Below are 144,179 nucleotides of genomic sequence, written 5' to 3' on the forward strand. Positions count from 1 at the left end.
TCTGTTGTTTTTAGAAACTTTCAGGTCTGAGGGAAGTGTTTGATTGGACATATCTTTCCATCTCATTTGTCCTTTTTGCCCTTTGCTTTGATTGTTTTTTTCTTTTTTTTTTTTTTAGTAGCTTCCCAACTTAACTCTTCATGAATTCAAATGTGTCAAGTTGCTAACTGATCTTTCCAGAGTCATGTGGCTTTCCTGTCCAGTTCTAATGGGAAATCTGACACTCTCTGTGATCATGCTGTAATTTTGACCATTGTCTTCACACAAATAACCTAGAATGTCTTCCTCTCTTCCATCCATAAAACAAATGGTTATGCCAGCTTGAGGTAGAGCCATGAAGAGAATGATGCATTATGCTGTCAGCTGAAGCAATGAAAAGGTGTACATTATCTCTTCTGGGTAGCAGCATTCAGGCACACAAACAGGTATTTCTTATTATAGTATATACATTTGCATTTTTTTTAAGAATAGCATACATTTTATTGTTTTCACTAAATAGAAAGTGTACAATATTGTGATATAACCAGCAAACTGAAAGTCTGGGACTGGAAGAAAGGAATTGTGCTAAGTGTTAAAATTTAGGGTCTCAGAAAAATAGAGGGAAAAAATAATCAATAAAAGTATAGACTAGACAATATGCTATTTCTTTTTCTCCATAGGTGTAAAGATTCCATAATTTCACAATTGGGGTTCGTGATCTCTTTTACCTGTAACAGCCATTTTAACACAGGCATATGGAGAAATTGGGATTAGTTACTGTAGCTTTGGGGTAAAAAAAAAAAAAAAAAAAAAAAAAGTTAACTTTGCTTCTCTATAACATTTACCAAACAAAACAAAAAACACTGAAATATCTTCCTTTTATCCCTGATACAACATAGCCTCAAGATCACCTTGAAAAACTTGTTATATTATACTTAATAAGTCTTTGTGAAGAATGGCAGAGTTCAAATGTGTCACTTCTTTCATTTTTATCACTAGAAAATCACACTTTATTCAGACTATTCACCTCCCGGTTATACAGCTTTCTGTTTATATATTATTTATTTTATTAAGAGCTTCCCAGTTTCTTTTTGTGAAGTAAACACTCCTATTTTACAATTCTGAAGTTGAAACCAGCAATTGAAAATTTTAAACTAGTATTTCTTATCATAGAATGTACATTTACATTATCCTAAAAGTATATCATTCTTATTTAAGGCTTTTGATTTACACAACGGGAAGTGTATAATATTCTTGTAAAAGGACTTTTATTAAACAAAAAGTGACTAAATAATGTGTAAAATAAGAGTATGGTTAAAACAAATATTGCAATGAGAAAGAAAAGTTCACATAAATGGTCTGTAAAAAGAGCCTTAGTAAGAAAAACTTTAGTTGTAACCTGGAAACTATTCTCAGCAGTTTATATTGAAAAGAATGGTAAGGGGAGAGAAGTATAGAATTTAAAGGAAAATACCATACACACACACACACACACACACACACACACACACATATTTTTAATAGAAGCATGATCTCACTTAGTTATTTAAGTTTCCTCAACCTGATTTCTCATCTTTAAAAATCTACTCCAAGGATAGACTAGATATTAAAGCGCTGTAACTTACAAGGCATCATAAACAGGCAAGTTAATTACTTTTATGGTATTACAAAAGTAAATATCTTACAACCAGAAATAGAATATTAGCTTCTATTTCTGAAGTCAAAATGTTATCTCTCATAAAATTTGTATATAATGTATGTCACTCCAGACAGGAAGAGAGTCTTAGTACATAACATGGCAGAAGGGATGCTGTTTATTTATTCTAAGCTACGAAAATCTTGCCACTTGGGATCCAACTGGTTCAGATATAGAGCCATGATACACAAAGTTACTTAATGCATGACTGTAAAAAGACAAGAACTGAACTGAGAGTTACTAAACTTACATTCTGAAATCTAGCCCTGTAGACATCTTTGTATACAACTGACAGAAGTACAGGTGAACACAACAAACTGTAAGTGATCCAAAATGGTGTTCTATCACTGACTACCTCTCCTACCCTAGTCATTGAAGAATTAATGGGGCTGGGGGAATATTTTTAACGTTCTATGTTCCCTTATGTTATGTTTCCATCTCTCTGACTTGATCTTCCTGCATTCTCCTTGTTCTTGTCTGAGATTATTTTGCATGGTATCAATTGCTTCCATATTTATTTTCCCTTGTAACCAAATAGACACAACTCCAAGTCTGTCTGAAATTGCTCTCAGTTTAGACCTCAAAGAACAAAGTCCTCATTAACTCTATTCCTATAAGATTGCTTCTTCCAACAGATTCAGGAAAAATGTCACCAGCATTGACTTCTCTTCCCATTTGCCCTGCAATGAAACTTTCTCTATTTCTGAATATTTTGGTCAGTGTCATGTAGGCTGTTTTACTGTGACATTCGAAGTTTTGGGTTTTTTTACATTCTTAGCTTTTGGGGCAGGAAAAGATTTTTCCCTATTAGTCTCGTCTGTAAATGATCTCCCTTTGGGTAGAGAAAGGATGCCAAAACACTCCCGAATGCAATAGCCTGAGGCTATATTATTTTCCTCTTCATATTTTCTGTCATATAGGCTACATATGTCTGATTCTTAAGATATCTCAGTTCTAATGTTTGCCAAAAGATTAGTCATCAACCCATAGTTAATATAATTTCTAATAATAATAGTAATAATAATAATAATACCAGCTAGACTCTTAGAAACTTGGGTTTCATAAATAGAAAAGGAGAAAAAGAGAAGAAATACTCTGATAATATTTGGGTGCACTCATACTATTTCAAAAATAAATATTTTAAAAAATCAAAAGAAAAGGTAATAAAACTTTTTAACTTTTATTTTACATGCTATAACTATTGCCAATGCTATAGCCATTTCTCCAACAAAGCACCTTATGTTAACATCAGCCAATATCTATTTTATAAAAATCAATTATTAATAGCTGTTTGATTTAGCTTCAGCTTGGGCCAAGAAAATAGAATTCTACTCTGCAGCTTCTGTTTTTACTTGAGGTTTTATTTTTTGTTTCCATCTTGTGTCTCATTAAATTGCATCTATTTATCTCCTAAGTCCTATCTTCCTCTGTACATGGTATGTTAACAATTAGGCTATTTGTCATTCTTGCTCAAGACCACGGAAAGTTACATACCTTTTAAAGGCTTTAAGAACCCTTCAAGATTAAAGCCCTTAAAGAACTTGAAAAAGAGGAACAAGTGAAGCCCAAGATCACCAGAAGAAAGGAAATAACAAAAATCAGAGCAGAACTAAATGAAATAGAGAAAAAAAAGACAATAGAAAAAATTAATCTGACAAAGAACTGGTTCTTTGAAAAGATTAACAAAATTGACAAACCCTTGGCTAGACTCACTAAGACAAAAAGAGAGAAGACACTAATTAACAAAATCAGAAATGAAAAAGGGGAAGTTATCACAGACAACACAGAAATACAAAGGATCATCCAAGAATACTATGAAGGCCTGTATGCCACCAAATTCAATAACCTAGAAGAAATGGACAAGTTCTTAGAAACATATAGCCTTCCAAGGCTGAACCATGAAGAACTGGAAAATCTAAATAGACCAATCACCAGTAACGAAATTGAATCAGTCATCCAAAACCTTCCCAAAAGCAAAAGTCCTGGACCAGATGGCTTCACTAGTGAATTCTACCAAACCTTCAAAGAGGATCTAATACCAATCCTGCTCAAACACTTCCAAAAAATTGAAGAAGAGACAGTACTCCCTAACTCATTTTATGAGGCCAACATTACCCTGATACCAAAACCTGGTAAGGACAGCACAAAAAAAGAAAACTAGAGACCAATATCTCTGATGAATACAGATGCAAAAATCCTAAACAAAATTCTAGCAAATCAAACACAACAATGCATTAAAAAGACTATTCATTACGCCAAGTGTGGTTCATCCCTGGGGCACAAGGATGGTTCAACATCCGCAAATCCATCAATGTGATACATCACGTAAACAAAATAAAGGACAAAAATCATATGATTATATCAATTGATGCAGAAAAAGCATTTGACAAGATACAACATCCATTTATGATCAAAACACTTAATAAAATAGGTATAGAAGGAAAATACTTTAATATAATAAAGGCCATATATGACAAACCCTCAGCTAATCTCATAATTAATGGTGAAAAACTGAAGCCCTTTGCTCTACGTTCAGGAACACGACAGGGCTGTCCCCTATCACCTCTGCTTTTCAACATAGTGTTGGAAGTCCTTGCCAGAGCAATCAGGCAAGAGAAAGAAATAAAAGACATCCAAATTGGGAATGAAGAAGTTAAATTATCACTCTTTGCAGATGACATGATGCTATATATAGACAACCCTAAAGGCTCCACCAAAAAGCTATTAGAAACAATCAACGAATACAGTAAAGTTGCTGGCTACAAAATCAATGTACGAAAATCCATTGTATTCCTATATACTAACAATGAAATCTCAGAAAAAGAAATACAAAAAACAATTCCTTTTGCAATTGCAGCAAAAAAATAAAATACCTAGGAATAAACTTAACCAAGGATGTGAAGGACCTATATGCTGAAAACTATAAGACATTTTTGAAAGAAATTGAAGAAGACACAAAGAAATGGAAAGACATTCCATGCTCATGGATTGGAAGAATCAACATAGTTAAAATGACCACATTACACAAAGCAATATACAGATTTAATGCAATCCCCATCAAAATCCCAATGGCATTTTTTAAAAGAAATAGAACAAAAAATCATCAGATTTGTTTGGAACCACAAAAGACCCCGAATAGCCAAAGCAATCTTAAGAAAAAAGAACAATACTGGAGGTATCACACTCTCTGACTTTAGCTTGTACTACAGGGCTACAATAATCAAAACAGCCTGGTATTGGCAGTAAAACAGACACATACACCAGCGGAATAGAATTGAGAACCCAGAAATAAAACCACATAAATATGGACAGATAATTTTTGACAAAGAAGCTAAAAACATACAATGGAGGAAAGACAGCCTCTTCAATAGATGGTGCTGGGAGAGTTGGATAGCCACGTGCAAAAGAATGAAACTGGACTGCTATCTGTCACCATGTATCAAAATTAATTAAAAATGGATCAAAGACTTAAGCATAAGACCTGACACAATAAACTGCATAGAAGAAAACATAGGTACTAAACTCATGGACCTTGGGTTCAAAGAGCATTTTTATGAATTTGACTCCAAAGGCAAGGGAAGTAAAAGCTAAAATAAACAAATGGGACTATCTGAAACTTAAAAGCTTCTGCACAGCAAAAGAAACCATCGACAAAATAAAGAGATAACCAATTGAATGGCAGAAGATTTTTGTAAACAGTGCCTCTGATAAGGGGCTAATATCCAAAATATACAAGCAACTCATAAAACTCAACAACACAAAAACAAACAACCCAATTGAAAAATGGGCAGACGACCTGAAGAGACATTTCTCCAAAGAGGACATATAAATGGTAAATAGACATATGAAAAAATGCTCAACATCACTAATCATCAGAGAAATGCACATAAAAACCACAATGAGATATCACCTCACCCCAGTCAGAATGGCTATCATCAACAAGACAGTAACAAGTGTTGGAGAGACTGTGGAGAAAAAGGAACCCTCATACACTGTTGGTGGGAATGCAGCCGTTATGGAAGACAGTGTGGAGGTTCCTCAAAAAATTACAAATAGAATTACCGTATGACCCAGCAATCCCTCTCCTGGGTATCTACCCAAAAAATCTGAAAACATTTATACATAAAGACACGTGTGCTCCAATGTTCATTGCAGCTTTGTTTACGGTGGCCAAGACATGGAAACAACCAAAATGTCCTTCGATAGATGAATGGATAAAGAAGTTGCGGTATATATACACAATGGAATACTATTCGGCGGTAAGAAAAGATGATATAGGAACATTTGTGACAACATGGATGGATCTTGAGAGTATGATGCTAAGCGAAATAAGTCAGACAGAAAAAGCAGAGAATCATATGATTTCACTGATATGTGGTATATAAACCAAAAACAGCAAGAGAACAAGACAAAGAACAAAAACTCATAGACATAGACAATAGTTTAGTGGTTACCAGATGGTAAGTGGGGAGGGGGGTGGGAGATGAGGGTAAGGGGGATCAAATATATGGTGATGGAAGGAGAACTGACTCTGGGTGGTGAACACACAATGGGATTTATAGATGATGTATTACAGAATTGTACACCTGAAATCTATGTAATTTCACTAACAATTGTCACCCCAATAAATTAAAAAAAAAAAAAAGATTAAAGCCTAGAAGAAAACTCCTCTCTCTAGATTTTCATTTTACAATCCACGATTTATTATTGTTGTTTGCCCCCTCAGACTATTGTTTTTTATGTAGTGCCGTGAGCAATATATACAATCCAAACTCATTATCTTTTTTCCTTTGTCTATCCAAATCTATAACCCAAAAGAAGACTCATTTTCCATACTTGAGAAAATGCCCGTGTGACCAGCCAAACAGCAGACCTGTTTTAAGTACTGAACTTCTGAGCTTAAAGTGTTGAGATACATGTTATTCATGGCAATCCATACATAAACCACTCCTGTTTCTGATCTCTCCAGGATCCTAGTGTCTGAATGAGTTGTCCCAGAGAGAAGATAATAAATGAAACATCAAACTGCTTTCCAGCTCTCTTAGCTCATAGTAATCTTTATTGTTCCAGACACTCCCTATATGTATCAGCAAAATCATAATCACGACACAGAGCACTCCTTCATAATTTTAACAACAAAGAACACTTTTTCCCTTTTCTAAAAGTAACATGTCTCCCCTCTAAGGTTCTTTTATTTACAGTCCAGAAATTGTCTTTTCCAAACCATGAAATGTGTTGTTCAACAGCCTGAAAAATAAGAAAACAGAAACAAAGTTTGCAAGATAGAAGAGGTACACAGGAATATAGAGTCTAGTTACAAAGAGTGTGTGTCATTTTAATCATTCTGCTTTACTAAGCTACTGACCAAAATCATGGGATGTCTATCTTACTTACCAAGTTAAACAATTTTTCCGAATAGCATTTTGAATGGAAAATTGTTGCTATATGTTTTAGCCGAAATAAGCTTTGGTTCAGCTTAAAGAAAACAGTGAAGCTATTGCTGATAAAGCTGCCAAGAATAGAATGTTATACATAAAATTAACCTTTAGGAAAAGATTTAAGATCCTTTAAAGACAGATTTATCAGCCCAAACTCAGCGAGTTTAGAGAATCAGTATTATGAATAAAATTATTACCCATAAAAGTTAAATATTTTGGCCCCTCCATAAAAGTTACACAACAATCTGAATAACATGTTCTGCCTGGAACAGAACCTAGTAAAGCTTTTTACACACTATCTTGCATACTAATGTCTGTCATCACCATTTTTTGAAAAAATAAAAATAAAATGATAATTATATAAAATCAGGTAAAATAAAAGTAATTATAATTTATTTCTATAGAGTAAATTCAACACAAACTGAGATAGATTACTGGATAATTAAATATCAGAGACAAAGCTAGATTAAATAAGTCAAAATAGATATAAAGTTGACAGCAATTTCTGTTGCTCTTGTATTTGTGGTTCAGTTATGTCTAAAACACCATTAGTTAGGGTGTACAGGTTCGTGCTAGGTGCTGATTGGACAGAGGTGAGGTAAGGGTAATACATCATTTCTTCAGGTCTTGAGGACAGCTCTGAGGTCTTTTCTGGTGTTCCTCTGTCTGGTCTCATGGGAAAGTAGCCAGGAAGTCATTCCACCTTAGGAATGAAGAGTTGAAACATACCTTAGGTCAAGATGCTATCTTTAGCCTGCCAGAGGCACGCCTTGTGACTGTTAGTCATGTCCAGGCGACTGTCTTCTGCTGCTTTGGTGGTTGCTGAATATCCGGGGGATAGGCTAAGTCTCTGAGGGTTATACATGTAGTTATACATATACATATATAAAGGGATATGATTTCTAGAGCTAGGATTTAAAACTAAGTTTAATCAAAGTCATAGGGACCCTCGGTTTCAAAACCCAGTATAAGGGTTGAAATTTAAGAGGATAAAAATATTCGCAACGATGTGGAGCATCTGGAGCTCTCATAAAACAACCATGGAAAGCAGTTTAGCAGTTTCTTATAAGGGTAAACTTGTACCTGTCCTATGACCCAGCAATTCTACTTTGAGTACATACCAAGTGAAATGAAAGTATATACCCACAAAAAAACATGTATGAGAATGTTCACAGTAGTTTTATTCGTAATAGCTAAAACTGGAAATAACTATCCACTAACAGGAGTATGCATAACCAAAATGTGGTATATTCATGCATTGACATACTCTTCAGCAATAAAAAGGAATGCTACACAGACATACATTTATCTCATTAAAGTTATGTTAGAGAGAGAAGCCAACTACAAAAAACTATTATATGATCCCATTCATCTGAAATTCAAGGACAGAGAAAACGAATCTATGGTTAAAAAAATTAGAATAGCAGTTTCCTGTGTGGTGGTATGGGGTGGGTGTGGATTAATTGTAAGAGAGCCAGAGAGATCTTTGTACAGTGGTGGTAAGCTTTTGTATCTTACGTTGGGTATTGGTTACACAGGTGTATATATATTTGTCGAAAACATATTCTACTGTGCAGTTTATTGTTTTTAAAGTAAGCATCAATAATTAAGAAGTGTTTTTTATCCCTTCACAGTTTTTGAATCATATGCTCCTATATATCATCTCATTTGCAATAACCCTGTGAAACTGGCAGGGCAGGTATTATTAGGGACTTTACAGACGAGAACAGTAAAGCTCAGAGAGATGTGACTTGCTAAAGTCTCCTGAGTGCCTGTAGGTCTTTAACCACTATTTCATTTTCTTTACACTGCATTTCCATTCCTCCAGCAGCAGCGGGAGTAGGGCCACAAGTATTGAAATGGAGAAGAGTTCATGGATTTAAAAGTGCTGAGAAGAACTCTTCTGCTGGGATAGCACTATCTGAATACTAAGCATAGTCGTTGCATATCAAATATACACTTCTGTCTTTTGCCCACTCTTCTAGAGAATGGGGAAACTTTCCAAAGAGGGAACTGGAGAAGACCATAGAAAAGGAAGACGATTGTTGCTAGGAGAGGGGCTTCCTTGTTTGGCTTGGAGCTATTCTTCCCTTGGTTCCTCAGAGCCTAAGGAAAAGATAAACATTTTCAACCCGTGCTAAAAAACTAGAAAGAAACTACAAAACCCTGCTTCAGAGTCAACCTGAAGAGAGATAGACTGAAAAAAATTCTAATGGGAAACGTGGTTCAGGCTAGCCAGTGTGCTTGGTGGTTTCTATGGCCAAGATATCAGCAAGAAAACATAGGAGATAGACGTGAGACTATGGCCTGGTTGCCAGAGGTCAGGTCATAGCTCCAAAAAGGACAGTTTCTCCAGGCTTGTAGGCAGCTTCCAGACATCAATGTCCATCTCTAGCCCCTGGCTGCCCTTCTCGGCCCATATACTTGAAGCTAAGGGAATGATTGATTTGCTGGTGCTAACATATATATGAAATTGATTCTATGCATATAACACACTGAACTGTCCCTTGCAGAAGAGATTGCTGGTGAAACAAGAAGGCATCCTCACCATACTTACCACAACTACCGTGTTTCCCCAAAAATAAGACCTACTCCAAAAATAAGCCCCAGTTCAGATCGTCAGCCAGACAGACACATTTAGTACGTTTCACGATGTTCCAGAAGTAGATGACATGACTGTATTTGAATGAATGTAGATTGTTGTACATGAAAAAATAAGACATCCCCTGAAAATACGTCCTCATGTGTCTTTTGGAGCAAAAATTAATATAAGACTCAGTCTTATTTTTGGGGAAACACAGTATAAGACCCGGTCTTATTTTCGGGGAAACATGGTTGGTTCTCCTGTGCCTATGTCGTAAACCTGTCTATTGTTCACCCATAGTGTTGTTCAGATTTTTCTCAATAAAATCCAAGCTAGTGCTTGCTAGAGAAAAGATATGTATATATAGAAAAGGGGGACGTGTGAAAAGAAGTGGTTCTTGTGAAAACTAAAGGGTGGATATAAAGAAGCCCAGTGCTTCTCTGGTCTGGATGTACGCTAGTGTCATATCTGGAGCTTTTGATAAAATATCACCATGCCTAGGTCCCATTGTTTAAGATTCTAGTTTAATTGGTCTGAGTGGATAGAGAACGGAGAGAAGTATGTATATAGGACAGAAAGGAGAGAAGTATGAATTGTGAAAGCTCCACAGGTGGGTCTAATGTGTGGTCCAGGGTTGAGAACTAACTATTGAGTTAGGCAGAGGAGAGAGGGTGTTTATTCAAAATAAAGTCCAAGTACATACACTGGCACTCTAAAATGGGTTAGTGTCAACAACTATAGAAAGAAGAAAAGCATTCATAAAGGTTGTCCCTCTTTCAAGTCAGATGGAAGTTCAAAGGTAGAGACACCAGAGAACCCAAGGGCAGGAAAATCTCCCAAAGGAAAATGAAACATGGCCTCAAAGGGCTTTCATTGTTTCAGTCTTTGCTCCCAGCACATCTCATTCTGCTGCCACTTCTTATGGGAAATAAACACGAACTCAAGGTATTTGACATGGAATCTCTGAGTCAGATATGGCTACACATCCCATTTCACTTTACAAAATGATAAACAACAACTTTCCCACTTTGAGTCACCCTGATCCAAGTTGCCCAGATAAGCCATGGATACCATACTAAAAACATTCACTTTACTGTTCCTTCTGTACTGTCCAGTTGCATACTCTTATACTATGAACAACCAAAGAAATATTAATGACAATAATGACGTATTTTTAGAATAAGATTAGAGAAGATTAAAAAGATAATACCCAGCATTGGCAACAATAAGGGAAAAATAGCTTTTTCATAATTTACTGTTAGAAATCTAAAGTTGTAAAACTCTCCTGGACAACTTTTTTTAAATCTCAGGAGAAACTACGAAAGTTCAGAACATTTGATTCAACATCCCCTGTCTCTGGAAATTTATCCTAAGGTACTAATTATGGTTATATACAAATAATATTCAAGGTGATCATAACATTAGAACAACCTAATATTAATAAGGGATTGAGTAATTAAATCACTAAGTTCATTCCATATAAAATGTGAAATTGTGATATGTAAGTATATTTTATAAAATTAATATATGATTAGACAAAGACTATGTCATAAAGCAGAATGTACAATAGAATACCCTTTTTGGTAAATATATGCATAGAAAAAAGTGGAACTTGACAGCATACCCTTGAAAGTGATTATCTGATGAAGAAGCACTTTTTCCTTTTGTACTTCATCTTTCTGTTACGTTTTATAACGTGAAAATTTGTATTCTTTATGTAATTAAGACAAATGCATAAAAGCAAATAAAGAAAAAAGACTAAAAAGTTATATATAGCAGAATAGTAATAGTTGGGATGCATTCTTTGCTTATCTGTATTTTCAAGATTTATAATAATGAATATGTATTACTTTAATGATAAAAAAAATTCCCCCAAGTATGGTGACAGAAGGAGAACTGACTTTGGGTGGTGAGCACACAATATACAGATGACACACACGGTCTGACATTTAAGTTCACGAACTCATTCTAGAAAAAATGCTATATACTGTAGTGCTGAATATCACTACAGTCACCTTCGAAGTGCTCCCCTTGGGAAGCTATGCACCGATGCCAGCGCCTAGTCCACCCTTCAAAGCAATTTTGGAACTCTTTTTCTGGAATGGCCATCAGAGCTGTCGTCATATTACTCTTAATGTTCTGAATGTCATCAAAAGTCTTCCTTTCAATATGTCCTTTATCTTTGGGTAAAGAAAGAAGTCACTGGGGGCCAGGTCAGGTGAGTAGGGAGGGTGTTCCAATACAGTTATTTGTTTACTGGCTGAAAACTCCCTCACAGACAGTGATATGCGAGCTGCTGCATTGTCGTGATGCAAGAGCTCCTTGCATCCTTGGGACCATTTTTACACACACTTTTCTCGTGCCAAGATTTTCAGTTAAGACTTTCCTAACTGTTTCTCTATCAATGTTTACTTGGTCTGCTATGTTTCTCACAGTCAACTGATGATTTTGATGCACAATTCAATGAATTTTTGCAATGTTTTCATCAGTTCTGCTCTTTACTGACCACCCTGACCTCTCTTCATCAGTGACGCGTTCTCTCCCCTCAGGAAAACGTTTAATCCATTTGTACACTGCCATTTTCTTCAAGGCATTATCCCCACAAACTTGGACTAACATGTCCCTGATTTCACTTCCACTCTTGCCAAGTTTAACAAGAAATTTAATGTTTGTTCGTTGTTCTAATTCAAACTCAGACATTCTTACGATAGCACACAAAAATACACAACAACAATTATGAATGCCACTCAGCAAGACACTGCCACACATTGACACAAACATAACTGTGAGACACGGATATACCAAGATTATGAAACCTTACTGACCTGTTTGTACAGTACTGCCAATGTAAGTACACGGTGGCAAGTTCACGAACGTAATTGTCAGACCTTGTATTATAGAATTGTACACTTGAAACCTGTATAATTTTACTAACCAATGTCACCCCAATAAATTTGATACAAAATTTTAAAATGCCACCTAGTAATTTTAATTGCATACTTACATAATCTAAGACCTTTCAGAATCTTCAAATGATTCAATGGTTACAGCTATGGAGTTACCTTTATTGAGCCCAAAATTAATTTAAAAAACAACTGCAGACAAAAACACTAAGCATTAACACAAGCCTAACTAAGCTTAAGAGAGGAAGAATCTGGCCTACACTGCTGATAGTCTCTTTGGGTTTTGAGAGCTGTCCTTGCCATTATGTGTGGCTTTGCCACTTCAGAGTAAAAGCCACTTGAACTTTTGTTCTGCTTAGATATCCCCATGTTCTTTTGTCATGTTTCACTCTGCATTTAGAATCAAAAGGAACTTTGCTAACAACTTTGTTCACTATGCCTTTTTACTCATATTTTTATTGATTTTTTCCCCACATTGAATTGTCCTACTTCTTGACAACCCATATCCTATAAGCATCATGCAATACTCTAATTACATTGTATGTGCATATGTTCAGGTAGCATTTAGTGCAGGAAATCACATCAAAATACTCCCCTTCAAATTTCACATTCAGTAAAAGGGGAAGATATTTCAGGATTTCCAAACCTATCATCTTGAGGCGCCAAAGACATGTCTACTGAGAAAAGCAACTGTCCAATAGTCTCAGCCTGAGAATATTGTTTATATAGAAAGTTAACACTCCCTCCCTCTTTCACTTCCTCTGTGGAAAAACAAAGTATAATTTTCTGCAAGGGTTACCTGAAATATCTACCTCTGAACTAGAAGAACCTCTGCAGACGTCAGACTCAAACACTCTTCCAAGAAGTGGCATATGTTTATTGGAACTATTTTACTATGCGTGCTATGTATAGTCTAAAGATAAAAGGATATCTCAGGAAGAACTCCTGGATCCATGCTAATACCCTCAGCTGACCAAAGAGGTAATGACATCTGTGTAAGCTCCCTGAGAACAAGCACTAAAATGTGTTTCCCATCATGTCCTCAGAGCTGGCATACAGAAGTCTTTGATAATACTTGTAGGATAAGTGAATAAAAACATAAATGGATGGGTGGATGGATGAATGAATTTCCATGGAATTCTTCACAGAGGATAAGTATACAAAAGAACCTGTACTGAATAGGAGGTAGAATAACAGCAAAAATAAAGCTACCCTAATGGATAAATGACTGATATCAGATATTCTTAAAAATAAGTTTTAACAGATAAAAGGATGGAGAGAGCACAAGGCACTGGGCAGAAAAGGGAGAGGAACACTGGAGAAAAACCTGGCCTACTTCAAATTTTTGGCTGGAGACCATGCCTTCCCCACTGGTCCTTGCCGTAGACCCAGAGACTTCCGAGGAGCCCCGAGGATGTGCCCTTTTTGTTACCAAGGTTCTACTGTCCAAAACTGGTACTTGAAATGAGGAGAAAGTTGCTCTTCAATAGAAGCAGAGCAGAAGAAGCTTCCCCAGAGAGAAGCAGAGACCACAGCCATATAGAGAATCGTGGCGGCATTGGAATTCTGGTTCCAGTTACCCCTGAATCCAACTGTACTCGCTGGTTATATGAGCCAACAAGTTCTCACATTTTTGTTCAATTCAACTCAAATTGGGGTTCTAGGAACCAAAAAGTAAATGTTTTTTTTTTTTTTTAAATACAGATGAAAATTGCACAAGATGATAAAGGGAACAAGTCACAATGTCAAAATTATTAGTGACAGAGCCCTTTCAGGACAAATAGCAGTTTAAGGGAAATACCAGAAAGCACAATGAAAGGACTTGCAGAGTATTTGCATATAACTTGTTCTTTCTACTTCCACTTCACTTAAGGTAAAACATTCGAGAGGTGGGTAGGGAGCAGGAGTAGGAACTGAGAAGTGTTTAGGATGTTGCCAAAGTGACCATTCGCTCATCCATCACTGAAGACTTGCCACAGTGGGAGGTGGATATGGGTTGGCTAAGGAAACAGCGCAGAGAGACTAGACAGGGCTTCTCCCTGTGGAGCTTCAGTCTTGTGTCGTGTGACTTAAAAAAGCACTCCTGCTGTAACACACCAGGAAGCCAAGAAAGATGTGAGCTCAACAGAAGCAGGATCACACGTTCCCTATGGCATGTGGACCCAGGCTGCAGGCTAGGAAAGAACTTGCTGGTACAGTGTCACAAAAAGAGATTTCCGAAAAGACCAGTGATCACACAGTCATGTAAACATGTTGAATCTCCTGACACATCCTGATAAGGGGCAGAAGACATGTCCCAACGAACCCCAATGAACGGGCTCACAAAGGAGTGAAATTGGGACGACGTCCTAGTGCGTGGAAGCACGTTCTCTAGGGATGCAGCTATCACAGAGGTCGTCTCCACTCTCCTCTCTCCCATTGGAGAAGAGGAGTGGTCTACACTGGCACACATGTCCTCAGTGTCAGTCAAAGAAACAGAGCACATAATTAGAACTTAGACTTCTGAAAGCAGAATTCTGTCACAATCTGAAGTGTCTGTCTTCCCCAAAGGATAGTCAGAAACACCGCCTCTCTCAGCCACACCGAGCCATTCTGTGGCCTCGTTCTACAAGTAAATGAAATCTCACACCCATCCCATAATGTCAGCTGTCATCCAGGCCAATGCATACTGCCTGGCAGGTTGGGAGTGAGGGGCAGGACAACATATTCTGCTTTTGCCTATGAGCACGGCCTGTGCTCATCAGTCACTCTTGGTACAGGGCAAAGGGTTCCCGGAGGAGCTCTCAGCACCAAATGCATTTTCCGAGGTAAGATTCTACACAAATGGGGGAGAAAGTCTCTTGACTTTATTTATGCCTTCAGAACATCTGAGTTGTCTGTGCTGCTAATCAGCCCTGTGTCCTGTCAAGACTGACGCCGTCTACCCAGGAATATTTTCAGCAGTCGTCAGTCTACAAACGCTAAAGTAAATTAACATTGACCCCCCAAAATTTATATATATATATATATATATATATATATATATATATATATATATATATATGAACTTAAATTAAAGCCATTAAATTAAACTTCAGAGTCACTGCTACAAGATTCCTTAACATCGTCAAAGAAGGAACTATAGGACTATGTTCCAGATATGTGTGAGTACACATATCAGAAAATCATATTTGGCTGAAAATAAGATTTGACCTATACCTGCCAAGCTCCTGAGCAGGTCCTACCACCCCCCATTAACAGGGGCTGTTTGGGGAGATGGAACATTTTTCTTGAATTGAGAGCACTCTCAAGGACATTATTTAGTTGGACAACGCACTCTTGTCCAGCGGGTTTTGTTTACAATAAGAGTTAAGGGTAAGAATCTGGTATCTCACCAGTTGGTTTAATGAGACTGAACAGCAAGAAGTGGATGCTAAGCAGTAAAACTTGGTGCAGGACTCAGGGAAGGCTTCCCTGACAAAGCAACCTGGGGGATGAAGAGAATGTACCCAAGTTTAGGAGAAGGGAATCAACTTTCAAGGCTAAAAGAATGTTTTCTTTGAAGGCCTGGGACATGTGATGGGACCAGCACAAGTGAGAGTCATGAAATGAAGCTGGAGAGCCAGCCCGCTGACCAAAGCCACAGATGCAGGCTGGGAAGTGCACCCTCACAGGTGGCAGAGATTGGAAAGCTCTATGGCAAAGAGTTTGGACACAGAATGGGAGAGAGAATTGGGGCCAATAATTCAGTTAACCAGCCTAATTCACCACGACCATATTCTTTCAAAGATTTTGAAAAATAAAGAGAGAAGGAAGTTTTCTAATTGTTTTCAAAAGAAGTACAGGTTTAATAAAATAAAACTAATGATGACTTCAGTTCTTCCTCTAGAACACAAAGTACCAAAATCAGTGAAACTTGATGTGGTAGGCTGAGTAGACCCTGAGTCAACATGTAAGTGTGGGGACAGAGCCCCAGAAAGCAGTTTCCAGGCTCTCGGCCTCACATAGAAAGGTGCTGGCTCAGGTAGTAAATGGCCATCGACTGTGATCAAATGGCCATCAGCTGTGGCTAGTTGGCCGTCAGCTGTAACCAGTGAGCCATTGGGCACTAATATAACTGCCGTGGCTACGCTAGCAGAAAAAAAGGGGGGAGCTAGCAAGAAGATGGTGGCTGAGCCTGCAAGTGGCGCAGTGAGGGTTGAGAATTGTGTTGCTCCTGGTTCCTGTGTCTCCAACCCAGCTGCCAGCGAGAGTATAGTGGTGTGACTCCCCTACCTATGGCTCCGTGGGTGTTCCTGTTTGGCCTCACCGTGTCCTGCGTTCTTATGTGGGGAGCGGGACCAGAGACCCCGCATGACACCCTGCATGACAAATGGCGCAGCGAGCAGGGTACGGTGTGGGCCAAAGCTCTCCGAAGGGCAGTGGAGCAGTTTGTGCATACGAACACAGTCTCAGGAAGACCAGGAGGAGCAGCTGCCGGAGAGCTGGACCCCATGGAGGGGTGGGAAGACGTGGACGGTTCCCCAACCAGCAGAGGCCGGAGAAAGTGAAGGTCCTTGCAGCACTGTGGGCTGGGAAGTTCTTGCTGAGGCAGCCCGGATGCAGGACTTGTCCCAGGAGGAGGCACTTGCTGAGTCCTCCTTGGGAAATGAGGGTGAGGTCAAGGTCGTCCCTCACCCTCAGGACAGCCCTGGCAAATGACTATGGACTATGGGAAATTGCCTTCTATCCCTAATTTAATGGACCGCTTGACTCTTTGTTTGGGAACATACCACCATGTAGTGGAACTGGCAGATGTTTGCTTTTGTGTCTTGACCGGCCACCATTGAGAATATTAAGCACCTTGACTGTGAGTCACTGTTGTTCCAGCACGGTACCCTGAGAAGCCCTGGCTGTGCCCGGGAAGTCTGGCTGTGCCCAGAGAGAGTGGCAGTGCCCTGAGAGCCCTGGCTGAGTCCAGGAGGTCTGGCTGTGCCCAGAGAGGCTGGCTGTGTCCAGGAAATAGCATTCACCTCCAGGCTCCTTGCACAGGGCCCCTCACGGACGCTTGTTGCGTAGATTGTGAGGCAAGACCCTGTAGGGGTGAAGTGTGGGGACAAAGCCCCAGAAAGCAGTTTCCAGGCTCTCGGCCTCACATAGAAAGGTGCTGGCTCAGGTAGTAAACGGCTGTCAACTGTGATCAAATGGCCATCAGCTGTGGCTAGTTGGCTGTCAGCTGTAACCAGTGAGCCATTGGCCACAAATATAACTGCCATGGCTGTGCTAGCAGGAAATGGGGGCTAGCAAGAAGATGGTGGCTGAGCCTGCAAGCGGCACAGTGAGGGTTGAGAATTGTGTGGCTCCTGCCTCCTGTGTCTCCAACCCAGCCGCCAGTGAGAGTACAGTGGTGTGACTCCCCTACCTATGGCTCCGTGGGTGTGCCTTTTTGGCCTCACCATGTCCTGTGTTCTTATGTGGGGAGCGGGAGCAGAGACCCCGGATGACACCCTGCACGACAGTAAGTGTGTAAGTGTCCTCTAAAAGCTGGGAAAGGCAAGGGAAAAGATTCCCCCTGAGAGCTTCCAGAGGGAATGAGTCCTTTTCAGTCCAGTGAAACTGATTTCAGACTTCTGACCTGCAAAACTGCAAGGTAACATATTTGGGTTGTTTTAAGGACTGAGTCTATAGTAATTTGGTATAATAGCAATAGGATACTAATATACATGATATAAAGAAATTTTGAAGGGAAAAAATGTGGCTTAAATCTATTTCCTCAGTGAATTGTTTTTAATGAATGAAAGAAATAGAAACATATCATCAGAAAGTCAAGGGCTCAATAAATGTACTTATTTATATCAATTTTATTGACTAAATATCTGTTTAGGTAGTTTTGATAAATAACATCATTTCATTTTTATAATACTACTTGCTTGCTATTGAAATTTTAATTGTGAACATTTTTGGGGTCAACTCTAACACATCTTCACGTAATTTTTTAAGGAAAAGCAAGTGGATATTATTCCTGAGTTTTTGTGTATCTAAGAAGATATTTCTATTACTGTAGTACATGAACATTAACTTGGCTTGTTTTAAATTTTTAGGTCAAAAATGTTTGCCCTTAAACATAACTTGAAATGTTTTCATGTTAAACAATAAGGAATAAAACTCAATGAACAATAGTTTGATCTAATCAAAATGAAGCATAGGTTTATTGATGATTCAGGGAAAGTCTCCCTCTCTACATGAGATAAAGAAGCACAGGGCATCTTGGAATCACAGGAGGAGCCATCCAGTCCTGGGTTGTAGCAGATACCTTGGAAAGCAGAGCAGATAAACTAGGTCTTAGGAGATGGTGGGAATCAAGAGGTTAAGGTCACTGTGGAATCCACTCTACCTCTGGACTTTCAAGTTATCAATGTGTTTTCTTATATGTGTGACTCTTTGAGTTAGATTTCTGTTATTTTCAACACAAACAGCTCTAATTGATCCAGTAGTCTCTGTCTGGCTATGCCATGTTAACCTCCTTTAGAAAGATAGATGGGTTGCTTACAACCTTTTGCTATTACCGATATGATTGCCATGAATATTTTTGTACACGTGACTTTGAGAACAAGCTTGAATATATCTGGAGAAGCAATTCCTAGAAATTAATTAAATTGCTATCAAAAAATAGATGATTTTAAATTTTAGCAGAAATTCCCCTCTATTCAGTTTGTAGCAATTTGTACACATATTAACAAATTATGAGAATGTCTGTTTCTCAAACACTCATTGACACAGTATTATCAAAGTTTTTGATCATCAAAGATTGTAGGCGTAATATTTAATGCTGCTAAAGATACAACAGGATAGCTACCCTTTATACTATTTTTGTTTAATTACCTACAACTTTTCTAGCAAGGAATCATGCAATGTGACTCAAGAAATTTAACAAGTTCACTCTTTTATTTTTACTGAGATAGAATTGACAGGTAACATTGTGTAAGTTTAAAGTGTACAATGTGTTGATTTGATGTACTTGAATGCTGCAATATAATTCCCACCATAGCATTGGCCAATGCCTCTATCACATCACATAATTATCATTTCTTTTTTGTGGTAAGAACATTTAAGATCTAGTCTCTTCACTTTGGAGACTCTATCTTGAGTAAAATTTTAGCAATGTGGATAGTGATTTATACTTGTACATAAGAAAACATTGAATTATTATTTAAAAGAAAATACTGAAAATAAGTAAAATGCAGCTTAGCCGTAGGATGCATATTCTCCAAACATTAAATATGATGTTTTTGAAAAACATTTAATAATAGTGAAATATGCTTTCTATATAGGTTAAGTTAAATAAGCACTCATTTAAGGTAACATGCTAATTTTGAAAGTATACACATTTATACACATACACATGTATATGCATTTGTTCATATTTGGCATATATGTGTGTGTCAATATTATATACTATATATGCATATAGGTATCAAAGGATTTATGCACTAAAATGTTAATTCTGGTTTTCCTTTTCTTGGTAGACTTAGCAGTAATTGGTTCTTGATTTCTTCTTAGTAATCTACATTTCTAAAATTCCATATAACGAACATGTGTTATTTCATAATCAGAAAAATGTTACCTTCTTTACTCTCTTGGCTTTAGCTTGACAAGGAGTTTGAAGTCATAATTAATTGGAGGAAGGTAAATGAAACATCATGAAACATTCTGGTTCATAAAACTTTCAATATGAACGAAAAACGAATACTTTCCATAATATTTCTGAAATGCTGATCTCTCTACTTTAGTCCCTCAATTTATTAAGTTGTAAGGCCATGAAAATATGTATTACGGGTTTCAAATACCTCTGCCAATATTCATTTAGATTTTTTTTGAAATAATTTAACCTAGCAATATGAAACACCAAAGCATAGCACACAGATGAGAGGAAGTTAATATCTAAAATGGAGAGTGATGTCAATAATAGTTTGGTATTTGATTCATTCAGTTGTTTTCATTCTTTCATTTCTATTTGTACTATGTACCATAGTAATGAGTAAAACAGATAGTTTTTCTTACAGTGAGGAAATAGACATTCACAATCACACAGATAAATGTAAATTGTAACATTGAAAACTGTCACCAAGGGAGAGAGTCAGCATAAGTGAGGTCCTCAAAAGTGTGGACTCTGGAGTTCGATGTGTGGGATTGATCCCTTCTGCCACATACTAGCTGTGTGACTCTGGGCAAGATACATAACCTCTCTGTCCTCGATTTGCTGATATGTAAAATTGAATTTTTTAATATCTATTTCATAGGATTATAATGAATATTACATTAATATTTAAAGTGCTTATAGCAGTGCTTGACACACACAGTAACCTCAAGTTAAATTTTCCATAAATAAATGAACAGAATGAATGAAGTACTTGTATTGGGAGCATTTAATAGGGAGATATGCCTGATGAGGTCAGTGAAGCCTTTCCTGCCTAACTGTTGACTGAGTGGCAAGCGTAACCTATGTGAAGGGCAAGGGGTGAGGGAGTTGGACACGATTAAAGGGGGACATGGAAAAAGGGAGGACAGATGATGCAAGGCATATTTGGCCACATTACGTACGTGGGTTTTTATTTGATTAAAGTTATAAGGAAGGTGTGACTTGATCAGGTTTCTGTTTGGAGGAAACAAAGATAACTCTGACTATCAAGTAAAGTAAAGATTAGAAGAATGCAACTGACAACAAGGGAGGGTCCTTAGGAAACTACATATTATAATAATCTAGGTGAGAGATAAGGTAGCTTGAATAAGGGCAGAGGCAGTAGGGAAGAAAAAGGGACACATTTGAAAAGCAGGGGTGGAATGAAGAACCTTCCTAGTGGTGTATCATATACTGAGAATTAGGGAGAGAGAGAAATGTCAAATTAACTTCTGGGTTTCTGGAGTGACTGAGACAGGAACCACTGGAGAAAAAGGGCAAAATTTGGAAGATAGAGCATGACTTTGGATCTGAATAAGTTGAGTTTAAGTTACCTTTGAATCATCCAAATAAAAAATGTCAAGTAGGCAATTAATTATATCAATCAGGAACTCAAGGGGATTGTAAAGTTGGAATATAATAGCAAATGCTGTTGAGAAGCCAACGAAGACTGACTGAAAAACGTCCAGATTTAGCAATGTGAAGGTCATTCTTGACCTTAGAGACAGCTTTTTAAATTACATGATAGGGGATAAAACTAAATTGGAAAAATTAATTATGGGGTGGAACAGTATAAAGAGATGGGAGTGAGTGTAGATGGAAATTTTGGGTAAAGGAAGGATTATTGGGGTTTGTTTAATGGAGAGCTTCAAAAATTGACTGAAATATTTGAGAGGAAGCTATTAAATATATAAGACAAAGAAAGTATAATCAATAGCACAAGATTTCTGAGTAGGCAAATCAATGAATTAGCCTTAAAGAAATGAGGGGATTCGGATGTAGGATCCAGAGCCTCTAGCATATTAGCCACCTCTTGTTTATCCTGTCCAATCAGCATGATGTCCCTGATAAAATGGATAACTGTGATGTTCCGTGGGCTCCGGATCTCTTCATACACTGTTATGAGGAAAAGAGGATGAGTTAATATAGTTCTAGGTAAGGCAAACCTACTAATACATATTTTTGTCCATTCCATGAAAATATGAACAATTTATGATAGTCCTTTCTTATTAGAATAAAAAAATGCATTCATCAAGTTAATGACCTGGTATCATGTAGCTAAGACTTTATGTATCTAACAATGAAACGTCTGTCATAACAGCTACAAACAGGGTTACTATATGTTTGAGCTTGCGGTGAACTATAGTGATTCTCTAGAATTCATCAGTAACTGAAGAGGCCAGACTAGAACACTAAAAAGAGATAAGGGAATGAAAGGGACCACCACCCCACTATCTTTACCATACTCTCACTACATCTTTTCTGCAGAATGCATTAGCCAGCATGGGTGGAGATAATTACAGAGGTTTCCATTTGTCCTTTCTCACTATATTATCTCTTACCTAATAGTTCTAGGTATGCAATGAAAGGATTATTTCAACTATCAAGTCTGACCATCCCAGTTATACATTCAGGAAAGGACCATTGAGTAGGTTCGTGGAACCAGTAGACCCACTGGAAACTGAATTTTAGTCAGAACTCCATGTATTATCTGATCTTCATAAACCACCACTCTACCAGGGAAGCCAGGATTATGCTTTGCTTCCCCAAGCATCAAATTCAACTCCTACTTGTGTCCAACAGTCCTTGAAATATCTGAGCATGTCCCTCCACCCAGTATACAGCCATCTGAGCAAATGACATAGGTCCTTCAGGAAAGGACTGGGGAATCATTAAATTGTGCAGTTGCCAGAGAGTTGCTGTTACGCTCCTCCTAAGAATGAGGCTACCTTTTAGTCAATAGGTTCCTATCCTGAAAGCTGACTCAGGTCCAGGAACCAACAAGGGATTACGACTTTTTATTAGACTACTCTCAGCCTTTGTGCCTTCTTCTGATTATGGATGTTCAACAACACTTCTATTTTGCCCCTACAGACCCCATATTCTATTAAGGCCTTTCCACAACTTCTAAAATGTTTTTAAAGTTTCCTAAAATGCTACACACACACCTATTATATGATTTAGCTATAAGAGATGAATGCACATGTCCATATCTAAACTTGTACGTGAATGTTCATAACAGCTTTATTTGCAATACCCAACAGCTGAGAACAATTAAAACGTCCATCAATTTGTGAATGGATAAACAAATTGTGGCATATTCATACTCAGCAATAAAATGGAGTATTAAGACATGAAATTAATTGAAATATGAAACACCATGGATGACTCTTACAAATGTTATGCAAAGTGAAAGCAGTCAAACACAAAAGACTGTACACTGTATGATTTTATTCCTATAAATTCTGGAAAAAGCAAAACTATAGTCCCAGAAATATGTGTAATCATTTAAGGTAATGGATTAAAGGAAGAGGATAGATATCAAAGATGTATGAGGAAATTTTTTACAGTATTAGAAATATTCTGTATCTTGATTGTGGAATGAAAACTGTATATAACGACCAAAATTCATCAAACTAAACATTTAAAAGTAGATTTTATTGTATCTAAATTATGCCCCAATAAAGCTGGCAAAAAAAAGATACTATGCTAAGCATCAAGGAAATAGAAAGACATCAAGACAATATCTATGTACTCAAATGATATATAATTTTGTAAACAAGAGAAAACTACTGATATGTTTAATAAATATATAAGGCATTCCATGAAAAGAATGCAAAATGTTACCGTATAAAAATTTATAGGTAGAAGAGGTCACTTCCATTTATGGAGCTCTGACAGACATTGAAAGAGGTAACATATGAATTTGTCCTGAGAGATGAGTTAGGTAGCTAAGGGAAAAAAAAAATTCAGAAGAACTGGACTGATTTATTTACTTACTTATTTCCTTCCTTAACTTATTTCCTTCCTTAACTTATTTACTTACTTATTTACTTATATTTATAAAACCCATGGAGTGCATTTGGAAAATGCTTAACTGGAGCATAAAGTTCACGTAGGGAATTATTAAGGGATACAGCAATAAAGGCCAGTTAGAGCGAAATCATAGAACTCCTACAATTCTAGTGTGTAAGCATCAGAAACTGCTGAGAGTTGCATGACCAGAACTTTGTTTCAGATGAAGAGTACACTGGTAGCTCAGTGCAGGATGGACTGGACAAGAGTCATGGCAAGAGGCTAAGAAGTGGTGGCGAAATTTTCCAGTTGAGAATTCTGAAATGTGAATGGATAAGAATAGAAATATGGATGAGAATTTGTAGAACAAGAAATTGAGGGCTGAGTGGATATGGTGGTGGAAATACAAGATGAAAAAGATGACCACCCAAAGAATGTGTTGTCTCGATAACATTAGTATTGAACAGAATTACTCTCAGAAACCTCTAAAAATGAAAGGAGGTTTGAGAAGGGGCTGTTGGTTTAAGTGATTACCTAGTCACTCAGTCAATAACCGTGGAGTGCCAACTCTGCACTAGACAGGATATAGGAGACATAACAAGGAACTAGACAGATAAAACCTCTGTCTTCAAGGGGTTTATATTCTTATTTGGGGAGCTAGACAATGAGCATATAAAGATATATAAGATTTATTTTAAATACAAGATAATTTATTACAATTAGGAGATTATGCCTTCAAGAGAGTATTTCTCCCAATGGAATGCTAGATGTCTAAGTGTTTATGGACTCAGCAAGTTATTAAAAATGGAGCTAGTGGACATATACTGCCACTGAAAAGGAAACAAGGAAAAGCAGCAGTTTAAAGGGAATACACAAATATATTAATTGGAAGAAAAAAATAAATTGAAAACAGATTGCTTAAAGATGTGAAATAAAGGGACTAATTAAATGGAGCAAATCCTGCAAAAGGGATGACATTGTGAGCATAGAATAAACTGTTGGCTTTGAGAAGGAATATGGATCTTCTTTCTCCATTAAAGGAATTAAAAATAGAAGGACACATGAAAATACAAAAAGAACGTAATGTGGGAAATATCTAACTCATTTCCCAATGAGTTGGGACATTATTTGGACTCAGACGATGAAATGAGTTTTTTTAGACGATATTATTCATCTTGATGAAGATAAAAGGGGCTGTGGATGGATTTTCAGGTTTGAAGAGGGAAAAAAAAAATCTTTGGAATGGCAGCTGTAAGGACTATGCAGCAATTGGTTAGCAGAGTTTGCTGAGGGCTCATCCAAAGTTACATGCCTTGAATTTTTGGAGCACCTAATTTAGCATGACTTTCTCTAGCAATCCAAGAGCAGACAGCATAGAAAATTTAGGATGTAGAACAAACTAAACTAAAATAAATACATACATACATAAGTGAAAATGTGATGGAAAGTCAAGGAGGTTAGATATATAAAAGTGTTATTGAAATAGATGATAAATGCATATTTCAAAGCACTAAGTATATCTACATTGTGACTCACCAATTTCACCTCTTGGGATTTTATCTTGTGGAAAATAAGTGGCTTAGTGCACAAGGATACATGCAAAAGAATGTTCACTGTGTTGATTTTTCTAATAGTAAAAACTGGGCAGTAATCTAAAAGCCCATAAAAAAGAGAATTCTTTAAATAAATGATGAGACATTCCGGACAGATTGATTTACCATTTGAGGTGTTGCTACAGAAAATTTATGGTCGCAGTAATCAAAAACTAGAATTCCCATTTCTTCATCATTAAAAAAAGAGGAAACTTGGGAACAGTATAAATTCAGCTCTCAGGGCCTGTCTGACGGTGGAGGATGCTGAGCCTGCAACGTGGTGCAGAAGACTACATGCAAAAGGATAGCATTTGAGAAGGCCCTCAAACACGCAAACCAGAAGTGGCTTAGTGACACATACGTGCTAGGAACCATTTTAACAGGAAACAGGAGCAAGGATGATCAACACAAAATGCAGCACAATGGTTGTCTCTGTACTGGTGAGTCAGGGGACCTTTGTGAAGAGAGGAAACAGGAAGTTCCCTGGGTATGGCTGATGCTCTAGTCTTAAGCTGGAAGGCAGATCTTTGGGCATTCATCTTATCATTATGCTTTTTACATGTATGTGTTTTACGTACAATCTTTTTCAGCTATGCAATAAAAAACTTTTTAAACATACACACACACGCACACAAAAGAAATGTATGATGACATAATCAAATATAGGCAGAAAATTTAGGATCTAGGGGAGAAGTCATGGTCAGTCCATAATAAAATGCCAAGCTGATGCAGAAAAAGGCAATTGGAAAGGTGGGAAGTAAGAAGAATGCACAGAGAAAGAGATAGATAGCAGAAACGAAGATACAGAATTTCAAAAATTCCTTAAAATAACAATCAGGGTGAGGTGTTAGGACTTAATTAATAGCTGTACCTTTATTGTGTACAGTAAGGGTTTCAAAAAATAGCTTCTTAAATATCAATCCACCATTTGCATACAGAACTCTATGTGAAATCCTAAGGTGCTAATTAAAGCCTAAACATTTGCACATAGTAATTTCACAATTCTTTGAGGAAATATGAAGGAGCACTTCATCTTTTGAACAGTCTATTTTTGTAAGTGGTTGTTATCAATGTGAAGTTATTAAAAGGAAACTTCAGATGCCTTCTCTGTGCTGTTGGCAACAGTCTCATTTGGGCCAGAAAAGGAGGATGTGATTGGATTATAAACCAGAAAATTCCTAAATGTGCCTCATGCTATATTTATGATGATTGGATTAAATTTTGTTAGCCCCAGGGTTTGGTGATGAACTTGGGGAACAAACAGAAACTAAAGAAATAGAAAAGAACATTTTCTCCTAATGTTCTGCTTCTCAGTAGAGAAAATGAATTTTTAAGAACTGCATTATTTTGACTGGGAGAAACCAAACTTTGGCAAGGCAGCAGGTGGCTATGATTTTGAAACAGGAAAATAAACACATATTTCCATACCTTCAAGTTTAAAGTGTTCTTTTGAATTTAGTTCAACTGAATATCAGTGTCCCTTGAGTATCAATGTTCATGGGTGAGCTCTGAGGTGCTAACACAGTGAGTGTTAGTGAGTGACTAACACTCACAGTGAGTGACTTCAGCACTCTGGATCCCAGATTCCAAGTCCGAAATACAGAATATGAAATACAGAATAAGAAACAATATGTCTCCCTCCACTACCATTACCCTGTAAATGGCCCACTTCCGAAAGCAACATGGATTGGCAAACCCCCGCTCGAAACACTGCAGTGATAATAGAACCCAAACAGGCGGTTATACCAATTCCCTAAGAGCAATTTTCCATCGCCTGAGCAGCACACACAGTTCTGAGGTCTCCCCAGAATCATCTGCCTGTTTTAGATGAACTACAGAATATCAAACTGACTACATTGCTTAGTCCAATTTGTCACGTCTCTATAGATATGAGGTCTGTTTTCTTCTACAATGGAAGAGTCTTTTTCTCACCTTTTTTAGAATGCAGAGAAGAAACTCTTCTTAATATGGTTGAGAAGATCTGCAAAATACTTGATGGTCTGCTTTGATAGGTATCAAGTGGAAGCAGATGGATCAGATCCTCCGAGTTACACAGCACCAGGGGACATCATTCTTACATAACACAGCACTGTGTCCCAGGGACTGTCACTCACATTATATTCTATGTTGTGCAACATGGCGTCCCCGAGGAGAGCAGATGACAAATGAGTTTACCAGGTAAGTGCACCTTATCAAATGTTTGCCGTGTGCAACAGGTTGTCTATTCACCCTGCAACTTCCGCCCAGCACTGTTCTAACCCTATGGGAAAAATAACATTTCTCGTATTATCTCATTTTGCACATGAGGAAACTGAGTTAAAGAGACATTATGTACCTTGCCCTTGGTCATAAAACTAATAAGTGGCAGAGCCAGGACTTGAAATCAGATAGTCTGCTGCCAGATTCTGGGCTCGACTGCTTTTTTTAATAGAGATCCAAATCAAAGAGAAAGAGAAAAAACAACTTAGAGTTTGTGAGATCTACAATGAAAGAAATACTTGGTATAGAACTGAGTTTATTATCCATCCTGAGTCTTTCAGAAACAAGTACTGTATATGTTTTCTAGTAAGTTTTAAAAATACAAAACAAAATAAATTGACAATGGCATCTGGGAGAGCAAATTTAATTATTTAGCAATTATTCCTTCTTTAATATAACAACATCGACTCTATGCAAAAAGTAAAGAAACCAGGAAGGTTTCTTTAGAGGGTTTTATTAGACACAGCTTTTCACTTTTCTTTCTTTTAAATGAAACTCAGTGAAAGAAAAGTATGAATTTTATTTTGCCATATGTTTCTTTACCTTTAGCACCATAAAGTTAAAGTTGATAAACGACAAAACAGAAATACTTGAAAATCTCAATTTATAAAGAATATACCAAATATCCTAAAAGAAAGACAGTTACTAGTACAGTTATTTTTCTGTTGGTTTTATTCATGGGCTTCCTGATGATGCTGTATCTGATCTGATTTTTTTCATATATGAAAAATTAAATTTTCATATTTAATTTTTATCTAATTAAAATTTCATCTGTGTATAATTAAAATAAAATTTTCAGGAATATGAGAACTTCTCAGTGTATGTTATATTGAATTTCTATAACACAATTTGGTTTTATTAAACACAGAAACTATTTTCCTTGAGTTAAAACAAAACATTACTGATTTAAATGTGCCAGGCAACCACATAATATAGTTTTTCTCACAAGATATATCTTCTGCTTGACAGTGTTCATACATCATTCTCAGATCCTGACAGATAACATGATTGTAAAAATTTTGCAACCAAGTGAGTAAGGTAAATCAAGGTTCACAGAAAAGAAAAATCTGCAATTGGTAAAAGACTTCTCAATAAAATGGAACACCCTTGCACCTGAAACAGCTATTGTGAAAGATTTGGGAGATAAAGAAAAGCATTTTTTGGATGGAAATTGACAGAGTCAACAGTAGCAAACACACTAAGATTCAACTTTGCTTTGTACCTCAAAATCCAGCCACAAACAGGAGGAAAGAGAACAAGGATGAAAATTTCCATCCTGAAAGCTTTTAAGAATAATGTTTTCCATTTAGATTAAAAGTGCCAAAAAGCAAACTCATTCAAGAGAACTAAAATTCTTTCTAGAAAATTCTCTGATATTCTGGAGTTTTATATAGGAAACTTTAATGGAACAGAGTATTACACCACTTCTTATAGAGCTGAAAAACCACATGATTGATTGCCTCTGTTGATCAGGAAGAAAATCTGAGGCCACATACAAATGATTTTGCCATTTCTATGAGTGCACAAGAGGATTGTGCTCCAGAGTCTTAAAAATATTAATATGCAGATTCTTCAGGAGAGAGTGACATCAGTCACCAGTTGTGAGGAAGAGTATACCTCCAGCCTACAGCTGGGCTCCCCCCACTGAAAAGCAAGTCTTGGGTACACCTGAGACAATGCTTCCTAGGTAGAAAGTGTCAGCACGTGTATTAGGACATGTGTCATATTTGGTTTTTCCCACAATTTGTCTTTTATTGACTCAGCAAACAATTCCTATTGTACAAAATATACAGTGAAAGGGAAATTTTAGTTAAGACTGGAAAGTGAGTTTGAGAAGCAAAAATGATAATGTGTGTGCGTGTGTGTGTGTGTGTGTGTGTTTGTGTGTGTGAATGCACATTCATGTGTGGGTGAGAGTGTACTTATTTTCCTATGTATCCATCGAGCTGAGCCCAGGAGAATAAGAGATGCATGACTTAATAAAGGGATATAATTTCAGTGAGAGCTGTTCCTCGTCCTTTGTTCCAGCTGGAATTGAAGGTCAGTGTGATTTTACCAACAAATGCTGCCTGTGAGAATCCATGGCAGAAAACAAAGATTAGCAGCAAGGCACAAACGAAATAGGAAATTAGGGAGCTGGCAGCTTTTGCCTCGCACTTGTGCCTGTCCCTCTCCTTGCCTCACCAATTTGAGCCTCCCTGCTTGAATCTTGTGGACTAAGGACAGGTGTGAGGGTTTTGTGCTATTGTTTTCAAGTTACAAAAGTCGTTGGGGTTACCTCATCTGGGGGGAAAGAGCTTAAATATAAAAATGCTCAGTTGAAGAATTAAAGCTGCTCTGCAAACTTTTCTCTTTCCCTCTGTCTATATACATCCTTATTTCTCTGTACACATCATCTCTTTTACTCTCCCCACCTAACTACTGTGTCTTTTATGCTCCCTTATAATTTCAGTTTGCACACGGCTTTGGCTAATCACAGTCCTGACCCATGACATCCTTTCAAAAAAAAAAAAAATTCCTATTGTTGCTTTGTTTTCAAATTCCCACAGTAGAGAATGTGGTTGGCTCAATTCATTCTTTTGTGTCCAGTCATTGTTCACAAATATTTGATTACTGTTACTGCTTGAACTGTGTCCCCCCAAAAGATATGTTGATGTCCTAACTCTTCTGATATCTGTGAATATGACTTTATTTGAACATAGGGTCTTTGTAGATGTAATCAAATCAAGATGACGTCATTAGCGTAGTCCCTTAATCCATTTTGACTGGTGTTGTTATAAGGAGAGAGAAATTTGGACACGGGCACAGAGGGAAGATGCCCTGTGAAGACAGAGGCAGAGATTGGAGTCATGCTTTCACAAGCCAAGGAATGCCTGCAGCTACCAGAGCTGGAAGAGGACCCTCCTTACAAGCTCCCTGCCAACACCTGAATTATGGACTTCCGGTCTCCAGAACTGTGAGAAGACATTTGTGTGGTTTTAAGTCACTCAGTTCATGATGCTTTATTGCAGCTGTCCTAAAAAATTAATACAGTCACTTTAGTCAAATGTCCAATCCTTATCCAAATGTTTAGAGGGTGTCATAGGTCCAAAAATGGTACTTTTGCCCTCTGACTGAGCTTGTGGGAAAACTTTTTCCTTTAGAAATTGTGAGAATAGGGAGCCAGTGTCCTTATCTCTTGTCAAGAACATATCTAGTGACAATTGCTAATAAAAATCTTCTCCAAAAGGTGGGGGACGAGGGGTACATGGTTTTCTCAACAATTTCTGAGAAACTTTCAAAAGGAAGAAAAATTAATTTTTCTGAAACTGGAGTTAATGAAGTCCTTTTAAAATGTTTTCCTCTTCCCAAGTTATCATGCTTTTGAAAAGAGAATTTTAAAACAGAGAGGATGTCTTACTTCACATTGACCATCATTCATCATTTTTTGAGTTCTTCTGTTCTCACTAGCATGATGGAAGGCACTAAAACCTGAGATAAAACCCAAGAAAGAAATAGACACAATATGCTATCCAACATATTCTATCAGTCCCTTTGATTTTTTTTTTGAAATATAATTGACATATAACATCACATGAGCTTAAGGTGTACAATGTGTTGGTTTGATACATTTGTATATTTCAATATGATCATCACCATCATGTTAGCTAAGACCTCTATCACATCACTTTGTTGCCATTATGGAAGCAGAGGAATCAGAAAAGTGAAGACGTGGGGCGGTGGAGCAGAGAAACAGGAAGGAGCCTGGAACAGTTCTGTAAAGGGCCAGATAATAAAGGTGGTTGGCTTTGCAGGCTCTACTGTCTCTGTCAAAAGTTGTAGCACAAAAGTAGCCGTTGATAATATGCAAATAAACGGCCATGGACCCGTTATGATAAAACTTTACAAAAATAAGGAGGGGGATTGGATTTGACCTGCAGACTATGGTTTGCAAGCCCTTAGTCTAGAGGATAATTCAAACACCCATGGTGCTTTCTGATGAGGTTCTCCATGGGTTTGCACTCAGCATGGAATAGGATAACATCCTATCCAGCAGGACACTAACTCTAACGACCTCTTTCTTTTCCTGTTCCTCCAGAAAATGGGTCTCAGCTACAGTCAGTGACAGTGTATGAGAACCATATGGTCAGTGACAGCACCTTCAAGGCATGGTGACATCACCCCAAGGAGCCTGGTGCCCCTTACAGAAGCATTAAGACCCACCTCTGCCTCTTGAAACAAATGAGAAACCCTCAGAATTTCAGTGTGTGCTGGCAGTCACACTTCAACATTTGTTGACAAACTGCCATAGACATGTCCTTTCTCAGAAACAAAAGTGACGTGTTAAGCAGAGGGAATCCATACGGTGTGTGTATCTAGATGCAGAAACCCTTGTAAGTCTACAGCCACACAGCAGCTCATACAGGCATTCTGATGTTACCACCGAACAAATGCTTAATGACAGTAGAGTGCATATCAGGGCTTTGTGGTACCAAAGAGAGGAAAAACACTGGTAGCCTGTTCCACAAAGGCAGAACGTAACATAGACTGTCACTGGCCACAGAGGCACATAATTCAGGATGCCAACCTGGCCAGTCCTGAGAGCCCTTCACGTGGTCCACAAAACTCACAAAGGCCCTGCACCCACCAAAACCTGCTCAAAATGTCACTACCTGCAAAACTTACAGGTAAAGTAAAAGACCCGAAATGCCACACAGATTCCTGAGTTTCCAATATCCAAATGTCCCCAAGACCCTGTGCCATTAGATTGTGTCTCAGACTAAAGCACTTCCATTTACAGTGGAGGATTCCATCGTGCAAAATAAAAACCAAACCAAAAAAGCGCGTGTCAGCCCGTATGCTGCCAGTGATGTGCTGGATCTGGCTTACACCAGCTTGTCAGAGCCAAATGTCAACTTCTCAGAAATTCTGTGAGCCAATTGACCTCACACTGTAGTTTAAAATCAGCCACCTTGGGAGTATTTATTTCACAAGCATCAGCAAATACTACAAATCGAGATTTTTTTTTCTCCAGAGAGCTGTCCATAAAAAATTAGACATAAAAGTTAGACATTTGCCAGAGCAACACCAACCCCGTTCCTGCCCTACTGCACCAGCCAGAGTGACCTTGGCTTTTAATGAGATATTCCACTTCTTGAATTGTCCAGTTACTCGATCTGCAAGTTCTAACTTCTCAATGCCTTCCATTTCTGAATCGACCTGTTTATCATCCTCTCTCTGTCATGGAAGAGCAAAGACACAATGTAGATCAGCTGTTATAGCTCCTACCAACAGCACATCTGGGCCACATATCAGAGTGTATCCGTCACTCACGATACTCCGACAGCAGTAACAGTCACTATTGTCACTAAGATCATTCCTCAACCCAACTTCACCACTCCAGGTCCTCAAAAAGGAGGGACACAATTTTTATTTTTAAGTTTCAATTTAAAAGGGAGCATTTGAAAATATTCAGTGATAAGAATTTGAATTCCAGACTAAGTCAAAAGGAGCACAGTCCCCATAAGAAATCTAGAGTAAGGCTAATTCCTCAGACGCTGCTTCTGCAAAATCGAGAAGAGCAACTGTGAGTGTTAGCTTCCATCCAGCTTGATCAGTTAGGGATGGTTTGCTGCTGTTCGTGGAAATTGTAATGTTCACAACTCCACTTTAAGACCTATGACCGGGACTGTTTATCCCTTGTGGTTTTCGATTGATTTCTCTTCCACAAAAAGGGAAATAAGCCTTGTTCAAAGTGTAAACCTTTCTAGACTGCAATTATAACAAGAGAGGATGAATCCTACTTTTCTTTATTTTTATAACTGCATTCCTTTTGCTTTCTCCCACATGTTTTTGTGCCTAAATAGACAGGAATACTGATATGAAAGTGCTAAGTCATCAACAGGTCATTCCTGAAATTTACACATAAAATGCTATTCTGACTAAAAAAATCACCCTCATTAGGCAGCCATAATGTATAAATTTCTACCATTACAGAGTCATTGCTTTGGTTTAAAAAAGTGCTGTATTAAACCACTCACATTTTAATACGAACCAAATCATCCAAAATTTTAGAGACTTAATATTCTTCACACTACAATCTTTGCATACTCAGTTTATGAGGCCCTGGACTGCTTTAAAGGAATACAGATGTGAAGCTTAGACTTGATCAAGTAAGATCTTCATGAAGGATACATGGCTCCTTTAAAGTGTCTCTGAAGATGGTACCAGGACAAGTTTATCTCCATGTAGCAAGGAGAAAGTTCAGGCAATATGCTCAAAATCAGACAACTAGTAAATGGTAGAGCTACGAGTTGAGTCAAGATCTAATTTCAAAGCTCTAGTCTTTACCCTATATTGTGTTGCTTAGGGGGACAGAAAGGAGAGATTAATCTCTGATAATATGCAACAGTCCCAGGAATAATGGCATGTCTTTGTCCTAAATGCCAGCTACTCTAAACTTGAAAGTATTAACTGGTGTTCTTCCAAAATCCTTGGCCAGACAAAGCACAATCTAACAATTTCATTTTCTGTTTCTTGAAACCCATGTATTAGGGATGGACAGGAAGGTGATAATGATAGTTTTCAATTGATAGTATTGGTATTAGTTTCCCATGGCTGCTCTAACAGATTATCACAAACTGTGTGGCTTAAAACAACAAAAAAATTATTTCTTCACAGTTCCGAAGACAGAAGAACAAAATCAAGTTGTCAGCAGACCCATACTCTCTCTGGAGGCTCTAGAAGTGAATCCTTTCCTTGGTCCTTCCAGCTTCTGGTGGCGGTCAGCATTCACTGGCCTGGAGCCATATCTCTCTGCTCTGTCTCCACGTAGCTTTGTCCTCTGTCTGTACTATCTCCCTTTGCCTCTCTTATAACATTATTTGTGATGGCATTGAGAAGTGCCATCAGCTCATCCAGGGTAAGTTTCTCCTCTCAAAATCCTTAACTTAATTGCATCACAAAGACCCTTTCCCCAGTTAAGTTACCATTTACAAATTACAGGAATTGGGACATAATATCTTTGGGTGGTCATTAATCATTATATCATACTGTAGTATTATATTTGATGAAATCTGGTTTTCATTCACATGCAGGAGAACTACATACATGTAGTGACAGTTAGATTATCAGTCTATTTTTGCTTTCTAGGAGGAAAACATGGTAAGAGACTCCTCATTGTCGTTTTTCCTCCTCATAGTCCTACCAATGTCTCCATTCTGTATTATCCCCCACTCCACCTCTATCTCCTGCTAAACTGGGCCATCTTTATAGGGAATTGTTTCTGGAGTAAAGGTTAGCCACAGTCTGTAAGTAATGCTGCCCTTAGACCCAGGCTACCAGTGTCCCCACCCTGAGTCCTACACTATGGAGGCACCCACGCTGGCCTTATTACCGCTGCACCTTTCCCCACAATGCAGAGTCCATGGATCAGGGACAGTGCCTCCCTAGAGCTCATGCACTTCTGCCTCCCATTCTCGACCACATTCTGGGGACCTGCAATCCTGAAATTCCCTGCCCAAAGAGCCCCAAGCCTTTCCCCACAAAGATGGACGGCATGGCCAGTGTAGACACCCCCAGCCCTGACAGATGCCCAAGATGGGGCTGTAGAAGGTATGGATTCAGTTGGATGAAGAGACTGGAACATCTACACACATGAACTCCAGGTCAGAGCCAGGTGTGGAGGTGAAGGTGGGAGGCCTCTGGGCTGAGAGCTTCCATTCAGTGTTTGACTGTATGTCCTGCAAAGGTCAGAGGTGGACCTTGCCCTGTGGACAGTGACTAAGGCAAAACCAGGTATGACCATGAGCTGCCCTTGGCTTCTTCATGACATAGTCAGAAACAAGAGCCGGTAATTGCAAATAGCCAAGGAATGACTCTGCTAATTTAATTTCTGATAAATGCTAAAAGTATATAACTCTTGCCTTATTATGTAATAGCCTTAATAATGTTCATACTTTTTGACCTAATAATTTCACTTCCTGAAATTCAGGCCTTCAAACTATTTCAAGATACAGAAAAGGCTTCATATACATATTTTCATCCCCAAATTGCTTTTTTGTTTGTTTGTTTTTTAAGAAAATAAAAGTGAAACATCCCAAATGTGCAGTAATAGACACATGGCTAAATAAACTGTAGTTTGAAATCAACATAATGGAGCTTATAAAAATAACATTTACAAATTTCTTTAATAACAGGGAAAATCCTTATAATGTTGAATAAAAAATAAAAGAAATAAGATGCAGTAGTCTAACTACAAAATAGTCTCAACTCTATGAAAAATAATTCTAGGAAAAAGTGGCTTCAAGGAAATAACCAAAATGTTAATTGCCCACACAAGTAGGATTCTAGATTATTTGTAATACACTTTATAATTTAATTAACAATTTGTCTACAATAACATAAAATTGCTTTTACAACTGGATTGTTAAAGGCAACATTAAAAATAAAACACTGAGACCATTTACACATAGGGTTTAACCTTTCCTTCCCAAAACCGCAGTAGATGACAGTAGAGAGATTTTTTTTTAAAGGGCATAAACCCACATATACCCACAAAGGAAAAGAGAATAGGAAAAGAGACAACAGCAAATCGAAATCTGGAAAATAAAAATGTTGGTGACTAAGAGGTAATTGATGACATTGAGCTGAGAAAAGTGACCTTGCTAACTAGCAGCAGGGGGAAACCGCTGAGCCACAAAACAATTCCTGATCCTCAAGAATTGGAGGCGCCCTGTTATATGAGAGAAGGAGTGCAAATGGGCTATAAAAACAAGAGGATAGATTGAAAATCTGTACCAACTGCATTTAGCACCCCACGTTTCTCCCACCCCAACAGAAGACAGATTTACTCTCTAAAAAGAGTGAACCAGAAAGATTCTGAGCTCAATGCCTAGGCAGAACTGAGTGTTGGCATGTTGCATTGAAAATATGGGCATTAAGTAAATGGTAAGATCTCTGTTAGCTTCCTCCAGCATGGCAGTAGGAAGGCCAGCACCTTTCAGATAGAAAACTGACCAAACCAAGAGAAAAGACTTACATGACCTGACAGATGAAGGTCCCTCAATAAAGATGCCATCCATTGATAAGCCCTTGACATTTATACCTAGTAATCAACCACCTTTCTATTGCTTTATTCTTAAAAATGAGTGGAAGCCAAAGATCGTAAGTCATTTGAAGAAAGTCTCCAACAGAAAAGAGAGAAGTTAAGGTATTAAAAAAAAGTAAAATATAATTCATGAGAAACTGAAATATTGCAGTTAGCAGACAGAAAGTTATAAACTATAATTGAAACCCTTGGAGAGATAAGATAGTATAATTAATCCACAAAATAAAAAGATACGGCTATAAATCTAAGAACACTGGGAGAAAAAAAAAGATCTTTGCACTTCAAAAACAATATGATAGCAAAATGAAAATCTCAACAACAAGGATGAAAAAAGGCTTGGAAACAAAGGTAACCATTGCTGGATGAATGATAGAGACTATCCAATAAACCTAACTGAGTTTCCAGTATTCTTCTCCCTGCCTTCCATCAATGCCTGTCCCCAACATATTCTTATGGGTGGTGGCTGTGGTTTAAAGAATTCATCCAGGGCACTCTAAGCCTCTCTTAGAATTGTTATATCAAAGCACTCATGAACAATGAAACTTTATTGTCAGACCCTGCCATGTATCTGGAAATAGAAGAATAAGTTTTCTCTGCCTGCTATTTTCTCCCTCGTTCTTAAAGACATTCTATGTGATAACTTTATAATCCCAATTGCCCATTGGGTGTTTTACTTTCTTTATCCAGGCAGCACAAAATTGACTCTACTTTTACAGCCTTTGGAAATAGTAACTAGAATTAGGAGGAGGTATTGACAAGTTCCCAGAGGCAGTCCTCAGATCCAGCAGAAACTTTTACTAACACCAGTTAGCTCCATCCACAGGTACAGCCCTGCCCTGAAACATTCTTTGCTCAGCCCACCAGTCTCTCCAAAATCGTTAATTACTCCTTCAGCACATTTGTGCTGCACTTGTAGGTGCTGCCAACACAAGCCTGTGTCCTTTCATATGGTTGTTTGAAATTTTCACAGCAGCCAAAGCTCAGATTTAATCATTTAATTCTGATGCACTTTCTCTAACAAATTGTTACAGCATTTAAGTACAGTATGACAGATCTGGGACTGTGACAACACTGTTGATCGGTTATTCTCATAGCCAAAGGTCTATCTTTGTGAAAAGTTATATTCCTGGTTTTCAAAAACTTTCAGACCTTTAACTTTACTGTGCTGAAAGCTTTGACTTGTTTTTGTTGTCACTCGATATATACTGGAGTTTTAGAAGAACCAAATATACAATGATCAAACTGGTATCTAGTAGCATTGAATCAGAAACATTACATAAAAATTCATTAAAACAATTGTGCTTTAAAAAAGGAAGAGCAAGTGTGCCCTGCTATGAGAAAGTTCAACACCTGAAACCGTAAAACAAATGTGGTCGAGAAAGTCATTCTCACCACTAAACTGTCTTAATCAATCAGAATTTGTCAAAAATGAAATCCTCCAGTCCACTTAAACCATACCCACACACTTTGTAATTTATTAACTATATACTTTGGAGTGCATAAGTTTACATTTACAAGAGCTACAATATTTATCAGATAGAGCTTCCAAAATAATTTTGCATATCTTTTCTCATTTGATCCCATTCACACCACTGTTAAGTATGCAGAGCAGCTCTTATCTCCAATTTATAGATGGTAAAATTACTTGTTATAATGAGTGAAAATAGACTTCCTTCAAATAAATGTTTCTTCTTTGCATATAACAATGCTTCTAGCAATACCTAAATCTAGAAGGAGCTTAATAAATGGGTTTTTTTGGGGGGACACATACCTGAAGAAAATATTTATTTTCAAAGTTATATTTTAAGGGATTTCAAAGAACAATGTTTGCAAGAATAATGCATGTAAAATACTGTTACAGCAAGGTTTTGATTTTTTTAGCTTCCTAGAAGAGATAAAAAGTCTTTTAACTCAGACTGTGAACCTAAGTCATCCTTTGAGTGAAATGTCACCCTGGCTTACTGTATCTTACAATACCCCTACTCAGAAATCAACAAGGTAAAATCTAACTAATGGTGGGCTACTTGGTGAATAAGTAATATAACTTGAAGTATATTAAGGAAATATCTGAAAGCTATTCAAGAAATAAAGTTAGTTCTACAATTTTTAAATTATACAAAACAGCTCAAAGAATGCCAACAATATGACTTAAGTGGAGAAATAAGTGAAACTTATTATTAGCAAATAAAGTGTTTCTTATAATGGTTGCTTTGCATATAGCTCTGTGACAGTGGTGGCCACACTGGTTGGTGACCATCTGCTTCCATGCATAACCATCTCTGTCTCCCACCTGCAGGGTAAGGTCTGGATCTTATTTATCTTGATACTGCCAGAGCCTGTCTGGTCCATGTATTATAGAAGCTCAAGAAATGTTTGATGAGGAAGTTAATTGATGAATGAATAAACTGCTGTTGAATGGTTGTTGAATACATCTCGGCAGAGAAAATAGCCCAGACGGTCGTAGAGTCAGAGAAACTTGGCTTCACTTTCCGACTCAGCCAAAGAGTAGCTGTATGATCTTGGTCCTCAACCTCTCTGGGCCCCCCTTGTCTTACCTGTGAAATGAGGGGAGCAGTGGGTAACAATGCTACTGTACAGGGCTGAGGCAAACGTTTTAACTGTTTTCCTTGATACCTCGTATGTACTATAAATTTAACTATGATTTTTTTTTTTTAACTAAGCAAGCTAAGTTTTAGATCGGAAAATTGCATAGTCCTGAATAATAAAGGCCTGAAATGATAGACTTCAATGAAATTCATGGCCGTCTTTCAATACACAAGATAGGGAATGATTAATTAAAAGTGCATGCCAGTGGCCATTAATTAAAATAAAAAATGAATAATGCATATGTGACCGTCCATTACAACATCTCCATGAATATGGCTTGATGTCAGTTTGATTATTAATGTTATTAAGTGAATATTCATTGAATGGCTTTAAGATGAATAACTTTGTCCCAGTAACTTCTTGAAATTTAGACTCTAACTGCGATTTAATGACAGCAATTTCCACATAGGAAAAGTATGGTTCGTGAAATAGCTTGGATACCAAGTTTAAGGCCAAAAATAATTGAAAGAAACAAAACCAAAATATTGCAAAGCTTCCGTGGGAATTCCCTCTCTCCATCATTGCAGAGGATGATAACCTGGAAAGGTGTGATTTCTATTTTCCCACAAGGCTTTCTACAAAGAAAATGTCATGCTGAAGAATTTGGCAATTGCTTTAGGGAAAGGTAAGTTGCCCATATTGCTGGAAAATGTTTTGACATTTTAGTGACCCTTCCACTCTGTTTTACAAAAAAAAGTTCCAATTAAGCTCAGAGTGTTCCTCTTGCTATCCTGACCCTGGAAATGAAGGCTGTGAAAAGGCTCTGAAGGCTCTGTAAAAGGAAACAAGAGCTCTAAGCTGCTTCCCAGGAAGATGAGAGATGATGCAAATTACTGATGTTTTTTGTTTTTTGTTTTGTTTTGTTTTAATGAAGTTTATCACCATTTCCTCACAGCACTGGTTTTTTGTTTTGTTTTGGGTTTTTTTTTTTGTCATTGTTGCTTTTCCTTTCCCTTGGCTCTGACCCATCACACGTGCTCACTTCAGCTGGAGGTACACAGGAAGGAGTCAGCTGTTAGAAGTTTCTGTTCTTGGTTTCGCCACTAATTGATTGTGTAATGTTGAATAAGCCTCTTCATCCCTTAGAATCTCTGTTTTCTTATCTATTAAATTAAGAAGTTGCACCAGATGATTTCTGAGGCCCCTTCCAGCTCCCATATTCTGTGGTGGGTGCGTTTGCGGTCAGGAGTGAAAGGAGAAGGTAGAGCTTGTGTAATCATGTGATTCCCCCAGTACAGCTAACTGTCCCCTGTTTGCAGGGGAAATGCAAGTGTTGGAATGGAACAACCGAAATGATCTGAGGCTGGGGTGGGACACCGTGGTTACTCAGCTCCAGAGTCCAGAAATAAGACGTAGACTCGGGCAGACACTGGCAACCTAGACAGTTTGGTTTCCAGACTTATTTGAAGAAAAAAAAAACTGCACAAGAAGCACTTCTATTTCCTCTCTAATACTAATTAGGGTTTTTCCTTTGCAGGGAGTAGAAATCATACCAAAGTAGCGTGAGGAAAAAGGTGGAAAAGGTTATACAAATATAATTTGGACCTAGGAAGGCACTGGAACTGTGAATCCTTCAGGAACACTGGAAGTACTCTCCTACTTAGTTTCTGGTCTCTGCTTCTTTTAGCATATCTGGCTTCTCCCACACCTTCCCTCCTCCTTTTTATCCCCTCCTTCTTTCACTCCTCCTCTTCTTCTTCTTCCTCCTTCTCCTCATTTACCACTTCCCCTCTCTCCTTTCCTCCCAACAGGCTTTCTCTATGCTCCGTGCACATAAAGAAACATGAACCCATCAATGCTGCTGACTTTATGTGACAGTTGTACTCATATCCAGAAAAGAACTGGCCTCTCTGAATGCATTTCTAATTAGCCTGAACAGAGATGCTTAATGGACCAGGTGTCTATGCCATGTCCAACAGTGGACATAAACTGTTGGTGTGGGTAGTTGGGGCTCTCGGGAGCACGTGAATAGACAAGAGTTCTAAAACTTCAACTGTAAGGCCTAATCTTCTTAAACTCTCATCCAATATAAAGCATACTTCAATCACTGGGTTTCATTTGTCCATAGGAATTTGATTATATGAATGTTCAACCTCACTCACCTTCATAATGTAGCTAATGGCCAAAATACTTTTTTAAACTGTCGAGGTTGATATATATTTTTAAAGTAGTGCTATGCAATTAAACATAATCACATTTAAAATGAGAGGTCTTTAAATGCCTTTCAAAATCTTACTTGATTCGATTACTGCCACTGGGTTCATATAATTCAGAATATTGGACTCCAGAGATGATGTCCTCTGAAATTTCTCCCTGAAATAATTCACACTTAATCAATATGAAACTGTGCTTGAGTTCCATAATAGGTGATGTTTATAGCTTGTATTATCTGAAGGTTCCAAATTGATGTCAGGACACTGAGCTTCAGGAATTACAAGCAGAGGGAAAGAAATAGTCAGAGATATTTGAACGCTTCTTTCCTCAGGTAGCATCAAAGAAACGATTGTTGGTTCCTATGGGAGATTTATAGAGCCCTCCTTTCTTAGCCACCAAAGCTACTTACTCATTTATTCAATCAGCAAGTAGTTATTTGTTGTCTACTCTGCAAAAATAATTCTCTAGATTTTTTATTCCACATGTAATCAAATTGGTCATTTGTTACCAAGAGAAGGTGCTCAATTATGAGTCACTTGAGATTCATTAAACATCTAACATAGATACATTTTCACAGTCCTATAAGTTTTTTTATTCCTGAATAAAAAACAAATGTGTTGTAAAAAAAAAAAAATATTTAAATGATAGACAAATAAATAAAGCAGAAGGTAAAAGTCTCTCATAATCACATCCTTTTGTCTACTAACAGTTTGCTTGTAAACTCTGATAGATTTTTCCTATGCATATACTATATATGCATAGGATACAAACTATATATGTATATAATTCACAAATATATATCTATATGTTATATAAATGTATGAATGCACATAAGACACATACACATTTTTATAATAAAATCAAAATCTACATATTATTTTGCAACTAGTTTTCATCACTTACAAAACAGTTCTAAAACTTCAGCTGTTAGGCCTAATCTTCTTAAACTCTCCTCAGATATAAAGCATATTTCATTACTTATCAATGTATTAGAAATATTTGCTCTTATCTACCTCAATCTTTTAAAAGACAACGTCATAGTCCATTCTTTTGTGGATGAAAAAGGGGCCACATACTAAACCTGACAAGCTCCGGGGCGGCCTGCATGGGCGGGCCCTACAAACTATAGACCGAAAGTAACTACATAGGATGATCCGAACATAAAAAATCCCTAATATAAGGTGGGTCGTGCTAGACCTGAAGCTTCTTTGACAAAGGTCAGACTTTACCTTCAGTGAGCCTGTCTACTGTCTTTTTGCATCTAAGATAACATACCTTTGAAATATCCAGACCCCTCAGGGCACAATCTCAACACCAGAGCACAAGACCACAGAACTTCTTGTTTTCTTGTTCTCTGCATACCATCTCTATGTGCTGTAAATGTTCATTATTAACTATCTTGTACTCACCAACGTAAAAGAAGTACGTGTCTCTCCATTTTTATCCAAGTCCAGAGATCCTCCCCTCCCACTCTGTTTTCCTCCCCAACCCCCTGAATCTACCACCAATGGATTTCATGTAACCCTTCCTTACATCTTCTCCTTTGATTCTAATGTATAAAACAAACTGCAAAACTGCCATTTTCTGGAGCATTTTCTCAATCTGTTGAGATTTTGCTTCCTGTAATTGTCAGTTTGGCTCAAATGAACTCATAAAAATTCTCTACAGATTTGGACATAACGTCGACAATTTGAATTTAACAAATGTTTTCAATCTCCTAATCATACCCATTATAGGTAGTTTCCATTTTTTTCCCTATACAAACAATGCTATTATGAACACTTTTATGTGTGTTTCTTTGTTCACTTTGAGTCAGCATTTCTAAAGAATAAAATCCTAGAAATAGAATTGCTAAATCAAAGGGTATGTACAGTTATCATTTAAGTAATAACTGCCAAATTGCTTTCCAGAAAGCTTTTACCAAACCATAAGCTCATCTAGAGTTCATGGCAATGCCTGTTCTCTACATCCTGGCCACTGCTGGGTGTCCAGATGAAAAAAGGTTACTTCAATGTTTTAATTTGTACTTCTTGGCAATACATTTACCTCTGTTTTCATTTTTTTTATTTTTTTCTGACACTACCAATTTATTATTCTTTGCATACTTTCAATTGGATTAGCTTTTTTAGACTGATATTAGTATGCTTTATATATCACTGTTGTCAATCCTTTGTGTCTGCACATATATTGCCTTTCGTATAACCTTTCTTGGTTTTCAATTGTCTTTCAGCAGGTATATGACTTGGAACTAATATCCATTTTTCCCTTTGTTTCCTGGTTGCCATCTCATATTTTCTTATATTAGCTTTCTATACTGCTGTAACAAAGTACCAGAAATTTGTTGTTTAAGACAACACAAAAACATTAGCTCACAGTACTGGAGGTCAGAAGTCTTACAATCAAGGTGTCTGTAGGGCTGCCTTCCTCTAAGTCTCCAGGAAAGAATCCATTTCCTTTCCTTTTCCAGCTTCTAGTGGTCACCTAAATTCCTTGGCTCATCGCCCTTTCCTCTTTCATCTTTAAGTCCAGCAGTGTAGTATTTTCAAATCTCTTTCTCTCTCTCTCTCTCTCTCTCTCTCTCTCTCTCTCTCTCTCTCTCTCTCACACAGACACACACACACACACAGCTCTGCTTCCTTCATCACATTTCCCACCTGCCTCTGACTTTGACCCTCTAGCCTCCCTCTTATAAAGACCCTTGTGATTACACTATACCCACCCAAATTACCCAGAATAATCTCTCATCTCAACATTCTCAAATTAATCAATCTGCAAAATCCTTTTGGCTATGTAAGGAAAGATGTTAAAGAGAAAACCACAGGCCCAAAATGGCCTTCGCTTCCCTCTAAAGATGTCCTGGTCTAAAAATAATCTTTTCTTTTGTTAACGGCTCCCTTGTCCCACCTGTCTTCCTGTAAAAACCTTCTATGTTGTACAACTTCTCAGAACTCTCTTCTAGTTGCTAGATGGGATGCTGCTTGATTCATGAATCACTTAATAAAGCCAATTAACTCTTCAGTTTTACTGCATTGAATTTTGCTTTTTAACACATATAAACAGGCTTCAAGAAGTAGGACGTTAACATCTTTGAGGGACCATAATTCTACCACACTTTTCAATCAAAAGATTTTAAACACCATTACCAATATTATCTTCTACTATGTTGTGATTTCAATGTTTATAATTAGAAAAGGCTGGACTTCATTTTACTATAGTATATCATTTACTTAAACTTCATAAAAATAAACAAATATACTTGCTGAAGCTGAAAAGCTGAATATTGAATGTCAGCTATAATTGAATATATATATAAATATAAATATATATATATGTGTGTGTGTGTATATATATATATATATATATATATATATATATATACACACACACACATATATTACAGTCACAGATGTGGAGTACCACATAAGAAATAGTCAGTGGAATTGTAACAGCTATATACGATGTTAGAGGGGTAGTACTGGGTTTCCCTCAAAATAAGACCTAGCCGGACAATCAGCTCTAATGCGTCTTTTGGAACAAAAATTAATATAAGACCCAGTCTTATTTATAAGACTGGGTAATATAATATAATATAATATAATATAATATAATATAATATAATATAATATAATATAATATAATACAATACTGGGTCTTATATTAATTTTTGCTCCAAAAGACTCATTAGAGCTGATTGTCCGGCTAAGTCTTATTTTTGGGGAAACGGGGTAGACAGGGGTGGGGGGTTATCACTTTGTCAGGGGTATAAATATCTAACTACTACATTGGTTTGTACACCTGAAACTAATTAAAAAATTTTAAAAACTTGCCTTTGTTATATTTCTAGTGCTTTCTTTCCTTGTTTCTTCCATTTGAACACTAAGCTTACTGAACTCTCATGCATTAGATGGGGAGATAGATAGATGAGAAAGAGAGAGAGAGACAGAGAGAGAGAGAGAGAGAGAGAGAGAGATGAAAGCACACTTGACCCTGTAACTATTTCTCGTTACTGCCCCCACACCCCTACCCATTTGCTTCCCAGTTAAGCTTCTCTGGAACCAGTCTGCATTCCTGGAATACAACCTCATCTTTCACCATTTAGTCATTGGAATCAAGCTTCTGTCATTGTACATCTCTCACTGAATTTCCCAAATATCCTCCTGCCTCTGGTCAGTCTTATTCTCCTTCCGAACTGCTGCAGCCAGAATGTTCTTCCCAAAGTTTAAATCAATCATATCCCTTCCTGGCTTAAAACCCATAACACTGTCTTTATTGACTGCAGGATGCAATGCCAACTCTACAGTAAGGTGGAGTTGACCCTGGAAGTTTGAGCGACTGAGGCCTGCTCTAGGTTTCCCTCTGCGTACACCCACTGAGCAATTGGCAGTTCTGCAGATTCCCAATGCTGCTTTTATTTTCAGGCTTCCGATCTTTGTACTCCTATACCCGGATACCCACCTTGCCTCATATCTGCCAGGCAAAGGGTCACATCTTCCAAGACTCAAGTGTTGCCTTCTTTCTGGCATCTTTCCTGACCAGCCTCTCTACCCCGCAACCCACATCTCATAGACCAGCCTCATTAGTACTTTATCAGTACTTTTATTAATACTTTATCAGTGTGAGAACACAGTGGAAAGTTCGTGAACTTAATTGTCCAAACTTTGTATATTAAAATTGCATATATATATATATAAATATAAATATATATACATATACATATATATATGTATATGTATATAATATTTCAGGATTATACATGGTTTCAGCTATCCACTGGGAGTCTTGGACCATATCCTCTGCAGATAACAGAAGACTACTGAATTCTCTCTAGAATACAGAGGTTAAGGAGACAGCACAAGTGACTGTTTGGGATGGCTTTGATACTCTCTAAAACTTTTTTATTTTTTTTTAAACAGGGCATTTTAACCAAAGACTATTTACTAAAAGCCAGGCATGTACCAGGCACAGTTCTTGTTTAGTTGGCTAACAAATACAAATGATGTAACCAATTCACTTATTAGCTTATCTGATTAAACAAAATGCATTTCATAGAAATAATTTTCAATGCATTGCCAATAGAAACAGAATATATTTTATGCTTATAGATCTTATGTTACCTAAATAATTATTGATAAAACCCAGCCAACCAATATGGTAAATAGATGTAAGCAAACCACCAGCTATTTCTTTATTTTAGTCAGAAAAAAAACAAACAAGCATAAAACAAAAAAACACGCTATTGTCATACTGAAATGGGTTTATAGGTTTCAGCATTAAATACAGATATCTTGTTGCAAAACTAACATAGTCTACCTATAATCTTAAAACTTGGTGTGTTTTTTTTTATATTGTGTATCAAATCACTATTACACTGTTTGATTTAAAGATTAGTTTTGGTTTCAAAGTAAGTTTAATTTAGCACTTCAGTCCCGTGGCTCACACAGTCTTGACCTGGGGTGCATGAGAATGAGTCCAATTATGTACTAGTCTGAGGAACAAAACAAAATATAAATAGGATAGCTTTTTGTTTTGTTTTGTTTTTTTATTAGTTTTAGGTGCACAAAACAAAGTAATAGTTAGACGTTTATCATTTATATCCCTTACACTGTGTCAACCCCCTCCCCCATCCACTATCTAAATGGGATAGTTTTATCTGCTTTGCTGGATATTCTTGCCAATACTCAATTGAGAAATTAAGATATACAGGAGATTTAAACCACAACATAAGAGCAGAAAGACAAAATGTTTGTGCTATTTGTTTGAAGCAAGTCAGTCAATGAAAGCCATTTATTGCCAATCAAAATAAATTACAGAAACATAAGGTGCCTACCATGCAAATAACATCTCAAGATAATATCCTTACGACCTCCCACTTCCAACCAATTTCTCTCCCTAAATTTCTGTATCTGTCAGGCACTTGGACAGGAAATAGATCCTATCCTTCTTATATACATAAGAAAGGGTTTGATTATAAGGATTAAGTGCTTATAAAATTGTAGGAAGGGCTGGAGGAGGAGCCAGGGGTGACTGGAACTTTTGGAACACTCCACAAGAGGAATCAAGGAATCTGCCATTGACGCAAGTGCTGCAGCCACTACGACTGTCCTACGACTCCCACAATGCAGGCAACAGAGATTGATTTCAGGGGCTGTAATTGCCTCTCCACATTCAGAACTCCAGCAGTTGTGCCAAGAATGTGGCATCTGCCTCTCTTCTGCTTTCCAAGTCTCACACAAAGGCATCTGTTTGGTGGAACCTATCTAACAGTGAGAACATAAGTCTGGGAGAACTAGACTTTTGTTTTCTAGGCTTTTGCCATACAAGACAGGGCATAGAAAGAGGTGGACATGGATGTTCACAGCCAAATGACAACACCAAATTGCCCCTCCTATCTAGCAATTTCAGAACAACGCTGCTCTGTACACATCTATGTGAGTGCTTAGAATACTTTCCTGTAGCTGTTCAGTGTCTGCATTCCCTTACAAGACTCCAAGTATCTTGAAGATGGAGTTGCATCAGGTTTATCTCTAGCTCATAGGTCCCCAAGAATAATCAGCAAGCAAAGCACAAGACAGTGAATTAGATGTGCACAGAGAGTCAGGCCACTTTGTGTGTGTATCAATTCTCACCTCACCACACTTGTCCCACTTGCTTTTAAGATACATGCACAAAGCAATGGAAGAAAGCAACCTACCTCAAGAGCATAGATTTTAGAGTTAGAAAGGTCTCTGTTCAAGTCCAAATTCTGAGTGATCTTGAGAAATGTATCCTCTCCGAGACTCAGTTTCCTTACCTCTTCTTTAGAGGGGCTTGTTAGAATACCAAATGAGCCAATACATGAAACACACATGACAGATGCTGAGCCAGGGCTAGCTTTTGCCCCCCCAACCTGCCCCCCATTGAATCCCACCCATTCTGTGTCTCTTAGTCCATCTCCAATATCTGCAGTGGGGAGGATAAGAACTAAGAATAATGTAATATGAAAGACACTACACAGAAAATCGATTTAAACTTTTTTCTGCCATAACTAATCATCTTAATTATTTTGTCCCTTCATAGTTTTTTATCTGAGTATTTCAAAAGGGTTTTATAAGCAAGAATTATGATATATAATTGATAACTACAATAGCTGAGGCTAGGGGGCTGAGTGATTTGTCAATTTTCTTGTGATCCTCAAAAAATCAGCTGTCTACTGATTTTTTTGCTATGCTTTCTTTTTCTTTTTTTCCCTGTGTGTGTGTGTGTGTGTGTGTGTGTGTGTGTGTGTGTGTGTGCTGTTGCTGTTTAAAAGCTGATTATCTGCAAAGGTCTTTTAAAAGATGGATTGTCATCGAGTGGTCTGATCAAAATTACATGTTTAAGGACAGAGAAGGAGCTGAATTGGGAAGATAGTAGCTGAACGATCAAGTCACTTTTCTGCTTCTAACCTGATATAATTTAGGGATCATTTTGCATTTTCTTATGTAGTTTATTTTTCCTCAGATTCTTGAAGCTTCAATCTTTAGTGCATTAACATATAGGAGGGTGTCACAGACACAATTTCTATCCCCAACCCTCCCACTAGTCAGCTTTGCTGGGTGAAGCCAAAATCTCTGGGTTTTGATGCCTTATCTCTAAATTCATGGAACTGGGTAAACTCTATTTCTACTCAATGTTTCTGTGAGTCTTCCTGTACAATTCCAAGATCGCTGAACAATGAGGAACCAATTACATTTTCATTCATGGCACATGAGAAGCCAAAAATACATTCTCTTTCTGAGCAGAAGCAGCAGGCAGTAAAGAGGAGTGAAGGTCTGTTTGTCCATTCCAGGGCCAGGGCCAAAAATCCATAGAATTGGGCATTGAGAGTGGCATGCAGAGGCCAAACTAAACTGGGGAGGAAGCTGAGAAGGCAGCTTACAACCAAGATGCAGAGATGCTCAGGAGATGCTGCACACTCGCAGCCTGATAGGCACCAAATACAGTTGAACTGTTGATGGTTCTGTTTAGTGATGCAATCTGTGTTTCTTTAAGAAAATGCCAAATAACTGAAATGGTTATTATGCCAAATAACTGAAATGGACTCCTATGTATGAAATATTCACTGGTCCCCTTATCTTCTTTGGTCTTTTGGTTGACAGTCTTCCATAAGTAACTCTTTCATTGTGTTATGTAGGAACCTTTTGTACAATAACCTGACTCATTCTGTGGGTTCATCTAAATTTGTGTAAGCAGGCAAAGAACCAAAGAAAAAAATATAAGAAAGATCAGAGAATAATAACACTAAAAAAGTGGACCTTTGAAATGGGAAATCCAACTCTTATCCACCCTTATCCCCTTCCTCTTCATGAAGGATTAAAATGAGGAAGAGAGAGATTATTGATTTGCTTAAGGTCATCCAGCTTAACAGTATCTGAGTCGACTTAAGCCATCTGATTTCTAGATCAAATCCCACTAAATTATGGATCATGTTTGCATATGCCCTTGTGAATCATACTTGGCTACCCCTGGATTCAATCAGAATCAGAAACGCTGTGCCATTCCACAGTATATATTTAGACTGAGCCTAACCTAACCTTGGTCTGAACTTGCCCCAAGCGGTCCAGGCTAGAAGCTCCACAGGTCCCAGGGACTCCTATGTATGAAATATTCACTGGTCCCCCTATCTTCTTTGGTCTTTTGGTTGACAGTCTTCCATAAGTACCTCATTCATTTCAAGCTTTGCCCATGGAGTGTCCTGCCCTTTATAGCAGTTTAGCTGAGGAATCACACATTTTCTTAGTCAGATGTTGGCATAGAAACAACTGTTTAAAAACCCTGAATACCCCAGTGGCTTACTCAATAATAAGCATTTAGTTCTCACTTAGAGGTCTGCAAATCCGCTGGGACTCAGTCTCTGCTCCACATATCTTCTCATTCTAGGACATGACATGGGCTGAAAGGGCAACCCCTATCTAGACATTCTGTTCTCATGGCAGACAGTGAGCAAAAGTCTAAACCAAACCACAGAGCATATATAAGTTGCTGTTTGAAAAGGCATACATCCTGTCTACCCACATTCTATTTGCCAAAGAAAGTCATATGGCCCATCCTGACTAGGGGACAGAAAAACATCATCTACTTGGAGTCACAACAAGGATGAAGATATATGCTAATCTCACAGGAGAAGGAGCAGATCATTGGAAACAATATGTAACATACCACAGCTAAAAAATACTGGTATGTCAATGATGCTTTCTTGAAGGATTAAAAAAAGGCAACCAGTTGCGCCTATAGCAGATCGTTAAAGAGGCTGAAAGAGATAAAAACATGCTCCAAAAACCTTTGTGGGATAAACAGCTTTCCAGTCATTAAAGGATGAGAAAAAGCATTCTAGGTACGAAAAAAAAAAAAAAAAGTATGAGAATTGGCATTAAATAACATTATATTCAGAAAATTGTGAATAATCTTGAAAGAAAGAATCACATTATTTTATAAATGTCTTCCTTTCACCTAGCTATATCACAAGATTCTTCAGAGTATAAAACATATACACACATGAATACACACAAGATTCAAGGGGGCAGCGTGGGAAAAGGGTAAGGTTTAGAGATGATGCTGTTTACCTAGCTTTCTTAGACCTTTCTCAAACCTATAAGACATGGCATAGTGGCTGAAGGTTTAAAATACCACAAAGTAACTTGGGCTGGGGTTGTGGCAAAGGTCAGCCAAAACTTGGCTCTAAAATCTCTGAAAGGCAATGAAAGAGAAACTTAGTTACATGAGTCACTATGTCTAGAATATAAAAACAGACCACAAGAGGATTTGGGTTCCAGGTAAAAGGGAGTAAGCACTCACCGCCCTGTCTCTCCCACTTAATGCAGCTGTAAAATTTTGACAGAATTCAAGAAGAAACCATTTAGGGACTCTGAAAAGTAGCAAGTATATTTGAAAAGCAGACAAAATTCAAAGTATTGCTGAACTGGTAGTGCGTTTACCCTTGTTTTTCTACAGTAGCTCTAGCCAGGTCTTGGAGAAAACATAGGAAGGAATATCAATGAGGGCTGAGATAGCTCCAGAAGCCTACAAGTTGAGGGTCAAGGCATAGGAAAGAAGTCTACTGGCACCAACAGCAGCAGCACCTGAAACAGCAGGCTCCTAAAGCTCTGTGGAAGGAGAAACTTCTTCCATGACTGGAAGAGCTTGTGTTTACCCAGAGAATGGGTGAAACCCTGTTGCTTTTTCTTTCTCCTTGTCCTTCCACTTCTTGGCCCCAGACATGGACACATTTGTGGAAGTGTACGGCTAGTGTGAGGTTAAAAAAAAGTCTTAAATTTCTGTCCAAAACGTTGAAAGGAATCTCTCCATTGGAAATTGCCAGGGGGATCACTGAACAGGAAGAACTCAGGAAAATGATTCCGTAAAGTAGTTTATGATCACAAACTCCCCTCAAGCTGCACATGTGTGAATCTAATCCTAATAACATAGAAAAGATTTTCAGAACTGAACCAAGATATAGACCACCACCTCGGTTCAGAACTGGTCTCTGGGTAATGCATATGTGAAACAGATTTGAATAGCATTGAAAAAGCTTTGAAGATGGGAGCATATTGGAACTGCATTCACTAGAGATTGAGTGTAAATGGGGAGCCTGAGTCCAACTGAGCTGAACAACTGCTAAAACAAAAATAATAACACTTTGCATTGGATTTAAATAATATGTCGAGTTTCATAATATTCCAAATGTCCCGAATACAATCTAAATGTATTCAATATATGAAAAACCAGGAAAATCTCAACCTATACAGGAAAAGGAAATAAAGAGATGTCAAGACCAAGGTGAAACACAGGTCGAAATTATCTGACAGACTTTAAAGTAGCTACTATAAAAACACACCAACAAGCAATTGTGAAAACAGTTTAAACAAATAGAGAGTTAGAAATGTTGGTAAAGAAATAGAACATTGAAAGGAGAACAAAATAGGAATTTTAGAACTGAAAAAATATAGTAACCAAAGTAACGAGAAAAAAAAAAAGTATTGTATGGACTTAACAGGAAAGTGGAAATGACAGAGGGAAGAGTCAATGAACTTGAAAATAGATGGATAGAAATTATCCAATCTGAACAATAGAGAGGAAAATCGTATTTTTAAAAAATGAACAGAGCTTCAGGGACCTATGAGACAATACCAAAAAGTCTAATATTTATGTCATTAGAAACCCAGAATAAAAGGAAAGAGCGTAGTATAGAACAACAATAAACAATGGATAAAATTCCCTAAATTTGATGAAATACAGTGAACCTCTAATAAGATAAATCTAAAGGAATTCATGCCCAGACATATTATGATCAAACTGCTGAAAACTAAACAAATAAAATATCTTGAAAGTATCCAGAGACATGTGATGCATTACTTACATGAGAACAATAATTTTAATTACTATGTATTTCTCATTAGAATCCGTGGAGGCAAGAAGTGGAACAACATTTACAGAATACTCCACCCAGCAACATCAGAATACACGTTATTTTCAAATGCCCATAGATATACCAAAATAGACCATATCCTGGACCATTAAAAGAAAATCCTCAAAAAATTTGAAGTAAATAAAAGAAATAATATCAATCTATACAATATTTTCCAAGTAACAGAAGAGGAGGTAACACTTCCATGTCATTTTATAAAGCTAGCATTACTCTCATACCAAAACCAAAGACTGAATGAGAAAGACTACTACAGATAAAACTACAGATGCAAACATTTTCAACAAAATACTAGCAAATCAAATCCAACAAGATATAAAATGTATGACACATTACGACAAATGCTAGGCTGCTTCAACATTTGAAAATCAGTGAATGAATGTATCTACCATATTTTAACACTCTAAAGAGAAGAAAAAACACATAATAATAATATGATGCAGAGAAGACATTTGACAACCTGGAGCATCCTTTCATGATAAAAACTCTAAGCAACCTAGGAACAGAAGAGAATTCCGTCAGCCTGATAAAGGGCATCTACAAGAAACACACAGCTAACAGCACAGTGAATGGTGAAAGACTAAAAACTTTACTCCTAAGATACAATAGAGAAAGTCCATCTTGCCGCTTCTACTCGAAATTGTAGTGGAATTCTTAGGACAATAAGGCAAGAACAAAAGCTAAAATGATACATGTTGAAAAGGGAGAAATAAAACTCTATGGATAGATGGCATGATTGTCTGCGTACAAAACCTCAAGGAATCTACAATAAATCTTCTAAGAGAAATAAGTGAGCTTATTAAGGACACAAAATCAACACACTAATCCATCATACTTATATTAGTAATAAGAAATTAGAAACTGAAATATTAAGAATGACATTTATTATAGCTCCAAAACCATGAAATATTTAGGCACAAACCTAAATAAACATGTACAGAATTTATATGCTGAAAATTACAAAATGCTGATGAAAGATACCTAGGAAGGATAAATGGAGTCATATTGTGATTGTGGATTTGAAGACACCATATTTTTAAGATGCCAATTCTCCCCCAAAACTCATCTCTAAATTTAATGCAATTTTAATCAAAATCTTTTCATGGTTTTTGGTAGATACAGACAAGCTAATTCTAAAATTTGTATGAAAGGCAAAGGAACTGAAATAGTCAATGCAATTTTGAAAACTAAGAATCAAGTTGAAATAATCCACCACCCAATTTTAAGTCTTACTATAAAGATATAGTGTCAAGACAGTGTGATAGTGAGGAAAAAGATAGATATATAGATTAATAAAACAGAATAGAGAGTGCAGAAATAGACCCACACAAATTCATTTTTGACACAGATGCAAAAGTTATTCAATGGAGGAATATAGTCTTTTCAACAAATACTGCAGAGCAACTGGTCATTCACACGTAGAAAAAAAAAGAACTGCAACCTAAATTTTACCCCTTATGAAAAAATTAACTCAAAATGGACCTCAGATCTAAATATAGATGCAAAACTATAAAATTTTCACATAAAAACAGATGAAAATTTATGACAAGCATTTTCTATGGCAAAAGCATAAAATAAGCAACAGTTCTTAAATATAATAGAAAAAAATAATAAATTGGACCAACTCAGAATTAAGAATGTTTACTCTGTGAAAAACACTGTTAAGAAAAGAAAAACAAACTACAGACTGGGAGAAACATATTTGCAAATCACATATTCAATAAAGAACATTTATCTAAAATATGTAAAGACTTCTCAAAATTAAACAGTATGAAAATAACCAAATTTTTTAAATAAGATGTGTTTGAACACGTCACAAAGAAGGATATACAGAAGTCAATTAAGCACATGAAAAGACATTCACATCATTAGCCATTAGGGAAATGTAAATTGAAACTTTGATGAGATAACATAACATATCTATTAGAATGTCCAAAAAAAATAAAAATTACTGACAACAAGAGTTGGCAAGCATGCAGAACAACTGGAATTCTCATACATTACTGGTGGGAATGTAAAACAGTACAACTACTCTGGAAAGCGGTTTGGCAGTTTATTACAAAATTAAATATACACTTAACATATGATCCCACATTCTCAGTCTTAGTTATTTCACCCAAGAAACAAAAACATGTCTACACACACACACTACATAAATGGTCATAACAGCTTTATTTATAATAGCTAAAAACTGGAAACAACCCATCTATCCTTCAATAGGTGAAGAGATAAACAGTGTCACATCCATATAATGGAATACCACTCAGCAATAAAAATAAATTAATTAATGATATACAAAACAACTTGGATGCTATCAAAGGCATTATGCTAAATGAAAGAAGCCAGTCTCAAAAGATTGCATATGGTATAATTTTATATATATAACATTTTCAAAAAGACAAACCTGTAGTGACTGAGAACGGATCAGTGGTTGGAGGTTGGTGGGGAGAAAGGTACGACTGCAAAATGAAAGCACAAGGGAGTTTTTTGGGCTAATGGAACTGTTCTGTATCCTACTGTGGTGATGGTTACCTGAAAGTAGACATGTTAAAATTCTACTGTATACCTATGGACAGTACATTCTACCCCTCAAAAAGCAAATTTTACTTTATGTTAATTTCAAAAATAAAATTTTAAAAATACTGAGGAAATGCTTCTAATTTTAGTACTGAGGCCTGTGATAAATTTCTCTGAGCATCCTAATGAATGTAGTGTAATGAACATGATAAATATCAAATATCCTAAGGACAAATCCATGTAATCATTGATTCATTCGTTTATTTTTTCATTTATTCATTCATGTAACAAATACTTACGGAGCACTTACTATTTTTCTGTACACTCTACCCGTCACTGGATTTAGCAGTATCAGAAGACCTTAGTGTGAAACATCTATCAAGGCAGGCACAGTGACAAAGTACAATTTGTAAAGTCAATCCTACATGAACTGAAATAATATAACCCAGGTACTTAGCTATCTTCTGCTCTGACTTAAATTTGGGATGGATTTTAGAAAGTGTAGAGGAATAAATAGGTCACAATATTAGTATTAGTTCTCTAAGCTGAGCTTTTAATAAATAGTAAGTGGCAGAGAGTTTGAGATAATACTCCCCAATAAGTACCTGGAGTGCCATATTCTATTATTTCAGTTACATGCAGAGCTATTGGCTTTCTAAGCCAATCCAGCTGGGGTGGAAGTGCCATTCTCTTACAAAAGTCGAGAAGTCTGATAAATGCTCCAGTCCTAATAGAAAGCCACACTGCCTAAGCCCAGAGAGTTTGGAGGAGGTAAGGATGAGAAAGGTCCTAAAATATCTCCATTGAGGACTCATAGAAAGAATAACCTTGAACCATATAAATTTTTGCTGTATCCTACAGAACTTCCTGTATCAAATAATTAACAAGCCAGCTTAATATTGGGAACTAACCACCAAAAATTATTATTTGGGTTTTAAAATAATTAATTTATAGCTCTTTTATGAGTAAAATGATAAGGCTACCTTCTATGGACTGAATTATGTTCCCTAAAAATTCATGTGTTGAAGCCATTACGCCTAGTGTGATAGAATTTGGAGATAGGCCTTTGTGTGGTAAATAGGTTTAGATGAGGTCATGAGAGTGGGGTCCTAATGAGAGAGCTTGTGCTCATTCATATTCTCGTTCTCTCTCTCTCTCTCTCTCTCTCTCTCTCTCTCTCTCTCTCTCCCTCCCTCCCTCTACCCCTCCCTCCCTCTCCTCTCCCCTCTCTTCCCACACTCCCTTCTCTCCCATCTCTCTGTCTCTCTACCTCTCTCTCCTCTCTCCCTGTCTCTGTCTCTGTCTCTCTCTGTCTCTCTTTCTTCCTCTCCTCCCCCTCCCCCTCCTTCTTCTTCTTCTTTCTCTCTCTCCCTTTCTCTCTCCCTGCCATGTGAGGACACAATGGCAGAGAAGGAAGCCAGGGAAAGGGCTCTCTCACCAGATACTGACCATGTTGGCACCTTAATTTCAGACTTCTAGTCTCCAGAACTTTGAGAAATAAATGTCTGTTGTTTAAGCCACCCAGGTATTTTGTTATGACAGACTGAGCAGACTAACATACCATACCACTCCTAGGTCATGACAATAATAAAAATCATTATTATTGCTTAAAAGGTATTGAGTGCTTAAGACATGACATATCATCTCACTCAATCCTCACAGCATCTCTATGAATTAAGTACTATCATCATCACCGTTTCACAAATAGTTCAGCATCTTTCTCAGTGTCGCCAAGTTAGTAATAGTGGGTGTTCGATTTAGACCCTGGACGCTTAAAAGAGTTCCAAGGTATAGCTCTAGTTACCCATTGCAACTGACATAAGAAACATCCAAAATCTTTACTATTGACCCTGCATTAAGGAGCAAGTTCTAAATAAGCGTCAATAACCAGGTTGGAGTGTGGTCTCTATAGAGATCGTCTTGATAACCCATAAACTATTTCTATTAACAAAAACCACAAATACCTCCTATTATTCCCAGAAGATTTCTCCCAGGTAATAAAGTGTATAACTAAAAGAGGTTAATGGTGGAATACACTGTACTTAAATATTACTTCTAGTTGAATAACTAAACTTTGTCAGTGCCTTCCAGCTAAAATCAATAAGAAACACACTTGTATTTAAACAAGTTAGACTTATTGATCATTGAAACAGGGAGAGCACACAGCATGGAGAACCAAGGGACATCTCAGTAAGACGATGTTATAAGAACTTATTATAGGTATAAAGCTTAGGTTAGGTGACTTTGGAGAAGTTCCAGGAAGCAAAGCTTTGCTGTGGATTGGATGCTTTCAGGAAGTAGGAGTAATTCTATAATTCTAGAATGCTATCTTATATAGAAGGAAGGAAGTATAGAGTGGGGCAAAAGCTGTGATTAGTACAGAAGCAGCAATCATAATAGCTGAGATAAGAGAATGTTTGGTGTTCTGTGGTGTCCACGCTGACATTTTTTCCGTTTGTGTGTAGACATGATTACACAGTGGTCTTGTTTTGGGTCTCACTTCACCATGGTCACAGAGTATCCTGGTCAGATACTGGTGCTCTGTGAAAGCTTTTTTGTCCAACAGGACAACACACCCAGGCTTTGCTGTGAGTTTTAGGCCAGCTCCTAGCATCACCAATGACTGACAGTGCCAGGCCAGTTCCTAGCAGTCAGGGGCTGCTTTTCTCTCTCTCAACTTAACTTTTCCTTCTCATAAAATATAGGTGTGGGAAAATGAAGTTTGCAATATATCAACTAGGTAATTGGCATCGAGTTACCTTTCAGATCGAGTGTCTAAGAAACTAATCAGTCTATAATTTTAAGGGAACAGCGTTGTCCTTTAACAAAAATGAGATAGATTACTCCCTGAGTCAACAAGCTCTGTATTATGCAGCAGTGGGTGTCCTTTCAAAAATAACAAAATCCTTTTTAGCATTCTTCCTTGGCATTGGGATTACAAAATCATGTTTTTTTTTCATTTTATTCAAATGCATCTAAATGTTTTCTCAGTGTCTACTAATTATTTCCCCAAATAGGAAAGAGTTCATGGAGGCTAAGGGAACATTTCAATTTTAATAAAAGGCTTTCGTAGTGATCAATGCAGGTAGTTTGGTCCAATGGAAAAAGTGTAAGTTATCCTCCAAGCAGACCAAATTGCATGACCTTGAGCTTGTTGCTTAAACTTTCTGTATAATAGACAATAATTATCACTGCCATCACATAAAGATAACTGAGATAAAACTAAGAAAACACTCAGTATTAAGAGTAGAATTACCATATGACCCAGCAATCCCTCTCCTGAATATATACCCCCAAAATCTGAAAACATTTTTCCATAAAGATATATGTACTCCAATGTTCATTGCACCTTTATTTATGGTGGACAAGACATGGAAACAACTAACGTATCCTTCGATAGATGTTTAGATAAAGAAGATGTGGTACATATACACAGTGAAATACTACTCTGCCATAAGAAAAGATGAAATACTGCCATTTGTGACAACATGGATGGATCTTGAAATTATGCTAAGTGAAATAAGTCAGACAAAAACAGTTGAGAACCATATGACCTCACTCATGTGTGGGATATAAAACTGAAAGCAACAAAAGAACAAGACAAACAAATAAAGAAATAAAAACTAGACACAGACAACAGTTTAGTGGTTACCAGAGGGTAAGGCGGGAGGAGGGATGGTAGAAAATGGTAAGGGGGATCAAATATATGATGATGGAAAGAGAACTGACTCTGGGTGGTGAACACCCAGATGCCATATAGATGATGTATTACAGAATTGTACAACCTATGTAATTTTACTAACCATTGTCACCCCAATAAATTTAATTTACAAAAAAGAAAACACTGTAACCTCTAAAAGCATCCTAAATTCCAGTCATGTTTGTCATTATATATTTTGTGCTACTGACTTAAAATGTATCAATAATGTCTTAGAAATAATGTAAGGAATGAAATCATATTAGGCAATCTCTTTCAATTAGACATAGAATGTTTCTGACTTCTAAAAATCTTCTAAAATTCAGAGCAAGTTTATATAAGATGTTTACTTCAGGAAATTTAAAAAGATTCTTCGAGAGTCATCTCATCTATTATCTAGCTGGCTCAAAGCCGTTTATGTAAAATAAATGACCCACGATATCAGATTGATTTATTATTTCATCTTATAAAAAAAAAAAAAACGTTTCAGTCCTCAGGGCCCTGTAGGCATGCAATTTTCAAAGAAGAATAAATAGTGAGACTAACTTGATGCATAGGGCTCTGATGCTAGTTTAAGGGACTATGACATCTGTGGCTCTAGAAGCCAGGCTGTTTCCTACACTTAGAGCCAGTTTTCACCTGAAAATGTATCCTGTTCTGGCATTCTCCTAGGATAAAGGCTTGTCCCTCAGATTAAAAATAGAAAGAATTAGAAAGTCTCAGAAGAGGATCAGAATTAAAACATCCTTTCTTGATCCTGTAGCAAAGGGACCAAGTGAAAGAAACAAACCAAAAAAAGGCTTTTTTTTTTTTTTTTCTGGAAACAAGAAGCGAAATGCAATCAGGAAACTGGGAAATGAGGAATGCAGATAAGGTGTTCTTTTAGGAACAACATTCAGGTTAGCCATAGCAGAAAAACTTGAATACTGTATATGCGGACTGTAATTTTATGCCTATAACTTTTGTATTTTATAAATTTGCTTAGTACTTAAAAAAGTCCTTTTGGAAAACTAGTCTATCTCTGCTGTTCTATGAGAAAATTGATCCTCTTAAGGGATTCAGCATATCTCTAATGGGATTAAGAATTAAACAGAGAGGACTCTGAAATAAAGAGAAAAGATAGGGCACTGAATGCTGACTCCTCCCCTTTGGAGGTTCTCTCCAGAGGTTGACCCAAGAGGTCCTAGGTTTTATTTTGCTGATGAACATCATGCCCCTGGTATTATGGTGACCTTGTAGCTATATTGAATTATAAATAGACCAAACTCAGCATCTAAATGACCTGAGTGGTCACACTAGTGACAGACACATGTGCGTAGCCCCTGTGCAGTGTTCCCTTGCCTCAGGAATGCCCATGTGACAGAGTCACTCCACAGGGCACATCCTGAAGCCTCAGGCATCACCAACACCCAGTCTGCAGTGAGAGCCAACTTTCTTCCATGAGGCACGTGCAGCTTGAAAACTGAAGCTTCTCGGAATTGATAGCAGCACACCACTTTACAGATGTTAAGACCCTGCCCATCCACTTCAGAGCACCTGGCAGATTCTCATATCAACAGAAAATCAATATATGGACAGTAATTCATGTATCAGCACAATCGGCAGTGCACAAAAGAAGAGACTAGAAAAGTAAGCACCTTTTTTTTTTTGACCATTATATTTGGAGTAAAAAATAAGTTACAGCAATATTTTCTCACAATGGCTCAGCAAGAGAAAATACAGTTTTAGTGTATCTACCTTTATTGGTTGATTGTAGAACTATTGGATTGTAATTGCCTTTTTGGAAGCAATTTTAATCTTTTCTATGAATGCACCAGGCTTACTAACTTAAAAAAGCCTTAGAACCATTTCATTGGGAACAAAACAAAGTTCCCAAAAGAAAACAAGCCTAAGAAACAAAATACCATACAAATTCCTAACGATGTAATTAATGTTTTTTAATTTGGTTGGGTTTTTCTGCATGTCTCCAAGCATAGATTATCAGTTGCTTCTAGTGCAATTTAATTCAGAGTGACAAAAACTAGTTTTGAATTCTAAATAGATTTTTTTTAAATAACTTATTGTTTTGCTTTTGCAGTTTATTTGAACTCCAAATATGTGCCTTATTTGGACTTTAAAAAATATATACCATGGTATGAAATATGTAATCTTTGCCCTCAAGTTTTAATCTATAGTTATATTTTTTGTTGGTTTTTAAGTTAGAAACCATTCAAGAGAGACACAGCAGCAGTCTTCTTCTAACGTCTCAGCTATGTACTGTATTTGAACATTATCAATGTAATAAAATGTTTCTGAGTTCTTTAAAAAATACAAAGTCCAAAACATCAAAAATAAACCTCTTGGATATGTATCACGTACCACCCTTTTGTTTTAAAATGGAAAGCTAATCTTTGGAGCAGAAATCTGTAGTGACACTGGATCTATGCTTCTTGTTACTGTTTGCATTTTAGCTCAGTAATTTGGTTCATAAGGAAGTAAAATACAGGACACCATGAGACTCATTTTCATCACAGCAAGCACTGACAGGGTTTCACCATGCAACTTGCAATAGCCTTACTATGCAATGAGAAATACATTTCCACCCACCATGCTAAATTTGATGCCAGTAGGATTGCACTCAGAATACACAGTAAAACTGAAACCAGTATGCTACTCCAACTATGGTTGGGCATGAAAAGCACAAAGAGGGTTGAGGATCTGACAAAGATCACTTAATTTGGATAGGGGGACTGCCTAAGTGAGATCATTTCATCCTAAAGTGGGTACACGTTTATTATTGGTCAGATTACTCATATAATTTTCATATATCGTTTGCAATTGTAGGACACTCTGTTCGCATAAGGTACAAATGAAGGGGATTCAGATACCTGGTTTTTCTGATTTACTAATGTTGCTAAGATGGTCTGTGAATAGTAGATGTGGTAATTTAGTTCCTTAATACTTTCAAGGCCATGATATGACAACTAATAAATCCAGCCAACAGAGTCATTGGTCACATTTCATTCCTTGAAAAAGGTACAGGCTTGACATATGCATTACACATCTATTTATTCTTCCCACAAACTTGTGATGGGACCCTATGAGCAAGGCACTGTGCTAGAAACTGCAATGATCACAGGAAGAGGCCGACACAGCCTGCTGCCCTGTGCTTGTCACAGCGGAAGGAGAGACATAGACCCGGCCGATGTCCATTCTATTTCTATAGTGATAACAGCATCACCTTCAGAACCAGACTGGCCTGGAGCACAGTCAGGCTCAAATCCCAAGTACAAACCTTGCCTTTGGGCAAGTCACTTAATTTCACTGAGTTGGGGTTCTCTTATCTGTAAAAAGGGAATAGTAATATCGACCTTGTAGAATACATCAGAAATCTAGGAAAAAGCCAAGGAAATTGCTCACATAATCGTTCCTTTTCAAATGAGAACGATGATGATGATAATTATGACGAGTCTTAAATGAGCAAATAAGCTAATTATTAGACTTGTAAACATCTGTAGCTGACCACTACCTATACATAAGTACACAAAATAAAGGTACAGGTCGGTATACAGAAAGAGATTTATTATGAAGAATTGCCTCACACAATTATGGAGGCTGAGAAGTCTCAGGAGCTGCAAGTTAGAGGCCCAGGAAAGCCAATGGTGTCATTCCAATCCAAACCCGAAGGTCTGACAACCAAAAGCACCAATGTCTGAAAGCAGAATATGAAGGTCCCCGTTGAAGAGAGCAAACACCCTTCCCCTGCATTTTTGTTCTACTCAGGCACTTGTGTGTTGGGTGATGCCCACCTGCGTTGGTGAGGGTCATCTTCTCTATTCAGCCTACCCACTCAGATGCTCACAGAGCCCTGACACACCCTCACAGACACATCCAGAAACAATGTTTTACCCTTTGCAGGACATTTGGTCCTGTCTGTAATGCTGACAGAGACATTTGGTCCATGCCAAATGGTACTTGATATTTGTTCCTGTCAAAAATGTCCACTCTTAGGAAATGGCCCTGGGTACAAATAGCCCATAGGTTTATAGGATTAATACATTTAAAAAGCACTATTGTGTTTTATTGGTCCAATAATTGTATGGCTGTGTTGTCAATAATAACCCTTCTTGTCTTGGTAAACTAACTGGTCACGGCACATGGGGTTATGTAGACGCATTGGGATTGGAATCTTACAGAAAGCCCCAATTAAAATATCAAGGACCTTTGCCATGGACCAAATGTCTCTGTGGATGTTTTGAATGGGACCAATGTCTCCTAATCATTTTACCAGCTATCCAGAATTATCTTTTAGCCCAGTCAAGTTAACACATAAAATTAATCATCACAACCAAGATTCTTAAAGCTCTTTGTATGTGTAAGTCCATCCTTTGAGTCAATTTTTATATTGGGCCCATATTTATATTGGGAACTTCATGTGGGTACAACACAAATGGTGATAAAGTGGAAGTAAGACCAAGGGATTCTGTATCCTAATATTTTTAGGGGTTACGTCTGAAGAGAGTACAGTGTATGCAGACACATAGATGAGGCATTTGAAAGCTCTTTATAAGGAAGAGACAACCATTCACCTTTGAGCACAGCTGTTAGAATGTACTAAAAAGTGCTTTTTCAGACAAGGCTAACCACAGATACTTAACAAAACAGGGTTCCTAAATCTATCCTTTTGGTAATAGATGGGAGTACAGGTACTCACTACAACCTACCAATTTAGTTCCCAGCAGTAAGTGTAGCTTTGTTTGTATTTGACATTGGAAGCCCAAACCACAGTAGGAATTTCTAAGAAGCAGGAATTGGGGGAAGTGGGCAGGGGGTGGGGTGGACAGGAAGCACATGAAATTTCTTGGCTAAAAACAGGGGCAGTTGAGGAACTTGTGGTGTGAGAATTGAATCTTTTCTTTCTTATTATGATAGTTCTCAGGGGGCTTGTGTGAGTTAGAAGTAAAATGAATTCCTCACCCAGGAGACCAGTATGTCCTTTATCATTTATGGCTGTAGCTTAGGACAACTTACAAGTCCTGTAGTCGTGTTCCTGTTTGCCTTACATTAAGTTCAACTGGCAGAGATAAGATGTTAGCTCTCCTGTTGAGGAGGATTGGGGATGAAGAACAGGGATCTAAAACGGAAGAGGCCTTTTTCCTCCCGATAGACGGATGTCTTTTAATTTTCATCAGTATTATGACTGTGAAGGAGGGTATAGAATCAAGACACAGAATAAGGAAGCTAGTTCTTTCAAAATGACTTCCAGACCTATTAAAACATCAAAGCCAAAATAGCTCCCCCGGGAATGAACTTCAGATGACAGTTTAAAAAAAGACCTATTAAGGAATGTGTTCTTCATAGTCACAAAACCTAAGCTTCCCATCTCCACAGTATTGTGTTTTGATGTATTTGAGCAGGTTCAGATAAAACGTAAAAATATGAGCATGTGGCATATATATAAATAATTGAAAACAGTCCTTAATCATTCGTTGTCATTCTAGTCTTATCCAGCATGGACAGGATAAGAGTCTGAATTTGTCGCGCAAATTAAAATAGAGAAAGAGAACTCTTACAAGACTTATCTTTAGAGAAATGTGTTTTTTGTTTTTGTTTTTTTAATTGTCACAAAAGTGTTTCCAAGAACTGGAATACAAAAAGTTACACAGATACATAAAAGCATAAGAGGGGCTAAGAACCTATCATTAAACAGGAAATCTGCTGGTGGGAAAACCACACAGCTCATTTTAAGTGCATCGCTCTGCGTGAATCTCTTTTAGATAGAAAGAGCATAATGATACAGTGAGAATCAAGCCTGATTTTAATCAACTTTTTATGCACAGTCAGGTTACTAGGACATGCAGTTTTAGGTTCTTCGTAACCTTGTGGATGCTTTCCTGAAGTTTTTACATTAGAAAACTCAGGCCTGTCAAACATACGAATGTTGGTGAGAGATTTTGCTATTCGAAGCTCGCTGATGCTTTCATAGGAACAGAGGAATACGAAATGTGCCTTTTCTGCCAATACCCCCTTGAGAGCACTAGTGGAAGAGTTTAATCCTCATAATGATTTGTGCTCTCTGCAGCCAGCAGCGGGAGGTGTCAAATAACTTCCTTATTCTAAGGCCTGTGTGAAACGAGAAGTCATACAAGGCAAGTTGTCTAATATATTTGGTGTTATTGTCCTCGTATAGGCACACACTGGTCAGCCCATGTGTACTGATTTTCTCTACAGGAAATATGGTCACCATATGTTCAGATGTCTATGTTTTACTAGTTCTATTTTCTCCTCCCCTTTCTTTAACAATGTGCGGTTTCTTTTCATTGACAAATTGCCAACTCTTAATTTATAAAACAGACTAAGTGTAAAGAAACCATAGTGAGGAAACCAAAACAAAGAAAAAAAATAAAGCCATGAGAAATAATATATCAAAATACGTCCCATCATAGAGGGATGATCTGTTTTCAACCTTTGAATCCATGGAGCACTAAAGGACACTAGAGCTACAGCAGGTTCTGTTTTGTATCTGCTTGGCGGGGCTAGGGTAGAAGAGATTTGTGCAATTTACAAACAAGCCAGCTTCCTAAAAAGAAGTGCAAAGGAACTAATTAATAGATTATTGAGCCATGCTAGAGAACATGTTTTCTTATTCTGGCTTTATCAAAATAAAAAGGAAACATCTTGAATCAGGAAACTCCCAAACCTGCCCTCGCATCTAAGTGTCTAAACAGGATCTCACAAAGATAGTAAGCAAGGACCTTTCATTTGAGGTTCTTCTGCCTTCCTTCAACTCCCCAGATACTTAGAGCTCTCCCCTAGACTTCCCTTCTGATCTGTTAAGTCTGATATAAGCTAGAGACTCCCATCAAGGCCACTGCCCTGATTAAAGATTACAGGTTCTTTGTTCAAGATAAAGTATTTGCCTCTTCTGACTCGCTAAAATTTCCTGTATTTGTCTAAATCCACCCCTCTAAATTGAAGAAAGATTTGATCTTACGATAAAAATAGATAATTCCATTGTAAGGAATTGTCTCCTCTAGCTTACCAATGGTATTAAGCTACCTGAGAATGTGTGCTTGAAAGCAGATGACCAGAATGAGGATATGGAATCGAATTTGCAGAAGTAACCTTTAGCAGGTGTGCTTGGCATGGTACAGGAGAGGTGGGTGCTGGTCACCAGGCCCTCCTGCAGGAAGCAGTAATTCATTAAGGCTCAGGGTTGGGAGTTGGAAGATAAACCACGCTCCCTGCTTCCAGGCTACGTTCTACCCTTTCTCTATCTCCAGGTTCACAAGGTATTCTGAAGACTGGATTGGCTTCCCAAGTGGCTTATTTTACTACAATATATGACCAGGTCTCTATAACATAATATAATATAATATAATATAATATAAGCATAGTATCGTATAGTATAATATAATATAATACAATATAATATAATAATTTAATACTGTATCTTATATTAATTTTTGCTCCAAAAGACGCATTAGAGCTGATTGTCCAGCTAGGTCTTATTTTCGGGGAAACACGGTAGGAGGTCAGTAAACTATACTCAATTAACCCCTTCTAATCTCTTCTTTCCTTCCTTCTGTCTTTCTTCCTCTGACCCTCCAGAATTCTCATCATTCCCCTAACATGCCAAGAACATACATATTTCTATCCTTTCCTTAAATCATTCTTTCTGTCTAGAATTCCTTATAACTGACTATGTCCAAGAAGTAAAAAGAGGAGAGCTTTTGAGGATGACTCTGATGGTGGTGCCAGTAAGTGAACTGAGATGCAGATACAGAGTGAGGGCAACATTTGGGAGGGAAGGGGATAGTGGAGATAATGAATTTGGGGGCCTGTTGTTTTTAAAGTACCTATGAAACATTTCAGGAAAAATACGTAGCAAACAATTTGGGATGTGGTTGGGGGTGGCATAGATATATGAGAATCATGAAAGCAGAGATACATGAAGAGCTTTCCAAAGGAATAATAGTACAGTAAGACAATAAATAAGAAGAACGAGGACAGTGCCTTGGTAAATATATGAAATTAGGGCACAAGAAATGTAAACAATAGAATTTAAAAAAAAAAAAAAGCAGAAAAGTAGGAGAAACAGATGACTTCATGGTCACAGAAGCCAAGTAATATCAAAATGCTAAACAACAGGAGAACTGGAAAAAAATATTTTAATATGGTAATTAAAAATTCAAGTAAACCTTGACCAGAGGAAGCCTAGTTAACTCTAGAGTGGGACTTCCTGGGTTTGCATCCTCGCTGAAACTTTTGGTGGCTCTGTGACGTTGGCAGATTATTTATTCTCTCTCTGCCTCAGCGTCCACACCAATAAAATGGAGATAATGATAGCACCTACTTCAGAGAGTTGACTTGAGAATGACATGAATTACTATGTTTAAAGTGCTGAGATCACTGCCTGACACAAGCTCTAGGTAAATGTATTTATATTTTTCTTACTGTATTATAAGATTTCAAGGAATCAGAGAACAATATGTATATGGAACAATATATTAATCTTTGAGGAAATGTGACAAATTGAAGGGGAGAAATAGGGCACTACCTTAAATAGGTAAAAGATTACTGGCCCTTTTCCTTTTTCTTTTCCCCTACCACAATAGGTAGGAGAAAAGAATATCAAATTCATGGATAGTTCCAACATAAATATTAATAACATGGAAACCAAAGTTCTTGTCAAATACAACAGGTCCTCAAATAATGTTGTTTCATTCAGTGTCGTTTTAGTACAACATTGATTTAGTACAACTCTTGTTTTTATCAGTCAGCCTGTGGTAAAATCAGGTTCATCGTACGTTGTTTCACTTAAAATGGCAGAGCCTATCAGCAACTTTAAGTAAGGACTTCCTGTAGTGGAAAACCATCGAAGTCCTTATGAGTACTCCTAATCTGATTTTCTAAAAATGTGGAGGCAACACTCATTTGTCTGATTAGCTTAAGGAATATTTTTATTTCTACCAATTCTGTGATATATAATTTGGTAAATCAAGTATCTGTCAAGTTGAAGCCTTAGTCTCATTGTCTCTAATATGGTTTCAAGAAATAAATGTTGCATTAAAACACATTTAAGAATAAAGCAATTCACTCTTTCCAAAGAAACATTACAGAATAACTAATCTAAACAACACATGTCATTATTGTAAGTAAGAACAAATTATGCTTCCCAAATAATTCTGCATTAACTCTGGCCATCAATCATCTCATACTTAGTAAAGAAAATGGTTCTCTTTCATTATGTAAGTCCTTACATCTATGAGTAAAAAACGGGAAATAAAGTAAGGCGTTATTATGAGGAAGGTAGGTGCCTTTTTAAATTAAAAAAATGACTCTAGTTTTCAGTTTTCCCAGCATTCAGTATTATTCTGCTGATACAGTATTTCATTGTATTCTTATTTCTTACTCTCATAAAGCTTCTATTCACATTAAAAGTATATTAGAGACCCCGACCTTGACCATGAAAGTTCTCTTTGTCTTTATCATCACAGCTGCTAAACTTTAACTGGCCACCTTTTATCAATTATGTTATTTAGCATCATAGACTATTTTGGCCTGTTCCACATAGTTGAGATGTTTTGTTTGTTTCTGTTTTTTGGGTGTTTTTGAAACAAGAGAAACTAGCTAACAGAAGATTTTTAAGCCAAATAATGAGTCACATTTAGAAAGCAAAACAATCAAAATTTTCACAAGCATGTTGCCAATCAAACATATCGTTATCAGCATAGGCCCAGTAGGAGTGCTAGGTGCAATAAATCATGGCTTGCCAATTTATCTATGTCATGTTCCCCCGATCATTCTATCAGGGAATCTTAGTCCCACGGTGAGCTCCCTTTTTAAAGGACATTTTTTAACTTCCAAGAGTTTGCAAGAACGCAAGCTTAATTTGGTAAGCAAAACTAATAAATATAGACTGTTAAATATCAGCAAAATATCAAGCTGTTGGAAATAGTTCATAAATGCGATTAGAGTGGAGGGAAAATGGCATCAACAGGGAGGAGCAGAAGTGAAGATGCACTTGACTGGAAAGGTATCAAGAATGAGAAGGAGAGCTTCCTGCGGGAGGAAAACTACATGTGAGAAAACTCCCAGCAATCAGTGCTTCCCAGGGAAAGCTAAAACAGGAGCCCTGGAGGATCCCAATAACTAGCTCAAGCACAAAATTTCCTGCAGATGGACCACTTTCAGTCCATACACTTCTCTTTCTATCTAAAACAGTAATTTATAGGTTGATGTTTTACACCATTGTGTAACTCTACTAAATTTGTAAATTCCAGTAGAAATTTCTCATACAGGCAACCTAATTACTGAACTAAAAGAACCTTTAAAAACATGTGTCCTCCTTAGAAAGAAATGATTCTTTTATGGTTCATTATGTACAGTTACAGACCATTTTCCAAAAATGTTTATGCTTCAGGTTGTGTTTCCCCAGAATTACGCTGCACATGACACCAAGCCATGTGTGGCCTCAAGGAAAAGCGACCCCATGATCTCCTGATGAGGGGTGACCGCAGTGCTGCTGTATGGCCTGGTGTGGGGAGCAGGCCGTGGGATTCTGGCTGTGTGTAGAGGCCACAGACCTGAAAGGGACATCCACCTTCCAAGAGACTGCTGTGGCTCCCTGTAGGATGTTCGATGTTATTGATAAATTGACTTTAGAATGATATAGCTGATTAAGCGAATTCCAGGAAACTTAAAAAAACTACACATTGGTTTAGATCAGATTGAGTATCAGTAGAAAAAAAGTTGCTGCCCCCCACCATGGCCAAACTTTCCAATTGATGTAGTTCTTTCTACTCATTCTGATTGCTGCTCACCAGTTGCCTGAATCACTGACATGGCTGTACAGAATATTCTCCATGCTCCTAAAGCCTATGACTCCGAACTCTACAACTAGACATACCAAAGACCTCGAAAGACATAAACTATACCCTAGCATAAACCACCTGCTATTCCCCATCAAGCACCAGGGTTGATTTAAGCTGTTACTTTTTGCGTATTGCTTATTGCAATTTTCTATTCAGTCTTTCATTCTATGACCCAGCTGATGGGTCAGTAGGAAGCTCTCAAATAAATACTTTACATGTCAACTCTATATTGCCAAATTTTGTGAAAAATATTGAACAACTGCTTAATGTGTTTCCTATAGTAAGCTACATAGCACAAGAGTAGTCATTTTAAAAAGGTAAGAGGAAAAAGGGGCTGTTGATTGAAATTCTGTTCCCTAATGCAGAACAGACACTAATAACTTACCATAAGAATATTCAGTTCTTGCACAGATAACTCAGATTCCTTTGAATAAATAGGTATGTCAACCTTGTTGTTGTTTTTTTCTTTTATCTTAATAATGGTACCTAGGAAATAACCTTTCTAATCATAGGAACACCATTAATTTGAAGTCTGCCAATTAAATCTAGGTTTCTGACTAAATTTATTAATAGGACTCATTACCAGTCTACACCAAATAAATGTTTTATTTTACATTACTGACTTATTAAGAAAACATTTTACATGTATATTTACTCTATCCATCAGAAAGTGTAGTGTGAAACTGCCTCATAGTCAACATATAACAAAAATTTCCACCCCACTGTCAAATGTCTAGAAATTATATTAACCTTTCTAGTTCAAAAATGCCTGTTCTCAGTGACAATGAAGCTGATAAAATTGACCAATCTATCTTTTAAAGAAACATATATTGGCTAATGCCATCCTTCTGTCAAAATTATGACCTATATGGAATTTTGCTACAGGACTGGTTCCCATTTTACTTACAGAGAAGTTAAATTTGGACAATATCTACATGAAATCAGTAAAGGGAACAATACTTACGTAACTGATGTCAATCCTCACTGTATAAATAAAGGTAGCCATAATCATTATCGTTAATCATTAAATAGCCATGTAAAATGATTAAGTACGTATCAGTGAGCTTGCTCATCATATTATCTACTGTAAGAACATGCATCTATAGAGGAAACAAAGATAGGTCCTGGACCCTTGAGGGACTAATACTCTAGTGAGAATACAAAATATGTATGGCATCATTATACAAGAAAAATAACAGAAGACAGGAGTTCTATTTGATAGAGTCTTAGTCTTGGCTCTTCCTTGATATGATTTCAGCTTAATACTTCAAGGCAGATTTTAAATTCTAAAAATGGGGAAATTAGAATAGATGCTTGCTTAGACCTCTCATAGCTCTAAAACATCAATGAGTTTAGATTAAAAAAAAACACATAAATATCTAGACAAGGTCACTGATGCTAAGTATTGAATAACTACAGATATTAAATACTAAAGAGTAGGCTCAGTCACTACAGCCTGGCCAGGGGAAGACCCCCAGAAGGCTTACTAAAGCTAGGTTTTGAAGACTGCAGCTGGATGAGGTGACAGGACCTGAACCTACCTACTGAAGTGAGGTAGTGCAGACTCTAGGAGAAGATTCTGGGGGCCAAGGGCAGGAACAACTGAACAGCAACAGTGACTTGATGCTGAGTAAACCTAACTTGGCCACAGTCCAGCTATATCCAAGTGCTGAGACGAGGCTTATTGGCTGAGGGGACAAATGACCCCAGCCAAAGAAAAAAGAAGAGAGAGAGAGAAATTAAGAAGCTGAGACCAAGCAGTTTTTAAGAGGTTGTTTCCTTCACATTACATTGACCACATAAGTTACGGGTACATAATTTTAAACTAAATATAAATAAGCCAAATTCTATTTCACAGTGAAGCATACAACCCTCACCTTTTAATGGAACAGTTACTCGCCCTGGATTCTTATTAAGTAAAGGACAAAAGTACGTCTCGGGGAAAATGGTGATTTAGAATTTAGATAAAGTATCTAAGGAAATAGGCTTGCATATATTCCTTTTTCAAGTCCCCCTCCCCCCAAAAAAACCTGAAAACCTAAGAATATAAATATCAGTTTCAATTCAAGGATTCATCACTAATAGATGTCATCCAGGATTTCTGGGTCTCTAATCGCATCGGACCAGCTTCCACAAGTTCCTGCTCAAGGGTGAGGATTGAAGATTTCCAGGCTCCTTGCTTCATCCTCGCCAGCCCTTCAGGTGATAAGCAAGCCCTGCCATGTATAGGTGCTTCAGTTCCATGCTTAGTCTGTCTCAAGTGAACCCTTGAAGATCTATTTGCTCTCAAATTGCAGGCTTACTCTGAGCCTTACCGGGTGTGCCCTGTTCACGTGATAGGGCTTCTCGTCTCATTCTTTGTTGTCACTCAAGTTCCTCTACTGATTCTTGCCTTTTGCTCTTAACTCCAGCTTTCTTTTCTACAGCTATGCTTATCTAATCTGTAGCAATCCCCTATTTTTAGAAGCAATAATATAAAAGACTAGATGTTTCCCATTAAAGCAGTCTCCATTGTTTCTAGTGACAGCTCCTGTTAGTATATTTATTCTGCCACTCCCAGGAAGAAGTCTTTAGCAGGGCTCCATGGTGGCTTTCAGGGCCCAATAACAGCACAGCAAATAATCAAATTGTCCCTTAGCTCCCAGCAGCTTCCAGAATCTGTTTCTGCTATTAGTCATAGTCTGTGCCCCAAATCTGATTGTGTCAGCAGCTCTTATAGAGTAGGAAAACCTAAATGTCATTTAAGAATGGCACTCAATCCCAGTGCGGCTCTCTTATCATCAAATCTCTGGAGGAGCTTATAGCATTTTATACCTAAGTGTATTCATTTTTCATTGTTGTTCTTGTTGTGTTTTACTGTATAAAAATTATCATATACTGCATGATTTAAAACAATATTCATTTATCTCACCGTTTTGTAGGTCAGAAGTTTGGGTGGACTCAGCCAGGTTCTTTGCATTAGGCCAAAATCAAGATGTTGAATGAGTTGGACACTTATTCAGGCTCAGGGGCAGAATCCACTTTGAAAACCATTCAGGTTATTGGCGGAACTCTCATTTCCTTGTGGCTCTTAGGTCTGAGGTTCCCTTCTTTTCTGGTTATCAACCCGAGTCCATTCTCAAATCCTAGAGGGTGCCCATGTTGGCCCCTCTCAGCCCTCTCCTTCTTCAAGCCAGTAATGGCACAGTAAATCCCACTCATACTTCAAATCTGACTTCCTCGCCTACCACCAGCCAGATAAAGTTCTCCTCCTTTGAAAGGCTCATGTGACTGTGTTAGGCCCACCTAGATAATCTGTTTTCTAGAGTCAACCATGCTTTATGGGTTCAATTGTGTGCCCCCAAAAAGGTAGGTTCAAGTCCTAACCCCCAATACTATGACCTTACTTGGAAATAGGTAATCAAGTTAAAATGAGGTCATTAGGGTTGACCCTAATCCAATATGAGTGATGTTCTTATAAAAAGAAGAAATGTAGACTTAGACACAGGCACAAAAGGAAGACCGTGTAAAGACACACAGGAAAAATGCCATGTAAAGACGGAGGCAGAGATCAGACTGAGGCAACCGCAAGTCAAGGAATGCTAAGGATTTTCCTCCCCACACCAGAAACTAGGAGGAGGCAAGGAAGGATTCCATCCAGAGGGAGCACGGTTCTGCTGACATCTTGATTTCTGACATCTACCTTCCAGAACAATACATTTGTTCTGGAAGTTAGAAGCAATATGTTTCTGTTATTTTAAGCCATCCAATTTGTGTTGCTTTTTTAAATTATTTTTTAAAGATTTTTTATTAAAATATAGCTAACATACAATATTATATTAGTTTCAGGTATACATCATAGTTATTCGACAGTACCTACCTGGCACTGTACAGAGTTATTACCGCATTATTGATTATATTCCTTATGCTAAAGAAGTGATCACCCTGATTAAGTCTAGCAAACACCTGATACTGTACCACGCTATCACAATATTATTGATCTTTCCCCCCTTTTAAAACTTTTCAATTAGAGTTGACATTCAATATTATTTTATATTAGTTTCAAGTATATAGTATAATGGTTAGATATTTATATAATTTAGGAAGTGATTCCTCTGACTAGTACCACCTGGCATTATACATGGTTATTAACATATTATTGATTATATTCCCTATACTTTACAACCCATGACTAGGTGGTGCTTTTTTATGGCAACCCCAGTAAACTGATATGTCATATCACATAACACAATTAAAGAAGAATTATCTCATCACCTTCACAGGTTCAAGAGATTAGGGGGTGTATAATCTCGAAGACCTGTCCGAGAAGTTCTGCCTACCATATCTATTCCATAGTTCTCTAAAAATAGTTCAAAGATTTTGTGATCTGAGTCACCTCAACATCCTCTCCGCTGACCTCATTTCTTTTTGCTCCCAGGACAGACACAAATCCATTCTTTATTTTAATTCTTCATTGAGATATACTTGGTATACAAAAACTGTACATATTTAATGTATATAATTGATGAATCTGTACATGTGCAAACACCTGTGAAACCATCACCACAAAGTAATAGACATATCCATCACCTCCAAAAGTTTCTTTGTCCCTTTGTTTGTTTTCTTTTTTCCCCTTGTGGTAAGAACATTTATGTGAGATCTACCCCCTTAATTTTGAAGGGCATAATGCAGTATTAACTATAGGCACTACATTATATAGCAGATCTCGGACTTACTCATTTTGCATTACAGAAAGTTTATACGTTGGCTCAGGATATGTTCTTAACTTCCTTAAGGGACTTCCTTTTGGTGAGCTGAACTGTGGCTATTATTACTCCCTTCCAGCAAAGTCCAACTATAGATACAGAAAATGCTCCCAAAGTCTTCTTCAGAGATTCTATCAGCAGAAATTAGAAAAGCACCTATGTAATTCAAACACCAGGAGGAATTTAGATAGTTACAAGGTGTCCCAAGTAGCTTTGTGAATGAAATCCTAATGATGAATCTGGATTACACAAGACTAACATGCCTACAGCTAGTGCAGTAGGAAACTACTTCCTCTTAAATGGTCTGCCAAGTGCATAGCTGCTGCACTTGTGAACGCAATGTTTTGGTCAAAGCAATTTGGTCTTATTGACCCTGCTTATTTAGAACAAAAATACTGAGGTTTGAGCATTGTCTCCAAAATTCCCAGCCCCTGGACTTCTGCCCTCCCTATCAAAGAAGGATGTGCTATTTCCCTGCAGCCACTTAAGTCCCTGGAGTGAAGAGCACAGACTTTCCTCTGAGAAAACTAGGACTTCTGAGGTCCCTCTTGATCTCCAGATATGCTGTCCTGTCATTTCTCGTCGAATCACAAATTGTGCTTCTTTCTATACCTTCCTTAGCACTTAACAGGATGAGAGTCTCTGCCAAACATTTCCCTAGTACGTGACAACACATCACACTATCTGAGAGCTACAATATCAATTCATGCTCAGAAAGAACTGTGGGCGCAGGGCCCAGGGATCACCTCTGACCCAAAAGCCTTTCTCAGTAGGCTAGATGGGAAGAGAGTCAGCGGCCTCTGTGGAACATCAGGCAGGAGAAGTGTGTCAGATACTACTACTCCATACTGGTGTGTGATCAGAGAATCTGAGCAGGTCTTTCCAGGGACTCAGAAAGCAAAAGACACTGCAGACAGGAGCAGAAACTGAATGGGTTACTCAGGGAAGAGGTAAAAAGCAACGGTCATGACACAGAAGTCCTCAGTGAGTAGAAGCCACAAGTAATAAAGGTAGTATGAGAGTAGAAGGGGATGGAAAAGCAGAGCCAAAGAGAAGCTAAATAAAACACCAGAGTGGTAAAGTAACCAGAAGAGGGAGGGATGGATTCTACACTGAAGGTGCAAGGAGAGATGCTGAGCTCCAGATGCAGATGCTCCAGAGCCGTCATTGTAGCAAGAATGATAAGCAATGAGGCACAAGGTAGAAGTACAGAGGCAGTTTCCTTAAAATCATTTCCTATCACCTAAGATTATGGAACATTTACTAAATTTTTTGTGTTATTGTCTTCCATGTTTTGCATCCTGAAATGGACTCTAGCTCTATTATATAGTTTCAGCTCAAATTATTAAATTTCAGAATATTTATATTATATTATAACCATAAATTCTCTTTTAAAAAGCACTATTGATTTTTCTAAGGTGGACTTTGATTTTGTGTATAAAAGTCAAGTTATCCCTGAGCAAATTCAAACTATTTAACAAAACTTTACAGTATATGATAGGAAAACCTATCTTCCTAATGATCTTCAGATAGTCAGAAAATGTATATGACTGAAAGTTACAGCCATCACTTTTGAAGTTACACTTCCTTCAAACATTTTTCATCAGGAATAGAACACACTAACAGAAAACTGTACCCCAAGAAATATCACCAAGTGAACACCTACATAGCCACTACCAAGGTCAAGAAATAGAATACAGTTCTCATGCTTTCTTCCAATAACTACCGTATTTCACTGTGTATAATGGGTACTTTTTTGCCCAAAGTTGGAAGGGAAAAATAAGGATGCACATTATACATCGGTTGTACTAATTCCGTATCTACATAAATGTTTTTAATTCTTTTATTTCCATTTATAAGTTAAAATGTAACTCTAGAAATCAATAACGATAGCCATATGCAAAATAATACCCAGGAATATGATAATCGGTTTTGTTGAATTTACCTCGAACTTGCAACAAAAAGATGCATAAATATCATAAATCTGTTACCGGTACAGGAACTTTCTTGTACCTTGTATCTGTTCTTGTGTTTTGTAATTATTTGTCACATTAAGTTCCGTGTACCGTGCTATTTTAAAAAATAAATGCTAAAATTCCTTTATAATATGAAAAACAAGTACCTGAATGTAAACAAATAACAATTTGAATTAAAAAATTAAAACAAAAAATTTTTTTTCCCCTGAAAGTTTGGGCCAAAAACAAGGGTGCATTATACACAGCAAAATACGGTACTTCCCTCTCTCTCCCTAAAAGTAATGGCTATCTGTAATTCTAACTCTATTCCATAGTTTTCTTTTTGTGATTTTTTTCCCCTTTTTTCTGTTGTTGCTCAGCATTATGACTGTCAATCTGTTATGTGCTTATTTTTATTGCTGCATATTATTCCATTATATTTATATAATCTATTGTGAAGGTCAGTTAGGTTCATTGTGTTTTGGCCATTACAAATAACATAGGGAGATTCTAGGTTCTGCTCCTACATGTAAAGAGCTTGGAAGTTGTCACTCGCATCCTTACACACAAAATAAGCTGCGCAAACCAAAAAGCCACAACTATTTTTGGAGCCATCAGAAAACTGAGGTCGCAGAGCAAAATACCCCACTAAAATCTGGAGAGACAAGGAAACATCCAGAAAGTCACAGCCAAGATCTTCTTATCTGAAACTGAAGCTACTAGAGCCATAAATTGGTAGGAACATTTAAATCGTAATCTTGCCAAACTGGTGGAGACTGCGTATGAATTATACTGATAGTAAGAAACTTTTGGGCTCCCAAACATGAGCCTCCAGGAATCTTGCCAGCAGTTCGTGGTGAAGATATGAGAAAGATCTTGTGGTAATTTGGGCAGGGAGGAAGGAAAGAACAATCATTGTGAAATATACCCAGAGCCTTCTCTATGACAAAGGTGTCCTCTCCAGAGGGAAGGACATTACCAGAGCCTCTGCTTGGCTAAGCGAAGGGAATTCATATACACTCCAGCCTACTACTTCTTTGTCTGACTGAAGGAAAAAAATAAAAACAAAAAACACATAGTCAACAGAGATCAGAGCTTCATAATTTGAGAATGCTGCAGTCAGGGAAGGGTTTAGGAGGCTGAGGAGGACAAAAGTTATACCACTGCAGAAACACTTGTGAAGGTTACAGCCCCAAGACACAGGTCCATTAAAACTGAGCTTTATTCAGAATGTTATAAAATGCTTCCCCATCCCCACACCTTACCGCAACATCAACAGGGCTCTAGGATAATAGCAGTAGATTACAGTTGCAAGACTTGCAAGACACGGACTCTTTTTAAGGAATAATTAGGGAAGGCCAAAGTCCAAAGAGAAAAATAAATCAAGGACAGTACAGGAAGTTGGAGCCACTGGCATCTATAGCTGCCGCAAACTTTAAACACAGCCCAACTTGTAACCACAGAACATAAATTCTCACACTAAGGGTCCATTTAACTCAATTCATATTATCCAATATATGTTCAGCTTTCTACAAAATATTATAGGGCATATGAATAGGCAAGAAAAAAGACAATCTGAAAAGACAAAGCACTCATCAGAACGAGACTTAAATGTTAGAAATGACCAAATAGGGCATTTAAAATTAAGCAGAGGGATGGAAACTCTAAAAGAATCAAAAAAAGTGCTGCAAGTCAAAAACACTGCAATAGAAATGAAGGATCCCTTCACTGGGCTCATTACTGGACTGGATATGAGCAGCGAAAGATGCAATGAGTTTCAAGATAATTCAAAACAAAAGCTTTCAAACTAAAATTTGAAGAGGAAAAAAAAAAAGAAAAGAATTAAAAGAAAAGAACAGAGCATGCAGGAACTCTAGGACAATATAAAAAGTATAACATATACATAATTGGAATACTAGAAGCAGAAGAGAGAAAGGAACAGAAGAAACATTGGAAGTTACAAATAAGATTGGCTATTCTTATATGTGTCTCTTGGTACATCGGCCCATGCATTTCTGTTGATGTTGCATAACTAGAACTTTGGAAGATCATACTAAACTGTGTCCCACCCATTTACAGTCTCACCAAATATATGGGAGTTCCAGTTGCTCCACCTCTTCAACAATACCTGCTATTTTCAGTCTTCTTAATTACCTTTCTGTTAGTTATGTAATGGTACTCATTGTGGTTTTACTTTACATCTGTCTTATTGCCAATGAAATTGAATATTTGCCATGTTATAAGCCATTTGACATCCTTTTTGCAAAGAGCCTGTTTATTTTTTCCTTCTATTTCATTGTCTGTTTTAACTTACTGATTTGTACAAGTTCTTTATATATTCTGTTTATAAATAAATTTTCAGTCTACTTCTGGTTCATCCTTACCCTTAATTCCAGTTTTGTTCCCTTGTCTCTCTGCAAGAGACAGAGGGGGGAATCAATGGAGCCAAGACCTTAAAAACTGAAGAAAAATTACGACTCAGAGCACAACAAATTGAGGTATTATCCCCTTGATAGGCACAGGGACATTCTGTCAACAGTAAGGACAAGTCAGAGAGCTGACTACAGATTAAGTGGGTTGGTAATTTGGGATCTTGGAGAGTTTTATTTGATTACTTCTATTTCAATAGTGAAATACGAGACAAAGTCATCAGCTAAGAATAAGGAAGGAGGATGTACAAGAGGTTGAAAAGAGTTCAACAGAAGCTTTAAAATATTTCTTTTGAAAAATGAAATATAAAATATGCAAGGGATGTATAGTAGTGTTGCCCTATATGACAATATCCTGGGAGTAGATGACAAAAAAATTTGCAACATATATATCTGGTAAAAGACTTATGTCCAGAATATATAAAGAACTCTTACAACTCAATAAGATAACCCAATTAAAAAAGAAAGAAAGAAAACAAAGGGAGCAAATGATTTGAACAGATACTTCACAAAAAAGGACATACATATGGCTAATAAGTACATGGGAGGGTGCTCAACATTTTTAGTCATCAAAGAAATGCTAATTAAAACAACAATGAGATGCTACTACAAGCCCACTACAACTGTTCACATAAAAAGACTAGTAGTACCAGTTGTTGATGTGAATGTGAAGCAAGTCGAACTCTTAAACATTACCCATGGAAGTGTAAAATTGATGTAGGAGATTTTTGAGTGAGTGCCGGGATCGTGTCTTGTGAGACTGAAGAATAGAAGCACAGACCAAGGAGCGGCAAGGAGTTTTTAAAAAGAGGATGGTTTATTGAAAGCAAAGGGTCAGAACTCCTGAACGGTAGAAGGTCCGAATGGGGTGCCCAACATGGGGCAAAGACTCTTATTCTTATACGTTCTCTTGCCCATTTGAAGAAGAGCCCTGGAGCCTTCTAATGAAGTTTGTCTATCAGGTTTGTCGTGTTTGCCCATCCTGAGGGTATTAACAAAATAACCCACTCCTATCTATCAGCTCTGCTCCATTTGTCTGGCCAAAAGGAATTTTATGATTAACTCAAGGTACTGTTACATTTTGTCCTGGAGCGAAGGAGTGATTTCAAAACCTAGAGTTTCAGGATATGGCTGCCTTTGTTTATTCCACCAGGGACCTCCCTGTCTACCTAATAACATGCTAACTAACCTGCCTCAAAATGATACAGTCATGTTGGAAAATATTTTGACCTAGCAATTGAACTCTTAGATATTTACCACAAAGAAATGAAAGCATGTGTTTATAAAAATCCTTGACATAAATATTCACAGAAGCTCTATTAATAGCCAAAAGATAGAACAACTCAAATTGTCCATCAAAAGATAAAAGGATAAACAAACTGATACATCAAAAGATAAAAGGATAAACAAACTGATACATCTATATAAGGGGTATTATTCAATAATAAAAAATAAATAAATGTAATTCTACTAACAATTGTCACCCCAATAAATTAAAAATAAATTTAAAAAAATAAATAAATAAATAAATAAATAAATAAATAAATAAATAAATTACTGCTACATGCAACAACCTATCTGCATCTTAAAAATCATTATGCTAAACAAAATAAACGAGAATCAAGACTATATAGTGAAGGAGTCTATTTATATAAAATTTTAAAATATGCAAAAGTAACCCAAGGTGACAAAAAAAATTAGTGGTTGCATGGGGCCGGAAGTCAGGAGATTGACTCTAAAGGAGTTTGAGCAAATTTTCTGGGGTGATGGAAATATTTTATATATTTAGTGTGGTGATTGTTGCATGGGTTTCTACATTTGTCAAAACTTAAAAGTAGAGCAGAGCTTCCAAAGTCACAAGCATATAAAAAGGGAAGAAGGAAAATTTTATCAATCCAATGAAAGTAGGGAAATGGAAGAGAGAAAAAGAAATAAAAATATCATAATAAAAAGGTATAAAATCAAGTATATTACATGACCTAACATATTTTTAAGGGACATTCTGGCCTCTGTTGTGAGAAGAGAATGAAAAGGTAGAGGCAAGTTTTCTTCTAATTGTTTTCTCTACAGTCTTCCCTGGCTGCCTTATCTGAAGTAGTCACACATATCCCATTTATAATGATGTGATTGTAACACAGAAAAAATTTTGTAATAAATTATGTGATATTAGCAAGAGTTCTAGATACAAAAATCAGTATGTAAAAATCAATTTTATTTCTATATAATAAATAATTGTAAAATATTTTAATTGCATTTATAATAGATGCAATACCAAATACCTAGGAATCAATAAATTATAAAATATTATTGAAAGAAATTAAATAAAACCTAAATAAATAGAAGCATATAAACATTTTCATGAATTGGAAAACTTGATATTATAAAAATGTAAATTCTTCCAAAATTTATCTACGGATTCAAAATTTGTCTATGGATGAGAATTTCTACAGCTTTTGGTAAAAGTTGATGATCTAAACTTCATCGTAAAATGCAAAAGACAAAGAATAACCAAGGTGAGAGTATTTACTCAACTAGATATACAAGTGCAGTAACTAAAACAGTGTAGTATTGCTTCAAAGATAGACAAGTAGACCAATCCAAGTAATTAAAGAGGCCAAAAAGAAACACACGTTTGATGACTTGATTTATGATACAGCTAACACTGCAGAGCACTAGGGGAATATGAGACTCTTTCCATAAAAGGTCCTGGGTCAACTGGATATCTGACTTGAAATAAATGAAACTAGATCCTTACCTTGTATCATATGGAAAAATCAATCTTAGGTGGATTGAAGATTTAAACGTGAAATGCTAAGTGAAGTTCCTAGATGAAAATGTTTGTGTGTGTCTTTAGGATCTTGAAGTAATTTCAACTGAATATAAAATGTCCTAATGGTAGGGAATGAGATTGAGTAAATAGATTACAGTGAAATTAAGAACCTCTATTGAAAGATCCCTATACAAAAAATTAAATAGGCAAATTACAGGATTTGAGAAGATGTTTGTAACACTTATAACCAATAAAAGGCCCATACGCAGACTAAAGAACTACAAATCATCACTAAAGAGACAACCCGTAGACTTAAATACGCTTTACACAAAAAATTAACTAAACGGTCAATAAAGTTATGAAAACTGTCCAATCTCAATCGTAATTGAGGAAATGCAAGCTAAGATCATAAATCAATATCACTGTAAATCCACCAGAATGACAGAAATTTAAAAGGTTGATAATGCCATTGTGATAATTCACTAATCTGTGTATTTATGATTTGTATGTAAAGTGTTGTTCACAATAAAAGGTACAACTAGCTAAAAAATAAATGGTGGGGTGTATCAATATTACCGTCCTTCCCTGAAAATAAGACCTAGCCAGACAATCAGCTCTAAGGCGTCTTTTGGAGCAAAAATTAATATAAGAGCCAGTCTTATTTTACTATAATATAAGACCGGTTTTTAATGTAACATAATAAATATAACACAGTATAATACCAGACCTTTTATTAATTTTTGCTCCAAAAGATGCATTAGATCTGATTGTCTGCCCAGGTCTTATTTTCGGGGAAACACGGTATAATAGAAAGTCATTTAAGAGAGTAAACAAAAATATTCTCATGAATACACAAATACCCAAATAAAATTCATAGAATTTTTTTGTCAAAAATTTAGTTCAACCAACATTAATTTATTAATTTAATGCAATTTCAATAAGATCCTGATTTTTGCTGATATTGTTGTTTTTGAGGGATGGAATAGATAAAATTGTTTTCAGCTTAAAAAGAAGTGTCTATGATAGAAAAGAAGATTATGAACAAAGAAAACTAGAAAGGGGAATATATACCTTACCAGATATTTAAATTTACTAGAAAGTCCCTGTAATCCCTGGTTCTGACACAGAAATAGACAAATATAGGTGCTGAACAAAATAGAGGGTCCAGAAATAAATTCAGAAAAGTGACATTTTAATTCAGTGGGAAATAATTGGTTTATTCATAAATTATCCTTGCATACTTGGCTATCTGTCTAGACAGAAATAATCTAGATCATCAACCTCGTACCATATGCCAAAATATTCCAGATGGATAAAATTTAAATGCAAAAATATTTTTAAGTCTTTAAAAATTAGAAAATTAAGATGTTTTCACAAACTTGGGGTAGAATAAAACTTCTAATGCAAAACATAATTTTCTGAAGTCATAAATAATAGAAAAGATATATATTTTGAGTCATAAAATTAAAGCATATTACATGGCAAATCCACCATAAATAAAGTCAAAATAAAAAGGATAAACTAGGAAAACATACAGTTCATGTGACAAAGGGCTACTACATCTAACAAGCCAAAAGAACGCCTCTAATTTAAGAAAAATGTACAGAAGCAATAAACAGGCAATTCACAGAAGATGAAACCCAATTGGCCAATAAAAGTAAAAAGATTCTCAGCTTCACTAGTATCTAGAGAAGTGGAAACTAAAGCACAATTAAAATGGCATTTTTCATCCATATCAGCAAAAATAAAGATTTATGGCATTTGGTGCTGATGAAGATATGGGAAAACGGGCACTCTCCTATTTTATTGCTGGGGCTATGAATTGTTCAAGCTCCTCATAGTAAGCTAATGTTAAGAGGCCTGGCAATTGCTATAAACATTCAAAGTTTTAACCAACTAATGTCACTTTAGAAAATCTATCCTACAGAAACAAAAGCACCAATGTGTGATGATAAATACAAGGGTGATCGTTTCAACAATTTTTGTGGAGATTAAAAAAAAAAAAAAAGCCCCTGGAAACAAATGTCATCAATACAGAAACAGTGAAATAGATAATGGAATATTTGTTCTGCACCTGGGACTCTTAAAAAAGAAAAGAATGGAGAAAATGGGGAGTTCCTAACAAATGGGTATAAGATTGGAGTAACGCAAGACTTCTAGAGATCTGTTGTACGACATTGTGCCTATAGATAACAATATTATATTGTCCACTTAAAAATCTAGAGGGTAGACTTCATGGTAAGTGTTCTTACCACAATAAAATAAAAATTTTGATTGGAAAGGGAAGGGAAGGGAGGGGGGGGGGGATGCGGAGGGGAGGGGGAAGCCGGGGGGGAGGGGGAGGGGAGGGAAAGGGGGGAGGGGCAACAGATGAGTATCTATTCACTTACAGGGATATCCAAGATGTATTGTTAATTTGCAGGTGAATAAATATAGTATAATATTTTTTTTTTGTAAAGGAGCCAATGAGATTTTGTGTATGTATATACATTTTTATGAGCACTAAGAAAGTAGTGGAATTTTAACATCCAACATGCATACTAGTTTGGAAAACCTGGGAATAGAGAGAATGAAAAAAAATTATCTTTTTAGTGCATCTTTATATTGTTTCACCAATTTCAATGAACACATATTTTATAATTATAGATTTGTACTAAAGTACATTTTCTAGGATACTTGCTGACTGATTAAAAATAAGCATTTAACCCCACTGACCTTACACATTCTAATATAAACTCTTTCCCTTAACGTCTCTATCTCTATCTAGATTTCTTTTTGCCCTTTTTTTATCCCTTTTCTATCACCCCTGTTAGTAAATTTAACTCACTAATTTCTTGGAATGAACCCTTTCTGCTAATTCCTTCTCATAGCCATTCCTTTCCCATGTTTATGGTCTCTAATTCACTTATTCATTTATTCATGGTACCAAGTCCCCCTACAAATTCAGAGAAAAATATGTAGAAAACAGATACAGAAATCAAAACATTAAAATAGGGTGAGATAATCTTTTAATGTAACATACACTGAGTTCCTAGAAGGAAGTACATTTTGCAAAAGCACATTTTGAAATAACGAAAAGTAACCAGCTACCTGGGCTGAGAGCATTTGGAGGAGAATCCTGGAGAAAGAGAAGTGGCTTTGCTAGGTGAACAAAGAGGAGAGACAACATTGCAGACATTACAAACAGTGGTTGTGTGTTGCATTCATGCATTCTCTCTCTGCAACATCAGTTTCTGGATAAACCCCATGAACCTTGCCTACTGGATTAAAATTGTGTTAAAAATAAATTTCTTTTCCTGAAAAATGTAGAGAAGTAAAGATATTGCCTAGCTAGTAAAATGGTCAATTTTTTTAAAAAAGTGTTAATTTGGATTTAAAATTCAGGAGTAGGAACATGAACATCATGCAAATGCTAACCTGTTCGCCTCTAAGTTTCTGGAATATGTATTGTTTTACTCATTCTACTAGTACAGTCTCTAGCTTCCCAGAGCCATGTGGTGTGGAAAGAGGCATTGGAAGATGATTGCTCCTTAAAAGGGCACTGTTGGAACAAAAGAACCTGGAAGAATTCAGTAATAGATCTATGGATTTCTCCTCTTCCCATCCCACCACAGAGCATGACTACTACAAGGAGAGAAACCAAAGCAAAGAGAGGGGAGAATGTGTTAGAACAGGGAGACAAGCTTCTTCTGCTCTTTGGCTAGGTCATCTTTTAATACACAGAAATACATTTTCACAATAATAAAAAAGAATTTTATTATTTAGGAAACATTTGCATGTAGCAGAATTATAGACCTACAGAATATATAACTGGCAGCCATCTTAGAAATATGTATCTCTGCTCTTTTCTTTCATAGATTAGATCAGAGCAGAGAAGTTGAATAAGATGATCAAGATCTCACAGCTACTAATTGATCGTTCCTGCCCATAATTCTACCTCAGTAGTAGTATAAATCCATTGAATAAGAAGCAAGCAAATATTTGTAGAATCTCCACAAGCCTGAATTAAGATCTTTCTGAAAATGTAGACAGTAGGAATTCTACTTTAAGTACACAAAGGACATTTCTTTCCCTCCTATTATTTGCTATTTAAAGAAACTCTGAAATGAATTCTTTTTAATGAAAATAAATATCCTTTCATCAATATTAGGTTTAGATTTTTAAATACTACTGTATCTTTCTGAGGAAAGGAAGTGCCTGAGCTATATTCTTTCTGTAAAAATGAAAAAAAAAAAAAAATCAATGCTCTTGTCACAATAGCTAGAGAAATCCTGCTATGACTCTATCAAGTCTATCATTTGGTCATCACTGAGAAATGTATACTGTCTCTATTTCACTTGATAATGTGCCCAAATGTTTTTACCAATAAAAGAAATCTGAAGATTGTCCAATTAGAATACAATAAGCATATTTAACCTAATTCAACTCCCCCTGGAAGTTTCACTAATTCTGACTTGCCTTTTGCTTTTCTGCCTCCTATAGACCATTCCCACCTACCACCCCGCACTCCGGGTTTTGATTTTTTTTATTACACTTTTTTGTCAGCTGCAGGGCACCACTTGGCCTACATGTCTGAAAAGTTGTTATATAAATACTTTGAGACTTTCCTTTATAGTCCTTGTCAACTTTCTCAACCACATTTCTGTTGCCACGCAGCAGCCTAACTGTCTGTCTCCATGTACCTGCCCCTAAAGAAAGGAGAGTCTGTGAGACAGATCCTTTCAGGGACTTTACTTCACCTTTATGCTTACACCTTATGTCTCCCTGTTTGGCCCGAAAAGATGGCTGGCTAGTCAAAGACGGGTATGACTCCCCACTGGGGGAGGGGTGCAACCCAAGCTAGACACAGCCATGTGGGGACCATTTGGAGAACTCACCGGGTTGATAGAGATGGGCACAGCCCCCCACCTTCCCCAGGCTAAGGAGAGCCTCTGTCTCTATGGCTTCATTCCTTCCTACAACCTGCAGGGGAAGTGACTCAATGATAAAGGTTTTGTCTCTTGGGGAGGTACATACATCCTGAGACTTTTGGTTCAGCTGCCTGCAGGCAAGGGTGATTGGCTTGAATCAGTTTCCTATTGTAATGTATGGGATTCACAGATCTTGAGATTGACAAGCTTTACTTCTTTTACTTCCACACCTAACTAATAAAAGCCATGCGTTGGCCTGATTCGGTGCTCAGTTCTTGAGGCTGGAGTCCCTTGGCCCCGCTTGCATACTACTCCCGTCTACTGTCTTTCTTAACCTTATGCTGCCCTCCTTGCTTCCCACAGCTCTTGTCGTGCTGGACGCGATACATTTCAACATTCAGTGATTATATTTCCTAGCTAACCTTAAATAAAAGACTATTCAGTTACAATTTAAGAGAAAGCATGAAATTTGGAAAAGGGATGTGAAATATCCCAGCATATTCTCTTCCTCTCTATCTTAAGCCAAGGTCTTGGGTTTCCTTTCAGTGGTTATAGTTCAATATCAACCACACCCTCAAACCAATGCAACATCTTACTTCAACATATATTTCACTGTTCAGTATGTTGCAAGCACTGGAACATCACAGGTAAAAGGGATGTGGCTCATCCCCTAGGAGCACACACTCCTGCATGGGAAAGAGATATGCCAGTTACCAACTTACAAGGTGGTAAGTGCTGTGTAATAGAGGTAATATCATGCAATGGAAACGTAGAGATGAGAAATTAGAATTCAAGAGGGAAAACAACTTGCAGAGAAAAACTTTGCTTATAAGACTCTTTGGTTGTGGCTATCTTTGGCCATAGCAAAACAGACTATTGTAAGTTAAGTCCTCCCTTTGCGAACATCCCAAGGTGTGCAAATTCTCTTTCTAATTTCAACCTACTTCTATCCCTTCCCCCAGGCTCAGTCCATCTCACCTGGGGGCCTCTTTGAAATATGTATACATGTACCTAATCTGGTTTCCAGGTTCTTTGCCTGGCTTACGGCCTCTTCTGACTGGCTGTTCCCACCATAGTGCTTTTCCGGTTCTTACAGACTATAACTCTTCCCTCTCACCTCTAAACAGCCATCTGGTGGCTGGAATTAACTTTAGAGTCTGGAATTAGAATCAATCATGGATTGGGGAACCCCAAAGCACCTCTCCGCCCTACACACAATTACTGACATTAGCACAAATTAGACATCAGCAGAAGAGATTACAAACTCAGGGATAATGAAGCCTGCCAGAAAATAAAAATGAAAGAGACCAAGAGTCAAAGCCTATCAAAAATGGGCAAAATAACAGTGTCACAAGGTAGGTTTTCACAGGATTCTCCAAGGTCAGCATGTTGATTTTTCCCTTTACTCCTGATTTTGGGTTATTGGTGGAGTTTTGTTTTGTTTTGTTTTTTGTTTTGAATGCCCCCAATAGCTTCTTCCCACATCTTAATCACCCAAAAGGAAAACAATAGTTTTCTCATCATCCAGATGTCGCATTTAGCCACTTCAACCCACAGTTAGATCGCCAGGAATTCTATCTAGAGAACTGAGTGGGGATAAAAAAGATAAGGTCTCTGGCTCCATCTGGGTTCCATCAGTCCCAATCTTCCAGCGGGCACTTGAAAGAATGAGGTTCTTAACCCTCACAATACTTTGAAGAAATTCCTGCAGCTTCAAAGGAGTGTCAGTGGGAACCTTTCCTCAGCATGTTTTCTAGCTTCTCAGTGAAGCTAAAGCTCTGAGGGGGAACCTGGTTTGTTGTACAGGCTTCCTGTTTCAGCCTGACCCGTGGAACACTCAACCTGGGTTCTTTCTGTGGAAGAAGCTGATTCGTTCCTTCTTGTTTCAGACTTTTTTCTGGTTACCTCATGCCTTTTATGAAAGTAGAAACATCTTTGGCAAGGAATTTCGACATGTTTTCTAAGCAAGAGTTTAAGATTAGGTATTGTCTAAAGGCAATTTCTCCAGACCTGCTTCTCACACAAGATGGGTTGTTTGCAAACATCATCTGGTCTATTACCTTGTAATATGTTTCCCAGCTGAAACCGTATTTAGTCATTATTCACCACGATCACATTTCTTGTGTAAACTTGTGCCATGAAAATATTATCAAATGAATATTAAATAAGGAATGTGGAAAGAAAATTATTCAGCCTTCTTCAGAAAGCCTTAACGTCTTGAATAATCTCAGCATGTGTATCAACTGAAATGCTATGAGTCCTATGCAGTTCAGACAAAATATAAACTAGTCTTCATTCGAAAGTTTATTGTAAATTATTTAGGATTCAGTGAATGTCTTCACAGAGACAGTGATATAAATGATGCTTAAATGACAGTACCAATCCTCATTAGCACATTTGATTCCATTTGATACAAATAGTACCATTTTCATTGTAGTAAACATCTATATATACTCAGAAATCCAGAACACATCACCTACTTCACCATACCTCCTCCTCACACATACCTTTCCTTGTTCCACCTCCAGGGCTGCATAAAAAAGAAAACTAAGATTTATTTAGTATACTAACTTCTAAGATAGGAAATTAAATAGGACTTAATATACTGCCCTATCAACAAGACATTCGAAAATCTAATTATTGAAAATCCGACAGGGCCTATAATTATGTAATCGTAAGTTGATATTGCAATCTTTCCAGTTCTTGCAGACCTAGTACATTCCTATGTAACAGGAGACAATGCTTGGTGATAGATGTAAGATGAATAAGACAGTGTTTTTACTCTCAGTGAAGCTTATAGCAAAACAGACAAAGCAAACACCAAAAAACCTTATGCACCTAAAGTCTAAAACTCCTATAACAATACTGCATCATCCAGCATCTTCATAAGCAACATGGGTCTAATAATACTGACCAAGAGGTTTGGAGTCAGATCCAACTGGGCAAAACAGTTTTGCTAAAAGTATTAATTAGCCTTAGGACTTTAACACATTGTGAAACCTAACTTCCATCTCTGTCATGTGGCTTCGTGTGAGAACACATGAAAATCACGACTTGAAGTGTCCTGTGTGAAATAAGAACTAGAAAAAAATGCTTGCTCTCTTATCTTCCCTCCATGATATTTCATGTCATAAGTGGAATTTTAAAACACTTTTTAAAAGATAAAGTTCCAGATTTCTGAACCACAGAGGAAAATGTCCAAATCTGGGAACATAATTGCTCCTCTGTTGGGCAGCCCACACAGTAATTGCATCTTACTGGTATCCTATTTCTTCCACTGTAAACAGTTTTCCTATCTAAAGAGCTGTGGGAATGTGGGCCACCGATACAGGATAGGTCTTTCATTACCACTTAACACAGACCACATCTTGCTTTGGTGGGGAATCTTCCCTATAATTGCAAAAACTGCTTTGCTGCAAAAGGACTGATTTCCAAGCTGATCCAATATAATTATTTAGAAATAATCTTCTATTATTTTCCTTTATTTTCTTGTTTAGTAAGTCTCCTTTTGTTGAGAGTGGCAAAGTTCAGGGGCACTTGCAGCAAATTTTTAAAAATCCATTCAGAAGGCACAGCTGAGGGAGGGAAGAATTGAAAGCTGAAGAACAGTTGAGAAAATGCCAGGGGCTTGTTCAGAACTTGCTTATTAAATCTCAGACCTAGTTAGCACTAAGTTCTTCTCTTTTAGGTGAATAAGGAATGATCTCTATGATGCCTTCTGGCTCTAAATTTCTATGATTCACAGTGAATGGAGTTCCCTTAAAAAAGACCGAGCTTTTTAATGATATGAGCAGTGGATCTGAACCCTAAAGCTCTTCTTCAGAAATTCATTTCAAGGGACTGATTTCTGCTTTCAGTATTCATCAAAGACCAAGCCTGTACTTACTCCTTAGAGGCGAACTTCTTGAGAGGAGCCTGCCTTTCTGATGTATACTGCCAAAGCGCACACGTTTTTAACCTGGGTTCACAGTATTGGGGTTAAGTCCACAAGAAATGCTTCAAGCTGATCAAACATTCTCTAACCTCCTTGCTCCAGCCTTAGGCAAGAAATGAAAGACAATGTTCTACGAATTTTAGTTGTCATTTTAATTGAAATTCTTATTTGTTCTCAGTCTAAATTCTTAACCTAGACTCATCTTAAATTCTTCCCATCACAGACCCTTGAACTGCTCAGGAAAACCCAATACACTCAAAAATTGCCATTCAAGTCTGCATTGTGTTCTCCAAGAGTCCCATTAAGAGGAAGAAACTGAGCTAAGAGAGTCTAATAAGAGCTAACATACCCAGCATTCATTTAAGGGCCTTACACAAAATCATTTAATCTTTGTAATTACCCTATGAGCTAGGGACAATTAATCACCATACTATATAGCTGGAGAAAATTGAGGCATAATGAGTTTCCCAAAGTTACATAGATACTAAGTGATAGAGAAGAATACAAACCTGGGAGACCAAGCACTGCCTCACAAGGGCTCTGTGTGAGACAGATTTCCTTGGATTTATCCTCGGAGATTCTGATTTATTTATGGTGAGGTGGGATAGGATGAGGGGAGAAACTGTGGATGCTGGAACCAGCTCACTCTGGCTCATGAACCAGCCACTCCTCATACCCCCCACCCACAGACCTGTAGTTAAACATAGTGGCGCACCACTGGGTGGAGACCAGGTGTGAGTATTTCTTCTTAACTCCTCTGATAATTCTAACATGCAGGAGGAGTTGAAAACTACTCCTGATAAGCTGCTAACTCTGGTTTCTTCAAAGAGTGAGAGCAGAGGAGAGAGAAGTTGGGTTGTTCACTTTTTACTATACAATGTGCTTGATATAAGCATGCATTTCATAAAATAATATGCCAAATATAAAGAAACCAATGCAGATACATCTTTTTCAAGGTTTCCTCTGTCGTTTACTTACAGAAATAGAAGTTGATGTCACGCTTCAGGTATGGAAATGGAGTGGAAATACCAGGTAATGAGGAAAGGTTCTTACCAGTGTCTCTAAGGAGAAGTCAAAAGCAGCCAAGAATCGGTGCTGTGAACAAACCAAGAGTAGATTCTTGGCAGACCATGCACAGTCCCAGGGAGGAGGCTTCAGGTGGCTGTGGTACCAGGTAGGGAGTAAAGATGAAGGAAACGAGGCCGAGGGGGCTGACTCCTAAGAACTGGAGCCCAGTCCTGATGCCTGGCTTTCGGAGAGAAAAGTTCAGACCTGAGAGGATGGGCAATCACCAGGGGGAACTTTGGTCATCCCAGGCAAGATGCCCGGATAGAAAAACATATGGAGAAGTAACGCTGAGCCCCAGTTCCTGAAAGACCAGTTCACTAGACCAAGGTTCTGAGAGGACCAGCAACCAAGCTGGCCTGACAATGAGCCTCTACCTGAGCTTACTATTAGGCTGGTGCAAAAGTCATTGCAGTTTAAAAGGTTACAAATAATTGCAAAAAACCGCAATTACTTTTGCACCCACCTAATAAATGCCTGGGCCTTGGCCGTGTCCCTCTCATCTTCACAGGAACAAAGATGATCCGACTTCTGGAGCTGAAATTCTGCAGAGGCAGTGAGTCAACGAAGTGTGACATGTATAGTGTTACTTCAGCAATTGTGACACTCTGTGAATTACAATTTTTCTTGCTTTGCTATCTCAGTTATGTAGACCAACAAATAAAATAAGACACCATTACCATCGATCAACAGAATGAGGCCACACCATCTCCATTACAAAATTTCTTTTTTAGGGAACTATAATTAATACATGAAGAGAGAAAATAAAATGGAATCATATAAAATGTTCAGTTAAAGAGGGGGTTAAAGAAACAAAGAATAAATGTAATGAAGAGAAAACAGTTACAACTACTGTAGATATTATCCCAACTACATCAGAGAGTGGTATATGCATCACGCATGGGAGAGTTTTACAGTGGTGAGTCTATTTGTTATGATACTGTATGGTGGATACATAACACTAAACTCAGCTTCACAGCACAAAGAGTAAGCATTACTATATACAAATTAAAAACAAAACACAAAAAACAAAAAAACCATTTAGGAGGTCAGGGAATCCTGGAATGAAATGTGGTGTATAACAAAAGAATCTAACTATATTACAAATATATGAAACAACCTCACTTGACAAACTATTATGCCATCAAGGTGATCAAGAGTAACATCAACAGGGGTGAAATATGTTAATAATGTATATCTTTGAAACGATCTGACAAGAAGGGCACTTTCTGTGGTCTTCCTCCCCAAAACAGATAACTTCAGTCTATTCATGAGAAAAAGATCAGACCCAACTGAGGGACCTTCTGCAAAATATCTGAGCAGCACTACTCAAAATTGTCAAGGATATCAAAAACAAGGAAAGCCTGAGAAACTGTCATAGCCAAGAAGAAAATAAGAAGACGTGGAAATTAAATCTAATCCTAGATGGGATCCTGGAACACAACAGGACTTTTAGTAAAAACCAAGGAAATCTGAATAAAGGATGGACTTTAGTATTTCTATATACATATAAATCTTTATATACAATTTTATATACTTATATATAGATAGACGTGTATACCTACATATAATGAATGTATATGCGTATTATATATATAATTGGGGTTTGAATGTCTTTAATCATGAGTGAAACTGTTATCTTTTCATAGTTTAAGTTTTTGAAATTTGGTTCTTTGTGAAAGGAAAGAAGGAAAAGAGAAAGGAAGAAGCAGAATATAGGCATAAGGAACACTGAAACAAAGAGTGGATTTCTCATTTTAACATTTTTAATTTATTTTATTTATATTATTCCTAACTCTGATTTTAAATTTTATTTTAGTCTAGTTTTTAAAACTTTTCTTTTACTTTTATTCTTAATCTTTATAATTTTAATTTATTTTAATATTTTAATTGTTCATTTCAATCACTTCATTTTTTTTAAATTAGCACTCTTAACTTTTATCCTCTTCTTGGAACTCCATTTCAACTTCCGCTTCTTTTATACCACCTAAATATATTGACTTTCTTTATGAAGAAACATGTTCTGACTATAATGGAAAAAGCCAGCAAATGTGAGAGGTAGGACAATTACTCTGCTGCCTATATTGTTATTTGTGGCTGCATAATAATCACTCCAAAATGTAGTGGCTTAAAACAGTGGTCACTTACTATCTCTCACAATTTCTATGGTTTGGGATTTCACACAGGGCACTGCAGGGCAGCTTGTCTTTACTCCATTATGTCTGGGGCCTCAGCTGCAAGATTTAAAGGCTGGCACGTGGAATCATATGAAGGCTTGTTCATTCACAAGTCTGACATTTGACTCTGGCTGTCAACTGAGACCTCAGCTACGGGCTGTTGGCCAGGAACACATACACATGGTCTCACCACGTGGCCTGTGCTTCTGCACAACATGGCATCTGTGTTCTAAAAGCGGGCAAGCGTATAACCTCGACTTAAAAGCCATGCAGCATCACGTCTGCCATTCTGTTGGTCAAAGCAGTTGCAAGCACACATCTAATTTTAATGGGGAATTAATATTGTCAATGTCCTATGATCATATATATTGGTGCAACCATATTTATAAAACACAATTTGCTACAGTGCCAGATCCATCTGAAATAACCCCTCAAGTTGCCCCTAAATGAAGCTTCATGCTTTCCAAGTTTGGTTATAAATAAATAAATAAATAAATAAATAAATAAATAAATAAATAAATAAATAAATACTTCACCTGATTAATTTAGAATGATTCAGGACAATACATGTCTCTGCCCTCCATTTGGTTCACTGAAAATTGTTTCTCTCAGATGTTGTCGACCACTCACTCATTCTCCAAATATTTTAGAGTGTCTGCCATGTTTCAGTCATTGGGCTGAGGTCTGGAACAATACTTACAGAATCCCTGTCTTTAATAAGTCACAGTTTTGTGATCAACATAGAACATACACCAGAAATTAGAAGTCAATGTGTTTTATATGATAACGGTGGTAAATACAAAATTCCATGGAAGTACATGGGGTAGATTCATTAAGTGTGCCTGGGAATTGGGAGTAACTTCAAAAGGGAAGTGACATCTGACCTAGAAAGTATGAATAAGTAGGAGTTCACTGGGAAATAAGTATCCAGACGGAGGAAGGGGATGGGGCAGAAATATTCAAAACAGAGGGTAGAGCAGGTTCATAACTCCAGAGGCAAAAAAGAATATGGCATTGTCATAAAAGAGTAAATATAATAGTTCATTATAGCTAGACTGACCACTCTGAAGCAGACATGGAAATAATTGAGCTAAATTGCGAAGTGAGAACTAGATCAAGAAAGGTATTGGAAGTCAGGCTAAAGAGATTGGATGTACCCCATGAATCAGACCTTTGAACCCCAAGCTGCTCTGCCCAGAGCTTCAGATGTCATATGCAAAGCAGCTGGGGCCACTCTTCAGAACAAACACTTCTCCAAGCTCTAAACCCTCTACTGTACCCTTACATAGCACATAAGTATATGCTCTAGGTATGCAGGTTTAGTAATGCAGGTTTAGGTAATCCTGGACCTGGTATATCCTATTGTACATGAAGATGAAATAAACCTTGTTGAATCAATGAATTTCTTTTATCTTTTCTTTGTCCCATGGCGTCATACTTGGATCCGCCCCCCACCGCCACCCCTGATTATTTGCTTTGAATGAAAACTCCATTGGACAGTCTTGCTATCAGTCAGTTTCCACCTTTCATGCTGCTTTTTAAATCATGCTCAGCTCCATAAACTGTGGCCTAAAAACAAGACCTGCCCTCCTAGATTTCCCCGCCTCTGCTCCAAGCGAGGACAGAAACCAGAGCTATTGCTCCCCTGAAAGTTCTGTCAAGCACTTAAAGAGAATGGAGCATTTGAGAATTCACGGTCTCCAACATCTGTAAGTTTTGTCAGGAGTCATGGAAGTAGAGCTGGTTATACCCAGGGAATGATAGGGTTCACACAAATACCACTGGCCTACCTTGCTAAGGAGCCAAGTGGAGCTGAACACCCTGACATACATGCATGCCAGGTGGCACAGTAGAAGGGTTACAGCCAGATAGTCAGGCTCATTACGTCAGCCTCAACCTAAAATACTCATCTGCAGTTTGGTTCTTCTACCCATCTCACTGATCAGTAGTTTTATTGAAAATATTATGCATATTCCAATCACTACCACCCAGCTCTCTTTTCCTGTTTTAGTCATCAAAGTGCCTGGAATTAGAGCATTCCATAACAGCAGGGAATCTCAAACTTTAGAGTTTACTTGGGCAGCTTACACAAGTGATTTAATGAAATCGTGGGAGCAAGAATCTCCAATGCATCGGCTGGTTAGATTTTGATGACCTGAGTTCTGGCCATTAGAACTAGCAAAGGAAGAAAAATGGAGAAAATATGTATTTATGTTAGGAATATGGTAAATCACATTGTGGAGGCTAAGGTCCTGATTTGTACCTGGATAATTCCTTTCTAACTGCAATGTAAACCAAGCCCGCCTGCGCAAAGGTGAGTTGAGTCTTTGCCTCTGTGTACCTGGGCCTGTTTGTGTTCCCTCCTATAAGCGCCCTTCCCTAACATGCTTAAACTGAATAAAAGATTCCCAGTGGTTGCCTGTCCTCAGAACTGTTCAAGGTCACTCTAAATGACAAGCATACATACTCATGATAGGATTTACTGCTATTAATTCTTGGGATATGGTGGTGTCTGAGGCAGACCTTATTGTCTTCAAATTTGGAGATGCAAAGTTGTTCGCTTTCAAACACAAACTTCCCCAAAATTCTCCATCAGCTTCAGCGATGGCCTTGGCCTTCAGAAGGCTGAATAGCCAAATGCGTATTTCAAAATCACTGCCAGAATTGCTCAACTTACATCTAATCGATTTTCTTGAAAATGTGTTTGGTTATCATCATAACTACTCAGCCAAACAACATCTAAAAATTTCTTGTTCACAATTGTTATAGCTTTCATTCTGTCTGTATCAGAGATGATTTTCACGGATATCATAAATAATTTTGAAGATTTTCCTGCTTTTAAAAATCTTCTGGTGGCACAGTTGACCTTCTGCTTTTATATTTTCTTCACAAATGTGAAGAAACAATTTTTTTTTTCTTGAAAGACTTACGCCTTAAATGAAATCAAATCAATAAAAATTAAATGCAGTTCTTACAAGTTATTTTGTTTACATTTCTGAGTGCTAATACCCCAAATGTTTCACAGGTTAAAATGATGTCTGCTACTCCGTTATTCTGGACTGCATTACTTAAATGTCTATAAACATGTATCTGAATGTACATACTCTTCTTCCTGAAGTTGCCAAATTAAAACACTCTTAATATTTTAGTAACTGCCAGTCTGTTTCTCTTCTCAATTATTTAAAAGTTTTTTATCACTTTTCATGTAAAACTAACAACTTCCTTAATCATGTTTTATCACTGCACATTTGACTTCAGACAGCTGGTAGAATTTCAACATGTAAAGCACATAAAGATATTATTTTACTCCAAGATGTACTCAGCATGCATACCTATGCTGAAAGTGCAGTCATTAACAATGACTCCAAAAACTTATCTTTCTTTTGTCATTGATTTCTTATGTAGACAAGATATGGTGGAAATCTACCATGTCAGAAGCACAAATGCCAGGATTCCAGAAATAAAGTAAACCTTCAGCGAGTTGGCTTTCAAAGGGCTAAGATGGAAGTCTAAGAGAATATTTGAGCCAAACATGGCGGCCCAAGTACCCTTTGCTGCACTTGGGAGTTCTGATGGAAATGCTGGCATTTCCTAGCACCCAGTCAGCAGGTCAGGGTAACAAAACATCTGTGGTTGAAAATTGTTGCTTTGAGGTTGATGAGATACTTTCTCCCAAAGATTATCTTCATAGGCTAGTTTTCATTCAACCCTGGTTTTAGGTTTTGGCAAATATATAAAATATATATAATATTTTATATAATATATATAAAGAGGTAATTTCTTCGTAGTAGCTACTTTTCTGCATCTTCCACATTGTAGACATAATGACTCTTTTTGTTTTTGTTTTTGAAATCTAAAATGTGCATACTACAGCTGTAGATAAAGGAAAAACCCTTCTCAGGTTTCCAAATGTCAGTGTCTTGTATGGCCACTGTCCTGAAAATTTATCTTCTAAAGAAACTCAGCAGGATCTCAGGAACGTAATCAAATCAGCAAAATTTATCCTTAGCATCCATCATGCCCACTACACACTCCCTCCCTCCTCCACAGCAATGCCACTCCAGACATCTGGGGCTCAATCCTCTCACCAAACCTCTCCCAGTCTCTTCCACAACTCTATTATCTTTGTTCCTTTTCCCAAACCCCTGACCTGCCTCCAGGTAACAAGGAAGAGAGGAGAGAGCAAGGTGGGTAGGTGCTGAATGTGTTATCCTGCTCTTTGAACATATTTGTGTTTCACTGAGGCATTTTAGAGAAATATTTATCCCAAAGAAGTTGTTACAACCATCGCAATTTTAGGTCCTAAATGTTGCTGAGAGTAATGGTTGATGATGGAGAGAGAGATTGTTTGAACAAGAAAGCTACTCTGTACCTCACAAATTATACCACCATTCTCAATATTACCCTCTCAATGACACAGAGTCAGGTATGACTTCTCCAACATCCCCCAGCCTTGTCTGGGGCCCCTCTCCATGCTCTCATAGCATCCCGCACATGACCCCATCACAGCACAGGCTATATATATTACATTTTTCTATTTGTGTGTTGGTCTTCCCTAGGTCAAAGTAACTTGGCCAAGAAAAACAACCGGTAAAAGATGGAGATGGGATTTGCACCTGAGCCTCTCTGAGATCACAGCCTATGATCTTTTGATTTTTATGTTGTGGCTTCTTATCAGAAAATGTATACAAAAAATGTGTATTAAAAAGTGTGTATATGAAAACATTTATCTAGAATTATTACTCCTGATATAACAAAATCTATCTATTACTTTGTATTTTAGTGTCCTTATTTTAGGTGAATTATTACTGTCATTTGTTTGGTTTGCTTAGGTCCAATGTTTCTTAAACAAAATTTATTTAAACAGTAACTATCAATGTGATTCTCACACCATGTAATGAAGTCTGCAAAGTCATAAAGATTAAGGAGAAATATGTACCGTATAAAAATATCATCCCCAAGCAAAATGGCTGAATAAGATGCCCCTTGTAGGTGCTTCCCCCCAAAACAATAATTTGTCATTTCTCCAAGGACAAAAGTGTTTTGTGGAAGTTTGGGGGTCCAGGTAGGAGATTGTAAAACACTGATGCTCTCCAAGACCAAGGAGAACTGTTTCGATCGAGGAGATGGGCTCAAAACCAGGCGTCTAACTCTCCAACTGTGGTCACGGCTACAGAAATGGAAACAGCTCCATACCCCTGGCAACTTGGCTATGCCCCATCTGGCTTTTAGTCTGTCACATCACCATACACTAAGGGACCCAGAAGAAGTCACGCTTATCCACACATTGAGTAATAGACATACAGACCTCAGTCCTGGCTATGGACCCTGAACTGGCTCCAGGCCTCTTGGCCATTATTGTTGGTTTACAAACTGGCCCTTGTACACCAAAGACAAGAAGAGACTGACAGAAGAAGCAGACCACTCCAGATGGGTAAGTGGCAGTTTTAACAAGCAAGGGAACTTTCAAGACTTGTCTGGGGCAAGACCAGTAGTTCCATGACCCTGCCTGCCAAAATCTTAAAAGTTTATATAGAGGCATTAATGGGCCTCTAGAGGCCTTTATATTCAGTCCAGAAAGTCTCAACAACACATAGCTCTCTCAAGGCTAAGTCTTTGAAACAGCTCCTAGTATGGGCACAGTGGGCAGAATATACATTCCAAGATCAGGGGACAGGGTGAGCAGCCTCTAATTGCCCAGGTCTAGCTCTTGGTCACATCGTCTTGATGACCTCCTACAAATATTATCAAAAAGACAAGAAATAACAAGTGTTGGTGAAGATGTAGAGAAAAGGTAACCCTGGTACATAGTAGGTAGGAATATAAATTGGTATAGCTGTTATGGAAAACACTATGGCGTTTCCTTAAAAAGTTAAAAATAGAACTACCATATGATCCATCAATCCCTCTTCTGGGTATATATCTCAAGTAAATGAAATCAGGATCTCAAAGAGATAGCTCTATCCCCGTGTTTATTGTAGCACTATTCACAATGATGGAGACATGGAAACCATGTAAATGTCCATCGATGAATGGATAAAGAAAATGTGTGTTTGTGTGTATGTGTGTGGTGTATGTATCAAATCATCACATTGTACACCTATGCTAGATAACATTGCACACAAGTTTGGATTTCAATTATATCTTAATAAAGCTGAAAATAAATTTTAATTAAAAAAAAAAACCCTATACAATCTTGGCATGCAGTAGGAGCTCAATGAATGTGGAAAATTTCTAGATGAGAGGCAGCAGATTGTACCCAAAAGAGCACTGAGCTCTACCGTTAACTTAAATGTCACTTTACTTCTAGGAATCTCAGCTCCTCTTCTGTAAAATGAGGAGATTGGTCCTATTACTTGGAAACCCTAGTGTTGAATAATTTTTCTGCTGGCCCTGCAAGTCCAAATTAAGCACACTTTCATTGTTTTTCCTCACAAAGGGGCATATTTCTTTGGAGTAGTTCAATTGCAGAATTTCAGGAAGAAAGAAATTACTCAACATCTCAGTTTATATAAAAATAAGAGCCTCAGAAAACACTAAAACTTAATAAAGTATTTTAAATGCCTAAGTGAAAATAATATGTATATGTATTATAAAAACCATGAAAGCAAGGAATAAACTTCCTTTGATATCTGGCAGCCTCAGAAAGCGGTGATAGATTATGCATTTGCTTCTTGGAATTCTATTTATAGTCTATTCAATGCTGTGAGATTTAAAACTTCATGAAAATATTGCAGTTCTTAGGGAGGAAAAAAGAGAAAGATAATAAAGTTAATCCTTGGTTTAAATTTTTAAAAATTAAGGAAAGATGAAACAAATCTCAGAATACAATAAAAACAGAGATTTTCCAAGGGGAAAAGGGGAGTGTATCATGCAGGTAAATGCAAGCTTAATAAAAAGAAAGATAAATTTATAGTTGATTTGCCGCATTGCTGAAGCATACAACTAAACAACCACCAGAGCTCCACACTATACATTTAAATATATAATTGCTTCACAGTCCTACTAACTGCATTCAAACCTGTAATTGTTTAAGTCCTATTGCAAAGTTTTGCAAACTCTCAAATGTGTTCAGAAACAAATTGTTACACTTAGCTATGACTAGGAAAACAATCAGAAGACATTCAATAGCGTTTCTCAAGTTATAAGAAAATATTCAACTATGATTTATTCTAATTTAGACCAGCATCCAATTAAACCCAAATCTTGCACAGTTCTTCATTTGAGTAATAAAACCTATTTGTATTAAAAACTTCAAAATCATTCATTTGAATTTTCTTAAATATTCCCAGCTGGATGCATTATCCGTACTTAATTTATCATTCAATGTAGCAGTACCAGGTGGTCCCATAGGCTTAATGAGGATTTGATTATAAGTTCTGGAGGGAAATATTGCGGTGGAAACATCTATATCCTGGACACCTATCTTTCTAACTTATCTTGATATGCTACCTTTTAGCTAAAGCTTCATTTTGATTCCTAACAGAGATAAAGTGAAATAACAAGGCTTATCAACATCAACTGGACAGAGCTGTGTTGGAATTTTATTAGGCTGTTGCAAATGTAATTGCAGTTTTTGCAATTATTTTTAACCTTCTAAACCACAATGACTTTTGCACCAACCTAATACTTTGGCCTGACTTTCCCAGACCATATCCCATGTAAGTGGTGAAGTTACAAAGATCAGAGATTACGCCCAGAGATGACTCCACTAATAAACAGGCTATACTCAAAGGGTTCCAGATGGGTTGCTATGTCACAGAGTCAAGTTTTTAAGATAACCTTAAAGGGAAAGAGACTATAAAAGGAAAGAGGAAGGGATTCTTTTGCAGCTGATGTTTGGGAAAGGGGAGCTAACATAGTCAAATATGATGTATGTTTAATAAGTCACTGTTGTCAAAGTGACTAGTTACCTCTATGAATTAGACTAGAAAAACGTTTGACCAACTGTCATTACTTAATTTTTATTTAAAAAATATGAAGAGAGAAACACTGATAGCCTGGTGAGCTTTCATCCTCTTCTATACTCTCTATTCCTATGTATACCGAGGTGCCAAAAAAATGTATACACATTTTAAGAGATGTTATTTATCTTTTATGTTATGATCCCCGACTGCTATGTAAGAAAAAGAAGCTGCCTTTGTTCTTCTGACGACTGTTATCCGTTTAGGTATGCAAGTTTGGTGGGGGGTAGGGATAAGAATTACTTTGAAAAAAACAAAATAATTTTGAAATCTGTGGTTGTTGTGAGATCAAAGAGAAGGCCATATGAGTGAAAGCTTCCAAAAATTAACAGAAACCATGAGGCAGGCTTTAGTCTCTCAAAACTATGATTTTAGCAAAGGTCTTAGGAAACAATATTTAGATATCAGGAGCATGAGAAGCTTTATTTCATATCTGGGATACATAACATATATAAACAATGGACCCTGTAGGGGCCTGAATATGGAGATTGAAATTGCTGATACTACTAAACGATCAGGTCAATTAGAGTTAATTATAGGAAAAGGTTATTGAGTCTCCGTCTAGAAGAAATCTCTGAAGTCATTTAGCCCATTGCCCTGATTGCAACCTGAACACATTCAGACTGTCACAGCAAACAGCATTCCTTCACACCCTTCCTTCATATAAGAAGAATCCACTGCCTCGCCCCCAGCAATATCTAGTTTTCACAGTTCAGGGCAATATTTACCAAAGTGCTACATAATTGAAGGACTCCCTAGTGTGTACAGATCTACCTACCATTTAAAATCAATAGAACTTGTCAGATTTAATGAATTAATCCATTTTCCTAAGAAATATTTTAATAATTTAGCAATAAGATTAATAATAAAAGGTATTGCTGAAACTACAGCTAATATGTTTCCCAGAAGGAATCAGCAATTCTATCAGGACTCTCAAACACCTCTTTAACTATGATTTCAAGTTTGATTTTTCCTAGAGTGAAGAAATATTGAAAACATGAAAATGTGCTGGCCAAAAAGGGACTTGTCAGTGTTGTTTGCAGTTAGCTGGGATAGAATCACCATCAATTAGAATGGACTAGCCATGCTTTACTAGACCAAAACAGATAAAAGGCTAGCACAAGTAATTCAGCACATCATTAAAATTTAGTGACTCTCAGGGTTGCAAGTGGCCTTAATAAGTGAGGCGACAAGGCCAGACCAGATCACTAAAATGTATTTCAGACAATATAATTTCATTTAGTCACTATAGTTAGTTCATTTTTTTAAATCTTTCACTTACATTTTCTCTGGTAAAGCGACTAAAAGGAAATCAGTCTTAAAAAGGAGAAAAATAAAGGTGCAATGCAGGGTCTCTGGTCCCGTTCTCGGCAGGTGGACACAGAATATGGTGAGGCCGAAAAGGAACACCAATGCAGCCATAGATAGGGGGCTCATACCTCAATATCGTTGCTGGCAGCTGGGTTGGAGACCCAGGAAGCAGGATCCACACGATCCGCAATCCGCCGACCGCTTCTCTGCCAACCGCCTTGCCATCATAGCCACGGCAGTTATATTAGTGGCTAATGGCCAACTAGTTACAGCTTATGGCCATCTGATTACAGCTGATGGCCATCTAATAACTGAGCCAGCACCTTTCCACGTGAGGCCGAGAGCCTGGAAACCGCTCTCTGGGACTCCATCCCTACAAAAGGAATCAGATAATCCATGGACTCAATATTATAGAAATAACCCACTTTTTGGTTTTAAAATGCTTTGTTTTGTTTTGTTTTGTTTTGTTTTGTTTTGTTTTGTTTTGTTTTGCTTTGTTTTTAATCAAAACTAAAGGCATAAATGCTACAATAAAAATAGTACATTTCAATAAAAATAGAACATTTTTTCTTTCTTAGCCCCCAAACTTCTCTTTCATTCACCACAAAAAAAATTATAAACTTTGATTTTGTATATAAATAGCTTATAAACTTTGATTTTTGTATACAAATATCATTCACAAAAATATACATTATACTACATTTAAATAATGATCTATTTTAATTAATAGTTGGAAAGAAACATTTTATTCTTATATTTTATTCACATATTACTGGTTGAATGCTAATATATATTTTTATGTCACTTTTTCTCTTCCTGTGAATGTGTGCAGACCACATATCACAGAAAAAAGACTTCTATCACCTATAAAAACCTTTGCAGCAACTGTTCATGCAGATGACCTCGTTGACTTTGGTTGTAATCAAAGCATTGATAAAACCAAAACAATTTTGGAATGAGAGAGAGTTCAAGGTACAAAAAAAAAAAAAAAAAAGCAACAACAACAACAGCAATGGGTAGCCTACTTTTCAAATGACTCCAGACAGATAAATGTTGGTACAGTGCCACATCTTTATCCATCTGGGTTTAGATTCTAGCCTTTGGCTCATCACCCTTGGCTACTCATGGAGGAATGCTCCCACTATGCCTGTGGATTGAGAAGGATTCAGGCAGGTGTTTCCATTGGAATCGATGGCACACCAGTCACAAATGGGAGCCAAAGCAAAACTTAGCCCTATGCGATTTCCCTCCTTTTGAAAAGTATTCTTCGATTACAATAACATAATAGAATACATTTATTTATGATAGAAAGTGTTGGATCTTAGATGTCTTAAACTGTTTAATTATGGGAGATTTGTTGATACTAATACTGTTAACTTATCCTGAACTACAAATATTAGGTTGGTCCATTTCCAAATGATTGTGCTCTTCTTTCCTGGAAAGGCCTTCATTGGAAGCTGGTGATTCTGTTTGCTTCTGCGGAACGGCTGCTGTTTTTCTTTTTTGTTTGTATTGGTTGGATTGGATTTTGGCTTTGTTTATATCTGTTCTTCAGTTACTTTATAATCTGCAAGTTTCCTGGTATGTCAATGGCTTCATATCTTTAAAATACAGTTCAGTTTGTGAGAAATTCTATAAAGTAGCCACAAAAAGTCAAGAAGAGGAAATTAAGTACCAAACTGTCTTTTTTTTAATTTTTTAAGAGAATGGGTTTTCTTGCATATGAATAAATGTCCTCTAACACTGACCCAGGTGGACATTAATTGCTTTGTCCAGAGGTGTATCACGGTCAAAGAAAGATTCAAACTCAAGATTTTTTATCTTGCCTTAGTTCAGCAGATAATTTAAAGTCAACAAATATTTCCTGAATCCTAAAATACTAGATACTAGATTACATAGAAGATACATCCCTTACTGTAAAGAGTATGTCCTCTAATTGAGGAGGCAGAACATCAAGCGAGAACAATAGACCGGTGATGCATGACATAATGCAAAATCCTGGGCTCAGCGTCAGAAGGACGATGTTAAGTACAATCACTTTACCTTTCTATCCCTGGTTACAGCTGTGAAATAAAGACACTTATATTTGCTCTGCCCTCCTACTTGGGTATATTAAGGATCTGGTCAAAAGAATGTGAAATGCTCAGGCAAACTAAATTGGAAGGATTTAATTTAAAAATTGATAATAAAGAATCAACAGTTTACTAACTATCCTATTTGAAATATGACAGGTGCCAAAATTCTATATTGAACTTCTTTATTTTACAAAAAATTAGGATTTTGAAAATCATCATAAGGGTTAACAAGGAAGCCCTATTTATTTCTTAGTTCTTTTCCCTCAGTGATGTCAATATGACACATTTCCCAAAGATATTGTCGACTCTTTATTACCTTACCACCAGACTCTGATGCTCTATGTGATTGTGGTTGTTTGTACAATCTTTTTTTTTTCAATTTCCAAAGTGTTTATTTATGTTCTTTTTTTTTAATTAAAGTTTATTGGGGTGACAATTGTTAGTAAAGTTACATATGTTTCAGGTGTACCATTCTGTAATACATCATCTACATATCACATTGTGTGTTCACCACCCAGAGTCAGTTCTCCTTCCATCACCATATATTTGATCCCATTTACCCTCTTCTACCATCCCACCTCCCCTTCCCCTCTGGTAACAACTAAACTATTGTCTGTGTCTATAAGTTAAATAATGCACATCTTCCCTCAGAGAAAGCTGCCCCCATCTTCAGGTATATAAGGTGTACTTAGTCTAAGGGGGATTAACTTCCTTTGTTAGCAATTGATTCAGTAACAGCCTCGCGACTCAACTCAGACCAAAAAAAAGTATGAAAATGTCTTCTTGAGAGCTTTTGGGAAAAGTATCCCTGCTTAAGAGAGCTGCAAGAGGAAATAGACTTCTTTGTTCTACTGGATTTTTCTCATGTCCTGGAAACATAGTAGCCATGATACTATCTATGCATGAAGCCAACACTAAGAATGGCAGATCACAGATGGAAAAACTGTGAATCTCTACAACATCATTGAGCTATGGACTCAAACATCCCTTAAGGGCAGTAGCCAGTCCTACCACTGGTCTTCCTGTTATATGAGAAAGTAAATTTCCGTATTGTTTAAGCCAGTATGAGTCAGGAATTTTGTTGCTTTTAGATGAAAGTACTCTAACTGGTATATACATCATACCAACATTTATTTAGTTCTTATTAGGAACAAGACCCCATGCTAAATATGTTATATGTTATCTCATTTTCTACTCAAAACATTATCATTTAGAGATAAGGATATAAAGGACCCAGATTAAGTGACTTGTCCAAGATCACACACAGCCAGGTTTGGAATCCAGGCAGTCTGTTTCCAGGGCACAATTATTTTTTAACTAAACATTATCTTCTAGACTATTTTAACAATCTCTTATTAGAATCAAGCAACAAGATGCTTTTCTTTAAAAATGAATTGACAAAGTCAACATATAATAGGTAGAGTAATATACAGTTTCCCAATCTTCTGTTCACTTCTTGAGTAGGGCTTGACAAATGTTTGTTTAGACACTCTACTTCCCTCAGACACTCATGAACTTCCACCAAAGATGAGAGAAATAATAGAACTAATTTTGCAGAGAATCCAGTGGAATAAGGTGTAGTTAATATCAATCCACAATCTTAAAGATGGAAGTATAAACACTGCTATAATAGCACAGAACATCTGGAGGCCCTAACCAGAAAGTGACGTCTTACATCTGTTTTGTTGTAAAGGACATTAACGTGATCAAAAAATATATAAATTTTTCCTCTTGAAGGGCCTGCTGGTTTAACTCAACCGGATCGGTGATCAAGTATTTATTTGGGATCAGGATCAGATTTCCTAGGCTTAAATGGAAACAGTAGAAACTGTAAACACTCTGAACCAAGGGGAAATCACCAAAAACAATTGGGGGAAAATGTGGTTCAAAGCCCAAGAGACAGAAGACAAGTGTCAAATCTAAGGGTAAAAGGCAGGAATCAACGCAAGGGGCAAAAAGCCCATTGATCTTGAGGTCAAAATTCAAGCTGATCAGAACCAGCCCAACAGGACATGCGTTTCCAGGAAAAACACTCTCTACTACTTCTGGATATTCATGGTCCCCTGAAGGAGCCAGCAGGTGTCCGATGGCTTCAAAGACTGAGGCTGGGCCGACTGTCAAGGATCTCAAAATAAAAACCAAGGTTTAAGTACTTAAGTGTAGATAACTATAATGGCACGAAGCAAAGTATTTGTTGCCATGGTTAATATCTGAAAGCAGAATCTTTCTCTTGGTGCAGCAAAGGATCCCTAGTAAGAAATAGCATGAAAAGATACAGGTGATATAGCAATAATAAAAGTGAATAATTCTTAAGTACACTCGCGGATGTTAAAGTTTGAATAATGTTCACCTGGTGAGGAGTAGAGATGGAGTGTCATTTACAAAATCCTTCCACCAAAAGACATCCAGATTAACTGAAATTCAAATCTTAACTGTAGGACAGCCATCTGGAAAATACTGCTGCAAAACTAACTATACGTGGAAAAGTAAGTCAAGCTACAAAGATGAAATGAGCTGTCGTCTGCTGGAGATTGTGTACTGCAGGCCACACCAATCTGTGCATGTGCGTGACTGTCAATATCCAAACTTGAAATAATTTCAGTGATGGGAATAAACATTAAATATTTACCAGGTGGGGCACCGCTGGATCAATGGACTTATCTCCCTCCCTTGAGTACACACAGTAATAAATGAATAGACTTGGGCTCCCACCAGCAAGAACAGTTTGCCTGAAAATTGGAAATCAATGATGCCACTATGGTTACTTCACTAGATTAAGCGATAAATGGAAGCTCCTATCTTTTTTTTTTTTTTTAAAGAATTACTATAACGACAAGAAAAAAAAACCGAAGGTAAAGGAAAATTGTTCTTGTGTTTACTTTATTAACTTTCGAATTTAGAAAATGGATTATTGCAGAAGTCCCAGGCTCTGTGTATTTTTTAAAAGAACATATCCCAAACTAACAATGTCTCCTAACAATAAATCCAGTTCCTGTCAATCTGTCCCTAAAAATATCTTAGGTTCAGATTTTCAGTTGTGTCTTTGCTAAGAAAAAGTATGATGACTAAACTTCTTGAGGAGGAATGGGATAAAGAGTTGCAATAAATAGAGTCACAAGAACCTGTAAAAAAAAAAATGTGTTTTTCTTTTAATCTCGATGTTAGTCTATTAAATCGTATGCCTTATAAAATATGCTGAACCAAAAAAGTCCCTAAGTCATGACTTATCATGGAAAATTCTGGTGTTAATGTTGTCTCTCAGAAATAGGGGTATCAGGCTTGAAAAGTAGATTGATTTACAGTCTTGCAAACTTATTTAAGGAAATGGTTGACATCCCTTCAGCATACCCAATGACATCTTCCAATAGCAACGATAATTACACCTTCTTGGCCTTCATTCTCTTCATCCCAAATCAAATGGTGAAGTAAAAAAAATCCTGATATAGACCTGTCTGATAGAATCCCAGCTCACATCAGCCTGAAGCTTTATCCCCGACGAGTGTATTCTGACTAGAATCAAAAACTTGGTCCCAGTCAATTCTGAGGTTGAGACAACAATGAGACAATGAGACAACAATGTCAGATGATACCAAGGGGACAAGTGAGTGGAATCTAAAGAATGTCTCTTTTTTGAGAACAGAATTGGCACTAATTAAAGGGAAATACAAGTTATAATTTATTACAAACCAAACGCCCTACAAAGTAGAAAGCCATTTCAGGGACCTAAAAATACTTTGTTTCTTCAGTTGCTATTTTTAAATAATTTTTCCCTGTATTATAATCTTCAGTAGGATTCAGAATATTTGAGATGAACAAAAAGACTTGTTAGCCCTTAGCTTTAATAAAAAGTCTATTTTTTTAGCATTTTGTGTATTCTGTCTCTGTATTTTCTTATGTGCAATATAAAAAAGCTCCCCAAAATTTAGATTAGTTTTCTATAGACTATCTTTTTGTGAGAATCCCAACATCTGAAAAGCATTGCTTGTAAAATGTCATGAAGGCATATGCATGTCAATAGTAAGAGTTCAAAGCGCCCCTATTATTCATTGCTTAAGTTGTAAATAGATTAGTTTGGTTTGGTTTTCTACTCTTTTCCTTTCTTTATTCTTCCAATTTATATAGATTCTGTGAAAGCTATGGGGAAAAGGTCCAGTCGATGTATGAGTGTCCTACAGCTTCTGCATCAAGACAAACTAAAAAATGTGGATACCAATATGCCACCTCTTATAAAAATGGTAATTTCATTCAGTAAACTTTGAACATTTGTTTATTGAAACTCTATTATGTATTACTACTACTGGGCTAGGAGATGAAGTGACAAAACAGTAATCTGGCAGCGAATCATGTAATCCCCAGTGTTTTTCAATTAAATACAGTTCAAATGTAAAAACATGCATGTAAAAAGGTGGAGGGAGAGAATATTCCAGTTCCCAAAATTCCTCTTGGTGCAAGCACTGTACATTTTTGAAAAACAAAATACTTGGATGAGTCATTTTCGTGAGATTGGAGAACACCAGAGAACAAACTCAAGTAAAAGACATTCATTGACGTGTTTGCTAAGGATCAGAGGCCAGTTAAATGTGGCTGTATGTTCCTAAGTCTTGTGACAGTTGAGCAAACAAACCAGGGGTTGGAGTAGTGAAAGAGCTGGACGGCTCTGCCCATAGAGGGCAAGGGAAGAGCTCGGGGGAAATTCAAAAGAAGAAAGAGGATCCAGAGAAGGGGAAGCAAAGAAAACAAGAGAAAGAAAGAGCAGCTTGGTAGCAGCAAGACCAATAAAAAAATCCAGTGAACATATATATCTAGTATATCTTTTTTTAAATGCTTTATGTCACAGAATCTCCCACTGCTACTCAATCTCCATTCCCCTTCACCCCAGGCATCCTACCTATGTCTTCAGTAAAAACTAAAATAAAATAAAAATAAATTAAAACACACACACACACACACACACACACACACACACATTAAAATCCTTGGTGTTTATTGGATTTCTTGATAAAACCATTGAATGAACAATATTCCAAACCTGGGTAGATGCAGCGAGCAACAGAATCAGGTTGTGGCTGAGGGGACAGCTGACATTGGGTTGGTTACGTACACAAAATCTTTAAGGCAGATCCAGGTTCTCCTGGGCCTAAGGTAATACAATTTGAGAGATTCTATTTTCAGGAAAAAAAATTCACAAAAATACAACGCTAGTTACAGAGCCTTGGAAGGAGCACCTGTAAGTGAGGTACAAAAGCTTCATTTTCTTCCAAATAAATCCACCTTTGCCTGAAAGTCAGTCAAATTGTGGGGACTTTTCCTAAAACAAATACAAATATTGTTCGAGACTATTTTTCACAAAAGTCAGGAACCTTAGAACTCTGGCTAGGGTGGAGAAAGGATGAGAATATATAAAAATAGAGTTGTTTATGAAGTCAACGTTTATCATTAGTTATCTAAATCATTTCCTGTATACCCATCATTGACATATTCTTTTAATTAAATGCATGTCTGATATAGAAACCATCTCATTATGTTGCCATAATCAGATAGGAGCAGTTTATGTCATTACGTTTAAATACATGGTGTTTTCTCCAGCATCAGGTAAGTATATATAGAATGTCGATTGCACTGGTTTCCAGTTTCTCTTACTAAGATTTGCAGATAATCTGCATGAATTACAGCATATGTTATTATTATAATATGGGAGTAAAATAAGCAGAAAGTAGATTCTTTAAATTCTTCTAACAATGAGGGGTGAGTGTCTGAGGAAAAAAACATGCATGCTTTGACCACCCAAATTTCCTAATCTATGCCTTTTATTCAACTCAGTGCTTTCCTATCAGAATTTTCCACTGAGAATCCATACAAAAACATTAGAAGAACATAGAAAGCATATCAGAAGAAGCAGAGTTTTAATCTACATATGTCTTTCTACCTGCATCTTGTTGACTTTGTGTTAGATGATAAGTCTCTAAGGGGAACAGAAAATAAAACTCCGCTTGATGGTTCTGCTTTGCCACAGTACAAGGGATGTTGATCCAGTCTCCGTGCCCCCTTCTCTTGGCAACAACCTCCTTTGAAGGACTATACCCCTTCCTGTTCTTCTAGTCCCATGAGGCTAACTCAAGGGTAATGAAAGGAGGACATGTGTCCCAGATCAAACCAATTGGACTTTCTTTCCTGGGAGGCTGCACCTATCTATAACAGCATAAAAACAGATGGAAGCCATTGGGACTGAGTTTTTTTAAGGTCACTATCCAGAGAACACACTGTCAATGAATGTCTGACAGCTTCCTGGAGCTGTTCCAGCTCCTGCCCTTCCAGAGGCTTGGTGATTCAGTAATTCCTTGGAATCTGTGAGCTATCCAGAATCCTTCCTACAAAGTCCTTATTTACTTAAATCAGAAAGAGTGGGTCTCCATTGCTAGCAACCAATGTGTGGTAACTTGGGAAGAGCAGTGTTGATCTCTATGTAAAGGGTAATCTATCACTAAGTTAATGGAGTCTCACTTTTTGATTTTACAGTCATGTTCATTTCTCTCTATAATATTGCAGCTGCATTGGAAGGAAATCTGAAAATATTTTTTAAAGGAAAAATCTTCCCCTCCCCCAAAAAAAAGTCCTATGCAAAATTTAAAAACATTTAGTTGCTTTCATACTTCACCAAATCACGTCTAAAAAAAAAAGCAAGATATTATATGAGACTAGTAGTGTCTTATATAAAAATTCCTAAAAGGAAATTGTTTTTTTCTCCAAATGCTTGTAAGGCTAGATGAATTGTTGCATTAAAAAATTATCTTGTGATTTAAGACCTTACTGAGATTTTGCTTTAAATCCTCTTTAAGAACTAATCTGCAATTTCACATTCACTCTTGGTACACTTTTAGTTAAAAAAAAAAAAAATTAGTTAAAAATAATTAGCTAATTTTTAAATTAGTTAAAAATCTTTGGGGCAGGTTTGCATTTGTTTGTATTTGTATAGCTCAAAAAAGATTAATTTTGACAAATTGAAATTAGAAAGCCAGTTATCTCTAATAGCAGTCTAATTGCTCTATCTACTTAAACCACAAAAACGAATAGGTATAGAGAATTTTCCTAGTGCTGAATTTTCCTAATGTTTTCGTTATCAGCGTAAGAGGTTACAGTACAATACTCAAATATGCACAGAAGGAGTGAAGCCTTTGTGGAACCACTCAGAAGAGATCTCTCTTACCCTTCTGTACCAGATCATGATGGAGATAGGGCTTTTCTCTCCCCTGACCAAAACGGGGCTTAACTTCAGCAACTGCAGCGCTATCTCCTCTAACATCTTCAGTGTAAAATTTCTAGAGTTGGCCCAAATGTATTTCTAGATTGTATATGAAAGCACTTTTAAAACAGCCAAGTAAATCTATGTACAATGTAGGATTATATTAAATATTCATAAATTGATGATAATTACAAGATGATCTCTGACGTTTTTCTGCCTGTACTTCCGGATCATTCAAATGAGGACAAGCTCTATCAAGAAGCCCTGCATCTTATCTTTAGAGATGATTTACCAACCATACTTCAAGGCAGGGTGTGGGAGCGGAAAGCATATGGTTTTAGCAATAACTATAAAGTTCTAGATAACATTTGCTAATACTGAGATTATGGAGATAAAGTGTACTGCGTGCCAAAGAGAATTGCACATGATAAAACTCTTGGTGACACCCATATTTTAGGTCCACTTTAGAAATCAAAGGTGAAGCAGAATATTACTTGGGTTTCATTAAAATAGCAATGTGAGTTATGGGGTAGAGAGATGACCTCAGAAAATTCTATTTTGTTGCTCATATCACAGAGATGGTACACATGGCCACGTTTCCACATGTCCCAGGTCTGGGAAAGAATCTCAAGTTCTCTTCAGTCACACCAATTAAAGGCATTAGGGTTTTCTCTCCCATGCCCCATTTATCCCTGGGTGTCAAGGGCCTAAATTTCTGCTTTTGTTCATATTCTGTAGATGGGGTTGGAAGTGACATTGGAACTTGTAGCTGTTCTGGGTCATTACAAGGAAAAAATCCATACTGAGGAGTGCAAACAGAGCTCAACAGGCATCACTTTTGCCCTTCCCGTCAGCTCTTGATGGAGGGCCTCACCAGATACCCACTAGAAGGACAGCTGCTGTGGGTCTTCTGCACAAGTTGCAGGCACAGGTCACGTGGATGGGGCTGGGCAGGCGTTGACTGGACCACCATGCCCTCAACGGTGTCCACATGGCAGAAGTTGACAGATTCTCAGGGCTCCTCTGCTCTTATTCATGCATCCTTCCAAGCCTGTTCCTCTCATTCCATGGCCCACCAACCTCCTCAAGTATCAAAATCCATGCAAACTCCTCTTGTACCACCCACCGACACTGACCACTCTAATCTAGTCTGGCAAGGCTCCATTTTCTACTCTGTGTGTGTGTGTGTGTGTGTGTGTGTGTGTGTGTGTGTGTGAACCTGCTGCATTCCTCCCCTAATAAAGCTTTGTGTTCCTATAACTGACACGTGATAGCATCTTAGTGCATCCCCACACAACCTGCCCTTCCCAGAACTGGGAACAAAGTTAACATCTGGAATCTGTTTCTTCAGAGTACTAGGCAACCCATGAACATATAGGTTGGACCCAAATTCTAGTGAAGTGCTCATAGTTTTCCACCAGAGAATTTGTACTTGTTTTCTTAGGACACTCTCCTTTCTCCGAGCATCACTGACCTCATCTACTCCTCCCAACCCAGATTACTTCACCTCATACGTAGACACGGCTCCCCTTGACAGTGGACAAGCTTCGGGTAGTCCTTACTCAGTAAGTATGAAGAGCTGCCCTTGCTAAAGGCAAAGGGAAGTACTGGGTGAATCACCAACCCAGTCTCCTGCCATTCCATCTCTGAGGTATGGTCACCTAGTTTGTGAAGCCGTTTTTGGCTGGCTCCACTTTCTGGACCCTCTCTTGTCCCCATTCCCACTTCCTCCAGCAGATCTCCCAAGCCTGCTTTAACATCCCAATTCCTAGCTTAAGATCTCTTCCTTGCCTAATTATGAAGTACAATCTCCTCCTTAAAAGTGAAGACCTTCGTAATTAATATGCCTCTGTACTTCTCATGTAAGATTGGATAGCATTCCCTCTTCAAGAAGAGATTCAATACATTCAGCACCTCCGCATCTGCAATTGGGTGCCTTTCCATGCCCGTCCCTTTCTGTGATACACTTTCAATCAGGGGCTTATGACAGTCGCTGTTCCAAAATCAGCAGGGAGTTCTGAGAATTTGCTTCCTTGTTGCACATCACTTTTCTCATAGGTCACAACTCTGATTTCAAGCTGACTTGTTCCAATTCTCATCTGGGATTACATTAGTTTGCAGAGCAGATGTGCCTTTATACAGCATACTTCAGAATTCTAGTCAAGTGTCCATGTATAAGGGACATTCATTTCAACAATCACAAAAGATAGATGTGCAGAAGTAGAGCTTCCTTTATATCTCCATAACTAAACACATCTTACACCTCTTTTTTTCCTTCTGATGCAGAAAAAAGGGTAACAATCATTCCAAGTTTGGATATTAAAGCTTATTAAAAAGATTGTTTCAGTCCAAGTTGTGGCTGAAGCTCCAAAACAGTAAATGCCAGCCATTTACATATTTCACTTCCCACAATACTGGAGGTAGTAAAAAAACAAACAAACAAAAAGTTATGTGACCATTGCCCCTAACCCACTAGTGACTATGAAGGGAAGAATGTGGGTTCTTTCTTGTCATCTCAAATCAAGTGAGAAGAGTTTCAACGGGACCAGTCACAAAATTTTGCTCGCACAGATGAGGTTAGAAAGATTTGACTAAATTGTGTTCTTCTTGCACAGCTTTCTTTGCATAACTGTCCAGCGCGGAGAGGGAAAATTTACTTATTCTCATTACTTTAGATGAACTCTCGGGCAGGTCTCACAGGTCATCTGACGTTTCTTAGATAATGTCCTCCAGTCATGTCAGAGCTGCCTAACACATATTTGTGTTAGTATTTAATGTGTGATTCAATGTAATAACCAAAAAATCCAAATTTCACTCGGAGTTAAGGCTTCTGCCTCCTCTAACACAAGCCCATGGTGGGTGGGAGCCCAACAGTGGAAAATAATGAAGAAGGCAGATTATTCCTTCTTTATTCCATTGGCATCTCCAGGAACATGTCCTACCTACAGGCTATAGGTTCTGACACCTCGGGGTTTGCAGCATGGAACAGGAGAGGAGCTGAAGACAGGAAAATATATTGCTCAATTGACACTGCTCTGGAATTGGTTTCCACAGAAACTGGCAGGTGTTTAAAATGCATTCTTTCTCCCATAGGTGTTTCATCATAGGCTCTTTGGCAGCATACACTATGTCAGTCCAACGTCTATTTGCTCTCAGATCCATCCCTCACACTTCACTGGCTCTGTATTTCAACTGAGCTGGCTTTTTTGTGTTTGGACAATTGGAGACACTGAATGGGTCTAGAAAGTGGGAGGGAAGGGACAAGCCAGGGCACTCCTCCCCATCTCACTGCTCTTCCAGTGGCCTCTCCTGCGTCCACAGAAACTCAGCTCCTACTAAAGAGCTCCACTCTGATTCCAGCATCTTTCCAGTGTCTCAGACTCTGAGCTCCAGTAACACCACCTCTCATTTTGTCCTCCAAGTTCAGGGTTAGTAACTTTCTGTCTTACCATTCTCTGGATTAAATCTCTATCCCCTACATCTCCATCCTTAGTCACCTCTATAAAAAAATCTCCTACAATAAATTCCCTCCACTGTAGACTTGCAAGTGTTTCTGTTTTCCTAGTTAAACCCCGATGATATACCCCACACACATACATTGCCTCCCACATTACTGGGGACCTCACTTTCAACCCCTCAACATGGAGGTGTACTCTGGCTAATAACTTGCAGCTTCTCCCTCCATCCTTGGTCATTGGGGACACGTGAACATCTTTCAGCGGAGGCTTTCTTTCCTTGCCAATGCCCTCTTGGGTTGGAATCTAAGATCAACCAACAGCACACGATCTAGAACTGGTCCTCAGAGAAAACATACCACAGAAACTGTCAATAGAAGTCCAGTTACTTCCTGTCTTAGCCTGGGTTCCCCCAAAAGCAGACTCTGAGACAAAGCTTCTACATGAGCACTTAACTTAGGAATGTGATCCCAAGGATTGAGAGTGAGGAATGAGGGAATGAACCACGGATACTGCGTCAGTTTCTTATTACTGCTGTGTCTTAAAACAACACAAATTTATTATCATATATAGTCCTGAGGTCAGAAGTCTGCAATGGGTCTTACAGGCTCACATCAAGGCGTTGACAGGGCTGCTTTCTTTTGGAGACTCTGAAAGTAAAATCCATTCCTTTGTGTGTTTGTGTGTTTCTTTTCAGATTCTAGAGGCTGCCATATTCCTTGGCTTATGGCCCCTTTCTCACATCTTCTAGCATGACCCAACTTCTTGCTTCTGTCATCACACCTTCTACAACCTCTAACTCTACTGCCTGCTTCTTATAAAGACGCTTGTGATTACACTTGACCCATTTAAATAATCTAAGTTTATCCATCTCAAAATCCTTAACTATCTCATCTGAAAAGTCCCTTTCTCCATCTAAGATTATTTACAGATTCTAGGGATAAGTACGTGGCCATTTATAGAGTGTCATTAGTCAGCCTACCAGAGATGGACTGGTCACTGCTATGGGCAATTCAGTCCTGCAGAATCCATCTGAGAACCATCTATCGAGGGGAAGAAAAGGAAACAAATTTATCTGGCAGCACCCTTCTCTTACAAACAAGGTTTTCCCCAGGGTGTTAACTCGCCCATAAGACCACGACCCATGTACATTATGCTGAATAGGGTTCCTATGGCCAACTAGGGCACAGCCTCAAGAGCAGGCCCAGAACAGGAAACAAGAGGTTTAGATAAAGTACAGTCAATTTTCACTTCTGAAATTTGATTGAAACCTGCATGGCTCAAATAAGAGGTAAAGCCTAGAGAATCTGAAGTGATTCATAACAGGTATCCAATTTATTCCTTGCTCTAATCCGAAGGCATTTAGCCACTTTGTTTCTCTTTCTCAGACATTACTCTTAATTCCTTAGAATATTTTTCACAGGGCTTCAGGTGAAGAGGAAGATCTCCATGGCCACATCTCATGGGGCCAGAAGAGGGGAGGAGTACGCAAACCTTCCAAAAGCCTGAAAGGGAAGAATCAGAATATATCTCTAGTGACTGCCACAAGGAACTAATACAGAAAGAAGGTCGCAAAGATGAGACTAAAGCACCAAGAAAGGGAGTTGAAGAACTTATTCTCCCTCTGGCTAATGACAATTATTACTGACAGTTCCAACTCTTCTCTGAGAGCACTAGGGAGAGGTCACCAGGGAGAGAACATCTGAGCCCTGACCTGGTGTATTCCTAAAATGCTACCAGAGTGACAGAGGTAAACAAGCTATTCAGGTCATTCTCATTCACAAGAAAAACCACCTTTTAATGAACAAGCATCTGGACTTGTCGAAAACTTCCCTGTTGAAAACTTTAGGGCGACTTCACTCCTCCACCTTTTATCAGAAATAGGACAAAATTATCTGTATATGGAAACTGAATGTAGAACAAAGAACAGCCCTGCTATGCTGATAATCAAGACCGTGTGCTAAGACAATACTGTCTCACTTATGAGATAGGCAAAGATGACCAGGAGAAAATAAGCACAGCTTTGGAGAAGGATTCTGACAATTGCTTGGAAAGTATAAATTGATAGCTGTTTACAAGGCACTCTGGCCTTATCTATCAAAATGTAACAGGTACAGGTCCTTTGACTCAGAATTCTACTTCCAGAAAAAAATATCTTACAGAAATACATAAACAAATAAGTAAACAATTTTTTTAAAGCACATTTATTGCAACACTGCTTTGAAGTAGAAAGCACCTGAGATGTTGTTTTAGAAAAATCGAATGAGTTAGTTCTTTATATACTGACGTGGAAGGGGCTCACAATATATAAAGAGAAACGAGCAAGTTGCAAATCAGTGGATGTGTTATGATCCAGTTTATATTTTTAAAAAATAATATTTGCATGTGTGAAAGCCTATGTATGATTTGACTATAGTGTCATATCCTTGATATTATACGAAACAAACTTTGCTTTATACTGTCATTCTTACGGCCATCAGAGGTTCACAGAAGAGAAACCGTAGCACCAAAGCTGCTTCCTACGATGACTTCCAGGTGAAATGACTGATTAAGATGATCGGAATCAATATGAGCTCTGTTAATGAGTAATCATTAACACACTAATAATCATTATCACTAATAGTGATAAGAAAAGAAAAGCCATTCTTTTGAACAAAAGCTATATATAATCAAACACTAAATATGCTCAGAGATGTTTAGGTTTTTTTTGCTTTTCTTATAAGAGTGACTGAAATCCCCATAGGTAAAAAATAATCTGCTTTAAAATTCTAAACCCTCTAGTTCCAACCCCTTTTTCTATTAAGATAATTTATGTGATTTTTTTTTGTTTAAAGCAAGATGAGATTCCCAAAGAAGACAATTATGGAGCGATAGCAGAACAAATTTGTGTATGTTCATAAAAACCTAAAAAGTCTTAAGACTTCAGGCTAAACCTGGTAGATGGAACATGGATATTGCTCTCTTGCAAAAATCTCACTAACACATGACTGGAAAACTAAAGTCAAAATAGAAACCCACAAGGACCAAGAGAATGTAGGAGGATACAATAGTGAAAAAGAGGTGTCAACACATTTTTGGAAGACGGTTAAGTGATAAAGAACCAAGAAAGCTGAACAACAAGTGCCCCCGTAGGTGGGACAAGTCACTTCATTCCACAAAACCCACGAAGTCTCAGGCACTAGGGGCATAGTTGCCTCATAGAGTTGGTCAAGATCACCACACAGAGGTGGAGCATCTGAAAGCCTAACCGGGAGTTAGGTCTCTAGCCCCGCTTCCTCCTCTGACACATTCAGGCAGTTGCTGCTGATCAGAGCTCAGAAACATGTTGCAGCTCCCTCTATTGCTTCCCTGTCCAAAAGATATTGAAGCTCCCTCTGCAAGGGAGTGACGGGTAAGGTATGAGGGAAAATGGCAAAAAGCTTGGAACTGCAACCTGCATCTTTGTCATCCTGGGAAAACTGCCATTCTCCCAGTAGGAAGGAGGAAGAATCCAAGAGAGTGGAAAGGGCAGAGGAAAAGCCTGAGCCCTTCGAAGGGAGAGGACCGGAGCTTTCTCTAGGGGAACCAGATTTTAGCTCCAAGACTGAGAAAGTGAAGCTGTTTAATGGGCATTATATTAGATGATATAATTGTCTTCTGTAACTGGTTTTACCCCAACAGGAAAAAAAAATGACATTGGCTGCCCTAGGAAAGGGAGAAAAAAAAAAACTTTAAAAAAAAAATCTACGATGGTTGAAAACATCAAATTTAAATTCCAGACTTGTACCCACTGCAGTCAGCAGAAAACCTTGCCAACACAGACAGCTTATTTGGGAAATACCCAAATAGCAAAATCCTAGTGCAAATATGCATAGATTTCTTGTCCTTGAAATTAGGTGGAAAAAAGCCTGGGGACATATCATGGTGACTCCCAACTTCAGTCTATATGCAGAAGCCAGTGACACCATGGGTGAGCAAAGCACCCGAAATTCCCCAGTGTTACAGGAGAAATATTTTTCCAGGTATGAGTTTTGTATTCAAACCCACTCAGACCAATAGAGGTGGTCCTATAAAAAGTGCTCACTAAATCTGGTTACAAAAGTCTAAGACCAGTCCCAAGAAGACCTACCATTTGAAAAACTCACCAAATTGAACCCAACTTGTTGGTGACAGTGAAACCTGAGCCACCAGATGGTCTTTATCAGAATATATCCTGACCCAGCTGCATCAATTATCTGTTGCCATAATACTATTACATAAATACAAACGTAAAACCTCAGTGGCTCACAATAATCAACATATATTTTGCTAACAAGTTCACAGGCCATCTGGGTAGTCCTGCTGTTCTGGGACCGGCTAAGCTGGTCTTGGCTGGACGCACTCATGGATCTGCACTCAGCTGGGGCCTGGCTGTCTCAGACGTCCTCAGTATTCAGTTGGGATACCCCTATCTGATTCATGACATTGGCTGTCTATCTCAAGCCAGCAGGCTGGCCCCATATTGTCCTTATAAAGGAGGCTGGGGTCCAAGGGCGTGAGCAACAGCACCCAAGGTTTCCTGGGGCCAGGCTCAGAATGGGCCCATCTTCATATCCACTGCATTTTATTGGCCAAAGCAAGTCATAATTCAACAGTGGGGACTTAGATACCACCTCTTTATAGAAGGTACTAAAATTTCACCTTGCTAGGGGACTGTTGGGGGAGGGGTGATCAATGGAGGCCTTTAGGGGCAATTAATGGACCCCACCTGCCTCTTGACTTAAGAGAATTCATTCTGTGAGTAAATCAAAACAACTTGGTTAAAGGCAACATGGTATCCTGGAGGAACAAAAATGAGGTCAGTGAGAAAACTGCTGAAATTTGAATAAAGTCCCTATTTTAGTTAATACTAATGCTAATTTCCTAGTTCTGACAAATTCTTCATAGTTATATGATATTAATAAGCAGAGAAGCTAGGTAAAGCGCATATGGGAACCGTACTGTCTTTGCAACTGCTCTGTAAAATTAAAATGAATTCAAAATAAGAAGTATATTTTTAAAGGAACATTATGCAAAAGAACCTGGGGTACAGGCTTTTGGGTGTGCAGCACCCTTCACTGGGTGCATCACGGGGAATGCTCCATCCTATATTCAGAAACCCCTGTGGCCTAGGAAAATTTGGTAGCATGTGGGGCACTGAAAAACCAGAGCAGGTGGCTTGGCCAGGGCTGGTCTCTGCAGACCTCCCAGGCAACAGCTACACTGAGCCTCAGCTTCAGTAGGGAAGGCGCCAGGCTCAGCAGGCAAGTGGCTGCGCCAGCATCCTTTCTCAGTGTGACTGAAGGGGTGTTGACCCAGCTGGCTACGGAGCTTACAGCAAATATCACGTGGCTGCAAGGCCGAGGTGTTTGGGGATTCTCTTTTGTTCCCTTTGTGAGAGAGTGAAATCCAGACTTAGCCATCTCCTTCTGACTTGGTGAGAGTGAAAAATTGTGATCTTTGTCGCGCGGTAGCTCTGACTCTAATGTAGAAGCTAAATGAGACACATTAGCACAATTACTATAAGATGAGATAAGGTCCATGGAGGAGGCGTACATCTCTTGCCTGTTCTACTCTCTTCCTTCAGGAAACCCCAACCTCCATCTAGAGTGGTTAAGACAGGGTGATCTCCCCCATGCTCACCTCAGTGTGTCCCAGATTTGGTTACTCAGAGCAACACATCCCTCTGGGCACTGCAGTTGGTCAAGGGAGAGGCATGTCCTCCAAGGTGGGCTAATCAGACCCTCTCCATCATATTTGATATAAGGGCTCTAGGAAAAGAAGGGTCTTTCTTTCTCTGGTACTAGAAGCAGTTATAAAAATAATAAAAAGACTGTCTTGGACTTCCATACTTTTGGCCATAATCTAGATTGAGTTGGGTTCTCTCACTTGCACCCACAAGAATTCTGCCTAATGCAGAGATCAGTACCTGGAAGTGGGGTGTTGGAATTGACAGACATTACAATGTGGGTTTCGTTGAGCAAACGTGGGATGCCAGGCAATGAACATGACCTTCCATTACCTGGGAGGACAATAGAGCTTGGTAAGTGGTAACCAAGCAGCTGGGCAGATTTTTCCTTTTTGTGTCAATCTAGTTCACATCCATGTGTCTGTGGAACCGATTGTGACAAAGTTAAAAATGGGTTGACCATGTTTCACAGTCTTTGGGACAGTCCCGAAAGCTTCAGCCCAAGTTGGCCCTCTGAAAGCAGAATGGGAAGGGTAGACGTAGCCTCTCCAAAAGATCATTTCTTCCTCCAGAAATCCGTATGAAGACACAAAGACTGATTTTTCTATTTCAAAAGAAGATAATACTGGGATGCAGGAAGAAGTAGGGCGCTGGGGAAACCTAAGGTCTTTATCAAGCACTCCTGGCTATATGCGACCCACCTCAAGAAGGCAGCTGTTTCCTCATTTTAAAGAGACATGAAGCCCACTTCATTATCCCAGCCCACTGTCCCAAGGGCAGACACTGGGAGGCAAGCAGGTAAAAACTTATTGCTAAGAGAGAGAAACTCCCAAACCAAGTTAGATTCAAGGACCGTGCCTTGGTACAATTGCTGATCTTAGTTGCTAGCCCGTTGGATTTCCAGAATTGAATAGGCTGGCCTCCCTCTGAGATTTTCAGGAAGTGTTATTTCCAGAACTCCACAAACCCTACAAAGAGGCTTGAGATTGACTACCTAATCCCTAAGGCAATCAATCCCCAGACACCAAAAGGAAATGAGCTATAGTTCCCAGGAGCTCTTCCTGAATTGTATGGTATTTTCAAAGAAAGGATGGAGGGAAGCCATATTTTAGCCTGTTCCTGGCCCAAACCCCCCATGTGGCATGACCAGCAATAATGAAATACTGCATTTTCATCCCCATCTGGCTTGTGTGTCTAACGCACAATTGATGCGGAATCTGGAAAGGAAGAAGGATAAGTAACTAAGCTCTACCTTAAACCCCAATGCCAGGGAGTTGGTGCTTTATCTTACAGGCTTTAGGGAACAGTAGTGACCTAGCACCAGGTTGAAAGCAGGTAAAACTTTGCTGAGTTTTGTAAAGGCAACTGTGGCAGCACACGGTGAGTCAGTAGCAAAAGGGTAAGACTGGAAAAATGAACAAAAAAATTGAGTAAGCAGTAGCAATAGGAAAATTAATACAGGCTTCAACTAGCAAAGTTGCAATGAGTATGCAGAAGCACTGAGGGTCACAGAGATTCCGCAGAACATGAGGAAATCACCAATATAGGAAATACAGCAATAGGGATACATCCTGTAAGAGAGCACCAAGATTAAACTTCGTGAACTAAATGGATACAAGTCACTTGTCTTGTTTTTGTTGGAGGGAAGGAAGGAGCAGACGGGGAATTCTGTCCAAAACAGAAAAAAAGATTTTTAAATCCCTGTTTATTTAACACTTGAAATGGATTTGTCCTGAAATTGCCAAGGTGTGTAGATCCTCTTAAGGGATTTTGACAAGATATACATTAAAAAAATGCCTTGGTTAGCTACTGAAATACAGCCTTTAAACCATAGCAGGCGCTTAGGAGCGTCTAGGTCTGCTGCACAAGGTTTTAGGTTAGATAATGAGGCTAATTACATTCTTCTGGGTTCCCTTTCACCTGGATGACTGCACGGTGCTAAGCAATCCTAAAGGATTTAGCAGACTATAGAAACGAATAGACACAAAAACTCGGAATACATTTCCGTGACTTCTGAAAGCTAGAAGAGATGATTTCCTGTCCAAGAGAGTTTAGCATCAGCCTGTTCCTTCAACATCCCTTCCCTCTGGGGTTCTATTAAACACTGCGTTCTTCTCGGTGCTGTGCCCTTCTCCCTCTGTCACAGCTTCGCTGTAGTCCCTAAATAGTTCTACCAGGGTGCTGAATAAATACCCATTGGTCTCTCAGGCAAATGTAGTTTCAGTTTGACAACTACAGTTTGTCCATCATATAGGGTCTATGCAAGGGTTAAATGAAGTTTTGCAGGGTAATACTTAGCTTAGTTCCTGGCATATAATAAGCAGTCACATATGGTGGCTATCCCCAATGACATACAGCATTGAACATTCTGGCTTTAGCTTCAAAAAGAGTATGTATAGCAAAAAGATACTTTGCCAATTCAATTATCTGGTAAACCACCCCTATTTTCACTCCAGTCTGTACTTCTTTTTTTTTTTTTTTTCTTGATGCTTCTCCAGAATTAAATTTGTCATACGAATTCAGGAACTTAGATGCTTCAATTAAAAAAATAATAATAATGGTAATCAAAATACCACCCAAGCATTCTTTGGCTAGTTCCGAGATTGTCATTTACTAGCACATTTATGCTTCTAACCCTTTGCAAAGAGTGAAAATTGTTTCTCCTCATCAAGAGGAAAGCTTGAAGTTCTTTCCCAGACACAACTTAAAGTTTATTCCCCAACTTGGCCAGCTGCTCTTGAATTCAGGGTTTCCGCCCTAGAAAGAAAGGGATGTGTCCAAGTGGAATGAATCACTGAATTCTAAGCAGAAAAGCTCTCATCGCTAAGAGGAGCAGTGGAGAGTTCCATTGTTATGGAGAACAAGTACTTAAAGTGGAGCAGGGCAAGTGGTCCCATCTCATAACCTCTTTGCCATGCCTTGCAGCTAGGAGAGGAAGGGAAGAATTGACAAGAGAGAAAAAATATTTGAGCTCTGGTAACAGGGCACTTGGCTTTAATCTTGGCAAAGAAAAAAAAGGTCCTTGAGTAATAGTGGGGGACATTAAGCCCCCTCTGGGATGCTCATTAAATGCTTGTTGGCTGTCTGTAGGGAGCTCTAGATTTCAAGTCCTGCTTCTCTGTTTGCTGCTGATAAACTCCTTGCTATAGACTTGCTATAGACTCCATCCCATCTCTACCTTCCTTGAACTCCTTCTAGAAAGCTAGGCCATTATTTTTGAGAGTGGCAACAGTTCATCACGTCTCCAACATCCATCATGTGAAGATGAGTTTTTGTCGGCTAGTTTGTTGAAAGAATGAATTTTTCAGATGGACTTATGAATTACTTACATTTGTGTGAAATGTTGCTAAAAATAGAGCATTATAGTTTTGTCAATGTTCTTCAATATAACACGTCACTGAATTTTCACATCTACCTTGAGAAAGGTAAAGCCGACAATATTAGTTCCATTTGATAGAATCATGTAACAGGCATGTAGTGAGTACCTACCAGAATGCAGGCTGCTTTGCTAAGTGCTTGGGGAAATATAAAGCTGAGAGACACACAGTCCCCACTCTGGTAGATTTTAATCAAAAAGAAAGACAAAACAAAAGCACATACGACTGCAATACAAAGTGGGCTATGAAAAATTTTTGGTTGCTTTCCATAAACTAATGGAAATGCATTGGAGGATTAAATGCAGGAAAGGGACATAATTGTAATTGCATTTTAGAAAGATCACCCTGCCAGAAGGATGTAGAACAGATGTAAAGGGAGCACGCAAGACAAAAAGCATTAGGAGGCTAGTGCAATAATCTGGGCAAGATATGAAGGAGGCCCAACCTAATGCATGGAATACAGAGGGAATACAGAGAATGCATATAAAGATTTTAATCAGGGAAAATTAATAGGGCAGTGGCAAATAATTGATTGATGAGGGACAGTGAGAGATTGTGAAAAGGAACTTCAACATCTCTGCGTTTGGCAGCTGAGTAGGAAACAGTGCAGTTCACTCATCGTAGGATAGTATGGAAGAGATGGAAAAGGGCAGTTAGGCCAGGCCAAGACAAAAGAGCACAGAAAGCCCTCAGAAACCCAGAGTATGGGGTACATGCAGCAACATACAGCGGGAAAGGTCAGAAAAACAGGCTGAGGGGTATGAATGCCAAGGACAGAGTTTGAACTTGCATTTAACGTGCATTGGAGAGGCCTTGAAGCAGAACAGGATTGAATCAGTTCTCTTGGAAAACTAACCTGATCAACAAGGAAGATTCCAAGGTTAAGTGGTAAGACACCTAGTTAGTATCAGTGATGCAACTAAAATGCAGGTCTTTGGACTCCTGGTCCATTCTGTGCAAGGAGGAAAAACCTTGCCTTTTTCTCAGAATTCTAAATGCACATTCCTCTCTCCAAGAGGTCTTCTTCCCTTAGTGAATCTCCCGGCCTATATATTTAGCTTGGGGCAGACATTTAACACATGAAGAGAATGGATGGATTCTATTCTTTTGGGTTAACAACCAAAGAGCTCCGTCCAATTGTTGCTGTAATCGTAAATGCTCAAAAAATACCATGATTGCTAAATGTAGATAATGGCAGTGCTCTTTAAGACTCCTTCCTTTGAAGTGAGAATCAGAAGGGTGTGGAATACTTTAAAAATGATAAAAGTAGCTTGCAAACACAAGTTAGTATTATAATAAGACAACAATAACAGACACATTTTACTGAAGTTTTATTCTATGATAGTGATTACTTCATACATTATGCTATTTTGTCTTCACAAATAACTATTTGATAGGTGGGGAAACTGAAACTAAGAAAGGTTAAATAGTTTACTCATTGCCACACGGTGAGTCAGAATTTCAGCCCGTATCTCTCAAAACTCAGTTTTTTATAGTCTACTATTTTGCCCTTCAGAACAGTGGGCTAGAGAAAATTCAAAAGAAGCTGGAAAAAGAGCAGCAGCAGAGCTTGTTTTATATAAGGGATATGCCCTGATTTCTCGTGGCTCTATAAGACGTTGTAGCAGACAGTTGTCTTTTATTCAGAGTTGCAATGAGAACCTACCAACCCAAATTGTGTTCCCCGTTGCCACCTACTATTTGGGAAGAATAAAATTGGGGAGGAGGACCAAATGTGAGAGAAGTGGACTGCCATTAACTTTACTTATTTTAAATCAGCACTTTGATAACAAACACAATCAGTGAATTAAAATAACCCAAATTCTAATCTGTGTGTGTGGGTTATACACGCATGTACTTGTGTGCATGTATGAACTTGAGGGGAAAGACTGGAAAACTAAATATCACAAGTCAACCTGAAGCAGTAGGCTTTCCTGTTAACTTCTCAGAGCTATTATTTTCATAACATAACATGGTGTGTGTTGGCACTTCCTTTTTATTAAGGCCCTTGGGTAAATGTTTTAATGAATGCTATTATTTGCGAAAGTAAATTTAGTAGAAAAATTCCCATAGAAGCAAAATGATGAGAGTTTTAAACAATTTTGTGATATAACTTTACCACATCTATCTTTACTATGTTTATTCATGACCAGCAGATTCATGAATCATAAATCTGCTCCTTTGATAATCCCTCTCCTGAGAACAATGAAAGTTGAGCTTGATAAGAGGGAGGGCTCAAAGGAGGGAAACTCCTATGTTGGTGTCATGCGGGGCGTCTGGCGGGATCTCTGCTCCCGCTCCCCACATAAGAATGCAGGACATGGCGAGGCCAAAAAGGAACACCCACGGAGCCATAGGTAGGGGAGTCACACCACTATACTCTCTCTGGCGGCTGGGTTGGAGAAACAGGAACCAGGAGCCACACAATTCTCAACCCTCACTGTGCCGCTTGCAGGCTCAGCCACCATCTTCTTCTAGCCCCCCATTTTCTGCTAGCGTAGCCACGGCAGTTATATTAGTGGCCAATGGCTCACTGGTTACAGCTGACGGCCAACTAGCCACAGCTGATGGCCATTTGATCACAGTCGATGGCCATTTACTACCTGAGCCAGCACCTTTCTATGTGAGGCCGAGAGCCTGGAAACTGCTTTTTGGGGCTCTGTCCCCACAGTTGGGTTAAGCGTCCATGCTAATCAAAAAGGAATTATGGTAAAGAAGAACCATTTAAAAAATACCACGATCAAAGTCACGTGATGAGAGCATACAAAAATTTTTTTTTTACCTAATACTGGTTCTTTAATTTTACACACATTATTGCCCCGATATTCTCAGTTTCATAGTACTGTCTGGATTATATCAAAGTTATTGGCTCACTGTAATATCAAATTAGGGAGTCCTATGGTCGATCCCATCAATTGCAAAACAATTAATTATATATGACCACTCCACAATGAAAAAGTGTTGACTCAGAGGACGAGTATGAACAGAAGTTAAAGATGAGAAAGAAAAAGGTCAATTAACAAGGAAGGGAACCACTCATAAGCACAAGAAAAGATCATTATGTAATAAAGTGCATGCTTAAATTTTATGTTTAAGTTGCTACAAACATAAAACAATAGACATAGTTTAAGGAAGAAGAAATGATTAGTACATCTCAACTATGTCATTTCTATAGCTATTTAAAACTGTAAATTAAGTAGATACAATACATAGTAAAATTAAACGCATTTTAGAAAAAGGAAATGGAAAATATCAAGTAAAGTAACGTGCTAGTCACATTAAAGGGCTGACCCTTAAAATACTGTAAGTAAACATGAAGATTTCAGGACAACTAATTCCAGAATACCCAAACCTAAAAGAAAAATAATTTATTGACCTGACAGAATTACCTGAGATATGAACTTATTCATCATATGATCTATATCTGAGACAAAGTTTTTAAATATAAAAACAAAAGAATTTTTACACTTAGTATTTCAAATGAGTTGTTAAAGAAAACAAAAAAAAGCACTCAGTCTGGGATTTTTTATAAGAAATTATTTACAATGCCTCTTCCTGTACTGATTTTCTATAAGTAGTAGTTTCACATTGGAAAACATGGAATGACTTACTGTGTAATCATAGATCTGGAAAGAACCTGTCTACAAATCCACATTCTTCCAGACACCAATGATTTTGAACCAACCAAAATTTATTCCTATTTAACCTTTTTTTACGAGCCCCAGGAAAAGGAAATGCTACAATAAGTCTTGACAAGGCCTATCGGTTTACTCCCAACAACCTTGAAAGATCATTTTTAACTCTAACGTGGGACCAATAAAAACACAATAGCTAACTTTCTGAAAAGACATTTTCCCTAAATATTATCTTTTTAAATTATATTAATTTGTTGCCTTCTTCCTCTGATAGAAAAATATAAATTAAGATATCTGTAGCCAATTTTGCTGAAACAAAAAAATTATTTAGATAAAGTAAAGAGGCCAGCTGGTCCAAGGAGCAGTGTGGGAAAGACCTAGACAAGCTCCAGTCTGGCTGCAAGGAGACCCACTGTCTGCTGTAAGCAAATTAGGAAGTGACTGACTAGCCTGGTGAATCACCATAACTAATCTCTGTCTGGAAATGGCAATGCAGGAGTGATTAATACTGCTGTGTACTATCTGTAGTTGGGATTTTCAGCCCTAGTCTTGGAAAAGGCCTGCCACAGCCCAGCTGGTTTCTAACAAAGAAGATGAAAAACTAAGAGAAATCTTCCTCCCCCCTTAATCAGTGCCTCTATGTGAGGTGGTGGGTATTAACTAAACTTATTGTGGTAACCACTTGGCAACATATACATACATCAAATCATTATGTTGTATACCTAAAACACATACAATGTTATATGTCAATGATATCTCAATTTATAAATAAATAATCTAAGCTTAAAATACATATTTTAAAAATCTTAACAATAGAAAAATTATAATAGGAATAATAAAAAACTGGAGGAGAGGTGAAAGCTGAAGGAAGGAAGTGGTGTGGTAATTTTCTAATCTATAGAGCAAGGAGTCAATAGATACTGTCCAAAGTTTAAATCTGTAGTTTTAAATAATGATGCCATTCTATTTTCTTAACAAGCTTCCTTGAGAGCCAGTGTGTCTTTTGGTGAAAATTTATCTAAATTTAAATGAAAGAAATTTATCTAAAGTTAACTTCATTTTAATCATTTCAGGGTTTTTTTTTTTTTTGGTTTTTGAGGGTTTTTTTTGGGGGGGAAATTAAACAAAACTTAATGTATGTTATTTTCAAATAGCATGTATAGAATAATCTCATCTTTCTAAAAGTGTTTATATCTCTACATATCTATCTTTCCAATATACATAGGAAAGTATAAATAACCACTGGTTATTTCTGGGTGGTGAAATTTAGGAAGGTATTTAATTTCAATTTTGTACTTTTCAATATTGCTTGCTCTTTTTACGGTGAGCAAGTATAACTTTTTAAAAGATAATGTCAATATTCTTTATATTACTTAGATACTAAAAGAAGGAAAAATGGGTGGAGGAGAAAAAAGGAGGGAGGGAGGTGTGGAAAGAGGTAAAGATTCAGTGCATACACTCAAGTGACTTACAATTACAGTTTTTGAGGGAGACAAAGAGTAAGAACACACATTAAAGGATTAGTGAGAAAGGCTGAACATGCTGTTGCTATTAAGAACTGCCATAGAATTTCATTGAAGGAAAACTTCATTTCAGGATGGCGTCCTCAGGACAAAAGCGATAGGGGGGCGGGGGTGGAGTGAGATTTGTCTGGATCCTGCTGCTGCACTCTAACCAGCTGATACCCCAGAAGTGCTTTTACTCATGATCTCTCTTCCCACTCCAATAAAACACAAGCAATTCTACCTGTCCTTCCTTTTGCCCTGATAATGGGGGCTAATGGGAAATAACGTGCACTTGTGTTGTTCACCCTTTCTCTTCAGAGTTGCATTTGGTCAGCCTTTTGGTAGACATAATGCCTTCATATAAAGGAAAAATTGTAAAGGGGAAAATTTCTTGGACCAATGCAAGGCAGGGGTGGGGACATTTTTAGACTTCTCTGGCAAGTACTTATCAACTGTTTGTCAAGACCATCCCACTACAAAGTTCTTCATTTCAATGTGGGGATTTTTGATCACATGGTTCTGACATAGGGACTTTTGTGACTTTCCCTCCATCAAAATATTATCCCCACAGCTGAGATAGGAGAACTGCAGAATACAGAGAAGATCAGGAGAAGCTGAGTTTCAGGAATAGGATAAAGTTGACAATCAGATAAGGACCCAGGATAAGTTAGGGCACAGAGATGGAATGAGGTATCTATCGCATATATTATACAGTGATTTGTTTTTCAGATGAAAGTTTAATATTGTTTTGTTTTGTTTTATTAGTTTCAGGAACACAAAACAATGTAATAGTCAGATAACATTGTTTTTTAAGGTCATAAAATAAAAATGAATGTCAAATTGTCCATAGCAGCAAACCATAATATCAAGATATCAGATAGCCATTATAATGCAGTGTGGGGAAATTAGCATGTCAAAAGAAGTCAGAAATCTGTTTTGATTGCAAGTGCAAGCTCCCCCACTCAAACTTGCTAGAGAAAAAAGAGAAGTATCCCTTTTAACAACTAGGAGTTCAAAGGGTACAGCTAGCCTCAGGCATGGCTGTGGCCTAGCACTTAAAAATGTTCTTCAGATTTTCTTTCTCCCATCTGTGTTGGCCCAATTCTCAGGCAGCGACTACCCACCAGTTTGGCAAAATGGCCACCAGCAGCTGTAGGCATACATACTCTTTTACCCTAATGACCTCAGCAAAAGGATCATGCCTCACTTCTGACAGTTCCCAAAAGTGGTGTTAATAGTCCTGGTATATTAGTTTTCTAGGGCTGCTATAACAAAGTACCACAGAAAGGGTAGCTTAAATACCAGAAATTTATTTTCTTAGTTATGGAGGCTAGCCTCACACAATCACATGCTGGTGGGAAGGAGAGATCAAGAGAAAAATGGCTCTGTTTGCTTTAAGAAATCTCATGTAGACCAGTCCCCAGCTCTGTGCTTACCTCATAGGCAAGGAGAAGCAAGGAGTGCCCTGGCCCTGGTAGAGTACAGGACTATGCAACAAAAACACAGGGAACCTTACCACATGGACCTGTCCTACTCAAGTTATATCAGGCTCCACAGATCATATTAGCTCCTCTCCATCCCTTGGAGCCTGAGTAAGAAGTAGAAAGAAGCAAGGAGTTCCCCTTCCCAAACCTTCCCCAAGTGGAAACAAGTATTAGAAGGCAGAAAAATAGGCACACATGTGTTCTTTCTCTGTGGGCTGAGGCAGGAGTGTGGGCGGGAGAAGAGAAGTATTACCTCCTATAGTGGGAAGAGGCATGCCGGTGGGTGGTTTCAGAGGACACTGAATTGGGGGCTGGGCAGATCCTATTGCTGCCCCGCCACATTCCCTCTGTCCATCCAGGAGATAGACTATTCATGCTTAAATGGCTTTCTGCATCTGTCTGTCGGTGTCAGCAGTGTCTGACAGTGGGAAAAGCTTGGCAGGCTGGAAGTTGCCCCAGGAAGAACCCTAAATGCACGAGGGCTAGGAGTCAGTGGGTAAATACTCTGCATAGGAGAATTCTGAGAGGAGTTCCAAAGGCCCTCAGAAGTTGCCCAGAGGACTGAGCCCCAATTTCTCATAGCAGCAGTCCACTCGTAACAATTTTTACCAGTTTTCCTCCCTTCCTTATCTCACTTCCCCACTGTCTAACAGTCCTTTCTGGGATCATATTCCAAAGAAACTTCTTGCACTCAAACCCATGTCTCAGGTTCAGCTTCTGGGAGAAGCCACGTGTATTAGTCAGCTCAGGCTGCCGTAGCAAAATACCACAGACTAGGCAGCTTAAACAACAGAAATTTATTTCTCACAGTTCTGGAGGCTCAAAGCCCAAGGTCATGGTGCTGTAAGGGTTGGTTTCTGGTGAAGCCTGTCCTCTTGGCTCATAGATGGTCACCTTCTTGCTATGGTCTCACACGTCCTCTTCTGAGAGAGAGAGACAGACAGACAGAGAGAGAGAAATAGTATTTCTTCCTTTTCTTAGAAGGACACCAGTCCTATTGGAATAATAGGACTTAGGACCTATTAGAACTTACCCCCCCTTACGACCTCATTTAACCTTTATCATCTCTTTACAGGCCTGTCTCCAAATACAGTCACACTAGGAATTAGGGCTTCCATATGTGAATTGTGGCAAGGGGAGGACAAAATTCAGTCCATAACAACATCCTAAGACAGGACCTTCCAGGAGGGGATATCAGATCCATGCTGCGACTCCAGGACTCTCCACTACAAGTGTGGGAGCTGCTTAACATGAGTCAATAGAAGGTCAGGCGAGTAGTCCCACTGTCTACCTACAGGCTTAACCGAGTTTCTATAGGTGTCACCATTAGGAGCTGCAGGTAAAGTTTCAGGATGGCAGGGTATATGGTTTGAAGATCTCTAGCTCTTCTTACCATCTTAATGGGAAGAGTAGTATCCAGGTAATGGCAATGGGAGAAAGCGTCGGGTTTCAATCCATCTCATAGAAGAAAGCAGTTGCCAATTTCTCCAAAGAAATCTCATGCATTTAAAAGTCAAGCTATAGAAATCTTATGCTTGAATCCCAGCCCCACGGACCCAATGACTAGAGGATATAATTCAAAAATATTTATTCTTTTTGAATAAATATATATTTATTCAATATATTTATTTATTTATTCTTTTTTTCCTAAGTGATGGGTCCATAGTTTCCTCTTCCCTATAACAATAACAATGGTACTTAATATCAGGGTAGTGACGAGTAAATGAGACCATAGATGTGAATTGCTGAGCCTAGAGCCAGACACAATGTTGGCATTCAACAAGTTGACTTGTGTTTCCCCTTCCACAAATGTGAGAATCCTTCCCCCTCCCCAGGAAACTGGGACTTAGGTTGGTCCCTGACTTAGCCAGAATGTGTCATTCACAAGTATTATAGTCACTACCAGTTTTCAAAAACAATCTTTAGGTTCTTGTGTTTCAAATAAAATTTTGTCAAAATGGAAACCAAATTAAATCTATCTTCTTCATGGACTTCTTAAGCTTTCTAATGTCTACAAACATGATATTTTGAGTGCAAAGCTATCTTAAAGTGACTTTTTAAAAAATCAGGTCTACTTTAGGTATGTATCACTATGACTGATCCACTGAGGTCCTAGATTCGAACAAGGAATATCACAAGTGCCTATTTCTAGAGCTTGGAAGTTGAAGGTAGGCCAGACAATACATCTTTCACCAAAGGAAAATCCTATTTCACAGATGAGGCACCACAAGAAGAGCTGACTCCTATTTTAGGTGAGATGGAAGTGTTTTCATTGCTTCTCCTCTTATTTAATCAATATGGATTTGTTTCTATAAGCCAATCTCATCTCCTAGTTCTTTGATCTGTTAGCATGCAAAGAATATCAGTTTTCCCTTTCCTGTTTCCATTTTTCAAATTTCCATCCTAAAATGTTTTTTTTCTCAATACATCCATGTATTTCTCATACCATTTCTTTCACTCTCCCAGGCCCTCCCTGTCTTTGCTTTTCTTCTTATTAGCTTACTATACCAAAGCCATTACAGGAATAGGTAGTTTCTATGATGCCTAGTGACAATCTCCATAACAGCTGAGTCCCCGGATAACAGATAGTTCTCATTGATGTTTTCTACTGAGTTCACACTGTGCTCGGGAGCTTAACTGAGAAGGTCTGTAGCTTTTTTAACAACCTCCACAAATATTTTTACCTTTACCCTCCTGACTTTTCTAAAATTAACAAGCAGAAAACTCTTGTGGTCCTAGTGGAAGAATCATGTAGGCATGGTAACAATAAACAAAATATTTTAGTATATGTGCTGCCGAAGTGAGCACATAAACAAAATATTTAATGCTGACTTGCTGAGCCCAGCCTGGGTGAGGCACCCAGGCTCCCTGCAGCCCACTTTTCCGGTATAGGCTTGCAGACTTCCCTGACAACCACTAGGGACCACAACCTCACAACTCACAGCAAACAGGAAGCAGGAGAACCCACTACATGAAATGGGGTCAGAGCCCCAAGCCACTGAGAAAGCTCGATGCCAGACTTCCATTATCTGCCCCAATGATATCCCATACTTTTGTAAACTAAGCAACTAGGAATTCTCCCCATTTCTAATAGATGCCACCTGCCACACACTCTCACCCAGTGAAAGAATTCTGTTTGTAACATTCCTGAAGTTTGGTTACTCAGCTTCTGCTAGGCTATTTCTAGAAGAGAGTAAACCCAACACTGCTAGATTATTTCTAGATGGTCTTGAGGGACAATGTGGAAAGAGTCTGCTCCCCTGTCACATCTCATTTTGATCTCTTCCTCTGCAAGCTAAACAGTCCTGGGTCCTTCCCTCATTCCCAGTTTGACACATTTGGTGGGTCCTTCCCTATCTGAGTTGGTCTATTGTTATTACACTTAGGTTTCAAAGCTAGTTTCAAAACCAAGGGTATTCACAACTCCAGCTAACATTGATGCAGTATGACAGATACATTATTATTTGTCACTGGTCTCCATCATGGTAGGCAAACTCCAAGGCTTTAGGACTTCTTACTTAGTGTTCCTCATTGCATTCTGAACACATATTAGTCACTAATTAGCTTCCACTTTCTGATTTTTCTTGAATAGTTGGGCAGGGAATGAAAAAAATCACATATGTTTTCTTACCAAAATCACAATATATCTTACAAATGTCAAATTATTTCCCAGGCTTTTTGTTTGTTTGGTTTTTTTACTTAATATGACACCCTTCCTGAAAAGAATCATCAGCAAGAACTAAAGAGCAATGAAATTTAATTCAACAAGTACTGGAGGAAAAACGCACATTAAAATATGTGGAAAATATATGTGACACAGTAAGTCAGACATGAAAGAGGATCGCATTGAGTGGAGCTAAGAACGGGAGCCAAACTTTATTTTTTTATTATTATTATTTGCCCATGAGCTAAAAATGCAGCTATGGAATTACATATTAAAGAAAGCAGCAAACCCAGGCCAGGGAACTGCTTCCTACATTAAGTGGGCAAATACTAGACACTGTGAGGTCATTATACTTTAGAATCAATGCAGAGCAGGCAGAGAATAAGGAAGGAGAAATAGAAGGAAGGCAAAGAGAGAAAAAGGAAGGAGAAAGAGGAAGGATTAAAGCAGTAACAGAACAAACCAAGCCTATTTTTCTTATACAAATTCCATTTCTGCCAAGAGAACAGAAAATTATGATAGAGTGTTTCATTTTCAATCATCCCATCTATCAACAACCTAATTTGTGTAGCCACTGTAATGACATATGCAGTAATTAGTAGAACCCCTCCCTTTCTATATTATCTAATGTGGATTGGCCAAAAAAGAACGTCACGTAAATACCTTCAAAAAAAAAAAAAAACCTCTAAGAAACAGAAGTATGTACCCAAAGCTACCGTTGCATCTAGAGAAATAAAAAGAAAGACAAAGTGTTCTTTTCTGACTTTAGAGTATGCCTGGTTTGGTACATGGAGGAAGAATTACCTGCAGCTTTCTGCTTTTTTGTTTTTTGTTGTGTTTTCTAGATGATAGCATCTGCTGAGAGACTTTTAAAAATGGAAAGAAAATCTACTGCAGGTTTCGCAGAGACAACACGAAGAGCTGTCTTTCCTGAATCACAAAAAGCAGCAGATTTAAAAAAAAAAAAAAAAAAAAAAAAAAAAGGAGAAAAGAACAAAAGGTCATCTCACACTCCTGGCCCTCTGAGTTTGGGTTTTCCGTTTTCCTTTGCCCACTACACCACAGTCCATTTACATGTTGTTTTCTTTGTTGCATCAAAAAAACAGGCAAGCCAAAGCTATTATTTTCCAGAAGTTCTGCTTGTTTATTGTCATGGGAATTTGAGGCTATTATCTAGTACACTCGGGACGATTCTTCAGGGAAACTACAAAATCTCTACAATGCTTACAAATTTACTTTCTAGTTTGATGTTTCTACCACCTGCACACTTCCAGATGAATTTGAATTGGATTTTTCCACCTTCCCTGTGATATGTGAAAGTACACCTAACATTTATCATCTGAGGCTGCCCTGCTTTAACACAAGAACACTATGAGCGGAGAAATTTTAAAACATAGGAGAAGCAGGGTTTTTCTCAAAATCTTATCAATTATATTTTGAAAGAGATACAATATTTGGAATTTTTTTCTTATTTTCTGATCAAGTAAGAGGAAGGACTTCAACCTATCAGATAAAATGTATTCAATTTACATCTACTATACGCACAGAACTGTAAGCAGACATTGTAAGGGATGTGGCATTTTTTTAAAATACAAGACATGGTCCTTGCACCTATTTAAAAGTGTAACTGAAACAATTTAGAGAGCAATGAAAACATGGGCAGAAGGAAGAGGTTTCAGGAGGAAGAGAAATGCCTGCAAGACCTTGAATTATGAGGATTCTTGGAGAGGTAGAGAGAAGGGACTCCAGCCTGGGAATGACAAGATGAAAGCCATGAGGGAGGAATCACTGAGAATTTTCAGGAACACCCAGTAAACCCAAGAAGGAAGCAGAGAACGCCAACTAGCACGTTAGAAGAGAAATTCAATTATTTTAATTCTGAAAAGGGGTCATTTTCCTGCTCATTAGGGCATCGAAAGCTTTGAATAATTTTTTTTTATTTTTCTCATTTGTCTCAAAACCTATTTCCTTTAATGCACAATTTCCTTTTTTTTTTTTCTGTAGTAAACTACGTACCGAACCTGAAGTAGTGCTTCCTCATAACCAAAGTAAGACCTCTTTCACATGCGGACACCACACATGAAGCAGCACATATTCCTCACACCCCCCCGTCCACATTTACTGTCCAGACAATTAATAGTTGGAGGGCTGAGGGGAATAGCGTGTAGGCAGAGTGACTGTGAGCATGGGAGCCAGATGGACTGTGTTTAAATTTTGATGTTTTAGGGGTTTGGTGGGGATATGTTCTATTAATTTCTTAATAAGCAATGTTCTATTAATTTCTTAACTTCAACTCCACTGGAAATGGAAATAGTGCCAAAAAAAAAAAAAAAACTTGGAGAAGACAATATTTATTTCACTAGTTTGGTAACATGCATGAAAGAATTCCCTTCTTTCTTACAGCAGTATCTCTGGGGAGGCACCCTATTTTTCTGTGTTTAAATTATATCCTGCAGGTTATTGTAAACTGTTGGTTCTGTTGTTTAGCTTTGAAATTCCCCTTCAATTTTCTTCCTTCAATTTTCTTCCTTCAATTGAGCCAATGTTCAGGGTAAAGCTGTGAACCAACTTGAAGACCAATAAAAGGGAAGACAAATAATAGATACCATTTACTGATATCTTTCATATGTCAGATCTCTGCCAAGTACTTTATCTGCATTATCTCATTTAATCCTTCCCACCATTCTATGAGGCAGGCATTATAATCCCCGTTTTATAAATGAGGTAACTGACACTTACAGAGTTTGGGTAATTTTCCCAAAGTCACATTTTAACGAGTGATGGAGCTAGGATTTAAGGCCTGTTCTTAACCACCATGCCACTTTCAATGTGGAAGGTGGAGAAAGTGAAAAGGAGGAAAGGCTACAGGAGGGTATGAAATTAACACTAAAGGGAGGAACTGAAAAGATGGTACTAGTGTCAAAACAACTACTCTGTCATTTTGAAGCAACAGGATGATTAAAGAAGAAGTAGGATTAAAGAATTCAGGCTGATGAGAGAGAGACACAGAATTGATGAGCAATACCTAAAAAGTTAAATGCTTGGTCTCAACTATAAATAATATGAGCCCCTAAATTCTCCACGCTTAAATTATCTGTTTGGACTGTGCTTGGCATGGCTATACATAAGCTATGAAAGTGACCTTCTCAGAGAAAGCGAAGACTAGAAGCTCCAGTAGTGTGGCCAAAGAAGGAGAAACAGTCTCTATTTTTACACCTGGGTGGTGACAACCTCCTATGAGGAAGTGAGATCAATAGCAGAACCAAGGACTAGAGCAATTCAGTTTTCTTAACAATATCATGCTTATCTTCAAAGCACCAAATTTAATATCTGGAACATTTTGCCATTTTTTTTAGACCACGAGTGTTGAGAAGAGATTATTTAGAAAAACAATAATTTAAATGTAACAGGGTGTTTTTGTAGGCTGAAACAGATTGTGTTGGACTAGCATTTGGATTTAAGCATCACTCCTGGGAGTACTTAACGTCTTCTCTAAGACCCTAAGAAAAAGTGTCTTTCACTGTCACAGGATGTTCAGGGACATGCCAAAAATTTCTAGCCACATTCCCATAGGAAAGGACTTGAGCTGTGACAACAATGACATTCAGGTACATTAGAAATATGTCTGCTGGAAAAGCAGGGAGGAAGCCAGATGTCAGAAAGGAACAGCCAAAACCCTCAGAGAAGCATTGTACATGAGGAGAGAATCTAGCATGGTGGGTGAGAAGTAGCCCAAGACTTGAGTATGCAAAAGGAAAGCTCTGGCAGTACAGTGTCCGGAATGCACTGACACACACCCTTTAAAACTCAGTCTCGGTGGTGTCCTTAAACCTAAGCCAAAGGAATTCACTAAAGAATACTTGGGCATCTTTGTCTTCCAGGATCCAAGACTCAGAATTTTAACCCAATGCATAATTCCAAATATCTGCTTGCATTACTAATGCCATTCAAGCCCCAGGGAAAGTATTCACATTTCTTACCCTATCTTTGAAAGAAATGACAACTGTATCCAAATGTCATAAAGGGTTGTGGGCTACGCCACTGCTAACCTCAGAGATTGACAACGCTTCAGAGTGCTGGGAGGATTGGAATAACAAAAAGTGCTTACATAAGGGAAAAACAAATTAAATAATGTGTCATAATACTCTCCGATATTATGACTATAATGGACTCCTGCATGAAGTATCCTTTCCCCATGGCTACTAAGCATCCATTGTCTTTCTTTTCTTCATGTTCCAAATTGGAGTTCTGTAGGTACTCACAAATTAGCCCACTATTCACAACAGTTGCATATGGAACATAAGGGACATTCTTCAATGTTAAATAGTTCATGTCACATATATAAGTTTATTCTTTTACACTATACCTAATGATTGAGACCTAACATGGATGAAGCAAATATCATTTCTTTACATTGGCTACTGGATGGATATTGAACACTAGGAATAGTAGTACCGTATTTCCCCGAATATAAGACCAACCGGAAAATAAGCCTAGCATGATTTTTCAGGATGCTTATAATATACTCCCTGCCCCCAAAATAAGTCCCAGTTAAGATCGTCAGCCAGACTGATGCATTTAGTATGTCCGTTGCAACACACAATGGACATATTAAATTATAAAATAATAATATTAATATATAATTAAATATAAATAAATGATATTATTGACTTTAATACTTAAAATAAATGATAATATAAATTATAACTAAGTATTTGTAAATACCCAAGCAGGTGCCTTTGGACAAGAGGTAAACGCTTATGTAAACAGATGACTTTGAGACTTATTGCCGAATGTCTAGAATACAGACACAACACACAAATAACGTGTGCGCTTCATAACGAACGGACGTGGTTGTGTCTAATATGAATCTTCATAATTCAATACGTCATGTGTTGTAACAGATGTACTTAATGCACTCGTGTGAAATAAAAAAATGTTTTCTGAATTTTGGTGCCTGCAATTTTTCATTGCTTTTGTGTGGACCATCATTCTTAACTGTCATCATTTTTGTTGCCACTCTTGTCTCGTAAGTCTTCAATTAACACTTGATTTAATGTCAGATTTAAAGGGTATAATATTTTGAGCCCCAGACAAGATAAGTGCAAAAAGAAAGAGCTATTCCGTCGAGTACAAGAAAGGAATCATGGAAGACTCCCAGGGCAAGAATCTCACAGCTTTCTGCAAAGAGAAGAAGTTGGATCTCCGAATGGTCCAAAAATGGCGAGCAGAATACGATAACCTCGGTCAACATGTGGACGAGGGAAACGCTAAGAAGTGCACGTGTGGATCAGGTCGGCAACCATTATTTCCTGAGCTGGAGGACATCATCTGTGAATGGATTGCTGACAGGAGAGCAAAGGCTTTGGTTGTGTGCAGGGCTGATATTCAAGCATTTGCCCTTGCAATGGCACCACAGTTAGAAATATCCCCAAAAGAATTCAAAGTATCACAACACTGGCTGGATGGCTTCCTTCAGTGATATGAACTGTCTCTAAGAAGATCTACACCATTATTCAAGCTGGAAGATACTGAAGTTATTAAATGTGCACTTGCACTCAAGTCCTTTGTTGATGGCATCGACTTTTCTAAATACCAAGTCTCCAACATGATTGCTGTGGATGAAACTGCAATGTTTATGGGCCAAAGATCTCAAACGACAATTGATCAGAGGGGTGCCTCGAATCTACATTCCCTCCACTGGTTACAAAAATGCACGTGTTGCCTGTATTTTGGCAATTCGTCTGTATGGAAAGAAAGCTCCACCTTTAATCATCACTAAGGGCAAGAAAGATAAGGTTGAACATGTTTCAGGCATTTGTGTTCTTGAAAGCGAAAAAGCCTGGTGCACACAAGCAGTTATAAGGAAGTGGTTTGATTTAATGCTGCCACTTGTTTTGTGAAGTGGCCAAAGAGGTCTGCTAGTCTGGGATTCAGCCAGCACTCACTGTGCAGAGAGAAGACTAGATCAAATAATGATTCCCCCAGGAATGACTGCCTATCTCCAGACTCTTGATATTGCAATAAACAAGACATTCAAGGACCATTTGAGCATGGAAATCAATGACTACATTGAACATAGAATGGAGAGAAATCAACGTGGAAACTTTGTGAAGCCTAGCCTGCAAGAGGTCGTGACTTGGGTGAAGAATTTGTGGGATAAAATCACTGACAGTTGTGTTGTCAATGCACTATGAGCAGGCTACATGGACAAGGAGTGCTCATTTAAGGAGAGCTATATTGCTGGACATGAGAGATTGGAGCCAATGATTCTATGGGAAATGGAGTCGCAAGAAATTCAAGCCAGAATTTGGGGTTTGGGGAGTTATGACGATGTTCCAGAAGAAGATGACATGACTGTACTTGAATAAATGTAGATTTTTGTACATGAATAAATGAATAAATGTAGATTGTTGTACATGAAAAAAATAAGACATGCCCTGAAAATAAGCCCTAATGTGTCTTTTGGAGTAAAAATTAATACAAGACCCGGTCTTATTTTCAGGGAAATACGATAGCCTTATTTGTAGAGATATAGTTCACTGATTTAATTTATATTCAGAAAATTAAAATGCCAGCTCTATTTTAAACGTTGATTGAAATTTATGATATTCATTAATTCCAATTTGAATTATAACTTTTAACTTCAGTAACTCTCTTTTAACATCTCAGAAAATAATACGATTTTATTTTTCAATCTTCACATGTATTTTAATTGACATTTACAAAAATGTTCTCAAATTTTATATACTATAAATAAAACTACATTTTATTTTTTCATACTTTACATCATTGTAGTTGAGAACAAGCTAAAATCATGTTAGAAAATGCAAAACAAATAGTCAAAGATATAAAGTACAGCATAGGGACTATAGTCAATAACATTGTAATAACTATGCATGGTGTCAGGTTATTGGGGTGATCACTTTGTAAGTTACATAAATGTCTAATCACTATGTTGTACACCTGAAACTAATATATTATTGTACATCAACTAAATTGAAAAATTAAAATATTTTGTTTAAAAAAGGAAATACAAACTAGAATTCAGAAAAGTAAAAAGGCTAAAATTTTTTAAATAGAAATTTTGTTGTAATGAAGAGATACTGGTATTTGTCAAGATAGGGAGATAAGATATATTTTATGTAAGATGATTTATCCTCTTAAATATTTAAACTTTTATATGTGGGCCTCCATTTTTTCTCTTCCCATGGCCCTCAAAAATGTTGGAAGCAGGACTGCCTATGCACCCTAAAAAAGACAGAAATACATAGAATAAAAATCCTTAATGTGCAAAGCTGTGTGTCTAATATCCTAAGCCACTCTGCTGTGCGAATTTCACCACTTTTCTACTGGAGAGCTTGGAAATATAACTGAAACAGCTGTATCTCTTGAAGTCTGTTTATGAGCCATCTGCCACCCACCCCATGCGCAAGAAAGAGAGAGCTGGGCTCTAAAAAGAGGGAAGGTTCCTGTTATCCAAAGGGTAAGATGAACACTGTGGGTCAGGAGTCAGAATTCAGGCTATGGCAACTTGAAGTATAAACACTTCAGGTCCTTAGAGGTCAAGGGCAAGTGCTGCATGCCAAGGAAAGAAGCAGCAGCCACTCCACAAGACCAGAGAGAGAGTCCAAGACAGCGGCATTTCCGTGAGGGTATCAGCAGCACCCAGGGCACAGAGACAAACACCCCCAGGCAGTGACTGTATTATAAGGTCCCCTCTCCTCCTCTCTCTTCTGGACGATTCCCTGAGTAACACAGTAACCATGACAAATCAGAGCCTGCCTCTCCCGAGAAGTGGCTGCTGATCCATGACACGAGAGGTCTACTACTGGGAAAATCACCTTACCCTGGCTACTTCCATGAGCTTGTGGAATCTAAGAAATAGTCAAGGTCCACAGATACAAATGAAAATATTGTGTATGACTATAAGTAACAATATCCCAAGGCTAGCTCTTAAGTAATATAAAACTAAGAGATAAAGACATTATTGTGCAACACTAGTTCATTTTTAAATTTCCCTGAATACAATAACATACTATTTTGAGATATATATTTAAACTGGGATTTTCAACTTTTTTGTCCCAAATAGAAACAGATCAGATACTTTAAGAAACCAAAGTCTCAAGAGCTTTAGGCTGGTTCATTTGTTTAAGACGTAACAGATATGTTTTACTCTTCTGGGCTGTAAATGTCAGAGGCAGCACTTAACCAAAAGGAATAAACACACTTGAGATAGATGCTCTCTGCTCTAAATCAAACATTGCAAAGAAAATGTGTTAGGAAAGGATTCTTTTGCAAAGAATCATAGAACTGATTATACTTCGCTTTTTTTCTAGAGGGATGATTCCAGTCAACATTCCCTTGAAAACAAATGGGGGTTTCTCTCTCTGCCCTGGGTAGTTGCCTCACAGGGACAATACTACTTGGGAACTTATCTACCCAGTCATGAGTGAAAATGTGAGAACTCACTAGAACGTGGCTGTAAGTCTCCTATCAAGAAGACTCTCTCACTCCCTCAGACACATTCAGGTCTTTCCAATGACTGAAATTCCGT

The sequence above is a fragment of the Rhinolophus ferrumequinum genome, chromosome 4 (genome assembly GCF_004115265.2).
Source record: "Rhinolophus ferrumequinum isolate MPI-CBG mRhiFer1 chromosome 4, mRhiFer1_v1.p, whole genome shotgun sequence".
NCBI lineage: Eukaryota > Metazoa > Chordata > Mammalia > Chiroptera > Rhinolophidae > Rhinolophus > Rhinolophus ferrumequinum.